The sequence below is a fragment of the Rosa chinensis genome, chromosome 3, assembly GCF_002994745.2.
Source record: "Rosa chinensis cultivar Old Blush chromosome 3, RchiOBHm-V2, whole genome shotgun sequence".
In the NCBI taxonomy this organism is placed as follows: domain Eukaryota; kingdom Viridiplantae; phylum Streptophyta; class Magnoliopsida; order Rosales; family Rosaceae; genus Rosa; species Rosa chinensis.
Genome location: NC_037090.1, coordinates 11,379,662 through 11,521,037, shown reverse-complemented (window position 1 = coordinate 11,521,037; position 141,376 = coordinate 11,379,662). Strand labels below are relative to the sequence as shown.

General features: G+C 38.7%; 14 protein-coding genes across 53 annotated transcripts; 5 read left to right on the top strand and 9 right to left on the bottom strand.

The window, feature by feature from the left end:
- Positions 1-11,897: 11,897 nt before the first annotated feature.
- On the bottom strand, positions 11,898-14,303 carry LOC112193119 (7-deoxyloganetic acid glucosyltransferase). The gene is made up of 2 exons (XM_024333155.2): positions 13,739-14,303; positions 11,898-13,068 (listed from the first exon to the last, which is right to left on the bottom strand). Exons 1-2 carry the CDS (start codon positions 14,229-14,231, stop codon positions 12,137-12,139), a joined length of 1,425 nt encoding a protein of 474 aa, XP_024188923.1. The 5' UTR covers positions 14,232-14,303; the 3' UTR covers positions 11,898-12,136.
- A 24,711-nt stretch (positions 14,304-39,014) lies between these two features.
- On the bottom strand, positions 39,015-39,614 carry LOC112194113 (7-deoxyloganetic acid glucosyltransferase-like). Its single transcript, XM_024334368.1, has one exon. The coding sequence runs from the start codon at positions 39,612-39,614 to the stop codon at positions 39,015-39,017; it is 600 nt and encodes a 199-aa protein (XP_024190136.1).
- Positions 39,615-39,773: 159 nt separating this feature from the next.
- LOC112191324 (7-deoxyloganetic acid glucosyltransferase) lies at positions 39,774-44,698 on the bottom strand. The gene is made up of 2 exons (XM_024330640.2): positions 42,379-44,698; positions 39,774-39,949 (listed from the first exon to the last, which is right to left on the bottom strand). Exons 1-2 carry the CDS (start codon positions 42,908-42,910, stop codon positions 39,807-39,809), a joined length of 675 nt encoding a protein of 224 aa, XP_024186408.1. The 5' UTR covers positions 42,911-44,698; the 3' UTR covers positions 39,774-39,806.
- A 1,198-nt stretch (positions 44,699-45,896) lies between these two features.
- LOC112191756 (7-deoxyloganetic acid glucosyltransferase) lies at positions 45,897-48,467 on the bottom strand. The gene is made up of 3 exons (XM_024331157.2): positions 48,063-48,467; positions 47,246-47,919; positions 45,897-46,956 (listed from the first exon to the last, which is right to left on the bottom strand). Exons 2-3 carry the CDS (start codon positions 47,766-47,768, stop codon positions 45,935-45,937), a joined length of 1,545 nt encoding a protein of 514 aa, XP_024186925.1. The 5' UTR covers positions 47,769-47,919; positions 48,063-48,467; the 3' UTR covers positions 45,897-45,934.
- An 8,706-nt stretch (positions 48,468-57,173) lies between these two features.
- LOC112193674 (7-deoxyloganetic acid glucosyltransferase) lies at positions 57,174-60,531 on the bottom strand. Its single transcript, XM_024333895.2, has 2 exons — positions 59,922-60,531; positions 57,174-58,340 (listed from the first exon to the last, which is right to left on the bottom strand). Exons 1-2 carry the CDS (start codon positions 60,448-60,450, stop codon positions 57,451-57,453), a joined length of 1,419 nt encoding a protein of 472 aa, XP_024189663.1. The 5' UTR covers positions 60,451-60,531; the 3' UTR covers positions 57,174-57,450.
- Positions 60,532-73,773: 13,242 nt separating this feature from the next.
- On the top strand, positions 73,774-77,909 carry LOC112192069. Of its 3 annotated transcripts, none has more exons than XM_024331596.2 (3): positions 73,774-74,184; positions 74,736-77,252; positions 77,360-77,909. In XM_024331596.2, the coding sequence occupies exons 2-3, from the start codon at positions 74,817-74,819 to the stop codon at positions 77,621-77,623; spliced, it is 2,700 nt and encodes an 899-aa protein (XP_024187364.1). In that variant the 5' UTR covers positions 73,774-74,184; positions 74,736-74,816; the 3' UTR covers positions 77,624-77,909. The 3 variants fall into 3 exon arrangements, with proteins under 3 accessions (XP_024187364.1, XP_024187365.1, XP_024187366.1); XM_024331597.2 differs by lacking the exon at positions 73,774-74,184 and adding an exon at positions 74,225-74,372; XM_024331598.2 differs by lacking the exon at positions 73,774-74,184 and adding an exon at positions 74,325-74,475.
- A 316-nt stretch (positions 77,910-78,225) lies between these two features.
- Positions 78,226-80,306, bottom strand: LOC112192070. Of its 2 annotated transcripts, none has more exons than XM_024331601.2 (3): positions 79,871-80,306; positions 79,102-79,235; positions 78,226-78,936 (listed from the first exon to the last, which is right to left on the bottom strand). In XM_024331601.2, exons 2-3 carry the CDS (start codon positions 79,226-79,228, stop codon positions 78,362-78,364), a joined length of 702 nt encoding a protein of 233 aa, XP_024187369.1. In that variant the 5' UTR covers positions 79,229-79,235; positions 79,871-80,306; the 3' UTR covers positions 78,226-78,361. The 2 variants fall into 2 exon arrangements, with proteins under 2 accessions (XP_024187369.1, XP_024187368.1); XM_024331600.2 differs by having other exon boundaries at positions 79,102-79,285; positions 79,871-80,305.
- A 3,534-nt stretch (positions 80,307-83,840) lies between these two features.
- LOC112193168 (phosphatidylinositol:ceramide inositolphosphotransferase 2) lies at positions 83,841-87,966 on the top strand. Its single transcript, XM_024333237.2, has 12 exons — positions 83,841-84,366; positions 84,492-84,581; positions 85,038-85,124; positions 85,213-85,281; positions 85,933-86,013; positions 86,508-86,579; positions 86,676-86,733; positions 86,811-86,913; positions 87,023-87,118; positions 87,220-87,266; positions 87,351-87,472; positions 87,570-87,966. Exons 1-12 carry the CDS (start codon positions 84,334-84,336, stop codon positions 87,651-87,653), a joined length of 942 nt encoding a protein of 313 aa, XP_024189005.1. The 5' UTR covers positions 83,841-84,333; the 3' UTR covers positions 87,654-87,966.
- A 3,008-nt stretch (positions 87,967-90,974) lies between these two features.
- LOC112194727 (serine/threonine-protein kinase BSK6) lies at positions 90,975-95,359 on the top strand. The gene is made up of 9 exons (XM_024334947.2): positions 90,975-91,570; positions 91,681-91,910; positions 92,053-92,322; positions 92,416-92,521; positions 92,881-92,966; positions 93,390-93,578; positions 94,364-94,528; positions 94,620-94,733; positions 94,881-95,359. The coding sequence occupies exons 1-9, from the start codon at positions 91,489-91,491 to the stop codon at positions 95,121-95,123; spliced, it is 1,485 nt and encodes a 494-aa protein (XP_024190715.1). The 5' UTR covers positions 90,975-91,488; the 3' UTR covers positions 95,124-95,359.
- Positions 95,360-95,907: 548 nt separating this feature from the next.
- Positions 95,908-109,607, top strand: LOC112191860 (putative disease resistance protein RGA3). Of its 37 annotated transcripts, none has more exons than XM_040515779.1 (23): positions 95,909-97,761; positions 98,003-100,730; positions 101,321-101,439; positions 101,975-102,058; positions 102,307-102,409; positions 102,550-102,786; positions 103,174-103,256; positions 103,384-103,451; positions 103,785-103,914; positions 104,170-104,257; positions 104,358-104,652; positions 104,742-104,873; positions 105,369-105,480; positions 105,622-105,766; positions 106,008-106,097; positions 106,591-106,695; positions 106,786-106,850; positions 106,968-107,060; positions 107,155-107,405; positions 107,485-107,696; positions 107,824-107,907; positions 108,760-108,847; positions 108,934-109,607. In XM_040515779.1, the coding sequence occupies exons 1-3, from the start codon at positions 96,628-96,630 to the stop codon at positions 101,335-101,337; spliced, it is 3,879 nt and encodes a 1,292-aa protein (XP_040371713.1). In that variant the 5' UTR covers positions 95,909-96,627; the 3' UTR covers positions 101,338-101,439; positions 101,975-102,058; positions 102,307-102,409; positions 102,550-102,786; positions 103,174-103,256; positions 103,384-103,451; positions 103,785-103,914; positions 104,170-104,257; positions 104,358-104,652; positions 104,742-104,873; positions 105,369-105,480; positions 105,622-105,766; positions 106,008-106,097; positions 106,591-106,695; positions 106,786-106,850; positions 106,968-107,060; positions 107,155-107,405; positions 107,485-107,696; positions 107,824-107,907; positions 108,760-108,847; positions 108,934-109,607. The 37 variants fall into 37 exon arrangements, with proteins under 37 accessions (XP_040371703.1, XP_040371713.1, XP_040371727.1 ...); XM_040515793.1 differs by adding an exon at positions 108,445-108,657 and having other exon boundaries at positions 105,622-106,097; positions 107,485-107,691; positions 108,934-109,423; XM_040515787.1 differs by adding an exon at positions 108,445-108,657 and having other exon boundaries at positions 105,622-106,097; positions 108,934-109,423.
- A 2,403-nt stretch (positions 109,608-112,010) lies between these two features.
- On the bottom strand, positions 112,011-114,482 carry LOC112194876. The gene is made up of 2 exons (XM_024335127.2): positions 113,705-114,482; positions 112,011-112,481 (listed from the first exon to the last, which is right to left on the bottom strand). Exons 1-2 carry the CDS (start codon positions 114,172-114,174, stop codon positions 112,241-112,243), a joined length of 711 nt encoding a protein of 236 aa, XP_024190895.1. The 5' UTR covers positions 114,175-114,482; the 3' UTR covers positions 112,011-112,240.
- Positions 114,483-119,345: 4,863 nt separating this feature from the next.
- LOC112195433 (transcription factor MYB1) lies at positions 119,346-122,289 on the bottom strand. The gene is made up of 2 exons (XM_024335872.2): positions 121,893-122,289; positions 119,346-120,721 (listed from the first exon to the last, which is right to left on the bottom strand). Exons 1-2 carry the CDS (start codon positions 122,188-122,190, stop codon positions 119,853-119,855), a joined length of 1,167 nt encoding a protein of 388 aa, XP_024191640.1. The 5' UTR covers positions 122,191-122,289; the 3' UTR covers positions 119,346-119,852.
- A 6,574-nt stretch (positions 122,290-128,863) lies between these two features.
- LOC112193543 (laccase-7) lies at positions 128,864-131,905 on the top strand. The gene is made up of 6 exons (XM_024333730.2): positions 128,864-129,143; positions 129,410-129,561; positions 129,822-130,066; positions 130,155-130,283; positions 130,495-131,445; positions 131,550-131,905. Exons 1-6 carry the CDS (start codon positions 129,054-129,056, stop codon positions 131,678-131,680), a joined length of 1,698 nt encoding a protein of 565 aa, XP_024189498.1. The 5' UTR covers positions 128,864-129,053; the 3' UTR covers positions 131,681-131,905.
- Positions 131,906-136,509: 4,604 nt separating this feature from the next.
- On the bottom strand, positions 136,510-137,930 carry LOC112193095. Its single transcript, XM_024333124.2, has 3 exons — positions 137,700-137,930; positions 137,206-137,532; positions 136,510-136,923 (listed from the first exon to the last, which is right to left on the bottom strand). Exons 1-3 carry the CDS (start codon positions 137,758-137,760, stop codon positions 136,736-136,738), a joined length of 576 nt encoding a protein of 191 aa, XP_024188892.1. The 5' UTR covers positions 137,761-137,930; the 3' UTR covers positions 136,510-136,735.
- Between the last annotated feature and the right edge of the window lie 3,446 nt (positions 137,931-141,376).

Below are 141,376 nucleotides of genomic sequence, written 5' to 3'. Positions count from 1 at the left end.
GCGAGCGAGGCATCGAGGCTAACCCAAAGAAGGTATAGGCCATCCTTAACCTGGCGGACCCCGAGTATAAGGTAGACGTCCAGTGCCTCCAGGGCAAATTAACCGCCCTTTCCCGATTCATCTCCAGACTCACTGATAAGTGTGCCCCAATCTTCAAGCTCCTCAAAACAACTCACAAGAAAATCATCAATTGGAACCCAGAGTGTCAGGCGGCGTTCCAGGGCTTGAAGGAATACCTAGCGACAGTCCCTTTCCTTTCTGTCCCTGTGCAAGGAGAGACACTGTTCATATACCTAGCGGTCTCGATATCGGCAGTAAGCTGCGCCATTGTCCGGCCAGAGGGCCAAGACGAGCTCCCGGTGTTCTACGCCGGCAAGGGCATGAACGGAGCAGAAACAAGATATCCTCACTTAGAACAACTAGCCCTCGCACTCATCGTTGCCGCCAGGCGCCTCCGCCAATACTTCCAGGCTCACACAATCCATGTGTTAACCAATCAACCGCTGAGGCAAGTGATGCAAAACCCTGAACACTCGGGGCGCCTTAGCAAGTGGGCCATTGAGCTCAGCGAGTTCGACATAGACTACAAGCCAAGAACCGCCATGAAGGGCCAGGCAATGGCAGACTTTATCGCTGAACTCACCGAGCGTCAACCAGACCCCGGTACCAAGACTGGGCCTCGAACGGAAATGGTAACCGCTGTGGAAGTAATTCCTCTACACTCGGATTGGAACCTGCATGTTGACGGCTCCGCTAGCTCCAAGGCCAGCGGCGCTGGAGTCATCTTGACAGGACCAGGGGGACTAAACGCGGAGTACGCATTGAAATTCAACTTCAAGGCTTCAAACAATATGGCGGAGTACGAAGCACTCATTGCCGGCCTACTCCTTGCCATCGACTCGGGTGCTGACAGTGTCAACATATTCAGCGACTCTCAATTAGTCGTTAACCAGGTCAACGACAGCTTCCAAGCCAAGGACAAGCAGTTAGCGGCATATTTGGGGTACGTCAAAACGCTGCTTAAAAAGTTCAAATTTCACACCATCACACAAATCCTCAGGGAAAGGAACGCCAAAGCTGATTCACTGGCGAAATTGGCAACCGCCCAATCGCATCAAAGTCCAACGGACACAAGAGTGGAATGCCTTGACAGGCCAAGTATCACAAAGACACTGGCGGACATCTTCAGCATTGAGGTCAGTCCCAGCTGGATGGATGAGATCATTGCGTACAAGCGCAGCGGCACATTGCCGGAGGATAAGGTCCAGGCGAGACAGCTGAAGCGGCGAGCAACCCGCTATAACATCCAGAATGGCAGGCTTTACCGCCAGGGATTCACCCATCCCAACCTCCGCTGCCTAACACCAGAGGAGGGACAAGCCGTCCTAGCGGAAATCCATGCTTGAGAATGTAGAAACCACTCGGGCGCCAGATCCTTGGCCAACCGCACAATGCGACAGGACTACTTCTGGCCCACACTTGGTGATGACGCCCGGCGGATTTCGAGGTCTTGCCACAAATGCCAACAGTTTGCAGACCTCCCACATGCACCGGCAGAGCCGCTGTCAATCATCATCGGCCCATGGATTCACTCCACGTGGGGCCTTGATTTGATGGGAAAATTCCAAACCGCCAAGGGCCAGTTCAAGTACATTATTGTTGCCATCGACTACAACAGCAAGTGGATAGAGGCGGAGCCACTGACGGCAATAACTACCGCCAAGGTAATTCACTTCCTTTGGAAGAACATCTACTGCCGCTATGGTGTCCCACATACAATCATTACAGACAACGGCACGCAGTTCAACAATAAGGAACTCATCTCCTTTACCGCCAACTTGGGCACCAAGTTAAGTTTTGCATCTGTAACCCATCCCTAAACCAACGGCCAGGTCGAAGCAGCAAACAAGATAATCAAGAAGCTCGACGACGCCAAGGGTTTGTGGGCGGAGAAGCTTCCAGAGGTCCTCTGGGCCATCCGGACAACTCCAACTACCGCCACCGGTGAAACTCCTTTTTGTATGATGTTCGGACAATTCCTTTAATGTTTCATTGCTCGACAAAGGAAATCTCCAAGTCAAAATACTAGCAGTACAAACACATCCAAAAAAAAAAAACTTCATTCCATTGCAAAATATTTGTCACAAATCGTTATGCCTCAACGGATATACAAAAAAATAAAAATAAAGTGAGGTTCCAACTTCAGGGGTTGCCCTCGGCATCTTCCGCTTCAGCATGCGGTGGCACAATGGCGCGGCTCGTTTGATAGGACCCCCGGGCTGTGGGACTGGGAGTTTCTATTACGTCGTCCGCCCGGGTGTGCGCCGCCAAGAAGCTGGCGCGCGACACCTCTGACTGGGTAGGAGTCTGCTGCGATCCTTCCGCCGATCGTGCGCCACTTTCTCCGCTACCGGAGCGGGCACCTTCCGCGGGGGCAGTTATGACACTTTTCTCCGGCGGGGCACTCTTAGCCGGCGGCACGTCGGGCTGGGACGCTTTCACGAAGTCGATGACGCCCTTCCGCTTCAGCATGTCTATGTTTGCTAGGGCCCCAGCCTTCGCCGACTCGGTCAGATTTTTCTTGTACTCCGCCGATTGTTTGAATGCTTCAACGGCAGCGGCCGCGGCAGTATCCCCTTAGGCCCTCAGGCGGGCAACCTGACCCTCTAGCCGTTGCACCTCAGTCATTCTGGCGGCAGACTCCCGCTGCACGATAATGAGCTTTTTGTCCTTGGCAGCTATCCGCTCCTGTAACAGGGCGATGTCCTGCTCCAGCTTGGAGACATGGTCGTTCCTCTCCAAGTCCCGCTCAATGGCCACAGTCAGTTTGCCTCGGGCATCCGCAAAGTCACACTCCACCTTTGCCAGACGCCGCTCCATCTCCGCCAGCTTCTCCCTCGCCTCCGCCAGCTCCTTCTGGAGACTTTGGATTTCCTCCCTAAGCTCTCCTTCGACCAGAGGCTGCTTCTTCGCCGCTTCAAACATATCGTGCAACCCTGCGGATATTTGACCAAACGCCGAGCTGTAAGGCGACTGGTCAACAGCCGTTGGGCGCGAGATCCCCGCTAGGCCGCCGAATCCTAGCCGTTCACAAAGATGGAAGAGGAACTCCCGCTCGCCATCCGTCATGAACTCCGCATACTCTGAGAATGAGTCCAAGTCACTGGCGGCGGGCGCCTCTCCCCCCACCACGGCAGATTTCGACGGGGCTTGGCGGGCCTTCTTCTGTCGGCGGACCAGGACTGGCTCCACATCCTCCCCCCTTCCTCTTCAAGGGAGTCAATCTGCCGGCGCTTTCTCTCCAGCGCCCTTGTATTACCAGCAGCAACCCTCGTGCCCTCCGCCGGCTGCTCCTCCCTTGGCCTGGTGGCGGTCTCCAGCGGCGGTACCGGTCTTTCTTTATGGGGACTGCGCCTGGTGGCTGGCACCCTCTCCTTCTGCGTAGCCGCTGCTGCGACCCCCTTTTTCCCGCCCGCCACGGGAGCCCCCGACTGAACGACAGGCAGGCCGTCGTCACCAAGATGGGAATGGTGCGGCATTGTCAGCACCACCGGAACCAAGGACTGGCTCAGCGCCAGTGTCTCGGGGTTCACCACTGTCTTCTGGGCCGCCAGCCCCTCGGCGTACATGGTCTCCAGGAAGCTGTCTATCTCCGCATGATCCATCCCTTTTTCGAAAGTGTCACGACTGCGAGTGTTTCCCGGCGGATGTTCTAAAAAAAAAAAAAAAAAACCAATCAGCCTGGGTTGCTTATCATAAAACAAAAGCACTATGGTGGAGATTTCTTACCAATGGAGCGAGTTAGCCGCTGATCAACCAGCAACTCCCAGCCGGTCAAAAGTCAGAAGTCCAGCAAGTTGCGGTTCCACCAGCAACCCCTGATCCGTGCTACGCGACACTCCTCTTCGCGCGTCAGGTTATACCGCAGTCCCGCTGCACAAACACAATAGTCGTTAGTAAAAATACAGGCACCCGCCAACTACGTTCAGCGGAGACCGGTTACCAACCTCGGATGGGTTGGAACTCCGACTTAATCCTAAACGTCGGCCCTTCCCCATTCGACCCAGTGTGATACTCCCAACCCTCTGTGGCGACGCAGAAGGTCCGCCGCCAGTAGGACATTGAATCCCTTAGATTCTCAATCAGCTTGGGCGCTCCCTGCCGGCGGCTCAAGTTCACTTGCCCTCTACAACCCTGACGCTTTACGTAAACCAGCTCGTAGAAGTGAAGCACCTCCGCCACAGTAGGCCCTTTGCATCCGGACAACCGCCACAGTGAGTTTAGCGCCAGCATCAAACGCCACATGTTAGGGCAGACTTGACCAAAGGCAAGGCCAAACTCGCACACCAGAATCTGAAGGTTGGGCACCAGTGGGAATGTCACTCCTTGGCGGAATATGTCCTCGTGCACGGCGGCAAACCCCTTCGGGAGAATAGACGCTTTCTCATCCGCCGTAGGCGGGCGCAGTTTCACCTATCCCGACAGCCGGAATGTCCGCTTCATCCTACTAACGGCGGCAACATTCATCCGCCCTCCCGCCTCGTCAATAGGGGTGCCATCCTGGAGGAACCACGCTGACTCAGCATCCTCCCCCGCTGTTTCCTCTTCCCCAGCGGAGCCAAGGGCAGCGCTATTGCTTGCCAACCGCTCGTCGCGCCTAGATTTGGCCGCAGTGGCCTCACCCACCCTGGAGCTCTCTAGACGTGAAGCACGACCCATGGCTACTTCCCAAGGTATGGTCTGTAGCGGCTCAACCTCTAGCGGTTCTGGCAGTGAGGTTCCTGCATGGGCAGACGGATGCAACGAGTCAATAAATATTCTATCCGCCGCGCTGAACGACACGTCAGACCCGGAATCCTCACTGCTCGAAATCTCTATGACGTTAGCCATCCCAAACCCTAAAACCCACACCAGTTAGCACAAGCACATATCTAGCCTATTCTTTTATCAGTTATGGCCAAGAACATCAGCAACAGTTTACCCAGAAAACACAAAAACCAGAACAAACAAGCCGCAAACACTTAACCCAGATTCGACCATCTAGTGGATCCAGATATCCTAACCATGTCAAAAGCACCAATATCCGTCCCCAAAACCCGTTAGCTCAACAAATTTCGTCCCCTAGAACTCGCTTCGCAAATCGCAGAGCTTGAAGACGACGACTCGGGTTTGAAGTTTTCACGAAATGTCAAATTTCGACAGAGTTCCTCCCTTTTATGTCAACATCAACGCGTTCTAAGCCGCCCGCTCAAAAACGACATCACACACCAGCCGTACACGTGTCGCCAGTCTCCACTTACTCTCCGGATTAACCGAGGCGTTGCCTCGGTTTCGAAATCCATAATTACTATCATTTATGGCGAGAAGATGGCATGGCTTAGGAGGCAAGCCTCCGCACGCTAACCCTCTACGGGTTGGACACGTGTCAATGGCCACCAGACGAAGCGTCTGGTGGAAGTAACCACTTTGGATGGCTTCACCAACCGTCCGAAGTCTCCGCTGAGCGAAACCCCGCCAGCGGAACTTCTCCCTTGTCATCCTCCAAGTGACGAAGTCTCCGCTGAGCGAAAACCCGCCAGCGGAACTTCCCCCTTGCAGGAAGTCTCCGCTGAGCGAAACCCCGCCAGCGGAACTCCTCCCTTGGAGGAAGTCTCCGTTGAGCGAGGCCCCCCCCAGCGGAACTCCCACCTTGTCATCTTCCAAGTGACGAAGTCTCCGCTGAGCGAAACCCCGCCAGCGGAACTCTTCCCTTGTCATCTTCCAGGTGACGAAGTCTCCGCTGAGCGAAACCCCGCCAGCAGAACTTCTCCCTAGCCATCCTGCAAGCAGGGTGTCTTCCGCTACACACCTCTGGCGGAACCCCCTTTCATCTTGCAAACTGCGTGCTTTGTTCAAAGCAATATTGCTCAATAAAGTACCGCCACGCACGCCTACTGGACGCTGTTTCCTGCTGCAGCTAGCGGGGGGATATCCGCCAGCGGCGGATCCCGAGGCCACACCTCACTCTGACAACGACCGCCACGCGGCGTTACGGTCAGACCATCCCTACGGGACACGGGGACTCATCAACAGTCTACGACGGCCCTGATCAGTCACGTTGACCCCCGTCACTCGGGTGCTAAGATTGGGTCCGCTACCTAACACCCTTTGCTCCGTACAGCTCCCCCTCAACTAACAATTTGCCGACCATCCAGAGGTCTATCTTAGCCAGGGAGTGGGGGCCTAGCAGGGGCCCACCCGAAAGGGTATAAAGCGTTTGCTCACAAAATCCATGGTTGACAACGCACTGACGCTAATTATGCTCCTGCAAGTCTAGCGGAAGAAAACGCTTCAAAACCGCCGAGCAACTCCCCAACCAAGATTGCCCTCCTTGACTGGGGACTTGGGGGACTTGTACATACATGTACATTTGCAAGCATAATTAGCTATAATGGGCCACGCTCATTGTACCGCCAAATGTACTGATTCCAACCAAAGGAATGACATGCAGATACACCGTTAGGCGGGCTACAACCTCGGCGGCGGATCACCCCCAGATCACCGCCGACGCGCCGCGCCAAAATAGCATCAGAAGCTCCTGAAGCTGGGAACTGAAGCACGTCAGTCCCACATCGAAAACAAGGAAGAGGTCAGCCTCTTCCTCACCTATAAAAGGTTATCCCTCTCTCCTCATTAATTACGCATTTTCAATACTTACCTACTGTTACTTTGTCAACATAAATACATTGACTAACTCAGGCATCGGAGAGTCGAAGACCGCTCAGCGCGGTCTCCCTCTGACACCCTTTGTATTTTACTTGACAGGTAGCAGAAGCTTTGAGAACACCACAAATATCGATCCGCCCACCGGATCGGCGTTGACAAAGGTTCAGCTACCGCCGAACTTTTAGACATCAACACTTAGTAGAGAGCAACACATGGCATACAGCTATAGGGCACTATGCAACAACATCATATATCCTAACATGAGATAGCGAGCGTCTCGAATTTCTCTCTCCTCTCCTAGATTTGGCGAGCGTAGTAGCGAAAACCATTTGGGCGAACTATATAGTGAGTCTGCTGGAGGCCTGATTTTGCTATTTTTCGCTTCTCACACTCACTAAAACAGCGTAGAATCAATTTTGGCGAGGCTGGTAAAGTTGTTTAACTTTTCGTCATATTAATTCATCTAATCCTCCGTCTAAAAATTAATTAATTTTAAAAATTTAGAGTAGTAAATGACTATTTTAAAATTTAAGGAGGTATATTGGTTAATGTTAGAAGCCTATAATAGCAAATTTGACATAAGGATTGCAAATTGACAAAAATAAAACTTAGGGCAACATTATTCTATAAAAAAATAATAATAATAAATAAATAAATAAATAAAAACCTTGGATAACAAATTGACTAATTCTAAAAACTTATGGTAGCAAATTGGTACTGACTACTGAGGTGAAACCCATTGTAGCAAATTGTGCAATTATGTCTTTTTATAAACAATAATGATGATATTACAAGAAAACGATACAGTGATAAACCACTTACGTACATATACACAATACATAGTGATTTTCTGGTTTAATTGCATTTAGCACATGCTTAATGTCAACTGAGAAATCCTGAGTCTTGATGGGCATCACCAATGTCGAGATCGGAGAAATGGTCCAAGCTAGCTAGCTAGGACTGCTAGGTTGAAGACAAAATGAGATTTCAAATGTTAACCAAACTGAATTTTAGCGGTCAAAGTTGGTGAAATGGGGAAAAATCGAATGGTTCTGGACCTCTGTGAAAGTGTTTGAGTATTTGCTCAAGAGAGAAGAAAGAAATTTCTGGAGAAAAATATCTGAGTCTATTACTGATGCTTGGTTGTTACCGAATGAGGAGCCGAGTCTATTTATACAAGAAATGGATGCATAGATGAGCACCACGTGTCAATCATCTGTGTTAATGCTAACTAACTAACTTGACATAACAGAAAGCTAACAACTTGCAATTAACAACCCTAACAGAGCTAAGCTAATTAACAAAGCGGACTAATTAACTAATTAACAAGAAAACTAATTACTACTACTATATAACACTCTGGTCCTCTGCAAACTCAACTCTCGTACTGGTGAAGATCGTGGAAATATAATCCCACGGAAATTGCATCGTCCAGTATTTGATAAAGTAATTTAAGGTTTACATCCAAAACTAATTGACAATTGATAGAGTGACCCAAACCTTTATAAACACATAGGCAATGTCTCATTTTTCTCATGTGGGATGTATATATTCTCAACACGCTCCAGCAAGTGTGGCGAATTTTCAAACCATACACGTAAACAACTTTTGGGATGATGTGGAGCCCGTGTAGTCGTTAGACATGCACACGTGAGTAACCTGACTCTGATACCATGATAAGGTGATCTTCACGACCAAGTCAAGACATTATCAGTATGTTCCTTTAATTATTTGTTGTAGACTTGATCACTGCAGAGTTGATTCATAATAAAGTTTCTTGATCTTGGTACTCAGGTCCTCTCGATTTTTGGCCAACACTTGATTCCCATAATTAATTCTTGCTCTATATTGTGCCTGCTATTTGGTCTACGGGAGAGAACAACATCGATAATAACTTTCTTTTTTTCCTAACAATAATTCCCTGAGAAACAAACTAATCGGAATGCAAATATATATATATATATATATATATATATATATATCAAGCCCTCAATTTTATTGGACCAAAAATTCAGCATATAGATGTGTATAAAATGTTATGGAATGTCAAATCTGCAGTGACAGAATTCATCAGTCAATTCACTCATCTCATGCTGATCAAATTACAAACAAATTACTGTTATTTAATGATTCATGACCAGGATAATGTATGCTTCCGGGTACAAATTAAATTCTCATATATATTGCTAATTAATTAGGATCATCGAGTCCGAAATATATATCATTAGATTAATATACAAATTATTAAATAATATGGCGTGCCGGTTTTAAATTTTAATTACCTTTTTTTTCCTTTCTAATGTGGGCATATGGCAACTAAGAAAGTAGTAGGACCCAGAAGCCCCAGATTGTGATCTAATACAATTCACGATTTTCGAAGAAGGCACGATTTGCTAGACTCAAGATCTCTTTTTCATGAATTTCAAGCTGAAGACAATTAATCAAACAGAGTTATTTATGGATAAGCTCTATGTGGCGGTGCACTGCCATGCATGAGACAATATGCATGATAGATTAGGTTGTTGGTAAATGGAAGTCTCAGAGATTTGGAGACGGAAGAGAGGTGGTAGATAGAAGTCTGAGAGAAGAAGAGAGGGAGCTAGGGAGAACAGATAGAAGGGTCCGAGCGAGCTAGAATTTTTTAGCCAAAATGGAATCATAGAAAACACCAGCTAAAATGGTGAGTCTTCTGTTTAATTATGCACCAACCAAATCTTATCATGGTATATCTTGTCTGCATATTGCCTCTTTTGGTTTAATGTGGTTCTAAATTTTTTTTTCTTTTTAATTTTTCTTATTAACAATGGTTCTAAGTTGTTAATCAAATATATGTCAAATGTCAATATGAGCGCTTCATTTATAATTTCACTGAAAATGTACGTATCAGACTTTTCAACTTTTCTATAAATTAAGAATGCTGATATCAAATTTCAGGATATATTCTCAAGAAAGAAGAAAAAAAATTATATTACTGGAAGGATCTCCGATTTTATGAAAATTGCAGCCAAGCTGCATGATCAAAATGAAAACAAATAATTAATTAGATATTAAAAACCGACGATACATAGTCATTTGTTTGGTTTAGCCCTCTCATTGTGGTCTTGCATGCATATTCCTAATGTCATGGATTAGCATCTCCAAGTTTATGGTTTGAAGATCCACCTCTGGCAACAGCATCACGAGACACTTATGTAATTGCATCCATTGAGGTCTGAGCCTCTCTCCTCTTAAATTCCATCAACATTCTTATCAGGGTTTCAAACTTTCAAAGTCCTCTCTGTCACAGTTTTCTTCCAGTTGAAGATCGATCTTCCACTTCTCACTGACCGTTTTGCTACTGATGTAATGATCCCCTAAATTAGGGCAACAAATCATAGGAATTCCTGCTACAATGCTCTCTAGGGTCGAATTCCAACCCAAGCCTATGCATGGGTGAAACCCACCCATTGACTTGTTGCCCAAGACCTCCTTTTGCGAAACCTAGTTCACTATGTACCTCTCTCTTTTGTCCATATTTCAAGCTCGATAGGAATTGTCTCCATATATATAAACCCAGAGTGATGTCGGACCGTACAACCCACCGGTATCAGTCCGACATATAAATTGAATGACCTTCCGAAATGAAAATTGGTTCCTCAATAGGGAGCAAATTAATTGATTACATATGCATACCTACAATTAGATTGCACGTGAGGAGCCATGTTTGGAGCATGGAATCGAAAGATTTCACATTAGAAAAGTGACAAAAGAAAATAGAACTTATAAGTGGATGACTCACACCCAATTATAAGAGGTTGTTTGTGTTAAAACCCAACAACCTAATAGAGTAATAGGTGAATAAGTTCATATAAGATTGGCAGGATAATGAGTCGCGAATCATACTTGTCGCTGTTTAAATGAGGCGATTTTCAAATCCAAAGCAAAACGAATATTTACAGTCAAATATGCCAACAAATGCTAAATTTAAAATGATTTCGTATGCCGCAAATCAGCTCTCAGACTGGTAAAACTGTATTTTAGATTGGACCAAATTCTCAGGTCGATCTCTTTCGTACGTAATATATTCCAATATCTAAACTCAGAAGATACAAAACTCACTCATCTTGTTCATCGAATTGCAAACAAATTGTGATTGTTTAAATTTCCTATAATCAGGAGCTCCAAGTTGTGTTGGGAAGATCCCCTTTGATAACATTGCCACGGGCTAGTTCTGAATTTCCTTCTTTAATTTCAAGTTCCATCAAAGTTCTTATCATTGTCTCAATGTTCTCTCTTTTATTGACTTGAGAATTCCATGACATTTACCTTGTTTATTGTCTATATCACTGGACTGGGGTTAGACAGCGATCTGGAGTTTTCCGTTTGTCTTTGGCCGGAGAAATATATATAAATGAACGTGATAGAGTAGAACATAAAGGTATAATGTCCCCCAATAATAAACTGGTAACGTGCACCAGTGTACCAAAATTAAAGACCAAAGCCTATCGCAATTACAAATTGAAATGAAGAAATCTAACAATTTTGAAGAAAAAAAATATATATCGAGAGAAATGTGGTCGTAGAACGTATTAGCAGGCTAGCTAGGATAGTGTGCTAATCTTGACCATTGCCAATTGCAGATGACCGGAGCAGGAAGAAATAATAGGAAATGCGAGTAATTACCCAAAATGTAATCAATCATGGAAATTAAACAACTAAACAAGGGACGTGACCATCACACTCCACTTTCGTATAGTTTTTTATTTTATTTTTATTACATCAACAACTAATCTTGCGTGAATCTAATTCACGATCTCTAATTTACAAAGATAAAACTAATGTCACTAAATCAAATGAAAAAGTATTGAGTCACTCTCATATAGTTGAAAAAGAGTAATTAAATTGAATTAATCATGAAAATTAAATGAGGAAAGTGATTTTCACACTCCAACTAGCTAGCTATATAAAAGTGGAGTGCAATGAGTGGATTGCAAGCAATATTATATATGGTGAAGTGGAGTGTTGAAATCATCACCCTTAAACAAACGCTAAAATGACAATCTAATTACATATGTTCCAAAAACAAAAAACAAAAAAACCTATATATGTTCAACAAATCTTATCATAGTATATTGTCTACGTATTTTGATTTTGTTAAATATATGTCAATACCTGTAAATAATGCTGATCTCAAATTTTCAAAAGAATCAACGAAGAATACAATAGTGGAGGATCCTTTCCAGTTTTATTAATAATTGGAGCCAGGCAAATTAATTACAAACAAATAATTATAAATTAACAATGGTGATTTCCTAGTCATCTGTTTGGCTAGGTAATCACAAAATTACAAGCATCACAAAATTCACAAAGCAACAACTTAATACAAAGGAGAAAAAAAAATTAAAATTACCCAATAAGGAATAACATGGAACCAGTTTAATCCCTAACCCTTTCACTGTGGTCTTGTAGGCATATTCCTAATGTCTTGGATTAACATCTCCAAGTTGTGGTTTGAAGATCCACCTTTCGCAACACTATCACAAGCAACTTTTGAAATTGTGTCCATTGAGCTCTGAATCTCTCCCCTCTTAAATTCCATCAGCATTCTTATCATGGTTTCAATGTCCTTTCTGTCGCAGTTTTCTTTCAATCGAAGGCCAATCTTCCACTTCTCACAAACACTTCTGCTAGTGATGTGCTGATCCCCTAAATAAGGCCAACAAATCATAGGAACTCCTGCTACAATGCTCTCTACTGTAGAATTCCATCCGTTGTGGGTCAAGAACCCACCCAATGACTTGTGAACCAAGACTTCCTCTTGCGAGACCCAATTCACTATGCACCCTCTTTCTTTTGTCCCAATTTCAAGCTCGATGGGAATCGGGTTTTCACCTAAACCTGAAGTGATGTCGGACTGTACAACCCACAAGAACGGGTGCCCACTGTTGACCAGACCATACCAAAACTCTATGATTTGGGTACGTGTCAAGGTCACTAGGGTTCCGAAGCTGACATAAAGAACCGATTTGGTTGGCTGAGAGTCGAGCCATGTCATGCAATTTGGATCCCCCTTCCCAAGACCGCCGTGTGATGCTAATAATCGCGAGATGTCGCCGATTTGAGAATGTAAGAGAGAGTGGAGAGGGCCGAGAGTGTAAATTTTGGGGAACATGGTTGCCATATGAGATAGACACTGAGCATCAAGTTCGTAAATGGTGTCGAGGATTAGAGCTGAAGCTCGTTTTTGTGTCTGAGTTTCGTGGATGGCGAATTGGAGAGCAGGGTGGCTCGACTGTTTTACCCTACAAAAACCAGGTAAATCTACACGTCGCAGAAGACCTTCCATTCCGGGGACACCAGTGATTTCCGCATTCATGTCGTCATCTGTTCATCAAATATATATTATAAGATATGTTTAGAGACAATCAAGAAAGTTCAGGTAACTAACCACTGCAAGTGGCCTAGTGATTCTTGCCTAGTTGGGTGTACTCCCCAATCTAGGTTCGAGCCTCAAAGCTATCAAAGTAGCCAGACACTGTGCTGCAATGCACAATTGGAGCATTTCACATGCTCCGAAGGGGTTTATTTTGGATTTAGGAAACCTTTGGATTCCCTTTGACAAAGTCAAAAAAATAAAAATAAAAGGTTCAGGTAACTATGTATTATTGGTGGATGATTGGTCTTGTATCCCAAATCTAGCTCTTCATGCATGTTAAACAACACAAATCATATGTTCAGAGGTTTAATTAAGCAGGCTTTTACGCGAGTGCGATGACGAAGTCACGTAGAATTGCCACTATGCTACCTTAGGCTTAGGGTATTAGAATTTCGGCTTTTCAATATCTGACGAGAGGAGTAGCTTTGTATCTGATAAAATAGAAGGTCTAATTTTGTTCTTTGGAATCGTTTTAAAAATTGAAGGAAAATATATAATAGGGTTACTAAATTACCTTACCAAATCTTATGTTGCCAACTAAAAATATCTCATACGAGTTTGTTAAATAAATGCAGTTCATGCAATCATAGGATCGATTGGATTAAAATGGTTATTCACCTGGGAAAGGAAGCTGGCCTTGTTCGATGAGGTTGGGGAGACAAAGACAAGTCCACATGTAAGGAGCACAACCAACATCAAAACTAAGTATGGGCAACCCCAACTCTTCTGCAACATCAAAGGCAAAAGTCACAAGTCCATCTGTTATAATACATGTTGGCGGCGGCAGCGCGACACCGTTGGCCTTAAGGGATGACTGGAGCAGCTCCTTAAAATGAGGCTTAATTGATGTCTTCAATGCGATCAACAACTCGCTGCCCAAAGTGCGTGGGTGGTCATCGGGGAGACCGTCCAAGATGGACTCAAAGTGGAGGGTGGGGAAGTGGGCGGAGAGGGCACGGAGGTTCGCTAAGCGGTTGTGGTTGTGGCGCGTGTTGACGAAGGTGACGTGAAGGCCTGCATGGCACAGAAGCTCTGCTAAGCATAGCAAGGGTTTGATGTGGCCTTGCAGTGGAAATGGAAAGATCACCACGTGAGATTGAGATTTCTCCATGGAGTTAACGAAGCTTCTGAAATCGCTTTTACATTCGATTCCTATGGCTTGCTACTTCTAAGTTTGTAGGTACGTACTAATGCATAGAGAAGGTGGCCACCTTTTATAGTCGCTATAGACAAGCTTGTTAATATTTTTTTTTTGCTCTTTTTGGTCACGTGTCTAAAATTTTACCGCGTTCAAAGGCTAAACAGTACATGCGCATAAAATGTTAATTAATTAATCAAACTTATAGAAACTGAGCAATCGATATGGTTGTCGCTTACGAAAAGCCTTAAATGCAATTATGTTTTGTTTGATGCAAATATTTGAAGATGCAATAGTTTGGTCAAGTACTCCTTCAAAAAACTAGTTTTGTCAAGTACGAACTCCTTGACCTATTATACGTAGACTTTATCTCACCCAACTTTAAGGAAAAATTAGCGTCAATAATATTTGTGGCGCAAGAATTTTGAGCATAAGAGATACCCAGTCATATATGCTCCAATCTTCAAATTATAATATACGTACGTAGTAATTAAGAGTTGTACATAGAACAAGTTCGGCAAACATTTGCCAAATGCACCAAAATATATATGGTAAAAGTATACTGAGCACGTTGAATACCTTCGAGTCATGTAACGTTGTGCATAATACGTTACTCCTTGATTTTAGTCGCACAATACAACTGCAAAAAGCCAGTTCTAAAATGGTCAACCCCATCAACATCCCTTGAAGAAGTTTGTAACTTGTTCCCTTCTTGGCTTCTTCCATTGGCAAGTCAAGACATTATCAGCTTGTTCCTTTAATTATTTGTTGTAGACTTAATCACTGCAGAGTTGATTCACAATTAAGTTTCTTGATCTTTCTACCAAGGTCCTCTCGATTTTTGGCCAACACTTGATTCCCATAATTAATTTTTGCTCTATATATATTGTGCCTGCCATTTGGTCTACGGGATAGAACAACATCGATAATAATGTTTTTTCCTAACAATATATCCCTGAGAAACAAACTAACTAGAATGCAAATATATGTGTCAAGCAATCAATTTTACTGGACCAAAAATTCAACATATATATATATATATATATATATATATATATGTGTGTGTCTGTAAATATTATGGAATTTCAGATATGCAGCGACAGAATTCATCAGTCAATTCACTCATCTCATGCTGATCAAATTACAAACAAATTATGGTTACTTAATCATGACCAGGATCATGTATGGTACAAATTAAATTCTCAAATTGCTAATTAATTAGGATCTCCGAGTTGTGGAATGATCCTTCTTTGACAACATATATTAATGTCCCGTACCGTTATTTGATTTCAAATAACAATCTTGTTGCACACCACAGTAGTCAGGCGGCTCATGTATGACAATTACGAGGGGGACGTGTTCATTGTTATCCCATCTTTCACTCCCTAATATTTCAAAAACATTAAGTCAGAAATATATATCATTACAGCATGGTCAGCGGTGAGGGTTCGGCCGGTCTCCACTTGGGCTAGGTCACCACCTCAGCCTAATTCTTGAAAATTTTGCTTCCACCGGTAATTTGTTGACCAGCTTCCTCTTGACATTTTCTGACCCAGGCGGCCACGCTGGCCAAGTCCAAACTTGGGTGACGTCAGCCATGACGCAGAGGAGAAGACGCCAGAAACAGTAACTTCTGACAAAGCCAATACCACCCAAAATATCAATTCCATCAAAAGTCAACTATAATCGAAACTAAGTATATAAACATGTAGAGCGTGAGGAGGAGATCAATTTCTATTAGGGCTGTCAATGGGTCGTGTCGGGTCAAGGTATTTGTCGTGTCATAAGATATAAACCCAAACACCTAACCCATTTAATAATTGTGTCAAAAATTTAAACTCAAACCCAACCTATTTATTAAATGGGTTACCAATTTCCAACCCGCTTAACCCATTTAATAAATATGACGTGTCTTGTTAGACAAAATGACACATTTAAGTGTTAATAATGAGACCCATTTAATTAAAAAAATGCATAAATTGATTAAATTCACTAAAAACTCCACAAGACGAAAAATATAAATAATTATATATAATTCATAAATAATCCAATAATTAAAAAGCAAAATATTTCAAATTGTTTAATCCAATGATCAAATGCTCCGAACGTCCACAATTTCAAGAAGAAACATAACACAATCGGGTTATACGGGTTCACTTCGTATTAGCGGGTTGACCCGTGGCAGACCCATTTATTAAATGGGTCATGGCAGGTTGACCCACCACCGACCCGCTTTTTAATCGTGCGGGTTCAACCCGCTTTATTTCGTGCGGGTTTCGAGTCGTATTATGGGGTCGTGTCGAAATTGACAGCCCAAATTTCTATACCTCATGCATCGACAACGGCGACCGGAGTAGCCGAAAAAAGCATAAACATCGCCGCAAGTATCGTGACTTTCGGGGCTCTATTCTCCCTCCTTACTCCACGTATCGCTGAGCCGTAACCGAGAAGAAGTCGGCCATGACAAGACGAACCGAAGATCGGTGATCCGTAGTCGTTTAGCCGCCGGAAACGAAAGTTCTGGTCGGGTCTTCTTTTGGGTCGCCGGATCTCCCGCTCGGGTTGAGGCTCCAGAGTTTTCTAGAGTGATCTGTCGAGTTTGATCCGTTTTGACCCCTATTTATAGCTTTTCGTCAATTAATTTTACAGACCTCTAGCCAATATCTTATCATAGAATATTGTTTACGAATTGCAATTTTGTTTAATATGTCAATTTCTCTAAACAATACTGATCCCAAATTTTCAAAAGAATTAACACAGAAGCATATAATAGTGGAGAATCCTTTCCAGTTTTATTGACAATTGCAGCCAGGCAAGTAAATTGCAAACAAATAATTTAGAAATGAACAGATGGTAATTACCCGGTCATCTGTTTGGCTAGGCACATACAAATACAAGCATCACAAAATTCACAAAGCGACAAATTAATACAAAGGAGGAAAAAAATTAAAATTACCCAATAAGGAATAACGTGGAACCAGTTTAATCCCTAGCCCTCTGACCATGTGTGTTAAATAACCATATACATGCTCACAACATATGCATACAATCATAAAAGGGATCAAGGCTTACCTTCAGCAACCACTGGCATGGATTCCATCTTATGCAGCTGCAAACACGAACATTGAATATAGCCTTCTGTTACTTACCTACTTGCTTCTCAATGGACAGAACAATATGCAAAACGTCGGTAGTAATCAGGGACCAATTAATCTGTATATATAGGAGACTTAACCCTCAAGAAGCTTCCCATTAAAGCTATCATATCGGTTTAGGTTTCCTAGTTAGATTCTTAATGTAACACTTCATTGTAGTCTTTCTTGCAGACTAAGAATATGATTACTTACCTTAATGAATAGATACACTGCTTCATTAAGTTACAAGTATTGATTTACAGTTTGTATCCATGTTAAACTAGGATTGATATTAAGCTAATCATCAATTACTTTATGATGATATGTGTTATGTCCATATTTGATCTTACAATCTCCCCCTTGGACTCACACATATCATGCTCGATGATTTGCACCAGAGAACATCAAAACCTACTTAACTTACTAAAGTGCGCGCCAGATGACAAACTCAAATCGAAAATCCATTCCAACATGGTCAGATCACAGTTACTTATGCAGAGCAAGAAACAGTATACATTTTAACAAAAATGCAAAGTTTCAAAACCACAAACATAAGCTCCTGCAATCCACATATGTCAAACCAGAAGTGATACAATATATGTTAATGTGTATCAACAAGTAAACATATATTAGGTCCTACTTTATGTTTCTAAAACCAGAAACTCAAGCAAATTTACTGAACACTGATGGCTTAAAATTATTGCTTGAACCTCAACATCATGCTATACATGATTTAAGCCATCTTTCAAAACAAGATGATAATTTCCAAAATAAAACAATAAAGCTGCAGCAAAATCATAACTGAAATACCTCAAAATTTTATTGATAATCAAAACTGTCATTACAAATAAGTTGTGATAAACAAACAATAAAAGTTCACAACTAAAATACAAGAACTCAAAAAACTTTAGAATTTTAAATTGCTCCAATTGGACTAACTCTCTACTGAACCTAAGCATCTAGATTAGCTAAGACTCCAATGCTTGTTGTATGCTTATGGAATGCTGCTACTGACAAGGCCTTGGTGAAAGGATCTGCTAGCTGTGAATTTGTGTCAATACTCAAAATAGCTATTTCACCATGCTTTACTCTTTCTCTAACACTGTAATACTTTAGATCAATGTGTTTAGAATTATTTGACCTTTTACTATTCTTGCTAAAGAAAACTGCAGCCTCATTGTCACAATAAATCACAAGTGTTCCAGCCACAATGTGACTCAATACTTTGGTCTGCATGAGAAAATTCCTAATCCAAAGTCCTTCACACACAGTTTCATATACTGCAATAAATTCGGCTTGCATAGTAGAAGTTGAAACAAGTGTTTGTTTCATGGTTTTCCAAGCAATAGCACCTCCTGCAAGCATGAACACATATCCACAAGTCGATTTCTTGGAGTCCGGATAATTCCCTGCAAAATCCGAGTCTGAAAATCCAATGAGTTTTAGATCCTCCACTTGTCTATAAACTAGCATATAACCCTTGGTTCTTTGCAGGTACCTCAACACTTTCTTCCCAGCTACCCAATGTTCATGGCCTGGATTAGATTGGAATCTTGACAAAATCCCTACTGCAAAAGACAAGTCTGGCCTAGTGCAGACTTGTGCATACATGAGACTTCCTACTAGTCTGGCATAAGGCTTTGATTCCATATTTTCCTTTTCAACATCACTATTGGGACTTTGCTTCTTGGTTAACTTATCTCCTTTGGACATGGGAACTTCTCCAACTGCACACTTTTCCATACCAAATCTCTTTAAAACTTTGGTAATATAATTCTGTTGAGACAAACCAAGTAGTCTCTGTGCCCTATCTCTTTTAATCTCAATACCTAATACATAGGATGCTTCTCCTAAGTCTTTCATGTCAAAATTCCTTGACAGAAAACTCTTGGTATCTTTAAGCAATTTAATGTTACTGCTAGCCAAAAGTATATCATCCACATAGAGTACCAGAAAAATAAAATTGTTCCCAACAGCTGTCTTTAAATAAACACATTCATCAACAAGATTTTCTATAAATCCAAAAGTAGAAATCACAGAATCAAATTTCTTGTACCACTGTCTAGAAGCTTGTTTAAGGCCATAAATTGATTTTCTTAACTTACACACTAAGTTTTCACTTCCAGCTTGTACAAACCCTTCTGGCTGCCTCATATAAATCATTTCATCTAGTTCACCATTCAAGAAAGCTGTTTTAACATCCATCTGGTGCAGCTCCATATCAAAGTAAGCCACTAAAGCCATGATTATCCTAAGCGAGTCTTTTGTAGAAACTGGAGAAAAAGTCTCAGTAAAGTCAATGCCCTCCTTCTGTGTAAAACCCTTGGCAACCAATCTTGCTTTATGTCTCTCTACATTGCCATTTGCATCTCTTTTGGTTTTGAAAACCCATTTACAACCTATAGGCTTCTGGTTGGGGTCATGTTCAACTAATTCCCAAACTGCATTTTGACTCATGGAATTAATTTCTGCTTCCATTGCTAGCTGCCATTGATGAGATTCACTACTTTCAATGGCCTGATTAAATGTAGTTGGATCATTGTCCTCTGCACAGTCCATTTCAATTTCTGCTTCTTGCAGATAAACAATGTAGTCACTCTCTTCCCCCCCATAAGTTGGTTTTCTTGCTCTCTGTGATCTTCTAGGCTGAGCCACTGGAGGATTTTGAGGTTCAGTTACGTGGCCAGTTACTTGGTCAGTGACATGGTCAGTGACTTGACCATGTATAGTTACTTGGTCAGTGACATGGTCAATTACTCGACCAGAGACAGTTACTTGGTCAGTGACATGGTCAATTACTCGACCAGAGACAGTTACTTGGTCAGTGACATGGTCAGTTACTTGGCCAGTTACTCGACCAGGGACAGTTACTTGGTCAGTGACATGGTCAGTCACTTGACCAGTTACTTGACCAGGTACAGTTACTTGTTCATGACCAGGTATAAATCCTAGCTTCTGCATGACATCCCCAAATATGGTAGTGATGAAGACTAGGTTTCCTGCCACACCAAAGCTCAAAAGCAGTGTTTTCTATGGCTTTGCTAGGTGTCTTGTTGCAAATATAATTTGCAGTTTTCAAAGCCTCACCCCACAGAAATTTAGGTAAACCAGTCGTACACATCATGCATCTAACCATGTTCAAAAGAGTCTTATTCTTTCTCTCTGCAACACCATTCTGTTGTGGATTATAGGGTGTTGTGTATTGAGCTTTAATTCCATTGTCTTGCAAAAACAAGGAAAATGGACCCTTTTGTTGGCCGGATTCAGTGTACTTTCCATAGAACTCTCCCCCTCTATCTGACCTTGCTGTTTTGATTTTCTTTTCTAGTTGATTTTCTACCTCAAACTTAAAGATTTGAAAGGCTTTCAATGCTTGGGCCTTTTCTGAAAGTAGATAAATATAACTGTATCTAGAAAAGTCATCAATGAATGTGATAAAATACACATTCCCACATATTTAAATGGTCCACATATATCAGTGTGTATGAGTTCTAATAAATTTTGGCTTCTATATGCAGTTTTCTTTCTTGTGTTGGTTATTTTTCCCTTAAAACATTCCACACAAGCTGCTAGATCAGAAAAATCAAGTTCATTTAGGATGTTGTTTTTCACCAAAATTTTCAGTCTCTCTTTTGAAACATGGCCGAGTCTTCTATGCCATAAAAATGAAGACTTTTCATTTAGTTTGGTTCTTTTAACACCTGTTAAAGTGCTAGTACTGTTTGTGTTATTTTCAACAAGTAAAATTTCTTGTTGAGCCATTGAACAATTTAACTGTAAATAATCGTTCATAATAACACCATAACCAATTTGAACAGAATTTTTAGAAATAAGAATTCCGTTACTATCCATAACAAGTCTACAACAAGATTTTACTAAAAGAGAAACTGAAACCAAATTCCTTCTCATGGAAGGTACATAAAAAACATTGTCCAAAACTAATAATTTTCCTAATCCTAAATCGAGCTTTAAGGTTCCAATAGCCTTGACTGCCACTCTCATGCCATTGCCTACACATAGGTTCACTTCATCACTTTTTGGGATTCTCCTCCTTATGAATCCCTGCAAAGAATTAGTAATATGAATAGGTGAACCTGAATCTATCCACCAAGACTGTGGTTCAACATTTATAAGATTAATTTCTAAAGAAAAAACTGTATTAGAAAAAATCTTACCATTTTTGGCTAACCAGTTCTTATAGCCAGTGCAGTCCTTTTTCATGTGTCCTACTCTTTTGCAAAAGTAGCACTTGAACCTAAATGGCCTGTTTTCCTTGGCCACTGCAGCTGTTGAACTCTTAGTTATGGCTTTGGTAGGCTTGAGCTTTTTCTGGGGCTTTTTCTTCTTAGGCTTCTCTATGAGATTTATGGCTGTAGCAGGTTCTTTTTCTTCCTTGATCCTAGCTTCCTCATCAACACATATGGATATAAGTTCATCTAAGGTCCAGTTTCCCTTTTGAGAGTTGTAACTGGTCCTAAGATGACTAAAACTGTTAGGCAAGGAATGAAGTGCATAATGCACTACCTGCTCATCCCTAACCCCCATCAAGAGCTCCCTGAGTCTGCCATTTATATTGATCATCTTCATAATATGTTCTCTAACTCCCCCTGAACCCATGTACTTCAAATCATGAAACTCCTTGGTTAGTCTAGCTGCTTCTGCCTTTTCATTTTCTTTAAACTTAGCACCTATGAGTTCCAGAAAATCTGATGCTAGCTCAGGTTCTTCTATACTTCCCCTGACAGTCTTGGACATAGAGGTACGAATGAGGTTCTTAGCCATTCTATTGGATCTATGCCACTTCTTGTAAAGGTCAGTTTCTTTCTTAGTGCTCTTTTCATTCAACTCTATAGGCTTATCCTCAGTAAAGCAATAGTCTATATTCTCATGCATTCCCATATAGTTCTCTACAGAATCTAGCCAAGCTCTATAGTTGGTTCCAGTTAATATCAAGACACTGTTCAAGTTCATGTAGGAGTTACCTAAGGAGCAAAACAAAAATCCATGTGAGTTCTCAATTTGTAAAGAAAATAATTTTAAGTTTTCTGTGTTTTATTTAGCTCAAAACAAGAACATACAGAAAACCTAAACAATCCATACTTGCATTCATATCAGTCCATAACAAAAAATAATGTTAAGCAACACTTTTGAGCAGAAGCATAACATCCTGGAGTTCTTTATCAATATACCATATTCAATGAAAACAAGTTATCCAAAGAAATTTATCCACATCTTTAGACAGAAGAAAAATTTCTAAGTATCCGTATTTATTTTCATCAAGCATGCATATTGCTGTTTTGTATTCTAAAACCATACTTGACCACTTCTTTGGAAGATAAAACTGAAGCATAGTTTTAAAACACAAAACACAATTTCAGTTTTGTCACTCGATCAGTTACTTGATTAGTGACCTGACCAGTTACATGGTCAGTTACCTGATCATTATTTTCTGCCAACATCAATGAAGAATGCTTTGTGCATCATAATCACTTATGCCAACAGAAAACCACAAAACCCATGAGCTTTTAACTTTATATTCTACCCAGATTCATCCTTGTAAGAAAATTAAGCTCTCGTATCTGTCAATTTTAATAATGTGTAAACAAAATCTGGGAGATTTTTGTTCTTCATGCAATTTTACACAATCACAGATACAATACCATATCATCAATCAATTCATCATGTATATTCAAGCACAATCAAAATTGTTTCGATTCCAAGAAACCACAGAACAATCAAGAAATTGTAAATTTCATCCGGTCACCATCTACTCTAACCTAACGCACGCCGGGAATGCAACTAGTGTTCTTGAGCACAATCAAAAACTCAATTATCATGCTATGAATCGAAATCAATTTCACAGAAAAACCTGTTTTTGCTTTTTCCCCAATTTGCTGCTAAAAATCACAGCGGAAGCGTGAATTTGATATTTAACCAGATGCAGCAATCGACTTAAGTAACTTACCTTGATCAGGTACATGACCAGTTACATGGTCAGTGACTTGGTGATGCGCTTTTGGGAAGCGCATAATTTAACCCTGAAAATATCGTTAGTAGTATAAGCAAATAGGGATCGTTCTATTCCGGGGATTGAGGGTACACCTGTCATTGTGAAACAAATAAAGAAAAGTATTATTTACAAAAATAAAATAAAGAATATAAATATATACAATTGTATAAACAAATAAAGTATTATTTACAAAAATAAAATAAAGAATAAATATATACAAGAAAACACAAATAAAGGGGGGGATTAGGATTCTTAAAATTAAAATTAAAATAAAGAAAACGTAAAAACATATATACAAGGGTGGAACGCAAGGAACAAAGATCAAAACCACATCCATATGCAAGAAATCCAATTACAATTCCTATAGTTGATTTTAAATGTCATGAGAGAGGAGTTGATCATGTGAAACATTCGAAAGCAAATGATTTCCCATATTTTACTTTTCAATGCTAATTAACCTAAGCGAAAGCACCTAGATTAATCCTATCAAACATGCAATCAAGCCCTAGAAAGCTAGTCAATCATGACATGTTCAACGCATTAGACATAGAGAAAGGCTATCAACTCAAGTGTACAACTTAGTATGGAAAAGTCCACCTAATTGCAATCCTCTTTAATTAAATTCGGTCTTTGCACAAAACCTTTACTACTTTGATTCAAGTTTACACAAAACGAAAAGTCGATTTCATGTTCTTAAACCTAGCACCAATTATATCAAAACCCTAAGTGTTTGCAACCACATAAGATTAAAATACAAAAGTTTTCTATCATGCAAATTTAATTAAACAAACCCACATAAGCAACATAAAAATCAACATATAGAAATCACAACTTTATTTCAAAACATATAAACGGGCTTTAAACTTTGCCCTTAACATTATTTGTTAAATAGAATTCATAGTTCTACAAAATCAAACAAAGAAAACAAGAGAAAGGATATAATACACCTTGAAAGATGAATGATAAAGCCTTGAGACGAAGAACTTGAAGATCCTTGAAAGCAAGCAATCTTCTAGGGACGACACAAGGGTGGATGGCGGTTAGGAAATTGATGTATTGCATGGCTTCTCTTTCTCTTGGCTTGAAAATGAAGAACAAGAAAACTAGAGAATGAAGAAATATGGAGAGGAAATGGAGAGACAAAGAAGATGAGATGGATGAAGGAAGATGTCATGAGAGTGAGAGGAGAAGTGTATTTATAGCCCAAAAAATGATGAATGGAGGGTGGAGATGAACATAAATGAAGGGCTAGATATGTTAGACAAATTTGTAAAAAATATCTTCCCACTTATTTATCACTTGTTCAACTTGAATTGATTTTCCTCCTCAAGTTTTTCCACTTGGTTGCAACTTTGATTTTCCTCCTCAAGTTTTTCCACTTGCTTGCAACTTTGATTTTCCTCCTCAAGATTTTCCACTTAGTTGCAACTTTGATTTTCCTCCTCAAGATTTTCCACTTGCTTGCAACTTTGATTTTCCTCCTCAAGTTTGACAAAGGTTGTTAGCAGATTTGGAGGTGAATTTCTGCCCCTTTATTCCTTCAATTATTTCTCCACTAAGAACTCATTATATGCCTTTGACTTCTTCATATGAAATGTTCCACTATGAGTGTAGATCATCCTGACAAATTTTCAGAGCTTTCATCCATGTGGTTGGGCCGAAAATGCTGCTGGACCTCTTACAGGTCCAGTTTTCCGGTTTTGCTTCTGTAGAGAATTGGGCTAATTGTTTGAAGGCCTTCCACTCATATTTTTCTCTGGCACTCTTCATAAGAAATGATCCTTTGGGTGTCTAGAATGGATCTGCAGAGTTTCAGCTCATTTCAAGTTCATTTGGTCAGGTGCCCGCTCCTTCTTCCTTGCTTGGCTCTGATTCTCCTAGCCGGAGTAAGAAAATATTCAAGGTTGACTTTTTAGTGCATTTTCATTCTTCTCCATCATTTCTAGGTAATTATGGACGTAACACTCATTTCTTCTTCATCTACTCCAATGTACCTAAAAATAGAAATTAAGTTAAAAATTGATTCGTTAAGGAATAACTAAGCAAAATGTGAGGAATTAACATTTAAAATATCACATTAAAATGCGCCTATCAAATTCCCCCACACTTAGCTTTTGCTAGTCCCTTAGCAAAATCAAAACACAAAACAAAATAAAGACTCAACAAAAAGTAAGTAAATGACTCTACTGCCCCTAACTGTTGTCTCAGAGACTCCAAACTCATGGCTTTCACGTTAAACACTTAATCAAAATCACATAGATAATTCCAAAGTTAATAAACGTGTGACACTCATATGACTAAGTAAGATATGGAGAACTTAAGTTATACAGTGAATGATAGCATGTTTCGAACAAGTCCAATCCAAACTCACAAGGCATACTCTCGATTTTTCTCTCAGAAATGGCTATGCTTAAAAGCTTCACACTCAAGTATATGCAAGAGAACAAATTGTAAGGCAACAAACAGCTTGCATATTTCATCAATAAAAGCATTTTGTGAAGAATTTTTATAGACCTCAAGAAATGACTAAGTGCACAAATGGACCTAAACCATAAGCTCGACTGCGTAACTGACTCCACTAACCAAAGACTGCCCATCTCAAGGATCAAGTCAGCACTTAAAACAGGTTGTAATGGGGCTAAGCTAGGGTTTTCGAAATGAAGATTAAGGATACAAAAAATCCTAAGGACCTAGCAGAGCATATAAGGACCACCTTATGTCATCATTTTTGTAGACCAAATATCATTGTTTTGGGCCAAACCTTCATTCTAACCAACATGGGAATGGACAAAGGCATAATTTTCAACTTTGAGCCTTCTACAAATTTGCAAGTCCAAAACCACACTTCAACATTTTCCCAAGAGTTTTCTTTTCAATTTTTCTTCTCTTTTGCCGCTTTTTCTTTCTTTCTTTCTTTCTTTCTTTTTTTCAAGGCAAATTTTTTTTTTTTTTTTTTTTTTTCTTGGATTTTCCCCACCCCACACTTGTCTTTCATCGTCACCCCTACATACTATGTCATGCTCTACTAAGTCCTTAAGACAAGGGTAGAGATATCCTGTACTAAGCTCATGGTAGGGTAGTGAGGGTGATGAAACAAAGGTTTTCAACGTAGGCTCAAAGGGGTTCATTCTAAGGAGTCCCACGACGGGCACAATTGGGGACACATGCTTGTTTGGCTATGGTGGTTACCCTAATGCCTTCTATCCTATCCAGGATCAGTGCATATTATGGCATACAAGTTTTGACAGTCACAACAGTCGAGTTCTAGTATTCTCTAGTCCATTAAAATCTATGGCACATGATCATTGGATTTTCAAAGAAAGATGAGGTTTTGCATATACAGCCATGAAATTCTGAATTTATCAATAAGCACTCGAAAAGAAAGTATTTTAGCTCAACAACTCACTTAGGGTCAAATGAATTAGACTTAATCCTAGCATGCTTAATGAACCAAGTTACAATCCTATCTCAAATCTTCATACAAGCATCACAATGTCGATTAACCACAGAATTCAATTAAGTCCTATTTTGATTGTGAAAACCTTCAGCCATGAATTCGGAGACATGTCCATCCTAGACGTTAGGAGCATCCTAAGACTCAAACACACAAAAACACTCTAAAACCAACATTTTTTTTTTGTTTTTTTTTTTTTTTACAAATTAATTTAATTTCAACACTTAGGTACGGGAACAGGGAGTCTCGATGTGCAATGGGACTGAAACAGCTACCCTTTTTCAAGACTATGTTTAATCCAATATACCTTAGTGTATCACAACATCAATTAAAAACACAATAAAAACACAATCCAACATCAACTATTTTTCATTTTTTTTTTATACTAACTACTAAAAACACAATAAAGCAATAATCCTTCCCCCATACTTAATTCATGCATTGTCCTCAATGTATAAACAAATATAAATCATGCAAAGCATAAATCAAGCATAGAAGAGAAAGTTAACAAAACGAAACCTAAAACAACTTAAAATTCATGAAAATAAAATAGAAGGAAGAGTTCAAGAAAGCAAATCTGCGTTTGATGGCTCCTCCACAGATACGGTTGAAATGGGTTGCCTCCCATGCAGCGCTTAATGTTTAAAGTCTTTCAGCCTAGACTTGTACCTCCATTTACTCCTTTGGAGGAGCGGTATGCGGGCGAGTGGCAGCCCTCTTGCTGGTTTCAGCCTTCGGAGGCGGGTCCTCATGTTGTGATGCAGTAGCGTCCTTGCGAGGAAACCCAGGAGGATAACTCTGCAAGTTATTGACTTCCTGAGCAAGCTTGTTTATTGCAGTGTGACAGCGGATCAAAGAGCAGTTCATCTCAGAGATGTAATCGATCATGCAATTGACTCTCCAATCTGTCACCATAATACCATCGCGGAGAGAGGAACGCAAATCATCAATCGAATCCGACAAGCTTTCCAGGGTGGCCATAGGGCGAGGAGCACGAGCAGCTGGTGAGGAAGAAGACTCTCCGGGATGCAGTCTGGGAGAGCGACGAGGCAAAGGAGGGGGACTGCGGGTACGCTCACGGATAGGACGATGGTCCCATGGACGAGTAAGTCCAGCTCTAGTGGCCGCTTGACGACCTTCTTCTTCCAAAGAGATAACACGGCGTTGATTGACGCCCCTGCGAGGGGTAACCTTGGTTCGAGCCATGAGGAAGTAGAAGGAATTTGAAACTGCACGCTTAGACAAACCTTAGTAAAATCTGGAGGAGACAAAAAAGGATGTATATGTAAAGCACAAAATAGGGTAGAAATCTCAACAAGCACAGAGTTTTAACAAAGCTTCTCCGGGAAGGAGAAGAGTTATGACAGTTCACGGCCCAAGAAACTCCCCCACGTGTAAATATTCCTTTCTTTTCCTGGATTTATGGCATGCTTTCGGCTATAGCTTGTCTGTCATGGATCCTCGAGATTCGTTTGATTCCCCCACGCGTCCTTTCTTTTCCTTGATTCACGGCAATTAAACCTGCTTTCGGCTGTAGCTTATCTGTCACAGCTCCTCGAGATCAGTTTGGTTCCCCCACGTGTCCTTCACGAGCCAACAGCTTTTCCGTGTTTTCGGGTGACTTTAATCCAACGCGTAGATTTAATCTCAGAGATCGTCCATCCAACGGTGGAGATCCGCTCACTCGTTCTATAAATAGGTGCATTCTGAGGGAGCGACTATTCACTCCAAAAGAAAATTCTTCCGAGTTCCAGCCTTTCTCTCTCAACCCTTCAGCCTTTCTTTCGAAACTCAAATCCTTTCTTCATCAACATGGAACCACGAACTCTGCAACTAATGGAGCAACAGACCCAGCAACAAATCGAGGATGGAGGAAACAACCAAGCAGCCGGGACTAATAACCGGTGGGCTCCCACACCGCCTCAACTAAGAATCCTCAAGGGCCTTTACTATGATAAGGGTTTTAAATACCCAACTTCAGTGCAGATTCAAGAGATCTGCCTTCATCTGAAACAGTATGGGCAGATCGAGGACAAAAACGTCTTCTTTTGGTTCCAGAACCTCAAGGCTCGTGAGAGGCAGAAGTTGAAGGAATTTCGGAACGTTCCGGTTGGTGGATCTCTCGATCTCAATTTTGGTTCCACTGGTTCTACTAGTAATGACAGATCCACTGACAGATCCATTGATCTAAACTTTGGGTCACGTGTCGGCTATGGTGCTGATGGATCGATCATGGAACAACGAGGAGAATATCACCAGGAGATTGAAACCCTTCCACTATTCCCCATGCATGGTGAGGACATCTTGGGCAACATGAAGACTACTTCTGAGGGAGGTGGCGGTTATGGCGGTGGCTCTCACATTTCCCTTGAGCTCAGTCTCAACTCCTACAGAGATGCAGACATGGCTTAGTATTATTATTATTATTATTATTATATATTTTTTTTTTTAAATTTTTTTTTTTTGTAAATAGCTGAATTTAATAAGACTGAATGAATGCAAATTTTTTTTTTTTTTATATATTTTTTTTTTATATAAAGGACTCAAAAATTAAAGACAAATATATATATAGGACTCAAAATGAAAGACAAAAATATAAATCTCTTCCCCCACACTTAAATATTGCATTATCCTCAATGTAATCAATTAAAAGCATGCAATGTAATAAGTAAGCATAGATAGAAGACATTTACGAAAACAAATCCTAAAATAAAAACTAAAGAGAAAAATTGAAAAATAAAAAGAAATAGGGAAAGAGAAAGCAAATCTGATTTGCATGGGTTGCCTCCCAAGTAGCACTTGTATTTTACGTCTTGCAGCCAGACGGTACCTACATTAAATAAAGTTAGTAACTATAATTAACAAAGAAATACAAAATAAAAACAAGTATAACTATTAATTACAAACTACAAGTATAATTAACAAGTATATTGTACATAAGACACAAGTGAGTAAAAAACGTGAAAAGTATTTTTACAAGTTTAAAGTGTGAAACAACAAAATAATATACACGTATAGAGTATTCACAAGTATTTCTTTTATTATAAACATTATTGATATCGAATCAAATTCCAAGCGGTAAATCAAGTGAACGTGCGGCCCAAGTATAGTCGCCTAGACACAAACTCCATTTCAAATCGTTTGGGCAACCTTACTGAAATGGCCAGGTGGGGGAGGGCGAACATGAGAGGAAAAATCCATTTTGGCATGAGCTACTCCCACATTGTGGTTTATGCCCATTTGCAAGCACTTCTGGATTCAAAAACCCGTCATGAACGTTGTCCCCTTCCTAGACACCATTTCACATAGGCTATACTTACTAAGATGAAAAAGTTCATAAGTGTGAAGACAGTTCAACAAGTGTTAATAAAGGCCGCCCTCAACCTTAAGGGACCTGAGCTAGGTACCAATAAGGGGTTTAGGCCAATATTAACAAAAGAGACTTCACCTATTCCTCTCAATTTACAACCTACAATTAAAATTCGTGTTCAATAATATAAATAATATCCTAGTTAATTTAAACTAAGTTTCAAACAATTTATATACAACAAATATATACAATAAATGACACAATTTAGCAAGTGATTTTTCAATCCCCGGCAACGGCGCCAAAAATTGATGCGCTTTTGGGAAGCGCATAATTTAACCCTGAAAATATCGTTAGTAGTATAAGCAAATAGGGATCGTTCTATTCCGGGGATTGAGGGTACACCTGTCATTGTGAAACAAATAAAGAAAAGTATTATTTACAAAAATAAAATAAAGAATATAAATATATACAATTGTATAAACAAATAAAGTATTATTTACAAAAATAAAATAAAGAATAAATATATACAAGAAAACACAAATAAAGGGGGGGGATTAGGATTCTTAAAATTAAAATTAAAATAAAGAAAACGTAAAAACATATATACAAGGGTGGAACGCAAGGAACAAAGATCAAAACCACATCCATATGCAAGAAATCCAATTACAATTCCTATAGTTGATTTTAAATGTCATGAGAGAGGAGTTGATCATGTGAAACATTCGAAAGCAAATGATTTCCCATATTTTACTTTTCAATGCTAATTAACCTAAGCGAAAGCACCTAGATTAATCCTATCAAACATGCAATCAAGCCCTAGAAAGCTAGTCAATCATGACATGTTCAACGCATTAGACATAGAGAAAGGCTATCAACTCAAGTGTACAACTTAGTATGGAAAAGTCCACCTAATTGCAATCCTCTTTAATTAAATTCGGTCTTTGCACAAAACCTTTACTACTTTGATTCAAGTTTACACAAAACGAAAAGTCGATTTCATGTTCTTAAACCTAGCACCAATTATATCAAAACCCTAAGTGTTTGCAACCACATAAGATTAAAATACAAAAGTTTTCTATCATGCAAATTTAATTAAACAAACCCACATAAGCAACATAAAAATCAACATATAGAAATCACAACTTTATTTCAAAACATATAAACGGGCTTTAAACTTTGCCCTTAACATTATTTGTTAAATAGAATTCATAGTTCTACAAAATCAAACAAAGAAAACAAGAGAAAGGATATAATACACCTTGAAAGATGAATGATAAAGCCTTGAGACGAAGAACTTGAAGATCCTTGAAAGCAAGCAATCTTCTAGGGACGACACAAGGGTGGATGGCGGTTAGGAAATTGATGTATTGCATGGCTTCTCTTTCTCTTGGCTTGAAAATGAAGAACAAGAAAACTAGAGAATGAAGAAATATGGAGAGGAAATGGAGAGACAAAGAAGATGAGATGGATGAAGGAAGATGTCATGAGAGTGAGAGGAGAAGTGTATTTATAGCCCAAAAAATGATGAATGGAGGGTGGAGATGAACATAAATGAAGGGCTAGATATGTTAGACAAATTTGTAAAAAATATCTTCCCACTTATTTATCACTTGTTCAACTTGAATTGATTTTCCTCCTCAAGTTTTTCCACTTGGTTGCAACTTTGATTTTCCTCCTCAAGTTTTTCCACTTGCTTGCAACTTTGATTTTCCTCCTCAAGATTTTCCACTTAGTTGCAACTTTGATTTTCCTCCTCAAGATTTTCCACTTGCTTGCAACTTTGATTTTCCTCCTCAAGTTTGACAAAGGTTGTTAGCAGATTTGGAGGTGAATTTCTGCCCCTTTATTCCTTCAATTATTTCTCCACTAAGAACTCATTATATGCCTTTGACTTCTTCATATGAAATGTTCCACTATGAGTGTAGATCATCCTGACAAATTTTCAGAGCTTTCATCCATGTGGTTGGGCCGAAAATGCTGCTGGACCTCTTACAGGTCCAGTTTTCCGGTTTTGCTTCTGTAGAGAATTGGGCTAATTGTTTGAAGGCCTTCCACTCATATTTTTCTCTGGCACTCTTCATAAGAAATGATCCTTTGGGTGTCTAGAATGGATCTGCAGAGTTTCAGCTCATTTCAAGTTCATTTGGTCAGGTGCCCGCTCCTTCTTCCTTGCTTGGCTCTGATTCTCCTAGCCGGAGTAAGAAAATATTCAAGGTTGACTTTTTAGTGCATTTTCATTCTTCTCCATCATTTCTAGGTAATTGTGGACGTAACACTCATTTCTTCTTCATCTACTCCAATGTACCTAAAAATAGAAATTAAGTTAAAAATTGATTCGTTAAGGAATAACTAAGCAAAATGTGAGGAATTAACATTTAAAATATCACATTAAAATGCGCCTATCACTTGGTCAGTTACCTGACCAGTTACTTGATCCGTAAAGCAAAAACCTTTTTTTTTTTTTTTTTGTGTTTGTTTTGCAAAACCCTTCAACGATTTTGATACTTGTGAGCCTATGCTCTGATACCAATTGTTAAATAACCATATACATGCTCACAACATATGCATACAATCATAAAAGGGATCAAGGCTTACCTTTAGCAACCACTGGCATGGATTCCATCTTATGCAGCTGCAAACACGAACACTGAATATAGTCTTCTGTTACTTACCTACTTGCTTCTCAATGGATAGAACAATATGCAAAACGTCGGTAGTAATCAGGGACCAATTCATCTGTATATATAGGAGACTTAACTCTCAAGAAGCTTCCCATTAAAGCTATCCATATCGGTTTAGGTTTCCTAGTTAGATTCTTAATGTAACACTTCATTGTAGTCTTTCTTGCAGACTAAGAATAGGATTACTTACCTTAATGAATAGATACACTGCTTCATTAAGTTACAAGTATTGATTTACAGTTTGTATCCATGTTAAACTAGGATTGATATTAAGCTAATCATCAATTACTTTATGATGATATGTGTTATGTCCATATTTGATCTTACAATGTGGTCTTGCATGCATATTCCTAATGTCTTGGATTACCATCTCCAAGATGTGGTTTGAAGATCCACCTTAATTTTGGAACACTATCACGAGCCACTTTTGAAATTGCATCCATTGAGCTGGGAATCTCTCCTATCTTAAATCCCATTAACATTCTTATCATGGTTTCAATTTCATTTCTGCCGCAGTTTTCTTTCAATCGAAGACCAATCTTCCACTTCTCACAAACAATTCTGCTAATGATGTAATGATCCCTAAATTAGGCCAACAAATCATAGGAATTCCTGCTACAATGCTCTCTAGGGTAGAATTCCATCCGTTGTGGGTCAAGAACCCTCCCATTGACTTGTGAGCCAAGACTTTCTCTTGCAGTCTTGCGAGACCCAATTCACTATGTACCCTCTTTCTTTTGTCCCAATTTCAAGCTCCATGGGAATCGGGTCTGCATCTAAACATGAAGTAATGTCAGACTGTACAACCAACATGAACGGGTGACCACTGTTGACCAGACCGTACCAAAACTTTATGATTTGGGTACATGTCAACATCACTAGGGTTTCGAAGCTGACATAAAGAACCAATTTGGTTGGGTGAGAGTCAAGCCATGTCATGCAATTTGGATCCCCCTCCCAAAGACCGTCGTGTGATGCTAATGATCGCCAGACTTCACCGATTTGAGAATGCAGGAGAGGGCCGAGAGTGTAAATTTTGGGGAACATGGTTGCCATATGGGATAGACACGGAGCATCAAGTTTGTAAATGGTGTCAAGGATTAGAGCTGAAGCTCGTTTTTGTGTCTGAGTTTCGTGGATGGCGAATTGAAGACCAGGGTGGCTCGATGGTTTTACCCTCACAAAAACCAGGTAAATCTACATGTCGCAGAAGGCCTTCCATTCCAGGGACGCCAATGATTTCCACATTTATGTCATCATTTGTTTACCAAATATTATATGATATGTTTAAAGTCAATCAAGTAAGCTCAAGTAAACTATTTAGTATTGGTGGATGATTGGTCTTGTATCCCAAATCGAAAAATTCTTGCGTACGTCAGGCATATCAGACACATGGTGCGCCTGACCAATCACACACCAAAAATTTTTCTCCTTACTCCTAAACTACTCCTGCTTTTTAAAAATGAAATATCTAAAATACCCCCCTGCTGGGCACTTATTGGACAACCGCATCCCCACATGGTACGGCTGCCCCACGCAAGACTCTCTCTCCCAAATCGAGCTCTTTATGCATGTTAAACAACACATATCATATGTTCGAAGGTTTAATTAATTAAGCCGGTGAATACGATGAGACGAAGTCACGTAGAATTGCCCCTTTGCCACTTTAGGCTTAGGGTATTAGAATTTTGGTTTTTCAATATCTGACGAGAGGAGTAGTTTTGGTATCTGATAAAAGAGAAGGTCCACTAGTACAAAATCGAAAATAGATAACGGTTCTGCACCGTTGTCTGAAAAAATATATTTTCGTTGTCTAGGTGAATGTTGTCTTTTTACGCTTCACTCCACAACGGTACTTCACCGATGGAACATTAAAAAGTACAACGGCTTTGTTGATGCCCAAAAATCCAGCTATCAGGCCCAATTCATTTCTCGAGCCCAATAAGCAAATTATACCGACAATCATCATGCCACGCATGTGGGGCCCAGCCACATTCAGGCATTTGGGGTTTGCAAGAACGGGTATGGTGTGGAAGGTAATAGAAATGCATGAGGCCCATTATTAGTTTTAGGCTTGTTGGTAATTTCGGACTTGGGGACCGAAATTCAAGCCCAACAGCCCAATTCTGATTATGGGTAAGTGAAGAAGAAAGAGCCCAAAAAACCCTTAATGACGACAACACTTCTTTTACCCAACACCAAACCATTTTTCTTAAAAAACCATACATCTCAAGTACCATACCACATCCTTTTATACAAATACCAATTCTCTACCTTTGACTTCCCTTTTTCCAGCAGCAAATCTTGGAACCACGATTGATTCCTGGGATTACAGTAGCAGAATTCCTGGAGTCACAGCAGCAGCAGGATTCCTGGGATTACAGCAACAGAATTCCTGGGATTACAGCAGCAAGATTTTTGGAATACCAGCTGACCTAAGCCACCACTCTATAATTCGATGGTTATAGTTGCTGTACAGGGGGCACAAGCTAACTACTAAACAACCCAAGCAACTCTCCCACTAAAAGGACAAAAGCCACAACAACCCAAAAACATCAAGCAAGAGATCAAGCGTTATCTCTGAATCCCTAGCCATCAATTCCTCCCAATCAACCTTAACCCAAAAAAAAAAAACCAGAAATCATACCATTGCCGGAATCTCTTCTTCTGAAACTCATGCTTTTCTAGCTCCCACGCCATGCACATCTTGCCAAGTCTTTACTAGAGTTGCACACTAATTCACTACCGTGAACATGGAGAAGAGCTGTCGAGAGTAACACAATAGCAAGCTTCCTAGGATTTTCTGGTCCTTCGAAGTTTACTGGGCCTAGTCTTCACTAACTCAGATAAAGGGGACAAGATTTTGGGCTCGGCTATGGTAATTTCAATGTCGTACAACCCTGATAAAAAATGCCTCTACATTTTGGCGACTTCACTGGGGACTAGGCCATTATTCCAGCAACTAACTTCTTATTCTGGCAGCTAACTTCTTCCTTGCTGGACGCATGCCAAGCTAATCTCTGATCTTGGTAATCAATGTTGGAGCAAGTTATAAACACCTTGTGCAAGTTGTAATCAATGTTGCAATTTACAGAGAGTTTGAGGAGAGAAAAAGTGGATCTGGGCCCTTTTCTCTCTCCTCTATCACCTACTTCCGGTCACCACCGCAACTCACCTCCACTACCACCGTGCTCACAAGCCTTCGGCGAGTCCATCTCAGCCTCCGCGATGTCCGATGATGTCGAGGGTGAGGTCACGCGCCGACACGCATTACCTAGAAATCCTCTCTGAACACCCAGAGTTTTCTCTCTCCTCCACCATGCTCACCGGTCTCAGATAAGTCAAGGCCAGCTTCCACATCGACCACAGAAGCTTGTAGGTGCCTCACACGTCGACGCCGACGACACCAGAATCTGAGCACCCAATTCTCTTCTTCCTCGCTCAGGACAGCGCCATCTAGTCCTCCGTGATGCAAAGTCTAGGCAAACACTATCTCTCTCTGGTCAAACAACTCTAGGCGAACACTATCTCTCGGCAATATTTTAGTATGTTGGCTGCCTTTGTATTACCGGCGGTAGTTCGACGTACCGGCAGTAGTCGCTCGTCATGGCATTTTGGACACTCGTCCCGCCGCAATTACATGTACCAGCAGCAATTTGACTTCCCGGCAACGGTCACTTGTCCCCTCAGCAAGTCGTCATCTTCTCCCGGTGACTCAACTCCCAGAAGTAACCCAATCTCTCGGTGGCCCATCCCGGCAAAATTATTGTTACCGGGTCGACTTTCTCTATTCCGACCCGTCGGGGTCTCACTTGCCTATCATCGGGAGTGACTCGATAACCCAAGGTAGCAGCCACTAGGACACAAAGCCTGTAATCTAAGCACCAGAGATAAGCCAAGGTCACCCAAAATTGATTTGGACACACAAATCTTCACTGGTGCCCTCGTCTCTCAGCGGCAACTCCCCCACCGAGCTAGCCATCTCGGTGACCGAATTCCGGGTACCTTCACATCCCCAGTACCCATGCTCCATCTGACCAGCTCCTCTTGGCAGCAGCTTTTCTTTTCGGTGTCAACTTGGCTCCCCGCCAGCACTTTCCCCTCCCTGCAACTCTACTCTTGGCACTCACTTTGCTTGCAATTGCATGGAAATTGAGAACGTATCAACTAAAAGAAAGCTAAGTTATCTCAGCCTCCTAGTCTAAATTATACCATAATAGTCACTGATTATTCCTTTGACATATACATGCATTATGACAACTCACCAATCATGAAACATATGTATCGCACATCACGTATTAGCTTGCATAGTTATACATAGACACATATTCTTCGTTGGTGGTCATCACCATAATCAATTTTTATTCTTTTCTTTTAAAGCTACAACATATTGCATAAACCTATGACATTTATATTCCTATGCCTATATTAGTGCATGATCGTACATGAGCCCACTACCCATGCCTCTTGATTCTTGAGTTCCATTCAATAAAGATATGTTCAGAAGCATCATATGCTCCCAGCCCCCTGTGCAGTATTCAATTGTACAATTCATGCATAATTCCTATTTGATTATCAGCTTTGAGGCACACATGTCAAACACGACTATGCCATACAGGCCACATGTCTTATCAATATTCAATTAAATATAACACACGACCCCTCACATGTATACCTTGCAGAGCACACGGCTGCACACCTATGCACATCAATCAAGTGCATTTGCTTTACTCATATGTGGTCTCACCGTACCAAACAAACAACATTATTAATTCTATATATTACTCCAAGTTGTACTAAAAAAAAATTGTTGTTACTATTGCCATAAAATCTGTATGATCAGTGCGGGTTGTGTGTCAACCATAACTATTGTTGTATAATCAATTCTTGATTCATCTTTGAGCACGTCCAAATTAGTCTTCTGTCATATGTACAAGATTAACCATTTTTAGTAGTCCCACGAACAATTCAGTCATTTATGCTATCATTCAATATTTCAAACTATATGAAGTCCTAATCACTTGTGCTAATCACTTATTTATTTGAGGAGGTACTATCATCCCAACGAGGCTACTTTGTGTGCAACACCAAATGAGTCACCAGCATATACTAGCCAACATAAAGTCTTACGCACTGACAACTCTATTTGCACGCAAAGGATTTCTGGTGCCTGTTTCTCCAGCCAAAACCATTTGAGTAAGCAATCAATACTCAATCAAGCAGCAAGCAATACTCAATTAAGTCAAAATTATTGGAGCAAGCAATCAATGCTCAGTCAAGCCAATTCCAAGCAAAAGGCAGTATTCATCATCATACGCTCTAAAATAACCAGTATATCAGAATAATATGCTTTGACACTTATGGGCTATGCGATTAAGGCGATCAGTTGCCGCGGTGATCACCGCAATCAGTGAAGATCCACACCTACATCGAAGCTACTTGCTTGTCAAATAGAAATTTGCATGCCTCAGTCACAAATGTGTTCATAATTCATATACAATCCTAAAGCAAAATCTAATGGAAGTCATAAATATGAGCAATATGTTCAAAATTCCATGATGCTACAAGCATTTACTCAAAATTCCTCTGAATCCCTAGCCATCAATTCCTCCCAATGAACCTTAACCCAAAAAAAAAAAAAAAAACTAGAGATCATACCATTGCCGGAATCTCTTCTTCCGAAACTCATGTTTTTCTAGCTCTCATGCCACGCACATCTTGCCGAGTCTATACTAGAGTTGCACACTAATTCACTGCTGTGAACATGGAGAAGAGCTGCCAGGAGTAACACAACAGCACGCTTCCTAGGATTTTATGGTCCTTCGAAGTTTATTAGGCCTAGTCTTCGCTAACTCAGATAAAGGGGACAAGATTTTGGGCTCGGCTATGGTAATTTCACTGTCGTACAACCCTGATCAAAAGCGCCTCTATAGGCTTTTAGTCAGAAATCGTTGTAGATATACTTAGCACATACCGTTAGCACTAAATACACCGTTGTGTATTTAATTCTTCAATAATGGTTTTCACTCAGATGCCGATGAGGTAATATAATTAACACATCACTGTTTGCCTTCAACAACTTTCATACACAACGGTTGTTACAAAAAAAAATGTTGATTTCGAAGATTGATGATAATAAACTTAGCAAGGTAACCTTATGCATCAAATCACAAGTTTCTTAGGTCTTCAATAAGTTTTTCCAAGTTATGGTACGAAGAGCCACTTTCACTAACAGAAGTCCGTGCCAATTTAGCAAATCGATCCACCGACCTTGAAATCACATCTCTTTCTTCACCTTTCATCAAGGCTTTGATCATCTTCTCGATCGTCGATCTATCACAAGTGTCCTTCATATCAATCCCAATCTTCCAAACCTCCCCAACCCATCTACTATTCACCTGTTGATCCCCTATTTGGGGCCAGCAACGCATTGGGACTCCAGCCCACATTGCCTCCAGTGTTGAATTCCACCCGCTATGGGTCAAAAACCCACCCATAGCTTCATGGGCAAGAACCTCTTCTTGTGGGGCCCAATCCACTATAAACCCCCTTTCTTTTGTAGCCGTCTCCAACTCCCCCGGGATCACGTAACTCAGGTGCTCTGCTTCATCACTCCATAACACATCCGACCAAATGACCCATAGAAAAGGGAACCCACTATTAACCAAACTGTGCCAAAACTCTAGTAATTGGACACGTGTTAGCTTCAACAAGCTCCCGAAGCTAACAAAAATAACAGACCCAACACTTTGGGAGTCCAGCCACATCATGCAACGACGGTCTTCTTGGCGCAAAGAGGCTGCAGCGGCGGAGGAGGAAGATAGATTGTTGTCCACGATATGAGATTTAAGGAGAGCATGCAATGGTCCAATGGTGTAAACTTTTGAAAACAAAGAGCCGATGTGGGAGAGAACTGAGGATTCGAGGTCATCGAAGGTGTTGAGTATGAGACTAGAAGCTCAAGTCATGGCTATGGTCTCTTCCATGAAAAACTGGAGCATCGGGTGGTCGGTTGGTACTCTACAAAAACCAGGTAGATCTCTCCGTCGCAAAAGGCCTTCCATCTCGGGAATGCGGCTCACAATCGTATCCATGTCTTCATCTGTTCCAAGTAATTAAAAACATGCATTACTTTCATTATTGCATTCCATGGAAGTTAGAAAGAAGAAAATTAAATCTAATCGAGTTTAATTATATGTGAAACTTTGCTATTAAGATACCTACTAACTCTAGCAGCAAATGCATATACTTAAGGGGAATTCGCTTACGAATGAGAGACTATGCCGCTAGATCAAATGGTATTGGGCAAATTAGTGGTTTTCAATTCACTATTCATCTAAAATTGACAATTATCTTCATTTTATCGATGCACATTTGAAAAATAAGAGAGTATTTAGTGCACCGACGTGTACTTATGCTAACAAGAATGGATGGTTGGATAACATTAATTATAATATTTTTTTATAAAAAAATAAAATTACCTATAATATCAACGACTAAGATCCGCTTATTCATTTGCACCCCGTGCATAGATTAATTAATGTCAATATACTATTTAGACTTTAATATTAGAATAATTAATAAATTTATGAATGAGATTAAATGTAAAATTTGATCATTAGGCAGAGGAATAAGATAAAGTGTTGTAAAATTTCTGAAAATTTTGGTATATGAAGTGAAGGAAAGCGATTGAGTATCAAAAAATAAATAAAAATAAATAAAAAACAAAAATTTGTTGTTGAATTTTTTAGACTTTTTTGGAAAGAAGAAATTAAATAAATTAATTACTTTTAAATGAAAACTAGCCCTTGGTAGCAACCCACACGAGTGTGGGAGCCACAGATCTTGGTCGAGTAATTGAGTTGCTGATTGTGGGTCAGCCTATTGGTCGACTTGTTGGGATTAGTCGATGAGACATGTGGTACATTTGTGGAGAGGATTGTATGCACCGACAGTGCAAGTCTACTGTAGGTTATTTTAATCTCTAAAAAAAAAAATCAACTCATCTAATCCATTCCTTTATATATTTTAATATCAAAAAAATTACATCCATTCATATTACAAGTACCCATGCATTGACGGTGCATGGAATACACTCCCCTTTTTGTATAACAACTTGCACGTAATGGAACATTCTCCACCCACTTATGGTTTACAATAAAGTCAATATTCAGACCAACTCTTGCTCTGGACTTTGAAACTCTATTATGCTTTTTTGTAATAAACTATATCCCTCGTTGAAAATGAGATCTGGAGATGTTAAGATGGCGTTTGGTAACGTTTTCAAGTCATCTTTTTTATTTTATAAAATGAAAATGACTTGAAAATGCGTTCGTTGGTCTGTTTTCAAAAATGCAGAAAATAATTTTTGAAAATAATTTTTTATTTTACTCGTAAAACAGGAAAACGACAAATAGACGTTTTCACCTTTTCATTCTCATATTTTAGAAAACACGGAGATATATTTTCCAAAAAAAAAATAAAAAAAAAGAATGTGCTCTTTTCTTCCATATTCTCACGTTGCTATCTTCTTCTCAGGTCTCTCTCTTATCTCTATTTGCAATCTTCTCTCGTTTTTGAAAATTGTTTTCGGAATAAGCTAACGGACACATTTTCGGATCTCAAAAATCCAATCTTGTTTTCTCGTTTTTATTTTCAAAACCGGTTTTTGAAAAATCCTTTTTAAAAACGTTACGGGACAAGTCCTTAAGTGTTGAAAATAAACTATTTATATCACATTTATAGATGACCTAAAAAACTCCTCAATTCGACCATGTATCATAGTAGTTTAAGTCTTCCATGTATGAGTGAGAGGTCTAGAAAATAATATATTGTTGAAGTATGTATGTATGTGTATAATCCCCAATTTCTTTGTGATATGTTCATATCTCCTAGTTGTGGTAATTAAGTTGTCTCCTAGTTTGACCCCAAAAAAAAAAAGTTGTGTCTTCTCAAAAAGAAAAAGAACAAAAGCTGTGGTAATAAACACACACGTTTTTGTACTTCATGTAGACAACATAGGTAAATGCTAATAAAAACAAAATATTTCTGTTTTTTTTTTTTACTTCATTTTGTGTATGTTAAACATGGCCACTTGATTATCACAAATCCATAACCGCGATAGGTTAAATTAAAGGAAATTAGCATTCCTCCACACATGCTCTGCATGTGCAAGTAAAATTATTTCGTAAAATTATTACCCAGTAAAATTATTATTATTATTATTTTCTTCAGAAAATAAAAAAGAAAAGATAATGGAAGAAAACCAACAGAGAGAAAAGTGTGTTGTGGGATTTATTTAGTTTATTTTTATTAATAAAAATATAATTTGTAATTGTAGTAATAGATCTTGTGATTTAATTAATTCTTAAAGTATTTTAATCTCTTAAGGTCATTTCTGTCAAAATTTTTGATTTTGACTAACAAAACTTCTTCTCTTAATAATATTATAGATAAAAAACGATTGGCATACAGCCAGAAGTTTTTTTTTTCCTTTTCGTGATGCTTAAGCTATGGCAAGCAGTTACTGACCTCCAAAAGGCAGTTGAGCTTCTTCAATAAGCTTGGGGATGCATAAGTTACACAAGAAGCTTGCAGCGCTGATGAAGCGGAGGGCAATGACGGGAATTCGCAGCTCCTCTGCCACATCAATTGCGAAAGACATGATCCCGTCCGTTATCACACAACCCAAAGGAGGCAGCTGAGCTACGGGGTCGTCGACGTCGTTTTTGCTCATGAGGGAGACCAAGAGTTGATGCAGGAGCGGCGCCATTTTGGACCTCAAGGACGTGATTATGTCCATGTAATTAGAGTAAACGGAGCGTGGATGATCGGAAGGGAGGCCGTCGGAGATGGAGTGGAAGTGGAGAGTAGGGAATCGGCCGGAGAGAGCTTGGCGTTGGGTGAGTTGGCGGTGGTTGTGCTCAGTGTTGAGGAAGGTGACGTGGATACCGGAGTGGCAGAGTAGCTGTGCCAAGGCTAGCATGGGCTTGATGTGGCCTTGTGCTGGGAAGGGCAACAGTAGTACGTGTGGTTGTGGCTGGAGCTCCATCTGCATCTCCATAAGAAAAACCCAAGCTTCGATTCAAATGAGGTGCAAAATGCGAAGCTTTGGTTTTTGGAGAGTATAATATTGATGATAAGATCGGATGTAGTGAAAGAGAGTGGGTGGCATATGTCCAATCCGTACCAAATAATAATTATCATTATCATCGTCCTCTTATTATTATTTTTTTGGTCGAAAGCTAGCATCAATTAACAAGGCTCAAAGCCAAACAACATTACAAGGGACACAACTCAATACAGACAGTGGCGGAACCAGGATTTAACTTTTAGGGGGGTCCAAAATGTATTACAACCAAATTATTATAACATAATTTGAAAGTAAAAAAATCACAGTATAACAATAAAAAAAATTGTATATTTGTAACCAAAAAAAATAAATAAATAAATTGTATATAAACAACAACTATAATCAAATAAAGCATAAAAGAGAATTGAAAAATTAAAATGGTACAAGGACTTAATTGAAGATTTGATCAATGAAATAATAAATAAATATAGATAAGTAAGAAAGAGAATCATATTACTGCAAAAAAAAACAAAAAACAAAAAAAGAGTATCGCGAAACACTATGAATGATGAAATTATACAATACTTCTATTACTTTCTGCAAATTGATAATTTGAAAGAAAGAGATACCAATTGATTCCAATTAATATAGAGAAGCCATAAAAAACCTAGTTAATGACTTGGGGAATATTTTGATTTTGTTTTCTTATTATATTAATTCTTTATGAAATGATTACTATTATTACCTTTTTGTAACTATAAAAAAACTGATGACCACGTCGGTTGGGGGGTTGAGTACATTACAAATATAATTAAGAATGTAATTATAGGGTTTAGTAGCAATTTAATTATGAATGTATATGCTTTAATTAATAACTAATATATAAATATGTATGTGTGTGAAAAGGCTTGGGGGGGGGGGGGGTCTGGACCCCGTCAGGCCGAACAGTAATTCCGCCCCTGAATACAGACAAAGTCTGCAAAGCATGATCCAGATGGTCATTTGCCAGAACAAGCAAGACCATAGAAATCAACATACAAGAAAGAAAACAGCCGAAAACAAAAAGGCCAAAGCAGCCCAAAAAACCCAAATCTTAATCAAAGCTTCTTCTTCATCTCCAACTTGCAGCCACCATAGCAGATTCGACTCCGGAGCTCCGACGGAAGTCATGAGCAAGGGATGGTAACCAAGGGTGGTCGGCAGAGATGAGGAGGACAGAGCCTCCGTACATTCTCCAATTGACCGATTACGAGAAGATCTCGCATAAAAGGATAACAACAACCAAACCAAGATAGATCTTAGCAAAGAAAGCTGAGATCTGAAGAGGTGGTTGCAGAGGAGGTGGAACTCTTCCATGGCAGAGCAAGGTAGACAAGAAGAAGGAGATCTGTTCACGGTTTGGACATCTTGAGGAGCAAAGGCAGAACAAAAACTGAGAATGACCATGAGAACAAAACTGAGAATAAATCTTAGAGATTCATATCTAAGATCTAAAAGCATATTTGAAACAGTGAGGACAAAATCAGATGCAAAAGAAGAGGAAAACAAGGAAATCAAAACACCACTTGGGTGAGGAATCACCACAGAGGATGAGGAATCACCACATGGGTGAGGAAAATTTGGGGAAAAAAAGGTTGCTACAGAGAAGGGAGAGCCTGGGTATGAGAGAAGCAGGAGCTTCTCTCACTAAAATAAACAGTACTCGACTCTCATTCAAGTGGTACTTTATCATCGTCCATTGGATTAGGCTTTTTGTCAGGAAATAGTGCAAAACTAAACTCTATGTATGCTTGTCATGTTTTTCTTATTTACGTTAAAATTTCCTTGCGGATAGTATAAAGTTACGTATAAAATTGAAATGAATATAATTCTAAGTGAAAGAGAGTTGGCATAGGTCCAATCCATACCGAATAGTCATTATCATTGTCCATTCAGTTTGGTTTTTTGTCAAGAAGTATTGCAGAGCTAAACTTTTTGTGCTTGTCATGCTTCTCTTATTTATGTTAAAATCCCCCCACAGATATTATAAAGTTATGTATCTAATTCAAATGAATATAATTGTAAGTTTTTTTTTTTGAAAGGATTGAGAAAGTAGGGAATTTCAACTAAACACGCGTGGACGGCATATATCCATGATCCAACAGTGTATGAACATTATAGGAAATTTCTATTGTGTTCTTTATAGGGACTCACATGGTGTTGGATCAATTATTGAAGATAATGTAGTAGTCATACATAGTGAAAGAGAATTGGCATAGGTCCAATCCATACTGAATAGTCATTATCATTGTCCATTGGGTTTGGCTTTTTATTAGGAAATAGGGCGAGCTAAACTTTTTGTGCTTGTCATGCTTCTCTTATTTACATTAAAATCTTCCCGCGGATAGTATATTATGTACGTATCTAATTCAAATGAAAATAATTGTAAGTTTTTTGATAAAAGGGTTGAGAAAGTAGGGAATTTCAACTTTACATGCGTGCACGGGATATACACATGATCCGATAGAGTATGAGCATTGCGGAGACTTTCTACTATGTTCTTTGCAAGGTCTCACATAACACTGGATCATGCGTGTATACATGTATAGAAGAATTTTCAAATAAAGTATTCATTTATCTATAAATTGGCTCAACGTATAGATTTGTATATTCTAATGTAATAAAACTTTACCATGCTATTAAAATTCTTAGATTCGTATGAGACGTCTTCAGCAAATTGAAAGTTTTAAAAGAAGCTAACATTCTCATGAAAAATCCTGAGTTTGTCTAATGGTGTCTGTCATTTTTTATATCAATGCATCACAGTATCATGTCAAGTTTTTTCTGACACTACATTAATTTTATTTGATTATTTATTTATTTTTAATACGTGCTTAAGCTTATGACAATATGAGCTAGCTTGAATGGTTTTAGTTAGAGGAGCATCAGAGGTGACACGCGCAAGAAAGATGCAACTTTAATTGGACACATTAATGAATGGTGGGTGAGTGAAGATCTTTAGATAAGTATAGCTTTTCAAGCGAGTAGGACATGATTGTGAAGTCCTAACTGAACTTCTTGCATATACAAGTATGAAACTGTGAATCTTATACAAATCAAATCATAAATTTCTCTCAAGTATTGAATAAGTTTCTCTAGGTTATGATATGAAGAGCCACTTTCACTCACAGAAGTTTGCGCCAGTTTTGCAAATTGATCAACCGACCTTGAAATCATATCTCTTTCTTTACCTTCCATTAAGGTTTTGATCATCTTCTCGATCGTCGATCTATCACATGTGTCCTTCATGTCAACCCCAATCTTCCAAACCTCTCCAACCCATCTACTATTCACCTGTTGGTCGGCTAGTTGGGGCCAGCAAAGCATTGGGACTCCGGCCCAAATTGCCTCCAGTGTTGAATTCCACCCGCTATGGGTCAAAAACCCAACCACAGTTTCATGGGCCAGGACCTCTTCTTGCGGGGCCCAATCCACTATAAACCCCCGTTCTTTTGTACCTATCTCCAACTCTGCCGGGGTCAGGTGACTTGCGTGCTCTGCTGCGCTACTCCGTAGCAAATCTGAGCGGATGACCCATAGAAAAGGGGACCCACTATTAACCAATCCGTGCCAAAACTCTAGTAATTGAACACGTGTTAGTTTCACTACACTTCCGAAGCTCACGAAAATTACAGACCCAACCCTTTGGGAGTCCAGCCACATCATGCAACGACGGTCTTCTTGGCGCAAAGAGGCGGCGGCGGAGGATGAGGAAGATGGGTTGTCGTCCACGAAACGGGATTTGAGGAGAGCATGCAATGGTCCGACGGTGTAAATATTTGAAAATCGAGAGGCAATGTGGGAGAGAACTGAGGACTCGAGGTCGTCGAAGGTGTTAATAATGAGACTGGAAGCTCGAGTTATGGATCTGGCCTCTTCCATGTAAAACTGCATAACCGGGTGCTCGATTGGTAATCTGCAAGTACTCGGTAGGTCCCTTCGTCGTAAAAGGCATTCCATCCCAAGAATGCCTCTCACCGTCATATCCATATCTTCATCTGTTCAAAGTAATTAAAAACATGCATTTTTTTCACGAGTGCAATCAAATATAAAACTAATTAGAAACATGAAAATTGAATCTAATCAAATTTAATATTTGTGACAAATTTTCTTTTCAAATACCATCTAACTCTAGGAGCAAATGTACTAAGGGAACGAATTTATCTAAAATTAGCAATTATCAATGTGATACTTATCTATAATTGACGATCATATATAACCGAGATAGGATAAAAACATGCAAGGAAACGAATCAATCATTGGCCAGTATGGCAGGCAGTTACTGACCTCCAAAAGGCAGCTGAGCTTCTTCAATTAGCTTGGGGATGCATGAGTCACACCAGAAGCTGCAAGCGCTGGTGGTGCGGAAGGCAATCACGGGAATCCCGACCTCCTCCGCCGCTTCAATTGCGAAACACATGAGCCAGTCTGTTATCACACAGCCCAAAGGAGGCAGCTGAGCTGCAGAGCCGACGTCGATTTTGCTTGTGAGGGAGACCAGGAGTTGATGCAGGAGTGGCGCCGTTTTGGACCTCAAGGACGTGACTATGTCCATGAAATTAGAGGAAAGGGAGCGTGGATTATCGGAGGGGAGGTTGTCGGAGATGGAGTGGAAGTGGAGAGTAGGGAATCGGGCGGAGAGGGCTTGGCGTTGGGTGAGCTGGCGGTGGTTGTGCTCGGTGTTGAGGAAGGTGACGTGGATGCCGGCGTGGCAGAGAAGCTGCGCCAAGGCTAGCATGGGCTTGATGTGGCCTTGTGCTGGGAAGGGCAGTAGTAGCACGTGTGGCTGGAGCTTCATATGCGTCTCCATGAGAGAAAGCCTAGCTTCCGATACAGCAGACTAGTAAATGAGCCCGTGCTTTGGTGCGGGTTTTTTTGTGACTAATCGGAAAGGGGTCATCTGTTTTCAGGTATTCTTCCAATAAGTCGTAGTTCGGTATTGAAATTTCAGCCTCTAGCTCCTGCATCAAGGTGAAGAAAGTAACAAATAAACTTTCAACTTTAACTCGTTTCATATTACAGATGCTAGCTAGAATGATCTCAGATTCTCAAGGAACGTGTTTATTTGAGCAAATTCTGTTACTGCAATCATTACTTAAATTACCTAAAACCTGGTGAGCGGTGAGCCTTTTCGAAGGACCTTTACAGAGCATTCCTCGATCGATTCAGCTTTCGAGATCGAATTGTATGTTGTAGGGCAGTAGAGAAGGCATCAAGATGGTTGCTTTGTCCTAACAATGGTGGGTATGGTGGATAGGGTTATATCTATCATCTGATGCAATTGTATGATTGGGGAAGCTGCATGCAAACTCACCACTAATATGAATTGTCAGGCTCTCTGGGGCTCTGGGCTTTGTCTTTTGGAGGTGGAAGAAGAGTCGGTGGAGTGGAGCCGTGAGGGAGTGAAAAACCAGAAATTAGGTGGAAGAAGAGTCTGACTAGTGGATATATTACAACTGAACGAGAAGCATTTAGTTGAGATTGGTGGAGATTGGTTGGCACAACGGGGAAGCCACCTAGCTGTTGTCTCGCCTGCAAAAGTTCCAGCCCTCGGAGTCCGGACTGCAATTTGTTAGGCTTTTTTTGGCAAAGGACAAAAGGACAACTTAATTTCTTTTATTTTTTTTAAATTTAATTTATTAAAACTTGTAAAAAATTATAATAAACGGATTTATTAAATTATACTAAAATGTTTAGCTTCTGTTTTTTTTTTTGACACAAATGTTGAGCAATTTATGATGAAAGAAATGTGTAATTTTTATAAGAAGAAAAAATAAGTAATCATTTAAAGTTAATTATAAAAGAAAATCTTATTTTAATTAAAACTAGCATGATCCCATACACTGTGAGAGAACTTTTTCAAAAAAAAAAAAAATTCAAAAAGTGTGGAGAGGTAGTTAAAACTTGAAAGTAGTGGGAACGGATAGAAACTCACGTTTCATGCCACTTTTATTTATTTATTTTATTATTTTGGTTTCCAAATTGACTTTAGTGTCTTTATTGATTTTTTTTGTTTCAAAGTATTTTAATAGTTGAGGGGTAAATCAGTAAAAAAAATCAGCTACGGAAAGCGAACCCTTCTCTCTTAATAATAGCATAGATAAGTATGCATTTTAATTTTATTAAGTAATCGAGTAATCGATATATTTGAAATTATTCATGTATTTACTAATGTTAAATCTATTGATTTCCAATAATTTTTGATTGCCTAAAATCTTTATATATACATATTAATGTTGTCTACCATGTTTATTGATTATAGCAAAAAATATGCCTTCCAAAATGAATATGGTGGAGGAATTAGAATTTTGCAAATTTGACCATTAGATGTGATTCAAACGGGGAAATATGGCTATGGTAAAAAATTTAAATGTTTTCGTCATCGTTTTAGTCTCAATCCATGTAGTCAACCATAAACTCTCAATACCCATCAATCTAAAACACTTGTAACCACTCTCTCGCAACTTTTTTTCTTGATGAGTAAGCACTCACACTCTAGAGGGAACAAGGTGTATGACGTCATGTAAAAAATTCGGGATGTTTATCTCCCCATGATTCGGCTGCTTTTAGAGAAGCATGAGCGTATTGGGTTGACGTCTTTGACCAATATGCATAAGACGATTGATTGAGATAATTTTTTTACACGGTATCTATTAATATGCGTTAAATATATAAGTAATGCCAAAACTATCAATTTTCAATTTTGATCATTTAGGTAACACACAATCTTTATATGGTACTAATATTGTTTAGCATGTTTATTGGTTGTACAGAAAATTATACATTCCAAAATGAATAAGGTGGATAAAATAGAATTTGACAAATTTGACCTTTGCATGTGATCAAGGCAGAGAAATATGGATATGGTAAAAAAAAATTACATATTTTTGTTGTCGTTTAATCCTCGATTCACGTGATCAATTCTAAACTCTAAATACCCATCAAATTAAAATGCTCATAACCACTCCCTCGCAACTTTTTTTTCTCGATTAGTCAACTCTCACACTCATGCAAAAAATTTGGGACTTCATCTCCCTATGATTCGGCTCCCCTTAAGGAAGCAGGAGCATATATTGGATTGACCTCTTATGAAAATAACGGCTGACCGAGTTAATTTTTTTACGTGATACATATTAATACGTGTTAAATATATAGATAATGCCAAATCTATCGATTTTTAATTTTGATCATTTGGGTCGCACAAAATCTTTATATGCCTACTAATATTATTTAGCTTGTTTATTGCACTACAAGAAAAATGACCTTTTGCAAGGAATTTTTTCCTTGTAAAAAACTGAAAATTCCTTGCATTAACCCAAATGCAAGGAATGTTCCTTACATTTGAGTCCTTGCAAAGAGGCCCTTGCAAAAGAGCAAATACAACGACCCAAAATTCCTTGCATTTGAGTTCACCAAATGCAAGGAATTGTTCATCTCAAATGCAAGAAATTGAACACCTAAGGTTAACCATGGTTAGCTGATATACAAGGAAAATTCCTTGCATATCATTCCTTGCATTTAATATTATAAAAATTTAAAAAAAAAAACTAAAAAAAAGAACTGTACCCCAATGTCATTCCAGACCTTCTTTTTATTCCTTGAATTAAAAATAATTATTTTGTTTGTACATCAATAATTAAGGCTACACTAATCTATAACAAGATTAGCAAAATAAGATACATATGCACAAATAGACACAAGACCAAAAATTAGCAAATGCAAATCACTGAAGCTTGGGGTGAGTGTATTCTTGTGTGGGAAAAGTCATCCCAACTCATCTGTTCCAGAAATCCCCTCAAAAAATTCTATTTGAGCCTTCAAGTGGTCATTTCCTTGCTTCAATCTGAGAATATTGGAAGAAACCCAAAATATGAACTTCAAAACAATCAATGTAAAAGTGCAACAATAACAACCACAGTTTATTTCAAACCCCACATGTGAGATAATACAGTAGAAAATGTAGTTTAACAGAAGCCAAAGGCTGCTGGAATATTTTAAGTTCTTGTGTTCATATTTTGGTCTGTTCCATAAAGACCCTTGATCAGATCCATGACCTCTAGGAAAATAGGATCTGCCCTGCTCCTCCCCTTGGAAGCAAACATGTTGTTATTGATCCCACTAGGTAGTATTCCCGCGCGATGCTGCGGGTTTATGCTATGGGTTTAATTTTTTTTCTACTGATTTATACTATGGGTTTAATTTTTTTTCTACTAAGAACATTGTTTCATACTGAGAACCTTCTTAAGATAAATGATATTGTCTAAACAATCTCATATGTTATGATCCTCACATCCATACCTGAAAAAATTCATAGATATTCATGTATAAACCAACAAAAGGAAAATCATTGATGACAGGAAATACAAATCATCTCAAGCTGAATTAAGGGGAAATTATTCAATACCTTATAGCAGCAGCTTTGATGTCTTGAAAAGCAACCACCTTTTCATCCTACAACCTCTTGCTATGCGTAGGCATACTTTTTGCCTTGTAGGCCAATCCAATTTTTGGACACCTTTCTCTTCCTCTGGACATGCAAGTAACATAGATTTCCAATCAATTAAATTGCTTGATAAATCATTTTAGTATCTTTTTTTTTTCTAGATCAGATATGCTTACCAAACAAAGAATGTGCATAGCTGTTATTTTCCATGTATTCGTATACCAACAGTATTTAATTTCCTTCAATGCAGCAATTGTATAACCTAACCACATTTGGATGTTGTAAACCAGATATCATGCTACTTCATTCACAAACTCATGATTTTCTCGGTTTGATTTTGAAAAGAGTTGCCTGCAATTGTAGTGCCATCCAATAATATGCCCTGCATCGAACATGTTATCCAATTTTCGATCATTATGAAATTAAGGCCTATAAATTAAGATAGTAAATGAAACCTACAGTACCTTATCGACACAACCAAAATTGCTCACCAATTTTGTTTACAGGATCAAAGTTATTAGGGGCAGCTTTAATTTGCCTCAACGTGAAAAAGCCAGTCTGCATATCTAGTCCTCTCAGAGCTACCCAAATAACCAGGTTTGGATATTAGTAGTGTCCTGAAAAGTATAGGAAATGGAAGGGGTTGAAAAATATCACTACATGATTGTTGTAGAAATGCAAAAACATAAATATGACCCTGGAGAGCAAAGAGCATATGGATGATCCCATTGCCTGCCCCTTTAGTGTATGTCTTCCTGAACATGGATGACTAAACAACACATATCAAAATATTTGAAAAGTTTTTTATTATCTTCCAAAGCAACCAGCAAGGAAATTACAGGAGTACTTGTCTAGCAATAAACCAAACATTAGACCCATGCAGATGGTAGCAAAGAAAAACTCCAATTGCAAGATAATACTTGAACTATCATATTCTACTGAGGCACAGATTAAAATTTAAAGTGGAATAGATTGTAATAATGATGGAGATGGGAACCAAATATATTACCTCAATTTTTAACTTCACACATGGATTGAGTGTATCAAGCTTAATAACATACCTAGAGAATATGTTCTTAGCTTTTAAACCCCTATTTTTACAGCAAACTATAGAAGAGAACAAAGAACAATTAGTAAAGAATATATTTAATAAGTGTACAACTACACACTTTAAGCTAGAATATTTTGAGTAAGAACTCAGAACTAACATGGTAACTGATTAGAACAATAGATAACTTCAATCACCCGACAAAACTAGAGGCTCTAATTCTTTTAATTAAATTTGGTTTTGAGTAAAATTAACTTTTAAGAAATCTAAATCCAAGTGTTACTATACCTCTAGAAAATACTTATGGTACTTCCAATCGGCACCGCTTGAACAACTCTACCTATAATGGAGCCAAAAAGAACAATTTCAAACAGATTTTATACGAATGAAACACAAGTTTGGCACCCAAAAGATTGAAGCTTTCATAAAGAAGCTTGAGAGGCTGAAAAAGAGTAGATAGTGTGGTACTGCAATAAAGAAAAATCAAAAACCTTGAAATTCAAATGCAATCAGACAAACTCTAGGAAAATTGCATTCATAACAAAACAAAATTAAACCAAATGATACCCAAAATTCATTTGAGTCAAACCTAAACCATTAATTAAAAGCCTTCGAAATCAAACCAATGAGAGATACAAGGAAAGAGAGGTACAAATTTTACCTGTGCGAGACAATAGAGAGCGGTGGAGATAACGACACCTGTTGGGGTTTCTCGCTAAAGTTTGAGGGAATGGTGATTGGGCATCGATTTGATGCTAGAGCTACTGCCAATCATAAATACAAATCTGCACTGAGAACTTGAGAAGATAGAAGGCATAGCTAGCTAGATTTGGGTGTTTGGGATTTTAGGGTTTAGTTTTTCATCTTGTGGGGAACTGAGAGTTTCTTTTTCTTTTTTTCTCATGCGCACTGAGGAGTTTAAATTTGTATAATCCACTTTCCTTATCAGCTAATTACTCTCATTATACAAATTTCATGAGAAATAACTGAAATTTGCAGAGGAATAGTAGCTCAAATTTGCAGAAAATGATCGAAGAAAACCTTTGAGGATGTAAGCTTGAAGCAGCGCGGGGTCGAGCTGAAGCGCCCTATCACAATCTTGACCACATGCTTGTGCAACTCCAATTGGCTGTAACAGAAGGCTTTGTTGCTGCAAACACCAACACTCTCAGAGTCAGAAAATCGATCAAAGAATCGAAACTCGATTACGAAAAATTAAAGATCGACGAGGCTTGGAATTCGAGAGAATTGACGGCGAATTGAATTGAATTCAGTGAGAGAGATAGAGAGTGAACGAACGAACCAGATGTCCTGGATTGAAGAGGACTGGTTGAGGAGCGAGTCGAGGACTAGGATTGCCTTGGACCAGTCGGGCGAGCTGCAAATCTTAGCGAGCTCGACTCGCTCTGAGATTGCTGCCATTTGCGGTGGTCGGAGCGAGTAGACTCGGACAGATCGAGCAGCGGCACTCGGTTTTCTTCTATCTCTCTCTCTCTTTCTCACAGGCTCACAGCTTCTGGTTTAAAAGTGATAGATTCGGTGGAAAGGGGCCCGAGGTTAAAGGGGCCAGGCAAGGAAATTAACTAGAGTCCTTGAATTTTTAATTGAGGTCCCTACATAGCTGACAATCCATTGCAAGGATTCTATGGGGATATGCAAGGAGTTTGCCCATTTTTAGATCTCAGAGCACTAAATACAAGGACGTGTCATATTCCTTGCAACGTCCAAGGGTCAAATGCAAGGATATACAAACATTCTTTGCACAACCTCATCAAGTGCAAGGATTTTTAAGTCCTTGTATGTAAACCCGTTGCAAAAGGAGAAATTTCTTGTAGTGTTGGTTATTCTGAAAAGTATACATTCCAAAATGAATAAGGTGGAGGAAATAGAATTCGACAAATTTGACTATTGGATGTGATCAAGGCAGGGAAATATGAATATGGTAAAAAATTTACATGTTTTCGTCATCATTTCATTCTCGATCCACGTGGTCAATTCTAAACTCCAAATTCCCATCAAACTAAAACGCTCATAACAAATCCCTCGCAACTTCTTTTCTTGATCCATAAGCACCAACACTCTCGTGGAGATGAGATGTATCAACCCATGTAAAAAATTTCGGTTATTTATCTCCCCATGATTCGGTTTCCCTTAGGGAAGAATAAGGGTTTACCCCTTTGACCAATATGAAAGCGAAGGCTGACTGGATTAGTTTTTTTATGTAGTACCTATAATATACATTAAATACATGTGTAATGTCAACTCTATCGATTTTCAATTTTTATTTTTGCGGATAGCTAGAAATACATGTGCGTCTACTAGTGTTGTATTAACTTGTACATTGCTTACATAGTGATGCAGACTTTTGAAAAATGACAAGGAGGAAATTGAATTTTGGCAAACCAACCATTGGATGAGATGATGGAAATATTCTATTTTTCGTTGTAAAAAAATCAACCAATTTCATCATCTCATCGTTTTGACTTCGATCCATATGGTCAACCAATGATACATGTACAACACTATATTTATTAATTACATTCCTTCAAGGGCAACCCACCAAGACATAAGACTCTAGGGAAACTGACCGTTGGATGCAATTGTTGAGATATTTTATGCTCATTTTTAAAATATTATCTGCATTTGACTTCATTTCAACAAAGATCCATTCGGTCAACCATAATATCCTCATTATTACTAACACTAAAGTACAATTTGTCAATCCGTCATTAAAACTATAAGAGCACTTTTCATGATCATTTCTCATTTGATATACATAATACAACTACTACTCATGTACAAAAACTCGAGAACTTGATCTTGACTATTAGTTTTTCTAAACTGTTAAATTATATAATTAAAATTTAATCAAGTCAAAAGTCTACTAGAAAATTTAATTTAATTTTACTTTCAATTTTTTTCTTTCCAATTCATTTTTAGGTTATAACAATCTAAATTAAAAAAGGAAATAAATTAAATTTCCTTTTGCCAATAAACACCAAAAAAATTTGTAACAAAAAAATAAAAACAAAAATACAAAATATTGCAGTCCACATGGCTTAAACCATTTTTCTTTAATAAACACATGGCTAATGGCTTAAAGTTTTGCTGCCAACACAACTACTCCTCTGCTAAGTGGCTTCTTGTTCCCACTTACTATTGTACCAATCTCATCCAAATATACCCAACAAATATCTAAATACATCAAACACTTAAAATATTATCATGTACTTTCCAACTTTACCCTTGCTTTGATTTACAAACCCAACAACCAGATCCAAGAGACGTCAACAAGACTAGGAGTTGATCTCTCGCAATTGGACCTCTCTATCTATCTCCCTCATGGAGAAACCTTCGGCATTTCAAGTGACGATGAAGATATCGGCAACGATGCTAATTCGGAGCTGCAGTCCAGGTTCGGCAACATAATTGTTGTTGATATAACCTTCCGGTGGTTCCGACTGAGAAGTTTGAGAAGCTTGAAATGTCATTTGCATAATTTACAGCAAGCTAGCAATAACCTTCTGGTGTCCACTGATTAAGGAAGATGGATTTTGGATGCCTCTTGAACCCGAAACGCAGAAGACCATGGGCTATGTGCTGCTTCATTGAGTTCAATACTCCTCTGGAAGCCAAACTTGCCAAGGAGAAAACTCATGGATACAAGCTGGACAGATCACACATTTTTGTTGTCAGCATGTTTGATGACTTTGATTGATTCATGAAAGTTCTTGATCAGTGGGCTCTTCTAGAAACAAGACTAGTGTTCTCTCTCTTTGGTCTCAATTCTCAAATCTTAATTGTGATGATGGAGATGATATTTAGGTTTATTTCGAGTATATGTTTGTTAGGTTTGAAACTTTGAATGGTGCTTGCTGCCTAGAAGATTGCTGGGTTTTTGGCTGGGTGTATTTTACTTAGGGGTAAATTTGGAAAATTAAACACAATATTCTAGAGCCAGGTGTGTTAAGGTATTTGCTGAGTACATTTAGAAACACTTTTTTTTTTTGGGGGGCAATTTTCTTTAGCTTTAAACCCCAAAAGAAATGAAAGTAAACAGAAAGTTGCATAGCATGATCCCTACCCTTCCCTTCCGGATCGAGTGCTTTAACTTGCCTATCCATTTCATGAGGATAACACCAATTCCTACCAGGTTCAATAGCAAACCTACATTCTCAGATTTGAGTCAGTCCGACCTGATCCTTCTTTCAGCTAAACTATCATGGAGCATAATCACACCATTTTAATGTGTAACCTCCTCCGATGAAGCTCTTGAGCCACCGAGTACATGTTCGAATGAGTTTCCCTTACCATGCTCTATGTATCTACTATGACCTAAACTTTTCTTGTTTGCTTTTTTATGAATGGTTTTTAGTTTACTGGGGTAGAATTGAATTCTAAAGTCAGTTTACCATTTCGAGGAAAATCCGTGGTGAAATAGCCAAATAGGAGTAGACTTTATGAGAAGATTTCGATGTGCTTTAGTATAAGATCTTGTTTGATGCTTCATTTGTTATTAGACACAGCTCATTGTCACTGAGAGTTGAATTTTCCAAAGAGACTAGTTACCATTAATTTAGTAAAACTTCATCATGCCATTAAAGATTTTCATATTGATATAGACGCCTAAATAAATGTAAGTTTTAAAAGAAGCTAATATTCTCATGAAAAATCTTGAGTTTGTCTAATGGTGTCTATCATTTTGTTATCAATTCATGACACTATCAAGTCAAGTTTTTTTCCGGCACTACATTTATTTTATTTATTTATTTTTAATGATGTGCTCAAACTTATGACAGATATGTGCTAGCTAGAATTATTTCGATTGGAGGAGCATCGGTAGTGACACACGCAAGAACGATGCAACTTTGACACATGAATGGATGGTGGTGGAGTGGAGATCTTTAGATAAGTATAAGTTTTTAAGCAAGTAGGATATGGTTGTGGCGTCCCAGCTGAACTTCTTGCATATGCGCTAGCATGCAATTGTGAACTTGATGATCACAAATTTCTCAAGTCTTGAATAAGTTTCTCCAGATTAAGGTATGAAGAGCCATTTTTACTAACAGAAGTCCGCGCCAATTTTGCAAAATGATCCACCGACCTGGAAATCACCTCTTTATCTTCACCTTTCATCAAGGCTTTGATCATCTTCTCGACAGTCGATCTATCACACGTGTCTTTCATATCAACCCCAATCTTCCAAACCTCTCCAACCCATCTACTATTCACCTGCTGGTCTGCTAGTTGGGGCCAGCAAAGCATTGGGACTCCGGCCCAAATTGCCTCCAGTGTCGAATTCCACCCGCTATGGGTCAGAAACCCACCCACAGCTTCATGGGCCAGGACCTCTTCTTGCGGGGCCCAATCCACTATAACCTCCGCCGGGGTTACGTGACTCGCTTGCTCTGCTTCATCACTCCATAGCACATCTGAGCGGATGACCCATAGAAAAGGGGACCCACTATTAACCAATCCGTGCCAAAATTCTAGTAATTGAACACGTGTTAGTTTCACCAGACTCCCGAAGCTAACGAAAATAACAGACCCAACCCTTTGGGAGTCCAACCACATCATGCAACCACGGTCTTCTTGGCGCAAAGAGGAAGATAGGTTGTCGTCCACGACACGAGATTTGAGGAGAGCATGCAATGGTCCGATGGTGTAAATTTTTGAAAATCGAGAGGCAATGTGGGAGAGAATTGAGGATTCGAGGTCGTCAAAGGTGTTGAGTATGAGACTAGAAGCTCGAGTTATGGCTCTGGTCTCTTCCACGAAAAACTGGATAACCGGGTGGTCCGTTGGTACTCTGCAAATACTCGGTAGGTCTCTTCGTCGTAAAAGGCATTCCATCCCGGGAATGCCGCTCACCATCTTATCCATATCTTCATCTGTTCAAAGTAATTAAAAACATGCATTCCCTTCATTAGTGCAATCAATATAAAACTTGAAAACATGAAAATTGAATCCAATCAAATTTACTATTTGATTCATAACCGCCATATATAGGATAAAAACAAGGAAATAAAAGAGAAATTTTGAAGATCGACCAATTTTGGGTTTTAAAAATGACTTTTGACCTACGTTTCTAAAACAGTTGAAAAAAGACCATTTGTGAGGACAAAATGTCATGATTACCCTTATTAAATTTTTCAGGTTCGCATTTCTTATTTCTCACGCGAGGTGTTCTTCTTCTCTTCAACAAACAAATGGGCTTATGTGATGTGCCAACAATTTTCTTAATTCTCCCAAAGGAAAAATTTAAAACCATTGAGATTGGCTCATATATAGATTTTTGATGATTATATAGGGTTTAGGATTTATGTTGATTTTGTGTCAGAGGTTCCAGATTTGGGGATGTTTCTGCTATATTTTATGAGTTCATGTTCAAGGATTAGGGTTTGTTAGTTTTCGATTCATTGATTTCATGTTCAGGGTTAGGGTATGATAGTTTCCAATGTTCTTTACTGTGGGTTTGATATAGTGAGGGAAATTATATCTGATGGAAAAAGAAATTAAACTAAGAGCTGGTAGAATTTGATCTATATACAAACGAATGAATGATGATGAATGATGATGATTATTGGGGATGTTAAGGCATATATGTTGCTGGACTGTTGGGATCTAAGGCTTTGATATGCCACTCATATTAGTTGTCAAGTAATAGGTAGATAGTTTACGACCTTTATTACATGCAGTTGCCTCCCTTTATACTCAAACCATCAGCTGTCTAGTATCCTTTCCATTACACATGCACAGGCTAGGACTCAACCTCATACCTCACCTCCCCAGTGAAGTGATACAATTTTTATAAATATTTCTGTGATCGATGCATCACCCTACGTTGCTCTTAAGGCGGCGATGTATGAGAAGGGATGAGAAGGAAGGAAAGGGGAAAAACTAAGATGAAGAAGAAAATGGATAGGAGAGGATTTGTACGTCATGACGGTTGTATATTGGGGAAAGAAGAATAGTGGGAAGATGAAATAGTTTAGCTTATTGTAAGGGTAAGTAAGACTTTTTACTCTATTAAATGGTCATTTTTTAACTTTTCAGAAAATATGGTTATAAATCAATTTAAACGTCTAAATGTGGTTATTTTTCAAAATTTCACGAAATAAAAATCGATTGGCCACTATGGCAAGCAGTTACTGACCTAAGAAACTCGTCCATTCGACCTTTCAGCTAGCAAGATCAACTCAAAAATGATGGGTTGTAATAAAAATATGTGTGTCCCCAATTTTCTCTGTGTTGTTAATTCCTTGGTTCATGTCTCCTAGTTGCGATAATAAACACACAAAAAAATCTACTTCATTTGTCTATAACCAAGGTATGGTAATAAAAGCAAAGTAACTCTGTTTTTCCTGCTTCATTATTTGTATTAAACATGACCACTTGATGATCATAACCGCGATAGGATAAGAACAAGGAAGCAAATCAATGATTGGCCACTATGGCAGGCAGTTACTGACCTCCAAAAGGCAGCTGAGCTTCTTCAATTAGCTTGGGGATGCATGAGTAACACCAGAAGCTGCAAGCGCTGGTGGTGCGGAGGGCAATTACGGGAATTCCGACCTCCTCCGCCGCTTCAATTGCGAAACACATGATCCCGTCTGTTATCACACAGCCCAAAGAAGGCAGCTGAGCGGCAGAGCCGACGTCGTTTTTGCTCATGAGGGAGACCAGGAGTTGATGCAGGAGCGGCGCCGTTTTGGACCTCAGGGACGAGACTATGTCCATGAGATTAGGGGAAATGGAGCGTGGATGATCGGAGGGGAGGCCGTCGGAGATGGAGCGGAAGTGGAGAGTAGGGAATCGGGCGGAGAGGGCTTGGCGTTGGGTGAGCTGGCGGTGGTTATGCTCGGTGTTGAGGAAGGTGACGTGGATGCCGGCGTGGCAGAGAAGCTGCGCCAAGGCTAGCATGGGCTTGATGTGGCCTTGTGCTGGGAAGGGCAATAGTAGTACGTGTGGTTGTGGCCGGAGCTCCATCTGCATCTCCATGAGAGAAAGCCTCGCTTCCGATACAGATAAGGTGCAAAATGCAAAAGCTTTGGTGTGTGGAGAGTATTGGTCGATGATTATGAGGCTGGTACACCGTCACTGTCATTTGGCTTTTTGTCTGCAGGAAATAATGGACAGCTAGCTGAACACTGCTACAAAAGTAGGCTAAAGCAACGATCTTTTAATGTAGTGAAACTTTACCATGCGGTTAAATATGTTCTTAGACTAATAGACTCATATGAGATGATTTAAGCAGATTGTGAGTATTGAATAAAGGTAATAATCTCATAAAAAATTAGAGTTTTGTTTCAGAGAAACTGAAGAGTGAATTGGTGAGTCTTCTTCTCATATTGAGGGGGTTTATATAGGGTTACAAAGTAGTGTAAATTTGCCATACATACATTAGTATATTTGCTACACAATTTCTCTACCTCTCAATGTGCATTCCATACAAACCACACATTCTCCACTTCTTAAGTGCATACTCCATGATATAGACATTTTACCTATTTACTACAACACTCCCCCTTGGATATATCATGTCAGTAGTATTGTCTTGGAGGTGCGCTTCTAATTTGCCTCGTTAAAAACCTTGCCAAGTAATAAAACCCTGTGGGAAAAACAACCTTGGTCGAAGGAGAAAAAGAGCACAACGCGCGTTGAGTGTGGAGTTTGTTTCTGGATAACATGGTGCTTCTCTTGTTGCCTCATTAAAAACCTTGCCGAGTAACAAAAACCCAGTGGGATAAAAATAACCTCGGTCTAAAGGGAAAAAGAGCACAACACACCCTTCACGCTTTTGAGACGAACATGTAGACATCTCCCCCTGATGTCTGTGCCTCCCCCTGATGACAACGATCATGGGAGTTCAGATAATTTCCGCAAGCCAATTCTTGCCACATGTTTCTCGAACGTGGATTTGGGCAATGACTTAGTGAACAAGTCTGCCACATTGTCCTCAGATCGAACCTGGTTCACCTTGATCTTGAGGAGCTTCTGTTGTTGCTGATTGTAGAAGAATTTGGGCGATATGTGCTTGGTGTTGTCGCCTTTGATGTAACCTTGCTTCATTTGTTCAATGCAAGCAGCATTATCTTCATAAATGCTCGTTGGCTCATCTGTGGTAGACTTCAAACCACAATTGCTTCGAACATGCGTAACTATGGATCGAAGCCATATACATTCACGAACTGCTTCGTGAAGAGCAATAATCTCTGCATGATTTGAAGAGGTAGCGACTAGGGTCTGCTTTGTAGACCTCCAAGATATCGCGGTTTTTCCCATGGTGAAAACATAACCAGTTTGGGAGCGACCTTTGTGTGGGTCAGAGAGGTACCCAGCATCAGCAAAACCTTCCAAAACACTTATATCGTTTTGGGATGGGGAGAGGGAACGCAATCCACCATGTGTAGCGTTCCTGACACTTGATGGGTCCGAATCCATCTTCTTTCTGTAGGGATAGAACAAGCCCATATCGATCGTACTACTTAGGTATCGAAAGATATCTTTAACACCAGTCCAATGGCGTCGTGTTGGCGCAAAGCTATATCTAGCTAGCAAGTTCACAGCGAATGAGATGTCTGGTCTCGTGCATTGTGCTAAGTACAATAATGCACCTATTGCACTTAGGTAGGGCACTTCTGCCTCTAGCACTTCTTCATCGTCATCTTTTGGACGAAATGGATCCTTCTTTGGATCAAGACTACGGACGACCATTGGGGTGCTTGAAGGCTTAATTTTGTCAGTGTTGAAACGCCTAAGCATCTTTTGGGTATAAGCTGATTGATGAATCAGGATACCATCTCTACGGTGCTCAAGTTCTAAACCGAGGCAAAACCGTGTTTTCCCAAGATCTTTCATCTCAAACTCGGATTTCAAGTGTTCAGCGGTTTCCCTTAACTCTTTAAGGGTGCCAATTATGTTCATGTCATCGACATAAACCGCTACTATTGAAAATCCGGAACTTGTCCTTTTTATGAACACACATGGGCATAGTTCGTTATTGACATATCCCTTACCAATCAAGTAGTCACTTAGACGGTTATACCACATCCGTCCGGATTGTTTTAATCCATATAGTGAGCGTTTCAATCTAATTGCAAACGCGCTCCGTGGATTAGAGCCACTTGATTTGGGTAGTTGAATTCCATCTGGAATATTCATGTATATCTCCGTATCTAGATCCCCATATAGATATGCAGTAACCACATCCATAAGCTGCATGTTCAGTTTTTCGGAAACTACCAAACTGACAAGGTAGCGGAACGTAATAACGTCCATTACGGGAGAGTAGGTCTCCTCGTAGTCGATTCCAGGGCGTTGTGAGAAGCCTTGCGCCACGAGACGAGCTTTGTATCTTACAATCTCGTTTTTCTCATTACGCTTTCTAACGAATACCCATTTGTGACCAACTGGTTTGGTGTTGGGTGGTATTGGTACAATTTTGCCAAATACCTTTCTTTTCGTTAGAGAATCAAGTTCTGCCTGGATCGCATCTTTCCATTTTGGCCAATCAGCTCTACGTTGACATTCATCAACGGAGCGTGGTTCGATGTCATCGGTCTCAATAATCTCACGCGCCACTGAATACGCGAATACATCATCAATGATGATGGAGTTTCTTTCCCACGTCCCATGTACACTAGTGTAATTTACAGAGATCTCTATGTTCTCATGGATAGGTTCTGACACTGAGGCGTCCCCCAATGATGTCTCTTGGACATAACCATAATCCGGAACATTCTCATGGGACGGATTTTGAGTATCGATGATCAAAGGATTTATTTGTGCCTCATTCGCTCTTTTTCTAGGGCGAGTATCCTTCGAACCAATCGGTCTACCGCGCTTCCTTGCGGGACCTGCAGCCATAGATGCCACATTATTGCCATGTTGAGCAATGGTGCCATCTCCTGGCGTTATAGGAGTGGCGTTATGTCCATTATTCGGGACATCAATCCTTGCAGGCACGTTTGCAGCAGGTATGTGTGATCTCGTCACTTTAGCAATATCAGAAAACGCATCAGGCAGAGTGTCTGCTACGTTCTGGAGCTCGATTATTCTTCGCACTTCAAGTTCGGACTGTGCGGTATGGGGATCGAGATGAGACATAGTGGGGACAGACCACGACAATTCCTGTCGTTCCTGTTGAACATTTGTGTTCTTATCTCCCCTAATGATGGGAAGACTGTCTCATCAAAGTGACAATCCGCAAATCTAGCGGTAAAGAGATCGCCTGTCAAGGGTTCAAGATAGCGGACGATAGTTGGAGATTCATATCCAACATAAATGCTCATTCGTCGTTGTGGACCCATCTTAGTACGCTGTGGCGGCGTAATAGGCACATAAATAGTACACCCAAAAATGCGTAAGTGCGAGATATTAGGCTCGTACCCAGTCACTAGCTGTAACGCAGAGTAAGATTGGGTTGCAGTGGGTCGTAGACGAATTAGCGTCGCTGCATGTAATATTGCATATCCCCAAGCAGAAACAGGAAGATTAGTGTGCATTACCAATGTCCGTGCTATCATTTGTAGTCGTTTGATAGCAGCTTCTGCGAGACCATTTTGGGTATGAACATGGGGAACTGGATGTTCTACATCAATCCCCAGTGACATGCAATAGTCATCGAATGTTTTCGATGTAAACTCCCCAGCATTATCAAGTCGAATTGACTTAATTGGATGGTCAGGGTAGTGAGCCCGTAGACGGATAATCTGGGCGAGGAGTTTAGCATAAGCAGCATTTCGAGTGGACAACAGCGCGACATGTGACCAGCGTGTCGACGCATCAACCAATACCATAAAGTATTTGAAAGGTCCGCATGATGGTTGAATTGGTCCACAGATATCCCCTTGGATTCTCTGTAAGAACGGAATGAGTATTTTAGGATCCTTTGCGTAGGATGGTCTCGGTCCTAATTTCCCGAAGGAACAGGCTTTGCAAAATGAGCGAGGGGCCTTAGAAGCAACCAATGAGGATTTTGGTTGGGCCTAAGCGTCTGTAGCGCTATTAGAAGCAAAATGTGTGACTACATCTCCTTCTATGGCATTGTAGCCATTTGGAGGAACAATCATGGCGTTATGCTCATGGTTGGTGTCATCACATGGGACTTGGCCAGCCTTATGGCGCCCCAAGACGGCTGCAGCACCAGATGCTGCAATTGTTGCGGTCTTGTTAAGTCCAGGAATCAATTCTCGATTCTTGCTTCTTCTCATTCTGAAGAATGGATGTCCGTGTGAAGTCTTTAGTATACGGAGCATCATATCACGACCAGGGTGCCCTAGTCGGTCATGCCAAAGCCAATATGTGTCAGAATCCAAGAGATCTTCTCTTATGACATTATTGGATTCAATTGGTCGAATTGTAGTGACATAAAGTCCACTAGATTGACACATAAGTTTCTCTAAGATGCGCTTTCGTCCGCAATCATTAGAGGTAATGCAAAGGAACTCTTTTCCGTTCTCAGTATGCGTTTCTGCATGGAATCCGTTGGCTCTTAAATCTTTAAAGCTCAATAAGGTTCGATTTGCCTTAGGAGCATAGAGAGCTTCAGTGACTTTAATCAAGGTGCCATTTGGCAATAGGAATTGGGCCATTCCATGTCCTTGAACTAAACCTGATGGCCCAGCCATCGTAGTCATAGTGGAATATGTAGGCAACATCTCCAAGAATAATTGCCTATGTCGTAGAATGGTGTGCGTAGTCGCACTATCTGCGAGACATTGTAGTTCATCCATTCCTTAAGAGAAAAGCTCGTAATTAAAAAGGAGTCATAAAGGAAAGAACTCAACTTTTATTAATAAGCCAAACGGAATTACATCATCATTTATTTCATCAAAGAAAGCGTAATCCAATAAACTTAGTTAATGCAAAGCAATGGTAGTCGTCTAACTTCTTTCGGTAATTTCAATGCAAAGGTGACCAGGTGAGTAGAGAGATGTTGGTGGAGCAAAGGCTCGCTTAAGTACCAATTATCTCAAAACCTTTCTAGACATCACAATTACATTGAGTACGCCTACTTTTGAAGAAAGATTAATCCCATTGGCATCTACTATAGGATAATGTGGCGATTGCCTACATCTCTTGGAAAATGAAAGACTTAATCAAAATCGCCAGTTTCTGGGTTTTGATTTTTGTCGTCTTCCACCCTTAGATCGAGATTGCCATCTTGATCTTCTTGTTCCATGTAATTTGCCTCCCTTGCTTCACGATACATTTTGTACGCGTTTGCAACATTCTGGGATGCTTTACATGCCCTTGCCCAATGTCCAGGTAGTCCACATCGGAGACAAGCATCATTATGGTCAGGTTCCCTTTATCGAGGTGCTTTAGGAGCACTTTGAAAACGGTTGTTTCCATTGGTGGTGTTACCACCATAACCGGAGGCTTGGCCTCGCTCTCTCTTCACACGTTTACCTCCACGGTTCCGTGCACGCCTATCTTGGCGGTTTCCTTCCTCTTTAGGGCGAGAATATGGACCTGAACGTCCATAATTATCCCTTCTTTTAGGGTTTCGCTCCTTGCGTCCTCCCTTGGAGGTGCGACTATAATTAGACTCCGGAATTGACTTGGTTCCCACGGGTCTAGAGTTATAGTTCTTCACAAGTATGTTGTCGTGCTTTTCAGCTACGTTCATGACACCAATTAGCTCATGAAATCTTGTGATGCGTCTAGCATTGATATCAATTCGATAGTTTTTAGCTATCATTAATGCAGAGACAGGGAAGGTAGAGAGAGTTTTCTCGATCAACATCGTATCAGTGATTTGATGTCCACAGAATTCCATCATAGACTTGATACGAAGTGCTTCCGAATTGTAGTCAAGAACTGTCTTGAAATCACAGAAGCGGAGGCTTTGCCATCTCTCTTCTAAGTCGGGAAGCAGGGAATCACGGACGTTGCCAAAACGCTGCTCGAGTTCTACCCATAGCTTTCTTGGGTCTTCCTCATTGAGGTACTCATTTTGGAGCGCGTCATTCATGTGCCTTGTCATGAGAATGATGGCTTTTGCTTCATTAGCCTCTCTCTTTGCTCTATTTGCTTCAAAAGCAAGAGCTTGTTGAGGAGTAAGCACGTCCTGACTTGGCTCTTGGATCGTACTCAGGATCCCATCAGCCTTAAGATGCTGGCGCATATCACGGATCCACCTGTGGTATCCTGCGCCTGTTGTCCCTAGTGGGTTGAAGCTCAACTTGTTCAGGTTACTCATCCTGAAGAACAACAAGAAAATAGGGTTAGTTTCGGAGCGAAAAAGGCTACCACGAAAAACTATAAACTTTCTGAGCGTAATCGCTTTCAAGAAATTAGGGATTTTCTGAGCGTAGTCGCTTCCAAGAAAATCTTGATTCCAAGAGGGGTTTTGGATTAAATCGAAACAATGATGTATGTGGTCGATTGTTTTCTTCTCAACAAATTCTAAGTTTGGAGGACTCTACAAGCTCCAAGCTTGGAGTGAGCAAGAACCCCCACAGTTCGGCCTTTTTGGTCTCCCCTATGAAGAAGAAAGGGGGTAGAATAAGGGATGTTGGAAGTCCCCGTGAAAAGAAGAGAAAAGTAATAAAAACTTCAAAAACGGGAACTTTTAGAAAAGTTTACCTTAAGAATTGACCGGAAAAAGTGTCCGGAAAGTCGCCGGAAAAAGTGTCCGGAAAGTCGCCGGAAAAGTGTCCGAAAGTCGCCGGAAAAGTGTCCGGAAAGTCGCCGGAAAAGTGTCCGAAAGTCGCCGGAAAAGTGTCCGAAAGTCGCCGGAAAAGTGTCCGGAAAGTCGCCGGAAAAGTGTCCGAAAGTCGCCGGAAAAGTGTCCGGAAAGTCGCCGGAAAGTTGTCGGAAAGTCGCTCGACAGATGTGTCGACAGCTGCTCGGCAGCAGCTCGGCAGCTGCTGCGCAGGTGCTAGGCAGGCTGCTCGGCAGGTGCTCGGCAGATGGCTCGGCAGGTGCTCGGCAGATGGCTCGGCAGGTGCTCGGCAGATGGCTCGGCAGGGCCTCGGCAGATGCTGCGCAGGGGGTCTGCAGGGGGTAGGCAGGGGCTGTCGGCAGCACTTCGGCAGGGGCTCGGCAGCACTCGGCAGGTGATGTGCAGGGCTCTCGGCAGGTGCTCGGCAGGTCTCGGCAGGTGGTGTGCAGGGGTCTCGGCAGCTGCTCGGCAGGTCTCGGCATGTGGTGTGCAGGGGTCTCGGCAGCTGCTCGGCAGCGGTTCAGGAATTCCAGAGGCCGGTTCAGGCTGTTTTTGGCCGGTTTTGGAGGTTCTGAGACCGGTTCTGAGCTTCTGGGATCAAGGGCTTTGATATGTGATAGGATTTGGGGGTTTCTTGTAAGGTTGGTAAAATGACCTAGTTCGGATCATGAACTTTCACTACTCTAATCGATTTCGATTCTAATTCTAGAGCAATTTCGTGCTGATAACGTGTTTCAGAGAAACTGAAGAGTGAATTGGTGAGTCTTCTTCTCATATTGAGGGGGTTTATATAGGGTTACAAAGTAGTGTAAATTTGCCCTACATACATTAGTATATTTGCTACACAATTTCTCTACCTCTCAATGTGCATTCCATACAAACCACACATTCTCCACTTCTTAAGTGCATACTCCATGATATAGACATTTTACCTATTTACTACAACAAGTTTGTAATTTTGTGTATCAATGTATTACAAGATCAAGTAAGTTTTTTCCTGCACCATATTCATTTTATTTATTTGTTTGTTTTTAATGAGGAGCTCTAACTTATGACAGAAATGAGCATGCAAGAATGATGCAATTTTGACACATGATTGAATGGCGGTGGAAGAGAGATTCTTAGATAAGTATAACCTTTTAAGAGAGTAAGACATGATTATGACGTTTCTGAACTTCTTGCGCATGCAATTGTGAACCTTATACACATCAAATCACAAATTTCTTAGGTCTTGAATAAGTTTTTCCACGTTATGGTACAAATAGTCACTTTCACTAACAGAAGTTCGCGCCAAGTTTGCAAATTAAATGGCAAAATGAAACCAAAATAAATTTATTCTAAAAAGCCAAAATAATTAGAACTATTGGATTTAAAATGATAATTTTTTTTTTTTAATTACATGATTTGACAAACAGGTGATTTACTTAGATGAAATGACATGACACCTAAAACTAAAATTGATGTCACAAGTCTTAGATTGTCACCTAATTAGGCGCAGGACCTTTTGTAACAACTTCAGTTGGGTTAGTTTGTTATCTTTACTTAGTTTTGAAACAAGGGCTCCCATCTTCTCAGCCCAAGTCTGTCATACAAGATTTTAGCTCAACCCACTTTTCACAGAGCACTAGTAAAGAGCTACTTGAAAGAAGCCCATGCCTATTCATGGACCTTCTTATACTATTGATCGGGACCAGTACACATTTGTAATAGTATTGAACCATCACTAACAGAAATCCATGAATAATCTTTCCTTTTCTCCCTTTTTTCTTCTCTCTCTTTTTTGGTGATGCATAATGTGACCAAATCTACAAGGTGAAAGCCGAAAAAAGCCAAGCCACTGGAAGTTAGAAGAAGCTTTTGCAGTCTATATTATTTTCATTTGAGCTTTTCACTTTAACATATGCTCTTTAGTCTTTGCCCTTTAATCAGAGATTTTGTGTCACAAAGAGAAAAAGAAAATGTGGAGAGATCGCCCACACACACTGCCTTGGGTTAAAGGCGAGGTTGAATAATGCAGGTCCAGATTGGAACAGGGCCAAAATACCCAGAAAAGAGGGTAGGAATATGAGAAGGACAAGCCATAAAAACCAGAAAGATAACAAAGAGAGAAAAACTAATGAAAGATTCCCAGAAAATTAAGCAAGAATCCAAGTAATTTTCAACATCTAGTACCACCATTTTGTGTCAGTGTGACCTTCACACCTCCCTTAATTATTCTAGGAGTAGGGCTCGGTCTACATTGTTAATCGTTAATCAAATGACAGAACAAAGGGATGACAAGTCTCCCACAGACAATGAGATGACACAGGGAATAAATGGATTTGGCCAGATGCAAAAGCTTAAGAATCTAATAATTAATGAACGCTTTTGATCATCACCCATCCATTTGGACTATAAGTTAATAAGAGGAGTCATAGAGAAACATGCCCAATTTGCCTAGACTAATTTATGTGGGACATTTGTTTCTGTGCTTCAAATTCAAAGAATGCCTATAGATCTCTAACATCTCTAAACTATATTGTAAACTCTATAGTATTATTATACTCAAACACCTTATCGGGAAATCTTTTGAACTACGGTCAAATCACATTAGTCATCTTAAGTTGTTTTACGTATTAATCAAATAATAACATGTTAAACCAAATTGTAAAAAATTCTAAACGTCAGACATCACTTTAAAGTTCATTATCGTTGCACATTCATCTTTCTTGATCTTTGGCAAGTTTGTTTCTCTCTAACAAGATGATCAAGGCTGCTCGAATTTAGATTTTTTTTTCTTGGCAAACAACAAGAACTGAAATTTTAAAGAGAAACTATTACAGAAGAAGAACAACTACGCCTTCCAAGCAAAAACATAAGTAGACAACAGAGGCCCAAAAGACCTAGACGAAAAAAGAAACAAACAAACATAGTGAGCCTAAACCAGGCAAGCCCACAATCTTGGTTAGCCAACACAGTTGCTGTAAACGAAGAAGAACCAGCAGCGCCGCCGCCCAGGAGAACAGAGCCACCAGCAGCAACATCTAACTAGATCGAGAGATCGTTAAGGAGTTCGATGGCAATTTTGCAGTACCCATCATCCAAACCGAAAACAAAAGTCATAACCACATAACTCAAACCATCTCCAACAAGAAGACCTTCATATGCTAAGAAATCAACCAGAAAACCTAGTTGAAGAGAGAGATAGGTGAGATCCAGCAAGGAATCGAAGGGACAGGTACCCAAAGGGTGTTCAGTCCCTTGTAGCACCACCGGGTGCATTAACGGGTAAACTTCGTTTTGAATAGAGCTCAGAGGAGCATATACAAGGCATAGCAGAAGGAATAGGATAAGCATTATCGGAGATAGCAATGCATAGGTATAGCAACAGGTTTGAGGGGTAAAAAGGTAGATTTGGAAAATATTGGGTCAAGAACAACAGGACCAAACCTAGAAAACCGACAAAAAGGGAAAAACAGAGAAGACACAATGAAAGGGAAAAAACAAAGAAAAGGAAAGAGAGGCATATGACCTTAGATCGAAGAGAAACTCCAGGCAAAAGTGCCCATGGTGGGCGGGGTTGTGCGCCACCGACTCTTAAGGTGGGTAGAGAGAAAACTTGAGGCGAATGGTTTTTGCTCGAATTTAGATTGGGTGGTTCTGTTCAAACCTCCCAATTTACTATTTGGACCTCCATTGATTTTTGTAAAAATTTAATTCCAATTTTACCCTCTTTGACAGATAAAAAAAAATTAAAAATGAAGGGCATCTTTTTATAGAACTGCTAATTTAAAATTTTAGATCAGTAGTTGAGAACTCAAGTTGCGTTTCAATGTTATAGCGATTCGTTGTCGTAATTGACAATAACTTGGCAGTGGAGGTGGATGGTAGTGGTCATCATTGGGAAATTTTACTAATTGGTTGCCTTGCTGTTAAAATTATAGTTCTTGACTTATTTCCAGGTGAATGGGGGCAAGGTTTTCTACATTCTTTACATTTCTCTTGGCCTAATAGGCGGGGATTTGACTGTCATGCAGCATAATTTAAGTTTGATAAGAATATGGTATATTGGAAGTGCATCCTCAGTTGTGTGCATATTGCTTTGTTCTTTCACTCGAGAAACAAGAGAGATAGCTACTTGCTCTAGGGTCGAGTACATGATTGTTCAGATCGCACCATATATGTGATTTCCATTGCAGAGTTGCAGGAGATTATGGTACGTGATAGATAGATAGAAAAGAAGGTGAGCATCATAAACTAAAAAAAGGGCAAAATAGGAAGTTTGATAAAAATAAATTAAAAAGGAGGTTTATATAGCAGATTGAGAGATAGCTAAAAATTATAATGAAGAGTAACTTAGGAGTCTGGTGGAGCTATTAAAATAGATAAAAAAAAAAAACTAAACATGCTCTCTAAAATAGCTAATGAGCCAAAATAAAGTCTGCTAAAAATATTCTTTAGAGTTATGTGCGGTTAATCTTAGAATGATATAAATAAGTTGTGCTGCTATATATTCAGCAGGGCTGGGTACGGTTCGGTACCAGACCTTGAAGCCCAATACCACCTACCTAACCAAACATTGTTGGTACACAAAATTGGCTACCAATTACCGGCCAAAAAGTCGGTATACCAACTTGTCAGTATACCGAGATAGCCGGTTGGTTGGGCTTCCAACCGACTTAAGATTGGGCCAGCTTTCAGCCCCGGCCCAACTGCAATTGTAAAATCCCAAAAGGCCAAACATGTCCAGCAAATGAAAAATTGCAATAATCATATGAATTTAAAGGCCCAACCATAAGCAAATAAAGCAATACAAGCCTCAGTTCATCTTCATCTCACCATCACTTCAGTACAACCATGAGCAAATAAAGCAATACATCAACTTCAGTTCATCTCATCATCACTTCATAGTTCATACAATTTCTAATTCAAACTCTGATTTCTAATTCAAACTCTCATAGTTCACACTTCACACAAACGAATGAAATGATACGTTGCTCCAGGTCTAAGCCGGCCTTGATTAGATGATTACTTGAATTTATGAGATTGGAACAACGCCTGAAAAGCCCAATAAGAAAAACAAACTTAAAATTTATGAAAAACATTACAATTCACAGGTACATGACTATATTTTATTCAGTCTTAATTCTACCTACAACCATCACATATAGATAGTGAATACTGACATTACTCAAAATTACTAATTCATAATTCATTTGACATTATTTTGAAGAGGTATCAGTCCAGGCTGTTACTAATTCTACCTTATTCTCAAGATGAGATGTATCTATTACTCATAAATCAAACCTACCACAATTGCTGCAAATCAAATCTACAAAGAATTATCAATTATGCATAAAACGAATCAATGAATTATACCTTCAATTGTGCAGTGACTTTGCCTTCGTCTCCCTCAAACTCAGTCATTGGTCCTTCTGTTCCTGCAAGCACAGAAGGGAAACCATGAAAACCCCGAACATATTGGTAAAGAAAGATCAATAAATCATAGGTTAAGAACTCATAGATACCACTTGAGATTAATGGCAACAGAGACCCATTTCACTTGAGATCCACAGCAGCAAGATGCAAAGCAGCAAAAGCATTAGAGTCTTAGAGATTACTCAATTTAGAACATGAATCGAATGAATCCATGCACTTCTAGCTAAAATTGAAACAAAAATCGAATCAGTCTTAGGGAAAACTCACCAGCCGTAGGACACTAGGACATGAATCTCTTATCTCTAGGTTCGATTCTTGGATGGTTCGAACATCATCACTTCAAAGCGCTGAATGAGAGATCGAGAGGCGCCGAGGCGGAGAGGGTTCGGGTCTGAGAAAGACTGAGAGAGTGAGAGAGTGAGAGATTGAGAGAGGGCTCGATCTAACCCCCCTTAGGGTTTGGAAAATTTAAAATCGAACGGTTATAATTTAATATGAAATAAAACTAATAATAATCAATGGTTCAGATCGATATATATAAAAAATATATTTAAATAAATAAATAATATATACAATATACAGTTCGGTATGGTATACCGTATATGTCTAAAATTCAGTACCAATACCATACCAATATATCTCTCTCCGTTCGGTACTACCATACCAAATTTTCTATTACTGACATGGTCGGCTACCAACTTTTCCAGTTCGGCTCGAACTCAGTTGGTTTGTTTGTCTCGGCTGAAAATGCAAGCCCTAATATTCAGGTCCTCATAACTGATTTGCCAAGATTATCAACCTTATTGGATGGATAAAAAGGTCTTTAAAAAAAATTTGAAAAAAAGGTGTGTATATTAAATAGTTAAAAATATGTATTTAAAAGAATAGAAACCAGAATTTACAAAAGACAAAGTGACAAAAGATGAAGTCAATTTTGGAGAGCTCCCATAAGTCCAAATAAAACAAAACCGAAAACGAAAAAGAATCCTTATCCAACCCTAAATAGCCCAGCGCAGGGGGCGCCTAAAGCTAAAGTCCCCCCACACTCCAATCACAGAGTCCGCTGACGTCAGACATGTGGGAACCCCCCGGCCCCCACAACCCCCGTCGGGATCAGTGAAAAGGATCCAAGTCTTCTTGGAGGGGCCCACCATCCCACCTCCCCCTACCTTGATGTGACGCCATCTAGCCCTTCCCTCCCTACCCCGCTTTTTTCTCTCCACCGTCCGATCAAAACTGAAAACGCCATTCTCTCTCTCTCTCTCTCTCTCTCTCTTTCTTTTCCTCAGTCTGAGCAGTCAACAAGAGCTCAGTGACAGTGGCGTTGAAGATTGTCTCCATTCTCTGAACCTCTCTGGTGCTTCGTTTTCCGGTCCACCGGCTCCGGCGAGAGCGAAAGAAAACGACGCAGTTTCGGGACGCGGATTTCGAGAACGGCGGGTTAAAGACTCGGGCGGGTTTTTTTTTTTTTTTTTTTTTGGCGGTAAAAATTCCTTGCTTTGCTTGTAATTTACGTTGCTTCGGCCACCAATCACCACGCTGGATTGTTACGTTTCGGATCTATTTCGCGATCCAAGTGAATGCGATTCCTCCATCGTTAGAGAGAGAACTTGCTCTTTTCTCTCGGTTCCAGAAGCTTCGAGGTAGGCTTGAAATCCCTACCGCATTTTCGTTTTATCTGTGCTCTGTTTGGTAGCTGAGAAATTAGTCTGAGTATAAATGAAAGACGAGAGTTGATTTTCTTGAAATGGAAGACGAGAGTTGATTTTCTTGAAAGATGTATGGTGCTTGTTTATGAGGGGTTGATGATTGGAAAGTTTGAGGCTTGTAGGTTGATTCTCATGCGTTTTGACTCCTTTGTTTTCTGTTGAACCAAACAAAACATAAAGATTGGGGGTTTTTCTTCTTCTTTCTTGTGTGTGATTGCTTGTTTGGTATGAGTTTTGCTTGGATCTATGAGTTTCTTGCGTTGTATTTGATTTTTGTGGTTGATCTTGTGTTTAATCTTTGACTGTTGCGTTTGTTTGAAGCGAGATTCACATGAACTTCGGTAGCTAACTACTATCTGCGTCCTCTTCGTTTTTCATGAGGGATCCCTAATTGGAATGTTGCATCATATAACTACTATCTGCACTTGGATTCTTCTGCTTTGAATCTCGTATTCTCACAGTTATGTGTTATATTTGTTTGCCAGAATTTGAGGTTGCGTAAGAGTGCGAATTGATAGAGCAGATTATGATTATGGGCTGGCTGCTTGTGGAGCTCCAGAGCTACAATGCAAGCTGATGTAAGTCCACAAAATCAGTTTGTAGAACCTGCTGAGGATATGGGGTCCGTTTTAGAGCTTAAAAATAGCTCAAAACAGCAGAACAAGATTACCGCAGAGGACACTATTGTGCACCCCCAAGCGAATCGGAGAACAAAGCATCAAGAAAAGGTGAAAGTGAGAGCTGGTGTTGGTTCGGCAGGAAAAGATGCTCATCGCAAAGCCAGACAAGATGGAACTGATAGTGTCTTGGTCCAAGAAAAATCTTTGGGAAATCTGAATAGGCAGAGTAGGAAGGAGAAAGCTGCCAAAGTTGATGAGCTTGTAAGGCACATGTCAAACTTGCCTGGTTATCTACAGCATCCGGAGAGAGGAGAAAAACTGGAAGAAAAGGTTTTGAATTTTGGAGTTCTAGATTGGTCTCGGCTAGAAAAATGGAAGCATAAGCAGAAGCATTCCCCAGGAAAAGGTAGCCATAATACACCTTTGGAAAATATTGCTGCAGCATCTATATCGTCTGGTCTTGTTCGACCTGCGTCACGTCCTGATCAACAGTCTCCGCGTTGTTCTAGTCTCAAGTCATCTCAAAAGGATGTCCTTTCTCAGGGTGTCAAACCTTCTGCTCAGAGTGTTGTGCGCTTCCAAGACTGTGAAACCCCTTCAAAGAATGGCACTAATGGGCAGAAGAAGATACCCTTCCCCAGCAGGTCTTTTGGTAGAAATCACTCCGATATAATGCTTGATAAGGGAAAGGGAAAGAGTTCAGCTCAGAGGATCAGTTCAGTAAGGGAAGCTGCACCAGGTTCGAAAAGTTATGGAGTCTCATTCGGTCAAAAGGAAGATGTGAGCAGTTGCGACAGTCAGGCCAAGAAGACAAAGGAGTTGCAAGAATCAGATATCAAGAGAAAGAATACTGATGAAACGATCATTTCAGAAACAGGATCTCATTCTTCAAAATCTCAAAGTTATGACGTCTTACTCAGTTCAAAGGGAAAGGCCATTGCTTGCGATGACAAAACTGAGAAAAGTGTGGAAGAGTTGCCAAAGTTAGATAGAAATCTAGCTCATCAGCCTTGTCCTGTTGAAGTGAATGACATTTTTCTCCTTCCACCAAAGGCATTGCCCCAAAGTGGCTCTCCAAAAGTACTCCAGCTTTCAAAACCAAGAGCATCCTGTGATGTGCATTTGGCAGAAGCCAATATGATTAGCTTCTCAGGTGACTTTTCTACCAGTGAGATGGACTTTGAAGAACAATATTCTGAAGTTTCACATTCATGCCCACTGCCTTCTGCAGGGAAAAGGCTTACCAGTTCAAGTTTCGATATATCCAAAACATTGGATCAAGAAGATGCTGAACTGTCAACTAGAAAAGGTAGACATCCATCACCCAATCGCCGATTTAGCTTCAGCTTGGCGCGGCTTGGTAGAAGTTTCAGTTTCAAGGAAAATGCAGCTGTACCACAGACAAGTTCCACATATATGACTGTCAAGTCAGGCCCTGTGAGACCCGAAACTTCTGATTGTTCAGATAATCCCAAGGGAGAGAAAACAAGTAGTCATAACAGAGCTAGGTCTAGCCCATTGAGAAGGTTGCTAGACCCAATACTGAAGCACAAGGAGGCAAATCCACTCCATTCTGCTGAAGCTGTTAAGGCTATGAAAGCAAATCTTAATACCTTCGTCCCTAGGCCAATTAATGTCAGTGAGTCGTTACAAAAAGAGAAGCGTGAGGCATCATCTGTCCAAGCATTGTTGCAGTTAACGATGAAGAATGGACTTCCTTTGTTTAAATTTTTGGTTGACAGGAGCAGCAACTGTTTTGTGGCAACCATGAAAAATTCATCTGAGAAGGATGATTTTGGCCAGAACTTTACATTTTACTGTGTGAATGAAATCAAGAGAAAAGTTGGCTGGATGAGTCAAGGAAGTAAAAGCAAAAGTTGTGGCTATGCATACAATGTTGTTGGTCAAATGAGGGTTTCAACCTCTGATTTGTCTGATGTTAATGGGCAGAACTTCTGCAAACATATAATAAGAGAGTCTGTTTTGTTTGGTATGGAGCTAAGACAGCAGGCAAATCAAGAAGCACCACAATTCATGCTAAATAGGGAGCTTGCCGCTGCTGTTGTCACGATACCCAGCAAAGATCTGAGCAATGAGGAAGCTATGGAGAAGGGCTGCACCAAGTGTTCACCAGAGCACGGATTGTCTTGCAACTGGGAAGACAGTAGTATAGTCATACTTCCAGGCGGCGTCCATAGCTCACCAAACAAAGGAGAGCCTTCACCATTAATTACCCGTTGGAAATCTGGTGGATCTTGTGATTGTGGAGGTTGGGATGTTGGTTGTAAATTGCGTGTTCTCTCAAACCAGAACAAGTGCCGTCAGAATTCCAAGACAACCACAGCTTCTCCTAGTTCAGATCATTTTGAACTTTTCGCTGAGGTACTACTACTTTGTTTTCAGCTAAGCACTGTCTACCTGCACAATAAGTAATGCTATTATTAGCTATTATAACCAATTTACATGTTGGTCAATGTACTTCATTTCAGGGGGAAGCTCAGGAAAACAAGGCAGTCTTCAGATTGGAACCAGGGAAAGATGGAACCTACTCGATCGAATTCAATACGTCAATTTCTTTGTTGCAAGCATTATTCATCTGTGTTGTCATATTTAGCAGCAGCCAGAAGCCATCAGATATGTCCAAAGCAAAAGTTTCTCACGAGGCGACTTTGAATGGAAATAGTGGAATCCAGGTGACTGCGCCATCCAAGTATGCTCAAAATCCACCTCACTCCCCAGTTGGGAGAGTCTAGTTTTGTGCAAGGGAAGCCATTCTGTTTTTCAAGTCCAACCATCAATGGGCTTGAAATAAACGAGGAAGCAGTGGAAGAACTCCTAGGTCTCATAGTGAACACAAGCCATCGTTGTGTGAATCTGCTGAAATTGTTTAGGGAGACGTTAGCAAGAGTACCTGTTGCAGAAATTGAGTATGACCGTTGTGATTCTGTTCTGGTTGTACCACTGTACCGATATTACCATCTGTAAAGGAAAAATTGTCGTTCAATAGAAAACTCGGAAACTTTCAACATTTTTGGAAAATTATGTAAATATGCTTTATGCAAGGGGCATTTCACTCATGCTATAGACACCTCTTAGATTTTCTGTAAACTTGCACTTTTTTTTCTTTGTTTTTTGGGGGGGGGGGGAGTAAACTGTTTTTTTTTTTTTAGAATGGGGCGGGAGTAAACTTGAACTTTGACGCGTAACAAAAGGGATGAACTTTTTCCTTTACGCATCTAATATTAGTATGCATTCAAAGCTTCCACAAAGACTTTAGGGGTAGACTGGTAGCCCTGTGATTAATTTGATATTATCAGTGCTTATACCATCCAGTATTATATAACAGAACTGAAAATGTAAAATTGATAATCTGCAATTCATATATGGTAAAGAATAGTACATAAAGGTTCACAAATCGCCAACCAAACATGGACAAAAATGGCAATTGAGAGGGAACTCGTACATCACATATGTGCTATAGTCTGCAAACTTCACAAGTCTATAGGTGAAGCATGATGAACAGAGATAAACCATTGACCATCAATCCTCTCGAACACATTTGTTACGAACTGTCCTCCCCAACTGCTACCTTTTGTCTTGACCAATTCCACACAAGAAACAAACCCCATATCCCCTCTAACATTAGCATTAACATCCTTCAGCTCAATCTGTAGTGGAAATTCATAGTTCGCCCATACGTAGTCCCAGCTAGTCATAACATCCTCATAACCATATATCCCACGTGCACCTGGGTGTACACAACAGACTTCATCCCGTTTGGCCCAAAGAGATTGCATTGCAGCCAGATCCCCTATTCTGAATGACTCGTAAAATCGAGAATTTGCTGCTAAAACAGAAGTCATACTATCCTCCCGCAGAAGTCTTAGTCTATCCCTAATTTCTGCTGCCTTAGCATAGTTCTCCTCTGCAATGGCAATATCTAGGTCCCGCGTTAAGGTTTCTGCATCCAATATGATATTTTCGGTAACTGAGCTATCCTTTGAATCATCACATTTCGCACTGCATGGTTTTAACGATCGCAGACCAGAGGTGGGAAGAGAGGATGCTGCACTGGAAAAAGTCAGGATTAGAAGTATTCAATTGGATGCTAGATTGCACTGAAGGTTAATGGACTTGAAGCTATGATAACACCATGGGGAGCCATTACGAGTCAAACCTTAACAACAGTGATAAACATACAGATTATAGTGGCAAGGCTAGAAAAACTTACTGGATTGTTCAGTTTGCAATTTGAGACGACCATCTCCAGGCAAAAACTGAAATCTATGCCCTCTTTCAAGAGTATTTGCTACAACTAAATTGTGTTTCCTCGATGGTAAAGACAGATGATGAAGCATCCCCGAACTATAACATGTACACGGCAAGCTGTTAAACTCCTTAAAAGAAAGATGTCCCTAAAAAATAAGGTCAACATCAGTCTCAATAACCTCAACTAAGAATACAAAACGAGAAAATTGAACGCAAAAGAAATCGAAGATTTTCTTGGAATCCTAAAAGAACCCAATCATTACATATGAAAATCTATATTCTATAGTGCCTTCCAGTATCAATTTCCACAAATCTTGGTCGTTGAGATTATAGAAAATTCTAAAGCAAATTACGCACTTTGCTTCTGTTTCTTTCATTTTTGATGAAAACCATTCCATACATGAGATTTCAAACAATCAATTTTGACATGGAAATGCAGAAACAAAGTGGGCTTCTTTCAGAGCTCAAAATTTTAACACATACGACCTCAAGCTTTACACAAAACCTCAAGCTATCTGATCAAATTGAAGCGAAAGTACACTTCTTTACGATAAAGAAAACATAAATTAACATTCTTGCATCAATCATACGCCATTTTACAGCCAAATACACATGAAATGGGCCAAATGATAGCATAATTAAACAATATCAACCCAGCTTTTTCAAATTGGGGAATCATACAGATCAACACAAAGAATACAATATAGAAGAAAAGCATAAGCACAACTCACATTTAAGCAGAAACTAGATCCATGAAGCGCCATGATGAATGTGTATTCTTGCAATACAACCCAGAATTGTGTATAATATGAGTTATGGATAAGGGTTAGGGTCAGGGCTGAAAAGGCTTCTGCCTTTTGAGAGAGAGAACCAGAAGAAAGAAATCTAGGAGGGGCATTTGAGACCTGAGAGGATACAGTTCATTTATTTGGGCTTATCTGAAATGGGCCTGCTCAAATAGATGGGCCATCTTTTGGACCTTCCAGAAAAGACGTCATTTTCGTTCTGGAAAGTGGAACTTCTGGGGACGTTTGCATGTTTACCTCCAATGGTGCTGTTGGCTCCAAAAGACATTCCAAGATTAGTAAGAAGATTTCTTAGGGATGAAAATAACAATAATGTGAATGCCCATCACTTTCTTTCCTCTACTTGGAAGAAGAATAGCATAAGATATTGCTGCTTTGCTTTGTTTTTGTTTGGAAGTTTCCATAGCTCAAGTTTCACATCTTTGACAACCCATTTTCTTGTTATTTTATACACAAATGGAGGGGGGTGAGGAGTAATGCAAAATTCACATGCCATGTTTGATCAAGACCTTAAGAGTAGTACTATATAATCAAATATTTTTTTTTAATGGATATTTTGACCAGGTGTTTCTCAACTTGCTCAAATTGTACAAGTCAATAAGATGGGTCAAAGAAAATTAGAAATATAGTTTTGTTTTGTAAACATCAGTCTTCCGTAAACCCAAAGTCAACAATGTATGGCCCTTCAAGATTCAAGGATGAAACGGCATATTTAGAAAATTTGTTGAATTTTTTCAGTGTCTAATTTTATTTTGTACTCGTCATATAAAATAAAAGTTATTTTTTTTTACTTTGTATCATGTTATTCAAAAGAAGTCTTAGTCTTCTCTTTAAAATAACAAAATAACATTTTACTCGTTAAATCGAGACATTTATGAATAGTGAAATCCTGAAATGCAATGTAAATAACACTTTTCAAAATTGTGTAGTTCGGCCTTGAACATGCATGGACAGCTTTTTGAAAGACCGTATCATGGTCCATGGGATCTTTTAGAGGTCTACCATGGAAGAAGCTTTCTTTCTTTCTCCTCAATTGTAGATTTGCAGAGAGCACATAGAACAGATATTTGTTTTTGGAGGTGATAGAAAATGACTGGTCATGTTGCATAATTAGTTAATTACAAAGTGGCTTCTTCCGTGGTCCTAATTAGGTCAAGCTGATCCTTCAAATTTGTTGGCTTGCTAGTTTCAGACATACAAAGTATCCTTGCATACAAGTAACACATGGAGTCAAGCTTTGCCCATCGAACAAGAACATGTTAGTTGGGACCTTAAGACCATTTCAACCACATTCCAAACCTTCCAAAAACCCTAGAGATTCTTAAACATACATAGCAGCTTAATCTAAATTAGCAAGTTATAAAATCGTTGAGTGATATGAATTTCATTTACATACTAATTAATCAATCAATTATTCATACAATCATTAGTCGTTTATATGAACTATTAGCCTATTATAAATAGTTAACAATCGATGGATCTATCATTTAATACGTACATAATAGGATTCGTGGATATGGTTTAAGTTCGATTTGAATTATTCGAAATACAAACGACTAATGCTACATTATGGTTGCCATATCCATCGATCACACACGCCACGTATGCGTAGTGAAATTGGAATCTGAATATGCAGAAACATAGGAAGATATGGAAATCTTGAATTTTTGTCATATATAGAAATAAGGAAGATGCAGAAGTAGCAGGACGACGACTAGTCGTTATCAAATGGAAGAAGCCGCCTTGGCCGCTGGTTATTGTCGCTGGCCTCTGCATTTGAGTATTTGGCCTCCTCACTACCGTTCACTAATTCTTTCTCCTCTATAATTTCTAGTCCATTTTGTGGCACCATTACCTCCCGTTGACAAAGTCATAGACGAAACTACCCTTATTCAAAGGGGTAAATCATATGGGATTTTATAAATTTTCATGATATTTCCCTAGAAGTTAACTTTTAAACAACAATAATAAGAAAAAAGTAACCATGTTTTTCCCTTTTATAGCCTATTCTATTGTCAAACAGTGAGAATATTGCAGAAAGCTTAGTGTCATGGTATGTTACACATAGTTTCGACTTATTATCAGCTTGTATTTTCTTTACCTTATGTAAAATCATAAAAAAATAAAAAATACAAGTAAGAAGTAAATATCAATTTTATTTTGAGTGAAGTACAATATGTGAGTCTTGAAATATCAATAACTCAACACTTCCCATAACGTTTACGAAATGCCAAATATGAAGAAATTTTTTCTTTCTTTCGCGAAATGGAAATAAGCCTTATTATAGGCAATAGCTCCATTATTAATGGCATCTTATGATGTTTAGGTGGATTACATTAGTAGCCGGTAGCCACCAATTAACACAAGAAAAATAAAATCCTCATCCATTATTATACTCTTCAAATTTCGAATTACAAACTATACGAATTAATATAGTGAAAATTTTTTTGTCCTGGAAGCAATCCGAAGCATCATTGGAGAATCTAACCCGTCTAATCATACACACGAGGTACGGAAATTTACACCAAAATGGTAAAAAGAAGTCGTTGGAAGGTAGGGCAGTATAAAAATTCAGAGAGACAGACAGTGGTAATGTAATGTATTATGCAATTATGCACATCAAAATTAACCCCCACAGCCAATCATTGACCCCTACATTCACGTACGTCCCACGTGCTTTTGTTCCTCCTTCCTCCATTATTACCACACCGAGTAATAATTCTCGCACATTTTACTGTTTCCCAAAATTGATTACTTCTTAAGAAACTAGAAAAGAGATTTAGGAATAAGTTACTCTTGCATTTCCTTAAGTTCATATTCTTTTTGATAAAGCGACAAACTTAGTAATGAATAATACATTCCATAAATAGAATATCAATAATACAATTAAAAGAGAAATAATAGTCTAGAATGATCAAAATATAATAGCATAAAAATGTAGACAAGTAAAGTTATCAAATTCAAAATAATGGTTCGTTTTACACACGTTGAATGAAGCTTATTAAGGTTGTCCAAACATGAAAAAATGACAAAATCAACAACTGAGCGAGAATATCATATCCGCAAGCAAAGCAGCAGAGAAGTTTACATGAAGTTTTCATGAGGCTGATCTTCAGCCATCATCCACCCGGACAAAGCATCAAAATGAAAGAGAACAGAGCTCAAATAGTAATCATCATGGTAAATGAACATTTGTCTGAGGCCTAAAAACTCGAATCACAATTATTTACACCTATGATTTTCATTGTGATTCGAAAATAAAAGTAATCAACTCCACGAAAATAGGTTTCATTCCTCTTTATGACTTACCCCAATCATTTTTCTCCCTTTGGTAACTACAAACAGTAAAATATGTAATTACTCATAAAATAAAAGTGATGAGTAAATTTGAATCCATAACTTACACTCTAGAAACTTTGTAAGGAGATGCGGTATCCCAATTTGGGATTCCCAAACCCTCAGGACCAAAGACGTCATTACCCTTTTCCCACTAACAACGTGTACACCAACGTAATTAAAACCCCATAACTCATTAGCTTTGATTAATCAGCTTCTTAAATCAGAATTAACCCCAAGATAATTAATTAATAAAACAAAAGCAGGCTGTGGCAGGACGGACGGTCACGATTTACCGCCTCTTCCGCGTCCGCACACTCCCCCATTCTAAAACTGTAATACAAAATTGCCGCCCTCAGAACCAGAATATCTGCCCTTTCGCCTCGTTTCCTCAATTTTAATTTTTAATTAATCAATAACACGCGGAGCCGGAGTGGGCTTCGCTATCGGCGATTTTTTCACAAGCGCAAAAAAAAAAGAAAAGTCCTTTTCTCAAATGGACTTTTTCTCTCTCTACACTTCTCTCTCTAAAATCCCTTTGTGTTTATTAATAAGCCATGACTTCTTTGTTAGTGTTTGAATTGGAATCGTTTTTTTAATTTTTTTATATTTTGGTTTCGTTCTTGTTCATCTCCTCTTGTTCTCTCTCTCAACTGTCGCCCCCGTGTTGAACTCGCGTGCTGGCCCCAGCGCTACTAGACAGACCCTGCGAGAGAGAGAGAGAAACGAAACCCGCCCCTTCATTCGTAAAATTAAAAAGGAATCAAAATCTCTAATTTCAAAAGCCACTTTTCGCAAAAGCGTTTCCCGATTTCATATAAACGATTCAGAGCCCCTCAGCAGCAGCGACTGGTCTTCTTCTTCTTCTTCTCCTTCGTCCGGTTCGTTTTGCCGGTTTAGATCTCTTTTTCCGATTCGTTTTGTTTGATCCATTTCACAACCGCCGAGACGACGACGTTTTGGAGGATCGGGATGAGGTTGACTCTGTGAAGTAATATGGAAGTGGTGGTTGAACCTATAATAATAACTGCAAGAAGATTTAGAAGAAGAAGATGACGCTTTACATTGGTCGCGAGTCGTCCAAGGTTGGTTTGCTCTTTTCCGCTTTGCACCAGCATTTATTATCAGCTTTTTCAAATTTTTAAAACATATAATCAATTTCTGCTTTTGTTACTTGTCACTGATTTCCTCGTTTTTTGATTTGTGAAAGCTTTGGAAGAGGATTTGCGCCGAGGTAGTCACCGAGATCAATCTCCTCGCCACCAATTGGAAGTATCTTCTTGCCGGCCTTGTTGGTCAGGTGAATTTTTTTTCGAATTCAATCGCTGTTTTCGTGTCGAAATTTCGAAGCTCTTTGTGAATTTAGTTTACGATCGGGGATGAACACTGGTCCTACTTGGTTGATTCGGATTGAAAATCATTTTGAAAGTTATTAAAGTTACAGAGTCATGATTTGTCACATTTTCTGAACTTTTGAGGAAGATGCATGCTTTTGAGCATTATAAAAAGTTTCGTGTCAGTTTAAACAGGTGGTTACGTTTAAGGCTGGTGAGAGTTTTGGATTTCGGAGCTGATTCTAGTTTTCTAAACTTTTTTGATGCGTAGCATTCAGTCCATGAGACTGCTAAGCTCTTTGTAATTTGGAAGGAGACGCTTTGAATGTCATTCTGTTGTTCATTTTTGATTCTCCGAGTCTTCTTCATTTGATATGTGTGTGTATGGGGTGTCCCATATGGCTAATTCGTGTTGTTTACAGTACATACATGGTCTAGCAGCTCGAGGAGTTCATTATATACATCGTCCGGGACCAACACTGCAGGATGCTGGTTTCTTTCTTCTTCCGGTTGGTGCCTTGTGAACTTTTGTTTGGAAATGCTGTCTTACATTCAATTTTGTGTGGTTTGTTGTATTGACTTTTTTGGTGTTTGCAGGAGCTTGGGGAAGAGAGAGCTTACATCAGTGAAACCTTGTTCACCTTCATCTTTTTATCCTTTGTCTTGGTAAGGTTCATTATGTCATCTTTGCAATGCTTTCATCTCTATAGCGTATTGTAATGTGCCTGTATTCTGTTCAATCTCTGGGGGATGTAGTTGTAGATAGACCGAAAATTGATTTTTATTTTCAAATGACGATCAATTTGATGTATGTTGTTTTAAGCTGGCCTGAATATAAAGTCTAAATGTACCGTGCGAATTGACTACTAAATTGTTGCTTTTCTCTTTCAAAGAGCTTCCTATATGAGAAAAGCTGTTTTGTAGCCCTAAAGTTTTATTGTCAATATGCGTAACCGACTCAATTAATCTTCACATAACGTGAATAACCGAAAATTTCATGGCAGTTTTTCCTCTTTAAAGTGTCTTCATATACTATTTTCTTTTTCAATCCTTTAAAAATCCAAAATTTAGGGGTGTTTTACACAAGACTCTTTTGTAGAGTGAAGCACTTGAACTAGGCTTATTATTTGCAGCCATGCTGTTTTCAGTTTTATGGTTGTTTTTCCTTTTCAACGTTCTTGCTGTCTTTCTGTTTGAATGATTAATTTAAGCATTCATCTGATTTGTCCTCTTCTGTTGTGGTCTTGCTAGTTTCACTTGTGCATATTCTGTTTACATTATTTAATTTCTCCTAATGTGGTGCATGTTCTGTTGCAGTGGACTTTTCATCCTTTCATTTTCAAGAGCAAAAAGATATACACAGTTCTAATATGGTGTAGGGTTCTAGCATTTTTAGTGGTAAGTGATGGTTATTGCATTTTTGCCTATCCTATTTCATGTTTTTCTTTTTGGATTTTTATTTTCCCCATAGTGATTTATGAGAATGTTGGTTGAAATGACAACTTACCTCTATAAATAGAATTTGAGAGCTTGATTCCGTGAATGATTTATTTTGGTTTGTAACTATTCTCACCCTAGTACCTGATTTTGCAAATAGGTGAGAAACTTAATGATGTTGATGTAGTTCTTTTGGTTCATTTGATTTTTGGAATCTTATTAGTTTTTTTTTTTCGTTATGTAATTTTTTTGGCGTACCTTTTTGAACTGATGAATATAAGTTGGGCAGTGTTGTTATTGTTTTGTGTTTTGTGTATGCTAAGTTCTGTTTGGAATAGAGAAAATGAGACATCATTTCTTTTTTCTTTTTATTTGTGTGGTGAACATATTGTCATACAGTCCCAACATCTTTTCTCTCTCTCTCTCTCTCTCATAGTTGCTACTGTTTGTTGCAGACTTGTCAGTTTCTTCGAATCCTCACATTCTACTCCACCCAGCTTCCTGGTCCAAATTACCATTGCCGTGAGGTTGGTTGATTGTTTATTGGTTAAGGTCTTGATGAAATGTAGCGTATGGTATGATGTGAACTAAGTTAAGTGACAGGCTATATCTTAAATATGCAGGGCTCTAGACTTGCTAGGTTGCCTCCTCCAGAGACTGTATTTGAGGCCCTTGTGATCGGTAAGTTTATTTGCTTGAGGTCTTTTGTTGCATTGGGCCTTATGCTTTGTCCTGATTTGCAATTCCTATTTATGCAGTTCCGAGGGGTGTACTATATGGCTGTGGCGATTTGATTTTTTCATCACACATGATCTTTAGTCTCACCTTTGTGCGCACTTATCAGAAATATGGCACACAGAGGTAAAATATGGGTTACCATTTACTGGTCTGTTGAATTGAATATAAATGCATTCTGGATTTTGCCTAATTTTTAAGTTTCTCACTCGGTTACTCATTGTGATCATTGCAGATTTATAAAGCAGTTGGCTTGGATGCTTGTTGTGATCCAGAGTTTGTTGATTGTGGCATCCCGCAAACATTACACAGTTGATGTTGTTGTTGCATGGTAACAAGAGTTTTATATTCTTCACGTTCATACACGTTTTTAAACATACAAAATAATTGTTTCTGAATTCTCTTCTTGGCTGAACAATATGGTTTCTCCAGGTACACTGTTAATTTGGTTGTATTCTTTATCGACAAGAAATTAGCAGGTTAGGATGTCTCCGTTTTCAATTTCTTGATATTTTTGGTTAGACACCTCTGGAGCAGTGGTAGTGACTGAGTTGTTGATGCAGAATTACCTGATCGGACAGCTACATCATTGTTGTTACCACTAAGCACGAAGGACAAGGACAGCAAGACTAAAGAAGAGAATCACAAGCTATTGAATGGAATGTCTGGAGACCCCGCTGATCGGGTATAGTAATCTCATTATATTATCATTTCTGTGTAAATCATCATTCTATTATTTGGTCTGGACCAGCATTGACAATCTTGCCGTCATATGTCTCCAGAGGCAAAGAACTCAAGTTAATGGCAAGATTCTAGAAGACGGAAACACAGTAGTGCATGCCGATGCTACAATGAACGGTGCATAGAAGGGAACGACTTTGCTGCAAAACAGGAGAGCTCTGCTTAAATGGCTATGGTTTGGTTAGGAGTCTTTTGGACCTTGGCTACGCCACATGATTTGTTGTATCTCTAGTGGAAATGAAAATGAAACTCGGCTATAGTTTTTTCACATTTTTGCAGTCCTCTTCTGTTCTATTTAAGATCATGATCAGCATGTACCATGGACTTACATTGTTCATAGAGAATGAAAATCTTCTGTGCTTTATGAAAAGAGAAGAAACGTTGTAAAAGGAAATGCCATCATCCTCATGTCACAAAGATACGAGGCATTATTGCTTACATGATTTTTTAAACCTCTTTTTACCTTGGTTTTTAACTTTCGGAGTAGTCTTTTCACTGTTTCAAAGTGATGGATTTTGGTCCTTGGGGTGAGCTGTAGATTCAAGTTGTCTGTTTCGGAACATTGATTTGTATTACCCCCCAGTGTCCTTGGCCTGCATATTTCGCAATGCACTGCAAAACCGAGTCAGCACCTCACATGCCTTCTCTTCCCTCTTAAGATCTTATCACGTGGACCGATAACGTGCCTTCCTGTCTCTCTGTGATCATCCCATCACATTTGACGCTATAAACTTTGGGTTTTTCTTGGTCTTCTATTTAATTGCTAAATATCCATATTAAAATCATTCGGAAATCTAGACTAGTGCAAAAGCAAGAAATTCAGTTCTCAGAATTTAAAAGTAATTTGTCATCGAAAGAAAAATAAATCTAAAAGTAATTTTTTGAAACTGATCGGAAGAGAGAGAATATATTTCTAGACGTCTATTTTATAATGACCTACATTTGATGTTTGTAAAAGATAGAAAGTGCGTATTGTATTCTTTCTAGTAGTTTATAATGTAATTTAACTATCAGAAGTGGTTTTTCTGTGTGAATTATCTTTCTGTCAAATTAAAAATTTATAGATCATCTATCAAACACTTGTATTGACAACACAACCTATTATAGAATTTGATTAAATGATGTGACTGTACCATATCAGTTGTCACTTGAGGTGTGATGCAAGTGGTATCTAAATAATTCACTTAACATTATTCATCGTGCTTAAGCAAACACAAGTATACTATATCACCTAAAAGTGAAATGCAATCATTCTTATATGATTCAGTAACTGTTTTACAAGAATAAGTCATCCATGTACATCTAAATTGAAGAATTTTTTGGTCGTTAAATAATAGGATAAAAGTCTACAAAGTTGAAAATGTGAATACCAACTATATACCTAGCTTGTTCTATATTCAATTTTATGATTAGGTAAGCACCCTTTCAAATGGATAAGCCACTTTACAACACATAAACACAAACAAATGCCTCTAGTTTAGTGGATTACATCACACACTGCGAATCTAACTGGTTATTTGGACACTTGCAAGTTGCAACTGTACATAATACATTAGATCCAACAAACAGAATTATACAGATTTGTAATTTGGATTTAATCCAATCTAACAAGCTTTAGCACCAATCCATCATTACAAAGTAGATCTTTATCTTTATCCTTTTAATTATCATATAGTTTCTTTGCTTAATAATTTTGCCGTATCACAGCGAATTGTGCTTCTTCCATGTGAGCTTTTTTCCGGTGACATACACTTGACAGCATAGTGACCCCAACTGCCCCACCTGTGCTATTACCAGAAAGCAATGACCAGAAAGCACGCCGGCGCAATTTAAGCGCCAAAAGCTGGTCAAAAAAGAGAACCAGAGGGTGAGGGAGCATCGTTAAGTATGATTATGAACAAGGGGTGCAATATCATCACGATCTCTTTAGTTTTTATGGAAAGGGGGTGGTCGTGGTCCTATAAAAGACCCCCATATGGGTGCATGTTCCACTGTTGCTACTTGAGTAGTAACAGACACTTGGGGTCACACGGTGTCTCCGATCATGAATTACTCAATTTCCGGTGGTTTAGTCAAGATGTTTGATTGGGATTCTTGGATACAAGTAACATGCCTACATGCAGATTTGTGTGGTTGGGTTTTGAGAGCTAGCTAGGCTTAGATAGATGGGACATGTGATGCTGTAGGAGTGTAGGATGTGAACCTAGGGGTCTGGAACGTTGGAGATGATTCTGGTCTTTCTATAATTTGGAATTGTCACCCTCTTGAAGCTAACGAAAGGAACCTTGTCGACCTATTTTGGTTGTCTTGTACAATTAACTGATTTGTAGTGTTGATGGTTGAAGTTTCGTGTTGGAGGTTCCTCGCATGTTATGGCAATAATGGAGGACAGAAGACTTTATAGTGTGATAATCGTTCTTGTGGTATTTCTCATTTATACAAAACGTCTTGTGTACTAAAAAGTAAAAATCTTCTTAAGGAATTTTAGTTCTAAAAATTAGGATTTTACCAACTTCACCAAGAATCCTACTATATTTTGATTTCTAAAATGTTAGTATACGAAGAGATTCACAAAAAATGAAAACGACTCTCATAATCTCATATTTTATGTACTTCTTCTGGATTAGTAAATATGTTCGGTCAAATAATAATAATCAAATTGAAGCTCATGTTGAGATAATGTATGATCCACCATCAGTTATTATTCTAGTGTCACTTTTCACATACAATGTTGAGTAAGATTCTAAAATTCCCCTCAACAATTAAAAAAAAAAACTCAGAGTGGGAAGAAGTGACTACCCACCTCCCTCAAGGAGTTTAGTTTTTACAATGATAACTTCATTAAAATCTCTTTAGACGAATGGATCGACTCCTTAATTTCTGCGACTCTCATTCCAGCTTAGTAAACATACTCATCAAACCAGAAGCATGATGCGAAATTAGTAATGGACAATAAAGTTCTTGGATTAGTGATAAGCAAGAGAGACAATTGGCCCATTAGCACTGAAGTCCATTAGCTAATATTATGTTAACAGGTCCACTCCTTGTGATAGGCCTAATCAAAACGCCTTTGTCTACCAACAAATACATACTTGCATCTAAAATCAAACAAAAGAGAAACAATAATTGGGTCAACGTTGTCATACTAAGGAAGTAAGGATCATCTTGAAGTAGTTAAGAACCAACTACCAAGTTTGACTAGATTGTAATTTACTCATTGTAGATTAAAAATGCCTTCTTTCTCTTCTTAGTGTGGATAAATAGAATTGGTCCTATGATAGTGAACAAGTAATCAAAGAGAATAAATTGATAGGGACCATATAGCAAAACTAATTAGATGGACAATCCTATTAATGCAACTCCCACCTCTTCATCAATTCCTTTGCTTGACTTTCTTGACTCATTAAAGAATAAAAGACGGCCATTAATTTGACCCCTAATCCAACACACTAAACCAAACCACTAAACTATTTCTCCTCTTGAAGAAATGATGGCATTGCAGACAATCACCAGAAAGCACAAAGTGGAAGGAGAAAAAAAAAAAAAGGACCTGCCCTTTTGCATCCCTTTGCATTTTTGCTTCACACAAAGTCTCTCTCTCTCTCTGACACTCACACTGTGAAAGCCTCATACCCAACACATGAAAACGTGAGGGACACACTGAGCCTGATCATAATAATGGCTTCCCAAAATCCCAAATAGTAATAATAATAATACATTAAACAATTTCAGAACCCATTTATTTTCTTTTGTTTCTTTTATATTCCCTCTTCCCCTCTTACTGAACTTACTGAACCAGATCATAGATATTTGCAGCAGCAGAGAGCTCAGAGCTGTGAAGCAAAGCAAACTGAATCAACTTTGGATCCACAGCTCACTCTCTCAGACTCTCTGAGCTATGATATCCACCCTCTGATCATCCCCACTTTCACTCACTCTCCACCGCTTGATCTTTCCTCAATGGGAGCCCGCTGCTCCAGATTCTCTCTCTGCTGGTTCCACTCCCACCTTAAACCGTCCGTCCTCGAATCCACCGACCTCGGTAAGTAACCCTTTCAAAGCTCACACCTTTTTGTTCTGTTGTTTCTGTTTTTGCTTTTGGAGAAAAAAAAAAAGGAGTAAAGCTTTGATTGCGTTCGTTGTTGTTTGCAGAGAATGGGGGCGGCAAAAGCGACAAAAACTCGTGCCCGAGCTTCACCGAGTTCAGCTTAGACCAACTGAAAGCCGCCACGTGCGGCTTCTCCTCCGACAACATAGTCTCGGAGCACGGCGAGAAAGCCCCCAACGTTGTCTACAAAGGAAAGCTCGACAACAACGCCGACCGTTGGATCGCCGTCAAGCGCTTCAACAAGCTGGCCTGGCCCGATTCTCGCCAATTCCTCGTCCGTAGTTAAACTTATCTCTCTTTCAAATAATAAAGTTTGCTCCTTTTTTATTTTTCAGTTCAGTAATGCAATAAAGTTTGTTCCTTTTTTATTTTTGAGTTGAGCAATGTGATAAAGTTTGGTTCTTTTTAATTTATAGGAGGAAGCAAGATCGGTTGGGACATTGAGAAGTGAGAGATTGGCGAATCTGATTGGGTGTTGTTGTGAAGGAGATGAGAGGTTGTTGGTGGCTGAGTTTATGCCACATGAGACTTTGGCAAAGCATTTGTTTCATTGGGAGAGCCAGCCAATGAGATGGGCTATGAGGTTGAGGGTGGCTCTGTATTTGGCTCAGGCTCTTGAGTATTGTAGTGGTAAAGGGCGCGCATTGTATCATGATCTCAATGCTTACAGGGTTTTGTTTGATAAGGTAGTTCAATTGGTTGAAGTCTTTTTGTGAATCAATTTGTTTCTGCTGTTTGGGGATTTTTAACTTGGGATTGGTTCACATTGGGTTGAGCAGGATGCGAATCCTAGGCTGTCCTGCTTTGGACTTATGAAGAATAGCAGGGATGGGAAGAGTTACAGTACTAACTTGGCCTTTACCCCACCAGAGTACCTCAGGACAGGTATGATTATCGCCTTATCTTATCGGACAATGTTGGAACTGTTCTGCATTTTTGCTAGAATAGTTATTCGGTGTGAATGATTGCCTACCTGTTAGTAGCAACTTGTGGTTTAGTCACATATCACAGACACCACAACTTAAAACACCCATTTGCTTCCTAGAATATGGATGGTTTCAGTGAATTGGGTGTTGGATAATCAAAAGTTGTTTTGAGATGTTGAGTACATGAATTTGGATTCCATTGGTTGCTGACATGCGTAGAAACTAGCCTTGCAGAGCTCTTCTCTTTACTATGAATTCCATTGGATTCAAGTATGATGTAATTCTGATACATTGTTTGGCTGTGTCTTTGGTTGGCAGGTAGGGTGACACAAGAAAGTGTAGTTTACAGCTTTGGAACCTTGTTGCTAGATCTTCTAAGTGGCAAACATATTCCCCCCAGCCATGTGAGTTTAATGATATTTGTCTTTTGTGAAAAATGTCAACTTGAATGAGAACTAATGTGTTAATTTTTTTTGGAGAGCAAGATAAGAGTCCCTGAATTTTTGTTGGAAACAGATACCTCTGTCAACAGAGAAATAGAGAAGTCTAAGCATGTGGTTATAACTAATTTACCATGTTATATTCGTTTTTACATGGACGCTGGAAAATTCCTCCAAACTTTGTTTCCATTTCTTTCATTTGGTTTTTATTAAATTGGTACGCTTCTTTATTTCACAGTTAGCTTCAAAATTGCAGAAGTAGCAAGTGTAATCGGGGTTTACAAAATTTATCACCTTTGGAGTCCAATTTTATGACTTCAAATATTGAGCTGAGTTGATCAAGTAAGAACACTTGGGGCTTACCATGTTTGCATGTCCTTTTTGAAGGCACTAGATCTTATTCGTGGCAAGAATTTCCTGATGCTGATGGATTCGGCTCTGGAGGGTAATTTCTCAAATGATGATGGAACTGAGTTAGTACGCTTGGCTTCCCGTTGTCTGCAATATGAAGCTCGTGAGAGGCCTAATGCGAAATCCCTTGCCACTGCTCTTATGTCACTTCAGAAAGAAACAGAGGTACGGTTTTGTATCATTATTGTTGGATGTGTCTTCTGTATGTCGCAAAATTTTAGTCTACCTGATCCCTTGAACGCATATATAGGTTTTTCCTTGTAAATTATTACTCAGAGCCTAATGGCTTGTACTAGTGGGCCAATACAATTGCTCTCTGTCACCACTGCCACTTTGCTGTTCCTTCTCTCTTTGATTAGAATCGTTAAAGCCAAAGAAGCATCGCCATTCATCTCATATTACTGTGGATAAGCAGGGATTGAACAACTGTAGCTTAGTATGAAGTGTTGACCTAAGTTATATCTAGATTAATTATACATGTGCAATGTGCAATACATCAACTACTCCTCAAAGTCACAGACCAACTTTAGTTTACATGTATAAAACCCAGTCATAGGTTGGACCTCGACTCTAGGGATGCTACTGCATATTGAACCTAAACATGAGCTGGCATTTATCTTCTCATGGTTTTAAACTTACTATCTCTATTACCATCGTAGTAGAAACACAAGCCTATAAATTGGGTTCCTCTTGTACATTATTACCAACTTCAACGTCAGAAAATAATTATATGTTCGGTTACCCTTTTGTGTTTGTCAATACTCTAAATGTTTGACCTTCTTGATTCTAACCTCATTTCTTTTCCGACTCGAATAAATAAAAGTAGTGGGGAAGAGAAGATTTTGTTGAATAATGAATTTAAGTTTCCCACCATATATTGTGGGTACGGTATGGTTTGTCAAAGCTAGCCTGCCTGAATAAAGGTTTCTGATTACATCGTTTCTGAGCAGGTTGCATCCTATGTTTTGATGGGTATCCCACAAGAAACTGCATCGTCAACACAGCCACTGTCATTAACACCTTTTGGTGAAGCTTGTTTGAGAATGGATCTGACAGCCATACATGAAATACTGGAGAAGAATGGATACAAGGATGATGAGGGAATTGCTAATGAGGTCTTTTGTCCTACCCCTAAACAGTATCTATTTTCTTTCTTATTCTTTTGGTAAATCTATTTGGTGCTAATTCTGCTTTTGGTGACTACAGCTATCTTTCCAGCTGTGGACTAATCAAATGCAGGAGACCTTGGATTCTAAGAAGAGTGCAGATTCTGCTTTTAGAGCGAAAGACTACGCAACTGCAATTGATTCCTATACACAAGTGAGTCCTCTCTCTCAGAATAATCTTAGACTGGCGTGCAATAATCACGCTTTCATTTAACAGGCCTTGGTGAGTCTTCGGTTTGATAACATACTTTTGAGGTCTGGCTAGCTGTGGCTAATCTGTTTTTGTTCATCTTTCGGCTAGTTCATTGATTGTGGGACAATGGTATCACCAACGGTGTATGCTCGGCGTTGTCTGTCATACTTGATGAATGATATGGCACAAGAAGCCCTTGGGGATGCTATGCAAGCCCAGGTGATTTCTCCCGAGTGGCCCTGTGCTTTATATCTTCAAGCAGCTTGCCTGTTCAAGCTTGGAATGGACAATGATGCACAAGAAACGCTCAAAGATGGCACAAACTTGGAAGCCAAAAAGAACAGAACTTGATGTGTATAGGAAGTTTTTTCTTTCTATTTTTCTTTAAAATTGAGGGCATTACTATATATGTAGTCTTGTTTAGTCTTTTGTATCTATTCTTTTGATGTCATTATCTCCGTATATTAGCTTCGCTTATTTCACCCGAGGATTATTGGAAATTAACGTTTGCTTTGATAACTGTTGTTCAAGCGCCTTGTAATATTCTTTCATGCCTCCATGAAGTTATGCAGAAGACCTTGCTGACCTGAGTCTGAGACATCATCATAGTGACTTGTACTTTCAGATGCAATTATGAAATTATGCAGCAGTAAATTTGAATTCCAAACTCTTTAACATATGAAAAAAAGCAGATTTAATGTCAAATAGGAAGATTAACTTCCCTTTATTACTTATTCTGTAAATATAAACTAGTTTCTCACTCTGTAAACATAAACAAATGAAACAACCAGTTGCATACTTATTCTGTAAACATGAACAAATTAAACAACCAGTTGCATACTGAGATTTGTATTTTAAAAGATTTGAGTTCAAATAGCCATGTAAAATATCTGAGATGCCGGGATAATCCGCCTCCCCAAATATCTCTCTTTCGTAAGCTGATTGTAGTCATTGTACTGTCTTTTCTAGGCCAACGGGTATAGCTGTTAAGTTGTTTACAGTCTGTTTGGCTTTGGGGCTTCCTTGTAAGTTATAAGTTGTAACCAACAAATACCAGCGAATAAGAAAAAATAAAAACCGCACTAGACTGAATATCTTCTTCCTTAACTTGAAATTCCCATTACTTGTCTTTCATGATGTTTTTATCCATCAGAAGTGTCGTCAAGGGCACACGACCACATTGCGAGCAGTATATCCCTGGCCCGACGAATCATCCACAAGAAGTCCTATCTGGCTACAGCCCACCTTAGCCCATGACGAGGTTGCCATCTGGTTGTTGTTTAAATTTGGTTCAAGACCCATTTGAAGTTTTCAAAATTGAAATGGGTGTTCGATCTCGGCTCTTGTAGTAAGATTGAAACTTTTCCCAAAATGGGTGTTGAAATTTCACTCCCCCTATAACAAAGCTATACAGATATTTTTCCAGTTTTCACTTTGATGGTAATTTGAATGTATTGACATGAGAAATCAAGTTTATGATTGAATGGTTCGATCACAATCATCACATGGTCCGTCTTGATTTGAGAAATGCAATTTATGATTGTAAGCTTTTCATTATGTGGTCTTGTATTTGAAGCATGTTTTAATCAAGGATATAAACAAGAGGATGTGAAGGACTAATAAGGCCCGCAAACAGCTGGAGAATTTATTCTCATCTTCTATTGTTGGAAATCTATCGGCAATTCCATCCGCATTCACTATCGATAGTCCAACTGTCTAACAGCCTAAGAGATTTATAACCCCCCTCTTCTAGTTTCTTCAACTCATTACGCATTTTGCTCTCTTCTCACTGGAAAAAAAAAAAAAAAAAAATTTCTGCTCTCTTTCTCAACTCGACTCTCTTGAGTAGAAATCCATGGCTGAATTTCTTACTTTTGCTGCCCAGGAAATGCTGATCAAAGTGGCTTCACTTGCTGCTCAACAGTTCAGTCTTGTATTGGGTTTTCATGGTGAACTAACGAAGATGAGTGAGTCGCTGAAAATGCTTGAAGCTGTGCTACGAGATGCTGAAAATCCGCGACAAGATCAGGGCGAGGCTGTGAAGCTCTGGTTGGAGAAGCTTGAAGACATAGCTCATCATGCCGATGACGTGCTGGATGACTATGGATATGAGCTTCTTCGACGTAAGGTGGAACTGCGAAACCAAATGAAGAAAAAGGTGCTAAACTTTTTTTCCCTCTCCAATCCCATCCTTTTTCGTCTTAAAATGGCACATAAAATTAAGAAGATCAACACATCTCTGGATGATCTGAGAAAAGATGCAAGTGGTTTGGGGTTTATTGCTAGGCGTCCCTTAGCGGCAACAAGCTTCTATGATGGAAGAATCTATAGGGAAACCTACTCTGACTTCAAAAAAGATGAAAACAATATCATTGGAAGGAAAGATGTTGTGGAAGATATAGTGAAAGCCTTGACCAACTCAAACAACAATCAGAAAAATGATCTTTCAGTTCTAGCCATCGTGGGTATGGGGGGACTTGGGAAGACCACTTTGGCTAAATCTGTATATCATGGTAAGATTGATCAACACTTTCAAGAAAAGATGTGGGTGTGTGTGTCTACCCCTTTTGAAGTCGACTCGATTTTAAGGAGGATCTTGGAGTGTCTTAAGCCTGAACATGCTGCAGTGCAAGCTATAGATGCAATATGTAGAATCCTCAAAAAGGAGTTGAAAGAGAAAAGGTATCTTCTTGTGCTTGATGATGTTTGGAACGAAGATGCTCAAAAATGGGAAGAATTGATCAGTTGTTTGGTAAACGTCAATGATACCCAAGGAAGTAGCATCCTTGTCACTACCCGTAGCGATAAAGTTGCAAAAATGGTGGAGACCCTTCCTAGGTGTGATTTAGAAAAACTATCAGATGATGAATGTTGGCTCATATTGAAAGACAGAGCAATTCCAGTTGGGAGTGCTCCTATAGTTGAAGATCAAGAGAAAATTGGAAGAGAGATTGCTAAAAAGTGTGGAGGTGTACCATTAGTAGCAAAGGTATGTAAATTATGACATTGATTAATTTGAAGTTTTAATTTCATGCTTTCTACTTATTCTTATTTATAATCGATGAGAAAAATTTTAAAATTAAAAGAGCTACAAGAATATTTAGCGGTATGATGAGGTAGCGCTAGGAGTAGATACTCCATTGCTTTACTGTATGTTTTGTTATTGTTATATTTTGCCACACTTTTGTTTTGTAGAAATCTAACTTATTTGCTCACCAATTTTACTATAGGTGTTGGGAAATATGATGCGCTCTAAAAAGTGTGATGAATGGCAATCAATTGTGGAAAGTGGTATATGGAATTTACCAGAGGAAGAAAATAGAATATTGGCGATCTTGAAATTGAGTTTTGATGAATTGAAATTTCCATCATTGAAACAATGTTTTGCATACTGCTCCATGTTCATCAAAGATTTTGAATTTGAAAAGGACGACTTGATCCAACATTGGATGGCTCAAGGATGGCTTCACCCTTCTCCTAACCAAGATAATCTAGAGATGGAGGATACAGGTAATGAATATTTTAATATTCTATTACAAAACTCATTTTTTCAAGATGTGAAAAGGGACTCCTTTGGTAATATAGCCTATTGTAAGATGCATGATCTTGTTCATGATCTTGCTGAACGTGTTTCAAAGTCGAAGTACTTGCGCTCATTATTTTCAAATGGAGTAGTCCTTGACAACAACTCACCCGGATTTAAAGCTTTACGTGTTTTAAATTTATACAAGGCAGACATTCAGGAGCTGCCAGATTCAATTGGAAAGTTGAAACACTTGAGGTATCTGAATGTCATGAAAACAAAAATAAGAGCTTTTCCAAAATCTTTGGGACAACTTTATAACCTTCAGACATTTAAAATGCCTCATCTCCTAGAAGAGTTCCCAAAGGAAATTGCAAATTTGATCAACTTGAGACATGTTTATTTTGATAAACATGTAAAAGTTCCAGCTGGGGTGTTAGGAAGATTGACTAATCTCCGATCATTACCTTTTGTAAAGATGGGTAAGGAGACTGGTACTCTTATCGGGGAATTAGGTGGCTTAAACCATCTGAAAGGTACCGTATCTTTTTATAATCTGGAACATGTAAGAGATAAAGAAGAAGCAGAGAAGGCATATTTAGTGGAGAAGAAACATCTACGCAAGTTATTCTTTAGATGGACGCCTGGTAGACCAAGCAACAGTGCTGACAGTGACGAAGTTGTACTTGAAGTCCTGCGGCCACATTCTAATCTGGAATTTTTGGAGATTCATGGCTTCATGGGTGTGAAATTGCCATCATGGATACTATCCACCAACTTAAAAGAGATTGAATTAGAGGGATGCAACAAATGCGAAGAAGTCCCAGCACTTGGTCAGCTGCCCAATCTTGTACATGTGAAGATGAAAACCATGGAGAATCTGAAGTGTTTGGGATATGAGTTTTATGGTTATGATCACGAATCTGATGATACAAAGGTTTTGTTTCGTGCATTGAAAACATTATATATTCAGGAGGTGAGAAGCCTAATTGAATGGATGGAAGTGCCAACAGGAAGAGTGACGGTGTTTCCTTGCCTGAAGGAGTTGGCCCTGAAAGGTTGCGACCAACTGAGAAGTGCTCCCAGTCATTTTCCATGTCTGAAAAAGTTGGTGATTAAAGGCATGAATAGCGGAGGCAGTCCAATAGCAAGTATTCTAAGCAATAAACTGACCACTCTCACTTCTCTCAAGATTCGCAATGTGAGGGGACTTGCCTGTCTGCCAGGAAGGTTGTTAGAAAACAACCAGAATCTTTCATGTATGCTGATAGATGATTGTGAGGAGTTTACTTGTATTGCTCCTCCCCAATCACAAGGGTTTGAGTACTGCTGCGCGTCTCTTCAGGAACTGACAATTAGGGGGTGTCCTAAGCTGAGGTGTTTACCTGATTATGGGCTCTCTCTTGAGAAGTTGGAGATAATAAATTGCTCCAGTCTAGAGTCCATCCCTATCATCCCTGAGCACGGTGGTCTCCCATCTCTACGCGAATTGCGGATCCTAGCATGTCCTGAGTTATCCAGTCTACCTGATGGGCTCCAATACTGCACATCTCTTCAAATTTTGCTAATACGGAGCTGCCCAAAGATAACGTCCATTCCAATTCCATCTGAGGGCCTCCCATCCCTTGATTGGCTGTCTCTTTCGGAGTGTCCTGAATTAGCAAGCCTACCGAGTGGACTAGGCTGCTGCACCTCTCTTGTTACTTTGGTGGTAGCAACGTGCCCTAAGCTAACATCCATTCCAATTTGCGGCTTCACATCCCTCCGACTCTTGTATGTAAGTAATCTAGAGTCTCTTCCAGGTTTACACGGCGGCTTCACATCCCTCCGTCGATTGGGAATCTATGGATGTCAAGGTACACAAATTGATCTGCAATTTTGTGCCTCTCTTGAGGGGTTGGGCATATCAGACTGTCCAAATCTAGAGACTGTTCGAAGTTTAGACAAGCTCACATCCCTCCGTGAGTTGAGGATTACTGATTGTTCCCGATTGACATGTCTACCCAGTGGGTTAGCAATGGCATCCCCACACGTATTCACCCGTCTCAAGTACTTGACACTTGGTCCGTTTTGGAATGAGCTGGATTATGATTTTCAGGTTCTACCACAACTTGAAGAATTAAGTATCTACGGGTGGCCGAAGCTCAAGTCTCTGCCTGAACAAACTCAACACTTGACGTCTTTGACCACATTGTGGATAAGTGACTTTGAGGGATTGGAGGCTATTCCAGAATGGTTGGGAAACCTTGCATCTCTTCAATTCTTAAGAATTAAGAATTGCAAGAATCTGGTGTATCTACCTTCCGTCCAAGCTATGCACCGCCTCACCAAATTAGATCGGATACGGATCGACAATTGTCCCCTTTTGAGCGAAAGATGCAGAGAGGAGAGCGGCCTTGAGTGGCATAAGATTTCTCATATTCCAGACATCAGTGGTAACTCCTTTTTCTTTTCCTTTTCTCAAGTATTCTCAAGTTCATCTGAGTACCTTTTTTTCAGTCATATAAATCAGTGACAAGAATGCTTTGCCTGTTTCTTATCACTCTCTGTTTTCTTCTCATCTCTGCTCATTTTATAATCAGCCAATTTAGTTGATTTAAAAATACAAATCCCAATATTAGGTGGGAGAAGAAGTCATGTCATGGAGCTCTGAATTTCTCAATTTATTTACAAAATCCTTCTTCTTGTTAAAATACTATGACTCTAGACTCTAGTCTGTCACTTCTAAAGCCACAACTTTTGTTTCTGAAGCATTTCTAAAGAAATTAAAACTTGTATACCCTTTTTGGTGTGTCCATAACTTCTTTTCTTTTAGTTCATTGAGACAGGGGCTTGCACGGACCCTTTTTTGTGACTCATCAAGAATAAAAGCTGCCTGCTGGTATGAGTCAAGTTGGAATTGCTCCAAGTTTTGCAGTAATATGCGTAAGTTATGTAACACATTGTAGTCTTTTGTAATGTTTTCCTATAGCCTCTCGCTGCTTTGTTGATTCCATATCAGCTTACACCTACATTCTATCTGCAGGAGCATCTACAATTTGATATCATCTCTCTATCAGCATTGCAGGATTGGGTCCTAAGCGAAATTGGAAAAAGGTGGTTTGATGCTCTTGTGTTGTTGTTGAAAGTCTCCAATTGCTACAGGTATAAATTGCTCTCTGTTAAATTCAAAAGAAAAACTCACTCCAATCCTTACGTTTCTTGACCAGTATGTTGAGTTGCAGAAATTTTGATTTAGCATTTATATTCTGCAATAACATTTTGTTAGACGTACTTTTTTTTTTTTTGGATTACGTTACATATACAGTATATTCTTTTATGTCTTTTTATTGGAGGGTGCAGACTGCAGAGTGATATGTTAATTTGAATATTTAGGTTTAATATCCATATCTCAAGGGCAAATGTGTTTGGCTTAACAGAGTCATATTTGTCAACCTGGATTGGAACCCTAATCAGTAATCCTACAAATGCAAAATAGTTCAAAATCTGTGTGATTGCTTGTTGAGAAATTCATTAACAAGCCAGTCACTCTTCTAAAGCTATATTTTTTGTTCTAAACCCTCTGTAAGTCTAAACCAAACAAACCATGTTTATCCAATATTTCTTTTACCAGCCTTGACCACACTTCCTTTTGTTTCTTTTTGATAATGACCAAACTTATTTTAGTTTGTTTCTTGAGATATGTGTTGACAAGGTTCAATTCGATCGGGTCATAACTCACAAGTAGAATTCACCGATCGCTTGAAGTTCCTCATGATGAAAGGTAGATTAAGATTGATCTTCTTAACATTTCCAATAAAAATTTTAAGTGGTTCTATGCTGCAAATTTCATCAAGATTTGATAGAAAAGCGGAAACATATAAAATGGTGAAATGTATGTTGTCAAACATTACTAGAGAAATTTATTGAAAACACAAAAGAGTATGTTTTGGGTATCTTGCATGTTACTACAGATGAGAAGTAAGCTAGGCAGGTCAGTTAGTTGAAGTGCTTGCTCTTATTTATGTGCAGGAAGTGGTAAAAGCAAAGCATGTATCGGCCATGATAGATTCAGTAATGGCAGTTTGAGGGACTGTGATGGGCACAAATTATTCGGATATCCAAATTTTCAAAGGTAATATGGTCTTTTACATTTATTTTATTGCAGACAAGTTCAGGTTAAGATATCATACTGAAAAGGGATGCTTAGTATTGTATGGCATTCCGCACTGCAATTTATTAAATAAAATAACTGCAGTTTGTGGGCAAATCCAGGACTTCATGACTCTCCCTTACTGCCAAGCCAAGCCAAGCTGAACAACGGGCCTTTCAGGGAAAGAACCTTTCAGTTTGTGTCTCCAAACTGTTGAATGGAGGACTCTTGAAGGTCTGCCCAAGTTTTTTGTTCCTGTCTCCATCAATACCCAAGACTCAAGACAGCATTGAATATGTGCATGAACTGGTCCTTATCTCCAAACAAGAGAAGTTGCAGATGTTTTTGCAAATATTAAGGTTTGTCTGAAATTAAATTAGTTATGCACCTTATGGAAGTCTTTTTCCCCCTTGTTTACTGTCCCTTTCTTTCAATTATGTGTTTTAGAATCAACACACCCACAGAGAAGAATGGTGTTCTTAATTTCTTGTTGTCATTTACTGTTTGGTGTAAATACAATAAAACTCCAAAAGCATTAATAAGTGTAGGTAAAAGCTTTGTCTGAGCAAAGAAAAGTTTTCAAAGTCTTGCATTTTGTGGATGTAAAGCGTTAACCTCTCATAAGAAAAGAGCAAAATTCTTATGTTCTTTATTCTTTAACCACCAGCATTGAATATGTAAACCACCTGTTCCTATTCCTTTGCAGCAAGACAATCATCAGTTCATTAACTATTTTGATTCTGCAGGGGCATACTTTGTTGGTCGGTTTTTAGGAGCTTTTATTCAATAGGGAAACAACAGTTGTGTGATAGGCCCAAACAGAGTCCAGGTACTTTATTTCCCTTCCCTGTTTGGCTATTTACTTGGTTGTTTAAAGATAATGCAGAGAAATTAGTTAACAGTAAATTTTGAGTTCATGTTCTTTCTCAAATTGTTGGACTGATTCTTATGGAAAGGTGAAGAAGGTGGTTGCTTTTCTGTTGCTGTGAAGGTAATAAAATAAAAGGCACTCCAGTTGATACAGGTAAAGACTCCTCTATGTTTATACTTAAAAGCTATAAAATAAATATAACACCGAGTTTTTATCTCTATAGGCATGTTATCGGACACTTCAATATATTACATAGGAACTGTAGGATAAGAGCTGTTTAGGTACCCAGCTTCTCCACCCATTGCCAATTGGTTTTGGGTAAGATGCTCTAGTACTTTCAGGTATAGATGAATAAAGATAAAAATGAAGTGCAAGTGGTAAAATATATTGCAACGTGGAGCGACAAAATCATCACCCTATTCTTATTAGTATCTTCCAATTGGATGGATATGTTATAAACTTATGGTTTTCTCCCTATGAATTAAGGAATATGTGCAGTTTACCAGTACATTCTTGAGACCATTTTGACTTTGAATTGGAGGTCTCGTTTTCATCTGAAGGTGGACGTGTTGAGTTCAAACAGAAGGCTGACGTAGGTTGCTGCATTTCAAAATAAGTAGGTTATGTTTGAACTTCATCTTTTGTCCTTACCATTTCCAGTACACTATTTGAGTGGTTCTGTGCTGTGAATTATATCGAGGTTGATAGAACAGTGAAATTCATACAAATTGGTAGAGTTTATGTTACTAGATTAGCTGAATTATTGAAACCAGTGGAGAGTATGTTTTGAAAATTTGTTGCATATTACTATGGATGAGAAATAAGCAAGGCAGGTTATATAACTGAGGTGCAACGTCTTATTTCTGTACAGGAAGTGGATATCGGTCATGAGATATTCAGTTATGGTGGTTTCAGTTGGTTGATGGACACGATTTCTTTGGATATCCTAATTTTCAAAGGTATGTAAACCCATGGTCTTCTTACATTTAACCATCATACTGCTGATGAGATTCAGGTTAAGATATTATGCTGAAAAGAGATCCCTCTCATATGTGGCAGGCACACTGCAATTTCCTAAAATATTATCTACAATATGGGGGCATATCCAGGACTGATGATTCTTCCTTACTGCCAAGCCAAGCTGAACATCAAGTTCCCTTTCAGCAAAATAAGCTTTCAGGCTGTGCCTCCAAACTGTTGGATGTGGCATATTCAGCTCTCAAGTTTACTACTTTTTGCTGTCCAAATTCTTGATGGATGTGATGCTTATGCTCTTTGTGCTACCCATCAAGAATAAGACCTGCCTGCAGGTATGAGTCAAGTTGGAATTGCTCGAAGTTTTGCAGTAATATGTGTAAGTTATGTGACCCTTTTCCAATTTCCCTTACACCTCTAGCTTCTCTGTCTATTGCATAGCATCTTACAACTACATTGTATCTGCAGGAGCATCTACAATTCAGTATCATCTCCCTATCAGTGTTGCAGGATTGGGTCCTAAGGGAAATTGGAAAAGGGTGGTTTGATGCCCTTGTATGTTGTTGTTAAAAGTAATAAGAGGCACTCCAATTGCTGCAGGTATAAATTCCTCTCTGTTAAATTCAAAAGAAAAGTTAACTCCAATCCTTACTTACCTTTCTTGAACTGTATGTTGAGTTGCAGACATTTTGATTTAGTGTTTATATTTTGTTGAAGTTAATGCTTTCCTACTTCACACTATTTGCTTTATGGAAATATCTAGATACTCAAGGTTAGATATTTCTGTTTTAATCTAGAGTAATGTTGCTTAATCTTAACTACATATTGGGTTAGATAAGCTTTAATTTCATTTAGTTTTTAAGGCCTTTTCTTAGCCTTGAAGTCTTAGAGAATTAGATCTGATAATACAAGTACAAGTTTGCCGTCCTTTCTGTTCTTGCTTCACCTTGATACTGCAACTTTCAATCTAAAACTCCTATGTTGTGTTGATGATTGTGATGAATTATATTTCATCAGAAGCTAAATTCTAACTACAGATGAGAAGTGAGCGAGGTAGGTCATTTAATTGAAGCGCTTGCTCTTATTTCTGTGCAGGAAGTGGTTAAAGCAAAGCATATATCGGCCATGATAGATTCAGTAATGGGCCTAATGCCAGTTTGGGGGATTTTGATTAGCGCAATTTATTTGGATATCCTGATTTTCATAGGTAAAAATGGTTTTCTTACATCTATTTACTGCAGGAAGAAATCAACTTAAGATAACATGCCTAAAAGGGATGCTAGTACTATATGGCATTCCGCACTGCAACTTATTATATGAAATAACTGCAGTTTGTGGGCAAATCCAGGACCTGATGACTCTTCCTTAGTGCCAAGCCAAGCAGTAAAACCTTTCAGTTACAAACTAGAGGTTACCAAAGAACCATGCATAACACTGAATAGGGAGCCTCCAAACTGTTGAATGGAGAACTTTTAATGGCTTGCAGCTTGAAGGTCTGCCCAAATTTTTTGTTTCTGTCTTTGTTAAGACTCAAGACTCAAGACAGCTTCAAATATGTACACAAACTGGCCCTTGTTATTTTTCAGCAAGACTATGAGACTATATTTTCACCATTTTGGTACTGCAGACTTATAATGTGGAGCATCTGACCAGTTTGTTGTACTATAGAGCAACTTTTATCATTCTACAAGTGTTTTTTCTTGGAGATTTCTCTAGCCCGTTGGATTTTCCTAGTTTGTAGGAAGATGACATTTTGGAAAAGAATCAATGGAGTTAGCTTTTGGAGAGATATTGGAAGCATGTGGTTGAAAACAGACTTAGAAGGTAAGTCTTTCTTATCTTCTTTTCTTCTCAGTTCTCCTATATGTACTCAATTATACTTGTTAATTGTTATGCAGTTGTGCTTCTCCTTTTCGTTTGCATCATACTCACCAGTTCCGGTTCCTTTTTTCATGTCATGAAAATGGGTGACAAGAATGCTTTGGCTCTTTCTTCTCTCTCAATAGACATGTTGTTCTCATCTCATCAGTTTAAAGTCACTCAATTTCGTTGAATTAAAGATACAAGTTGCAATTTTAGTTGGAGAAAAAAAAAATCTTCATAGTTTGTCAAGTTATTTACAATAATCATATTAAGTATACCCAACCAGATGCAAACTAGTCATTATTGCTGCGCAAATCATATGAATCTAGTCTGTCCCTTCTAAAGCCACTTTTGTTTTTTCTTTTCTTCTTTTCTGAAGCATCTCTAACGAAATTAAAACTAGTATATCCTTATTTTTGCATATCCAGCATTGACCAAACTTCTTTTTCATTAGTTAACTGAGAGAGGTGGTTACCTGGACCGTTGAAGCTATGTGACACACCGGGAATAAGAGGTGCTTACGGGTGTACGTCAATAAGGATATAGGCATTGAAAAAGGGTAAAGCTATGTGACACCTCCTAGTCTCTTATATAACAACCTTCTTGGCTTTATCAATCTACTTACTCCCTATATATGTTGTATCTGCAGGAACATCTACAATCATTTTGTAAGTGATGCAATTGGAGGAGCAACTGTTATGAAATCAGAGTTAGGTACTCCAGCTGATCCCTTCTCAGTAAGGTTTGTTTACTTAATTCTTTTAAAATAATGCACAGATATAGGGTGACAATGCTTTTCTCTAATTTAATTCAATACCCTCTCTCTATCAGCATTGCATGATTGGTTCTTAGAGAAAGTGAAAAAGGTTGTTTCTTGCTCTTGTGTTGTTCTAAGAGTGTCACAAGGCACTGTCATTGCTAGAGGTATAAGTTCATCTCTCTTCCATAGAAATTTACAAATGATACTATGCTTGGGTTTAATTCTAACTTTGAAGTGCATGATCATATTTCTGGACAGGATGTGAATAACAAAGAGTCAAAGATTTTCATTGGCAAGAATATTTTGGACAGGAGATGCTCATTCTTGGGAAAATCTAGGAGTTGATAACTCTTATACGGGTTCAGGAAAAGAAGCTTTCAGTTTGTGACTGCAAAGTGTCATCCAAAGTGGTGGTGTAAGATTATTTGGGCCATCTTTTCTTTTCTCAGAAGATCATTGCTAGCTCGAAGGTGCTGCATTGGAAATTTTTAATGGCATGCAGAACAAAGGTAACTCTTTTTTTTATTTTGTAGTCTTTGTAAAGATATCATGGAATATGTATACTAACTCTTCCTTATCCTCTTGCAGCTAGTCTATGGCATTGTACACCATTTCTCCTTTTGCTTGCAGAGTTGAGTATTTGGCTCTACAATCAAGTTTTGGCCATCAAATCTAAGATCTTTTATAATATGGAATGGAACGAAAACGAGCTACAACATCTGAGGGTATAGGCTAGTATTGAAATGAAGTATCGCGTATGTGTTGCAAGCTAATTGCTTGTAGTTTTTTGTTGAAGTAAGGTATCTTGCAAACCACCACCATCTTTTCTTCTCTTCTTGTTATTCCCTTTACGTTTAAGTTATTTGGCCATATTTTTTATGAATTGTACTCCCTAGCCTCTGTTAATTTACTGTTTTAGTTCTGCAGGGGCATAATTTGTAGGTCGGTTTTTAGGAGCTTTTATTCAATAGGAGAAACAATGGTTGTGCAATGGGAGCAAACAGAGTCCAGGTACTTATTTCCCTTTCCCCTATATGGTCACTGACCTAAAGTTTTGGAGATGAATCAGAGAAATTAGTTGACTGTAAATCTTGAGTTCATTTTCTTTTTCAAATTGTTGGGTTGACTCTTATGGAAAGGTGGAAAATGTGGTTGCTCATGTGTTTCTGTTAATTTACTAAAAGGCACTCTAGTTGATTCGGGTAAAGAATCCTGTGTATGTGTAGCTAAAGCTATAAAATAAGTATACACCAAGTTTTTACTTCAATAGGCATGTTATCAGACAATTCAATGTACTACATAGCAAATTTAGGATAAGAGCTGTTAAGTATTCGGCCTCTCCACCCACTGCCAATTGGTTTTGAGTTAGATGCTGTAGTATCTTCATGTTTAGATGCATATATATTCTTGTATTTGTATCGTCTAATTGGATTTTAAGAACACAGTCTTCCCCCAATAAATTAATGGAATGTGTGCCAGTTTACCAGTAAATTCATGATACAATTTTGACTTTTAATTGGAGGTGTCTGCAAACTTTTTCATCTGAAGGTGCACATGTTGGCTTCAAATGGAAGGTTCATGTGGTTTGGTGCATCTTAGTACAAGTAGATTATGATTGAACTTCATCTTTTGACCTTCTCGACGTTTCCAATACGATATTTAAATGGTTCTGTGCTGAAAATTATATCAAGGATTGATAGAACAGTGGAATGTATACAAGTTGGTGGAGTATCTGTTATTAAATTAGCTAATTAAGTAATTGTAAGCATCAGTATGTATTGGATTTCTCTTACATATTACTGTAGATGAGAAGTAAGTGAGGCATGTCAGTTAACTGAAGTGCCAGATCTTGTTTCTGTGCAGGAAGTGGATATCGTTCATGAAATATTCAGTTATGGTGGTTTGAGAGATTTGATGGGCACAATATCTTTGGATATCCTAATCATCAAAGGTAAACCATGGTCTTGTTACACATCTTACTGCAGATGATTCTGGTTAAGCTATCATGCTAAAAAGATATGCTTGCGTTTATGGCAGGCACTGTGCAATTTGTTAGATATTATCTGCTGTTGGGAAAATTCAGGACTTGATGATTCTTCCTTATGGCTAAGCCAAGCCTTAGCCGAACATCAAGTTCCCTTTAAGCAAAAGGAGCTTTCATTCTGAGCCTCCGAACTGTTGGATGTGCGATATTCAGCTCAGCTCGCAAGTTTACTACTTTTTGCTGTTCAAATTCTTGATGGATGTGATGGTTATGCTGTTGATGAATTCTTATCTGAAGAGAGAAAACTGGAGTTTGAGAGGCGATAAAAGAGCAATGGAGTAATTAATAACAAAGCAGTATATATACAGAACTCAGAATATATGCAGAAGGCTTGAGTTCATTCCTGCTGATTTCTGTAGTCATGTGCAGCTTCTATTCTTGCAGTGAGTTGTCCATTTGTGAGTTGTACCAGTACACATAGAAGTGTCATTTTTCTTCTTGAATTTAGCTTGGTATCAAACATGAAAAAAGCAGTATATATTTCTTGCTGCAAATCTTTTGTCAAAAGTAAGACGCTGTAACACTGGTATATAGGAAAATGACCAGTGGGTCAATTTTGCGAAAAGATTCCAAAACTAGTTTCATTCAATTCTTTTGCAAATTCAAAAGCCTTAATGTAGAAAGTTAAACTAGCATCAAGTAACAAATTACATCTAGTTTTCATCAAGTATCTCACTTTTAGAAGTTGATTGTATTGGCTTAATTTTATAAGTTATAAGTTGTAACCAATAAATACTGAGACTAGGAAAAACAAAAATAAAAACCACGCAAGATTTGATATCTTCTTCCTGAACTCGGCCCACCAAAACCTGTCTTTCATGATACTTTCCTCCAAATAAGTGTCACCGTGAGCACTACGCCTCATTGCAAGGAGCCCATCCTCACGTCGGCACGAGGGACGGACACAAGTGACAGGATCCCAGCCACCTGAAAATGCAACTTTTGTGATGAAGATGTGAACAGGGCAAGCGAACAAAGTGATCCGGGCTCTCCTTACAGAGGAGACACGGCGTCTGCCTAATAGCAGGTTCCAAACTATCCAGTAACACAAAATCCAAAGCCTCCACTATCATTGGATCACGATAGTTGGCCAAAGGATCGCCATTCCTATATCTTTCCATTAATTCCCATGTGGCCTCATCGATCTTCATTTGACTTCCAAACAAGGACACATCCGGTCCATCCGGAGTAGTCCTCACCGTCACGTCCGCCATGGCCAGAGTAATAGGCAACCGGAGGACAGGCTTGTCCTCAATCACCTCAAATACTCGTGCAATAATAGAGAACTGCTCATCTTCTGGGACACCCATCGTGGAAAGATACTGAGCGATCTGCCTTGTGAACCCGCGCTTTTGGTAGGGCAGCATATCGAGAGGAACCGACGTTTGTTTTTGGGTTACAAGACGTGGTATACCATAAACAATGTTTGTTGCACTACCAACACAATGAACGCTTAGCTTGAAGAGGCTTAGTGTGAGGGGAAGTAAGTCCATGCTGATTCGGATTTCATTAAGGCGATGGGGCTTGCTTGTTTCTCTCTGTGTTATTCTGCTACGGAAAACTTGCTTCTCGATTATCATGTTTCAAGAACTGGAGAGTATGACTGTATGAGTAATGTAGGTACTAGGTAGCGGTGAGGGGTCTAGGAGTTTATAGCTAAATTTAAAATCCTAAATCAACGCGGAGGAGGAAAAGCTTTCCAAGCAGGAAGAGGTCGACGAGCATTTTTTTTTTCTTTTTAAAAAACATGATCAAAAGATTTCACTCCTACCGCTATGGTGACTCAAACCCATAACTTAATCATTAGGTAGTGGGTGCTCTAACCACTGAGCTAACACCACTTCGTTAGGTCGACGAGCATTTACCTACAAGGATTCATGACAATTCTTCCGCTAATGGGCTTCACTTAATCTTTGCTCAGCCATCTCAATATCATTTGGCCCAACAATATCGTGGCTAATTTAATGACAAGGTTTAGTAAAAACAAAATTCAAAATTTACTGACATGTGAGGCTGTGAGCGGATAAGACTGGAACAGCCCAAAAACCATCCGGAAGCTTCTGAATCCAAGGAGTGTTCAAGAGCTTCATATATATGCAGGTCTTCATCTTACCAATTCACTAGCGGAACACGAGATTACCAATACCCCAGTCGGAAAAAAAGTGGGGATTTATATACTCTTGGATATGTTCGACATATTCGCCTAGAATATATGTGGCCGCCTAATTGTACTATTGTGGTTGGGCAGAATGACAATGATTCCTTGCTGCTGCAGACTCTTCCAATTTTTGTACACTAGTAAGTGGTAATCAATTCAGAGTGAACTTAATGTAAACAAACTATACAATCTGTCAATAGTTTCTGATAACAGTAGACTCATTTTGATTTGGAGAATAATATAGATGAAAGCATACGTATGGTTCATATACTGCACTGAAAATGTGAATGGCTCCATATGGACAAGTAGAGCAATCGAAAGATTCTGTCTCCTGAAACTAAAACATGGTAAATTGGCAATAGCTGACTTGTGGCTTAATGGTATTTATAATTTGTGGCTACTTCAATTATTTTTTCATTATCATTGGAATAGTATAAAGAAGCCGGGATTGATTATATATCAAACACATTCTTAAACATGTTGTGGACTGTCATAATTTTTCAGATATATTTTTTTATTTCTTTCCATTAGTAAATGTCTTAATTTTGAATTCATCTTGTCGTGACACTCCTGACCATTTTGTGTGTCCTGGTAATTTAGAAAGTTGTTCAATGGAAATAGGATTGGACCAACTGAGCTCTAGTTTTCAGTTGGTCTCAACTTGTACTAGGGCCTCCTCATTATATCAGTTGACTGGAATTCCTTCCTAGTGTGGAGTACTAAATGACGTCTTAGACTGCTTAGCTAGAATCTGCATTATAGTACCCGACTCTCTACGCCTCAAAAAATTAACCCGTAGGATTATAAACTGAACAGCAATGCCCTAATACTATTCAATTCAGCAGTTTCGTAATGTTCAAAGAACACCAAATATATTAGTCGGGAAAAAAAAAAAAAAAAAAAGAAGAAGAAGAGAGAAATACTATATATGTAAGACCTGATCATGAAATGAAAGCTCTAAACTTATGAACAGGAGGCAGATATTGATACAACAATCACTCTAGAGGCAGATATCTATGTGACCTCTGCAAGGCATGAAGCTACACGTTACTTATCATCCTACAATAAATTTTGCAGCTTTTGTTGCACTTCTTTTTTTGGTTCTTTTCACTTGTTCTCTCAACTCGATCTTTGTTGAGATTTCACGAAGGAACGTTGAAGTGAAAGAGCCATGATATGACAAAAGCAAATACCATACAAGCAAGAAGGAAATTGAGGAAGCGATGACCATGCCAAAAGCTTCGAGTCTCTGTTGAAGGCCCTGGTGCTGAGACTGCAGCGGTAGCTGAGGCACTAGTGGCTTCATTATTCAGCTGCTCAATCATCTCAATGTCATTAGGCCCAACAATGTTGCGGGCAATTGAATGACAAATCTCGCAGATCCTAGAAAAGAAAAAACCATGTAGACTCGAATCAGTATAAAGTATAAACTAATGATTCTTTGAATAAAAAAGCAGATTAATGACTATACTTGACAAAAACACATAATAAAACCAGATACCTACTATTAAGAACCACAAGTCGGGATCCTACTTCTGCTTGTAAGATAAGAAGGAGAATGGAGAAGGTAACAATTCTCCTTTTGATCACCACAAATCATTTCTTGATTTTGATGAACACTAAAATGCATACGTTACAAGTTTTGTTACACATAGCACAGAATGTACTGACAAATTTTCAAAGTTTCATCATAAACCATTTCAGATTCAAACAGTACAGATTTCATTAAAACTTAAAAGTAACTCCCACCATGTGGATCTGGATAACAATGTCACTCTTTAAGGAACCCTAATCAATGAGATATAGCACATTGAAAGGCAATCGGTATTAGGAGTGACACAACGACAAATCTTCTTTTGACCTGGATAAGAAACCTTGGGCCAATAATTATACATGCACCTATAAAGTTCGAGTTGGCTGAACTGTCCACAAACTATGGATATGATATGAACAGAGGAAGCTATATGACCATATAACAGTATAAGTCGAGGAAACGATGTAAGTGATGACTAGTCTAGTCTACTAGTGCGTCGGTAGCCAAGCAACAATCTTTAGATTTTTTCCCCAAAATATAAACAGTACTGGGAACGCCAATCAATATATAAGATGTCAAGTCTCCACTTTGTTCATAAAGAGAAAGAGGAATCCCTAAAGGAACAGTGGAGAGATTCCTATACTTTGAGAAAAAGACAGAGCAGCAAGGTATTATCGTTTGTACTTGGACACATTCAATCCCATTACCCTCTGCTTTTTCTTTGTCCATTTCCTCCCCCATTTTCAAGATAAATAATCACCCTCTTTACTTTCCCTGTTGTCAATCAAAAGCACTGCAGCATCTTCTATCAAATAAGCCTTCTAATCATTCAACAAGGGAATCCTTCAACTTTAAGAAATATACTTGTCCAGTATAAATTAATTATGGGTTAGGCTAATAACCTTATAGGTTAACAAACATGAACTGTATCAGCAGAAGTTACAAATTTGCTAAATGGGTAACTAAGAATTTTACCAAAAAGAAATGAAGGTTACTTTAAGACACATGTAATATTGGCATAATGTTAAGTTGGCAAGTGAGAATTACCAAAAAAGACTTGAGCTTTACTTACTTGTTGCCCTTGATCTTGAACCAAGCATCAGCACAGTTCCGGTGGGCTGAACCCAGATCATCTTTGCAAGAACAGCCCAAGAAAATCGGAGCTCCGGATTCATGGCTGTTACTCTCCAAGCCCAGATGGCAAATCCGACAATCTCTCTCTACTCTATCCAAATGCACCTTAATTTCCGGCGGCCCAACCTCAATTTCCACGACATGGACCGAACAGTCCGAAACCGACGAGTCTCTCCTAGACTCCGACGACGACACCCCGACCACTCCGGCCTCAGCAGGATCAGACACAAAAGCGGCAAAGTTGTACTCGTCGTACGACCCGCCGTTGGTCGAAAAGAACTGCGAGTAGCACGACCCGTCGTCCGCGTCGGAGAAGCAGACGCTGCCGTCACCGCTGACGTCACTCCTGGAGAAGGAGAGGCGGTGGGTTTGAGCAGCACCGCCGTGCTCTAAATCGACGCCGGACATTTCTGGAGGAGGACGGAACCAAAACACCCAGAAGCTGAAACAAGAGGAACAGAGAGTTGGAGCATTAAAGCTCGGAGCTTTGGGGGGTCTTTAAAGAAGTGGGTGTTGGATTAGGTCCAGTGCTAACTCCATTAGTGTCTGAAATTTGCTACCGGAAAACTAATGCAGAAGTAAAAGGTTGATCAGATTAAGAAGAAGGTTTCAGAGGGTTGCAGAGCCCAAGAGGTCATGCTTAGAGAGAGAGAGAGAGAGAGTTGGGGACAGAGAGTTGAAGGTAGGAAGAGAAACGTGCAGTGGGTGCACTGATTATATCTCAGAAGAGAGATTTCATTGATAAAGACAACTCCAATTTCCATTTGTTTTTCTTTTTTGGAAGAAAGAAAAAGAAAAAGAAAAAGGTTTGAGTGGAATATTTGGTGCCATACTAGAATAGCAAATACTGTCATAATTAAGCGAGATTCTGTACTGTAGGGTTAGTTTTGAGCTTGTGTGACAAACATGTCCATGAAAGATTGTGGTGTGGAGTGAAGAGGATAAGAATACCTTACCAATATAAAAAGACATGAAAATTTTCATAATATTTTGATTTTATTAATTATGCTCTGTGTTAAGTTTTGATTTTTGATTTTTCGATAAGTTCTATGTCAGATCATTAAAAATTTGAATGATATAGAATACAAAATTTTACTTTACATGTTGAAAAATGTTAAATTTAACGTATAAATTCTATTAAAATAAATATTTAGAATTTAAAACTCTTTACGGACAAAATGACTGAAAATTTTTCAATTTAGATGATAATAAAAACACTATTTTCAGCCGGAAAAAGAGTTTTTGCCGCCATAATTGGAGCGAGGAATATCTTTTTAAGGATGTAGATTTTGGACAACATTGCATTGCAAGGAAAGAATATTGATGTTTTTAGAAGAAGAGGCAATGGTGTCAGAAAGGAAATGAATATATTAGCTAATATTGCTTGTACTCTATGTACTCATCACTTCCAGTTAACCAATACTTCAGTTGTACTTTAATTTTTTTTTTTTTTGGGATAAATTGTACTTTAAATATACAAGCTAGTAGTTGCAGCACTGTTTCTGTGCATGTCAGTCTCTACCTTAATTGTCACGCTTTAATGAGGTTTTTAAAAAATTAGATTCATGAAATTAAAGCATTTTTTTATATACAACAGAAGTAGATAACCAGCTTAGTTTTTTTTTTTTTTTAATAATTTTGCTTTTTTGTAAATTTTCAGAGTCATCAAGCAGTTGACTGAAGGTGGACCAACTCTTTTCTAGGTCGGTATTGCTTATGTAATCTGCCTTTGCGTGAAGAACACAAAAGTTGAGTCCATGCTATATTAAACAAGTGCAAAAGATAGAAAATGTGTTACAACAATGAAAAGAGCTACAATCCAAATCTGGTTGGTGCCAAGATCCACCTCTAAAACAGATCCGGAATGGGATAAACATGGTGAATTTTCAGTGGGAGAAATTAAAATTTTATAAGAAATAATCTACCGCAATCTTATCATCATTTTAAACAAGTTAAAGTCCAAAAAGAGTTTACTCAAATATGTAATAAATCAAAACACACTCTTCATAATCATCACTTTGCTATTAGTAAAATTAAAGGTCCAAAGAGTCTCTCTAAAAGGTAATAAATCAAGGTCACATTCGTCATAATTATCACTATGTTAATGTAATCCTCTCCTACAAAATTAGCTCCTCTTAGTCTCTCTAAAAGGTAATAAATCAAGGTCACATTCGTCATAATTATCACTATGTTAATGTAATCCTCTCCTACAAAAAATTAGCTCCTCTTAACACGCTTCACTTTATCAATATTGGCCTCATCACTTAACTCGTTATCTTTGATTCTTTCTACTTAGGAAATTCTAAACCTCACAACAAGCTATACAAATTGCCGGCCAACTTAAGTCCTTTTCCTTTCATTTTCTAAGTAACTTTGTGTTTGATTTTAGATGGGTAAATGCAAACGTAATTGCATTAGATACATAATTGGCAATGGAGTTGGAATCATATTCGTCTACTTTTCTTCTTTAGCTTTAATCTCATCCTAATCCTCCTCCTTGTGGGTCATCCTTGATTCCAAATCTCAGAGATTTTCTTCCATAAGAACATAATTTGAAGCCCAACAATAAGTCAATAACAAAACCAAATCCATAAAAACCGGTCCGAGTCGCTTTAATTTCTTTCACATGTGTAGGTGGAACCGACCCACTTTCTCATATCCTAGAATTGAAATTGGAGCAAGTAATCAATATCGTGGTGGGGCTGCTGCCAAATCTATCTTCTTCCATTTGGGTTTTTCCTCTGCCTTTTCTTCTTTACCAGTCAGACAGCCACTGCCCCAAAACAAAAGCTTTCTTTAAATATCTGACTGGAGCAGTTTGGCGACAGCTACCTTACGCAAAATGACGCAGTTGGATTGATAACTAGGTTTACCAGCAATAAACCTAAAACAAAGATTCTGGAGTCCACCAGAGATAAAAGAGAAAACTCTCAATTTTGATTGATAATATGATAAAAGATAGTTCTGCAGCCGTTTAAGGTTGCTTATATATGGGAAAAGAAACCCTAGGGCAACTAACAATGAAACCCTAAAGCACACGGATTAAAACAAAACAAATCCAAAATAAACTAGAAAACCTAAAATAAAAATAATGTAAAACTAGTCTAAAAATATTAAATCACGAATCGGATTATTAAGATGATACATTTTGGCCTAAATCTGATAGGGCTCACTAAAGTGAGTCTTGAAGATCTCGTCGTTCCCATTCCGGAAAGGTATCATGCGTTTCAAACGGACATTCTGGCCAAAAGTTAGTCAAATCTGATTCAAAATCAAAAACTGACTTTTCACACCAGAAACCTGAAAAATCCAAAACCAAATTTTCTTAGATATTGCAGCAGCTAGTAACCTCATTATGCGTGAATTACCTATTTTCCAATCACTCTTCTTGATTCCACGCCTCTTCTTTATTTTTCTAGTTTTCCGGCTAAACCAGGCCCATTCTCGTCCTACATCATTCTCCTCCACTATGAAAGAACTCGCCCACGAGTTCCTCTTGAATAAAGGACAAGAATAGGTAGACAAAAGACCAGAGAAAAAATTAGACAATTGAACCTGTGGATTATTGGCCAGATCTTCTGCATATTCTGATGGCACAATCATGAACCCAACACCATAGATGAGTCTGTCATATGCATTTTGGCTTTCATAGGCAACCTTAGTAGATTCTTCTTGGATCTTAAAGTTGCATTCTTGAATGGCATCTGGTTCTGAATGGTTTATTTCAGGCTCCAAGACTTCTTCATTATTAATAACAATGTCTACATAACCAATTTCATGTTTAACGTCTTCTTGGTCTTCATCCATGAATTCTTGTGGAGGTTCTTCCATTAGAAATTCTTCTGGCTTTTCTTCAATTAAACTATTAATCTCAACCGGCAAAGAAAATTTGAACTCTAACTTCTTCTCGAAAACCTTAGGAGAATAATTCTTGATTGAAAAATCTCTTGGCAAAAATTTTTCGCTAAGAAGACCTTTCATCTTGCGCCATGTCCGAACACGCTCTTTACCTTGCCTCTGACGAGAGCTTTGAAACTGATCCCACCAATAAGCAGCATCTTTCTTTAGTTTCTGAGAAACCATCTTAGCCTGCTTGTGTGTTGGAACCTCCATGGTCCCAAAGAATCTATCCACTTCAACCTGCCAATCCAGAAAATCCTCTGCGCTCATGTGACCAGAAAAGTAAGGAATATCAGCCTTGGTTATGAGAACCTCGGAATCATAATTAATATCACATCCACCACCACGTGGAGCTCTAGCCCGCTGGCCTCCTTCCCCGCCTCTATTCCGATTGTTGTTGTTGTTGTTGTTATTGTTCCTCTCTCCCAACAATCCACAAATTTCTCCAATCTGATTGTTCATGGAGTTGATGGCAGCGGTAAACGCTACTGTAAGAGCTTCAATATCTGCTTTTGTAACTTCACCCATTGCTACCAAGGTAAATAAAAGAGACAGGGAAGACCTGCTCTGATACCACCTGACGCAGTTGGATTGATAACTAGGTTTACCAGCAATAAACCTAAAACAAAGATTCTGGAGTCCACCAGAGATAAAAGAGAAAACTCTCAATTTTGATTGATAATATGATAAAAGATAGTTCTGCAGCCGTTTAAGGTTGCTTATATATGGGAAAAGAAACCCTAGGGCAACTAACAATGAAACCCTAAAGCCCACGGATTAAAACAAAACAAATCCAAAATAAACTAGAAAACCTAAAATAAAAATAATGTAAAACTAGTCTAAAAATATTAAATCACGAATCGGATTATTAAGATGATACATTTTGGCCTAAATCTGATAGGGCTCACTAAAGTGAGTCTTGAAGATCTCGTCGTTCCCATTCCGGAAAGGTATCATGCGTTTCAAACGGACATTCTGGCCAAAAGTTAGTCAAATCTGATTCAAAATCAAAAACTGACTTTTCACACCAGAAACCTGAAAAATCCAAAACCAAATTTTCTTAGATATTGCAGCAGCTAGTAACCTCATTATGCGTGAATTACCTATTTTCCAATCACTCTTCTTGATTCCACGCCTCTTCTTTATTTTTCTAGTTTTCCGGCTAAACCAGGCCCATTCTCGTCCTACATCACAAAAAGCAACAGCTCTGGACGACATAAACATGAACATTAAACGTACGAGTCATCTTCTGGGGTCTACATTTGTTTTGTGTCTTCTTCATTTCGCGTGACACGCTTTGGCGCCAAACTTGAGCTTCAATGAATGAAATTATTTATGTCCCGGGTCATCACTCACCACCCATTTGAGTTGCCTTCGTTCTGTGGGAAGTGCTTTTCCTCAGTAGCATTTTTGTTAGACGGTTGTTTTTAGAAGCATTTGAAAAGTTTCATCAAGTATTTGAGTGTCTTTTGTAAATGGAGTTGGGAGCGCTTCTAAGTTCTAACCATTTCTGCCGAATTTTGGAAATGCTTTTGGCACTTCTAAGAGCACTGTGAAACAGGCCCCTAAACTTCTTTGATGGTTATAGCAGCTAGGTTTTCACATGTCTGGAAGCTGGAAATGCAGGGCGGCCGGGGCCTATGATTCTCCAAAGAAATTAATGAGCAGTAGAAAAACGATGCGAAGTAATATAGCTACTTTGAATATAGACCAACAAGATTTATATGGTTACACAACAAATAGAAACAATGGAACAATGAAACAGATTTCTGAAGCTTGCAGCAGCTACTGAGCTACAAGTGAAACTATATCTTTCTCGAATCAAGGAGAACTATACCCAAATTAAAAAGTTTCATTTCTCACTATAAAATGTCAAGCTGTGAATTTCCAGCAGCGCATCATACTTCTGTATCAGAATTCTGCCTCCAGCCTCTGCATGAAGGTAGTCTATTATTTAGGGATCAGCTATTATGAGTGCAACATTCAGGAACCCAGACCAAAGGTTAGTGAGAAGTGTCTATAGAAAAAGTAGAGGCCTTCCCTTATAATGGACTCTGAGCAGTAACAAGTTTCGGACAGGGAAGCAAGTATCTGAACTTCTTGGTTAACAGTAAAACTCAATTAAGAGAGAACCTCAGCCTGAGTTCCCAAGTTCAGACTGTAGGAAATCATTTTGTGTACCAGTCTTAGGTTGACAGCACATTAGTCTTCATGCTCATTAACCTATCCTTTCTCTCTTCATGATGAAAAAGATGATTCATTCGACTCTCCTCAAAATGCCCCAGTTGCCCTTGAGACGCATGAGAGGGTATACTACCAGCTGCATCACCTGTTACCCTTGCACTACTATTCTCCAAACCACTTTTAAGCCAAGCAAGGTTACTTATATCTGTGGCAATTGCAGCCAATTCAAAACTCGGAAAACAGGGAGGCTCAGAGAATTCCACAAAATCTGGCCCCAACAAAGAGTTTTCAGTATTCCTGCCATTCTGTGTGCAACAGCAGCCATGACCACACTGATCAGGCACCGACCACTCACCATAAATTCCTTCGACCAATTTACAAATGCCAACATCTAGTTTTGCTACTTGAACCAGAGGTCCTTGAACTGGAATTGGCCTTTGCAATGATGATGAAGGATCCTGGCCACCTAAATGGTTATATACACTAAAAGCACTTACACGTGCCACTGGCCTAAAAAGAGTACAAGGTTCTCTGGCTTCATTACCATACAGACCATCTGTTGACACCTTGTCTTCATGTTGATCATCTGTATACTCTAGAGAACTGACTTCTTTTCCTTCCGTAGATTTAGATGAATTGACATCACCATTTGAGAGTGTTTCTTCAGAAGATGCTATTGTTTTGTCCAAGCTAACATCTTCAACCATATTACCTGATTCTGATTTCATTCTGTCTGGATCCCGGCGACGTAGGGTGGAGTTCCAGTGGTTTTTTATGGCATTATCTGTTCTTCCTGGTAAAAGCCTTGCGATTGCAGCCCATTTGTTTCCATGGATTGTGTGGGCTGCAATTATCATCTGATCTTCCTCCTCTGAAACAATTCACAATAATGAGCCTTTTCAAGGGGAAGAATGATGTAAACATAAATTCATGGAAAAGATCAGGACAATATGTATTGAAGTGACTCAGAATTGATATGCTATTAGATTTCAGTATATTGCATATTTTAAGTAACCATATACGCATAACAACTCAGATGTGCCTTTTGTATAAGTTATAAGAAAACTTGGAAACAATAAAGCAGTATCTTCACATAGCAAAAGTCGGTAGAACGTTTTTACTTATACTTTTTTCTCTCCGCCTCATCTTGCATGATAAGAAATGCATCAAATACACTGTCCAAATCTCAGGCAGTAAAAAATGCTTGCCACCAAAAAACAATACTGCAGACAGGAAGTTGCCATGTCATGATCAAATCAACAAAATTGGAATAGCTTGTTAACAATGTAGTACAACTTGGTTACTGCGTAGGTTTTGCTAGAAGCCAAATTGATGGCACATCTTGCACCAATTTCTGTTGAAATAATGTGCTAACAATAAGCAGTCCACAATTCCATTGAATATGATACCTGAATATAAGACTAAAGCTGATCCTTTTCCAATAATGGGACCTTAGAAATAGATTTTCAACAAAAGTTTGCACTCATGATCCACAGCTCTAATACAAGTTGGCTACCACTTAATATCAAAATACACATCGATGCTACTTTAAAGAAGGAAATCAGAGTAATTGTTGAACATATCCACAGGATCCCCCACTACTTAAACAGCATCTGGTGTGTCAATCCAGTCTGTGGACATTGGCCCAAAAGATTAAAATGCCCAACATTTTCGATATCTAGGACATTTGTGCCTAATTTTCTAGACATTGCAGCATACTTTACTTCACCTATGAATCCTATGACAAAAATTTATCATCATTTAGGCAATGCTACATAATACAGACAGAATCAACTGTCAAAAGTGTTTCTTTGAAATAATGAGTTGTACTACAATTCTTGATACTACAAAAGTAACCGTCTTGGAGCTAATCTCAATGTTCCTTAAAACTTGAGAACCCAAACTCAGGATCCGAAAATGAGCACCAAATAGTTCAGAAAACCCAAAAGAGAAACAACTCCAAAGATTCATACTTTAGAAAAGAACTGAAGACCATACATTGATTAAAGAAATCGAAAATGGTTTTGGGGAGTATTAATTACCAGAAAAGGGCTTGCGCTTAAGGATGGGGTCGAGCTGGTTACACCACCGGAGCCGGCAAGACTTGCCGGACCGTCCGGAAATTCCGCGGGCGATCAAGCTCCAATTCCTGGCCCCGAACTTACTCACCAGCCGACTCAGCACCTTGTCTTCTTCCGGAGACCAAGGCCCCCTCACTTTGCTCTTTCCCTTCTTACCCTTTCCGCCTTTGGCCGCCTCATCTTTGCCGCTTCCGGCGTCGTCTTCGGAGGCGTCGACTTCGATGACGGCGACGGAGTCCTCGGCCAGTTCCGGTTCCATTTGTAGTTCAAGTGAGAGGAAAGACTGTGTTGGCTGTTGACAAGACAAAGGACGGGTCCCTGTCTATTAATAATAGCGAGGGATTATTAGTAGGACAAGTATGCTTCAGGATTTTCTTATTTTCTTTCGGAGTTTCGGATCACTGAAAAAATGTCTTCTCTACTCTACTTATTTACCTTGGCAACCCACCCACAATTTTCATTGTCAAATCACACAAGAAGAAAAATTATGACATTTAGAAATTAGAAATATTTAACTCGTACAATAGTAAGATTTATACTTTTTATCTAAAGGAAAACATTATTTGAGATTTGGAAAAATGACTACAAATACAAATAACTTATATACAGGAGCTTACTCAAGTGTCGTGTGTTAATTGGTAGAATAATCACATTGGCATATATTGTTAAGAAATTTGGAAATATACTTTATGGCCACGTTTGTTTCTCTATATATAAGAGCAAGTCCACTCATTAAGGCTGACCGGTCAAGACTATTAACTACTTTTTGCCTTTCATTTTCACTATTTTTCTTGACCAGTCAGATATTGTTCACAAAAATTCACTCTTTGTCACTTTTTGGGTCAATTTCTTGACCTTGTTCTTGATATTTTGTGACCTTTTGTGAACAGTATCTGACTGGTCAAGAAAAATGGTGGAAATGAAAGGCAAAAAACAGTGAACAGTCTTGACCGGTCAGCCTCAACGGGTGGACTTGCTCTAAGGGATGGATATGACAAAAAAAATTCAATCTGACCTCATGGCTGGAAAATTTGAATCCTATCTGACATGGATTACAAATCTAGTTGAAATGGTATCATTAAATTAAATCCGACTTCGTTTCGACCCATCCTTGACAACGCCAAAACTGCAAAAGCTCATCTCTTTCTCTGCAACTAGCCCCGAATCCATCTTCAAGCACAACGACTTCATCTCCATCAACAACCCCTCGCTATTATCCACCTCGCCGTACTCGTCATCGGAGTGGGCTTCAAAGCGGCCTTCTTGGTCTCCTCGACCTTGACCACCGCGATCTCGACGTTTTGGTTGATGGTGATCTCTCACTGCTTGAGCTCATCGAGGCTCTCCTTGATCTCACGCTCTAGGGTTTGATGGCCTCCGATTTCTGGAAGAGGTTCTGCTAGAGTGAGAGGAAATGATCGGAGAGCTCTTCCTAACTAACATCGTTGTTTTGGCATATTCAATCAGCCATAAATATATGCCCACCAAACGTGTTATAGGAAAGATGCAAGACTACTCCAATCCAATCTAGTCAAGTATGATCATGATTGGATTTCTAATCCAATCTAATCCATGGTACCAAACACAGCCTTTATGCCAAAAACATTTATGTATAATGCATTTGGTCAGAGATTCTAAGCATCTGATATACTGCATAAGTCAATTTTCTATAACAAATTAAATGTTGTCGTAGAATCTCAATTTTGAATCCTCCCTCTTATTAATAAAAAATAAATTCACATAAACCACTAAATCATACGAAAACTAAAGAGGTTCGCCTTTTAACCATTTACCCAATAATAGTCATCAAGAACAAAAGAGTTCGTTGCAACAAAATGGGCTTCTTTATTATATTCATTGGGTATATGCTTCTGTGATAAACTCAAAATTGTTCAAAATGGACCCAAGATCGTCGAGAGTTGAAAAACAATTCGAGAGATAGTTTTGCAAATATTTCAATTTGAAGTTTTTCAATTAATAACATTATGTCTTAAAATGACAAATTGTTAGTATTTCAATTATATTGTGTTTCATAATTGACTTTCATCATAACTCTTTTTTTTTTTCTCTTTACTTTTAAGTCTTTTTGGACAGTAGGATTTTGCTCTTCGAATTTAACAAGTACAAGAAAACCATAGAAGTTGTGCTATTTGTAATGATGCTTCTTCAGTATAGAGTTTTCTTTCCGTTATCTCACCGTTTTGTTAAAGCAAATGGAGTAGCCAGTCGTGCACTATTTGCTAATTTGTGGAGACTCCCGATATTATTTTAGAATATTCTCTTAATGTTTATTGTAATTCATGATGCAAGCTCTATGTTCTCCCCTTATAATCTGTAGTTTCACTAACCAATACTTAAGCACTACCGCACTAGTCTTCTTTTTATAAAAAAAAAAACTGGACAGTTCTTTTGTTATGATTTTTTTTTTTTAAAACCATGAAACAGAAAAATTGAACAGTAAAAAATTCGATGAGTAAACCGTTAAAATTTAGAAAATAAAAGAAGGGATTGCTTTTGTGTAAATTTGGCGGGACTCGCCTCGCACCGTTGAGAAAAGTGCTGCCATTTTGGCGCGTATTACTGGAAATTTGCTGCTGTCATCACTCGTCACTCACGTGGTCTGAATTGAGCAAGCACCTGGGCCGGGCCCAGCCACATTCTTAACATAGTTGGGCCATGCTAAGTCCCGAATCCTTAGTTGCATGTTTTCTTCTTCTTCTTCTTCTTCTTCTTCTTCTTCTTCTTCTCTGAATTGTGCTTATAGTTTCTGATAAAAAGGCCTAAAATATTTTGGTTTTCAAGTCGTCAATCAAATGACTCTCAAATGAACGAGTTAATTGAATTTGGATAGATTAAAGGAATGAGCAATTTATGACATGAAACAATAAGAATGAACATTAATAGATGGCAAAAATATAGTTGAAACCAAAATATGAATCGATAGGGTAAAACTACAACTCTGTAAGTGCATTGGTGTCCTTCCATATGATATGTTACATTAAGACCACAAAAAAAAAAGACTATATGTTACATTAAAGTATACTCCCTATAGGCTAATATTACATCACCATCTAAACAATAACGTCTCTTGAGTCATTAGCACCAAGAACTTCAAATATGCACTGCGTTGAAAAGTAGTCTATGAAGACATCGTGAATATATTGGCTACAATTGTTTATATTCTATCTTCAAAACATCGCAATTCAAAAATAGTACATACATGGAACAAGTAGTTAATCTAAAGATTAATTATGTGGATAAAAACAAAGATAATGTTTGAATTGGTCACACATTTGATAGTAACATATGCAATGGAAGAGGTAGTTTAAGTTACGCGCAAAACCACCACGAAGAAGTCCATGTTTATCTAACTGTGAAGCAAATCTAACCAAATGTGGAATATTTAGGATAAATGTTGACTATCAGAACGTTTATTGATTCACGACAAGGTTAGTTTGAAAATTTAGGGGATGTACTTCCCACCAATAATTAGTAGACTTAATCAACGGTCCTTTGCGTGTGTGGATTTTAAGATCCTTTCAGTTCTTCACCAAATTATCATCCAGACTAAAGCTTATAGATCTGATTTACTAGAAGGACAAACCGTTGAAATTACTGTTTACCCTACTTTCAGTTGACATTTCTAATTTTATATGGTCAAGTTTTCCAGGTTCCTAAATTCTAGATGTTCATTAGAAATAAAAGAGTTTTGCTAAGCATCTCCAACATAGTAGCTAAATTTAATTTTTAGCTATATTTAACTATTTTTGAAGCAAAATTCAACTCCAACAGACTAGCTATAGCTTAGCTATATTTAACTTTAGCTAAATTGGCTAGCTATATTTAGCTAGAGAATACTACATAGCTAAAGCAAAAGTTATATTTCTCTCTCCTCTTTTGTCCACATGTCAGTTTACGATTTGATGAAACATAATATATCACTTACAAATAGCTATCATTGATGAAGCAACATTGTTAAATCAATAGCTATATATCACAAGTTTAGCTAAATTTAACTAAAAAATAAATTCTACTGTTGGAGATGCTCTTAATTATAAGCTTGGTCGATCACCAATTTAAAATAGTCATTTGTAATTTTGATCTTGTAATGCCCTGGCCATTACGTACAAGGTATATTATATGCTTCATTTCTACGTACAAGGTATATTATATGTCTATTTTTTTTCTTTTCTCGTTATCCCTTTTGCCGTTATATGCATGGGGGACATGACTTTTACATAAAAACGAATATTTCAAATTAAGTTTCTTGAAGTAGAAACCTTTGACTCTTCCATCTTAAATATGCTAATGCTCTTTTGTTCCTTAGGTGCCAAGGAAGTGGCCAAACTCTCGTCAGAAATTATTTTGTCAACCGCTGTCCGAATCATATCTAGCAGGACTACTTCAAAACGTTACCTTTTAATATTTAGAAACAAAATAGACATTACAAAGTATATGGAAAACTGATTATGAGAAAGAATAATGATAACGTTACTTTAATAGGACCTGATGATGACTACCTGCTGCGCAACATTAAAACAACTAGGGATAGGCATAAACATTATGTACGGTTCAAGTTATCTCCAGATACGTGTATGGTTATAATATATATCACTACAAAATTTCGAAGGAATAATATTGTTCATGGACCAGCTAGCTGTAATGGGTAGGATTTTGAATCAACATCGTGAAAAATGAGCTTAAGATCCTGTCAAAATCAAAAGTCTTCTCCCTCCAGAAGCTAGCATATATATAATGTCCTAATTCATTTATTGATTTTAAATAGATAAAACTATAATTAATCGTTAAAATCTACATCTAATTAGTTACTCAAGAAAGTAACGGACAGATTAAGTATCCATGAGACTTCTAGATGTAAGGCCTCGTTTGGTTCACGGAAGGGAAATCGATTCTCTTGTCTTTCTCGTGGGGAAGGGAAACTAAAGTTCATGTCAGACTTCATTTCCTATGTTTGTTAAAGCAGGGAAAGCATTCAGGAAAGATCATTTGATTTCCCTTCCGATGTTTGGTTGGTGCAGGAAAGGAAAGTAAAAATATATCAATGTTTCAATAATACCCTTCTATTTTTCGTTGTTGTTGTTGTTAGAATGAAAAAGTTTTATTCAAACTAACCAAAATTACAAAATATGGGAATGACCGGTAGTGGACAAGAACTCCCCACTCTCCTTCCTATAAAAAGAACCAGTTACGGGTCCGTCATTACCAATGACATCCATGAGCCAAGAAGACCCAAAACCCAACCCCTAACCAACTACTCCACCCATTACTCCGGGCTACAACTCCAGCAATAGCATGAGCCGCTCTAAGAACATACCGAATATTGTGGATATCCAATGCCACCAGTAACTCTCTGATTCACTCCACAATAGTACCCTCACTTGATAGGCATTCATCACTTCCATTTACCATTCTCACAGCCTCCAAGCAATCTATTTCAACCACGAGCCCAGTCCAGCCTTGTTCCATAGCCCATTCAACACCCCTCATCACAGAGAACAACTTAGCTGCTCATGGCCTTAATCTTCCAACGACCCTCTCCCCCATAGCTGCTACCATATTCCCATCGCTATCTCGGCACACGATACCAATCCCAACATGTTCTCCATTTGAAGCCACCGATGCGTCACAATTTAATTTTAGACTTCCACTTGAAGGCGGAGCCCAATGTACTTCATTCCCATCTATGACGCAATCATCCACCTGACCCTCATGGTTGCGACGTCGTGCATTCTTTATACTCTCCCATATATTAAAATAAAAACAATCTGGAATGAATTTTCAACACTACCAAGGGTACTCAAACAATTAATGCTAGGGTATTATTGTCCAAAATTATTGCAATTAATGCTTGGAAATGGGATGGGAAACTCAATCCCATGAAGTTTGAATGAAATGAGTTTACCCCCAACTTTCTCCTATGTCAGGAAAGCATTTCCGGACTTTGTGATTACCAAACAAAAGAAATGAATAACTTTTCTTTCCCAAGTTCTCAAATTTACGAAACAAATGAGGCCTAAGAACTACATTAGAAATTAGTTAATATCTGTCGGGTGCTGTATACTTAGTTAATTAATGCAACATTCATATATTAATTAGGTGCATGCAGAATTGCAGATCGATATGAAACGAGGTCGATCCCTACAACAATACTTCATGGTTTGAAAATAGGTCATCGATCAACTCATCACAGAAGGATTTATAATCAGTACGTGTATACTAATTTAAGATATCTTAATTAGGGTTCAGGGTTCATCATGCATTATGCATTTGAAAAGCACAACTATCAATTATATTCATCAAATCTTTTTTCCCAGCACTAGGGTGAAGAATAACAATATATAGAACCCTTGCCATATAAAAGTGTTCTACTAAATTAATTAATAATTAGGTAGCAAGAAAGAGTAGATTACCATACAATATCTTTTATATATTATTAAATAGAAGATCAATAATCATTTAAACTTAGGTGGATAGATGGATATACAACAAAATTTAAAATCGAACTCTAATTTTACCAATGCAAACGCGCGCCTACAGAGTTTGATTTTATCAAATGGCCGGCACAGTCCAAATGATCATATTCAAAAAGTTACAGTACTCCGCTAGCTGTTTTGTTGGCATCAAAACCAAGTTTGTGACTAGTATGTATTAATTGCTCATCATCTTCTCTAGCTTTACGCTAATTATTATTGACAATGTTTGATGAAGTGTTAACTGGATATATATGTAACGAAAGTTCTTGGTAACGCAGTGCCAATTTCAATTCAAAGTCTCCTAAATCCTAATCAAATCCTTTGAAATTTTTAATAGACTTTAATAGCAATATATACTGCCACGCAATTGGGTATGGAGTGCAAGGCACTAAGCATTTGCCAATCATGCCTATATATAAGACATACATGTCTTTGTTTCGATATCACAAGAGTTATAGAAGTATATAATACTAAACATACGCAATTGTGTATGTCTTCATTATCTTTATAATACACCTCTACCTTCTAGCTACCATACTCTGACTTGGAAAGCAGTCGATCTCCTTCACTCCCTCTTCGTTCTCTGAAATATTCCTAGCTTTGTTAGCTACCCTTTCTTCCCAGCCAAATGGCGCGCTTTGCCTTTGCGCTAGCATGTGCCCTAGCTTTGTTGGCTTCTTCAGTAGCCTCTGCTGCAATAGTCGAGCATTCTTTTCATGTAAGCCGATCTTGGCTCTCAAGTTATTCTAGCTATTGTCCTTAACTAGTCTATCAATCTACATATATATAAAAACATATACATACATCAGTAAATATTATTAGTCTTTGTATCGCAAAATTCCTTGTCCTTAATGCCAGTTCTTGCTTCTGGCAAACATATATGCTTTCAAAAATCAGCAATGCTTTTCTCCCGCCAGACAATTTTAACATGTTACAACCAGACTTTCAATTTCTGATTTTCATTGTTTATTTATATACATACAGGTGAATAACTTGACTGTTACGCGGCTATGCTATAATCAACCGATAACCGCAGTTAATGGGGAGTATCCAGGTCCAACAATAAGGGCAAGAGAGGGTGACACTCTTGTTGTTCACGTCTTGAACCAGTCCCCCTATAACATTACTATTCATTGGTGATTACTCCTTTTCCGTTGAGATTTAAAGATAAAAAAGTCTAAATGATCGAGCTAGGCTCTTATTTTCCTCACACATGCAACAATATTGTATAATATGCGAAAGGCCTAATCGTTTTTACATATTGTCAAACTAAACGTGGATAGATAATAATTTTATTGAAAAATTGTCAAAACCAAGCACTATTAGACTAGGGAATCGAATGTTGGTTTTGTTTTTTGGTTTATAGATTTTGTGTTCACTTTCTGTCAATATGCAGGCATGGGATCTTTCAGCTTCTAAGTGCATGGGCAGATGGACCTGCATATGTCACCCAGTGCCCTATACTTCCTGGACAAAACTATACCTACAGATTCAATATCACCGGACAAGAAGGTACTCTCTGGTGGCATGCACACTTTTCATGGCTCCGTGCAACAGTCTATGGCGCCCTCATAATCCAACCGAGATCCACTCTATCCTACCCATTCCCTAAACCATACCAGGACGTACCGATTATGTTAGGTACGTAGTAAATTAATCGATTAATTAATACACAAATCCTTTCCTTCAAGCACTTAAAAGTTTATCAACGTCAATCATGAAATTGCAGGAGAGTGGTGGAATGCTAGTGTCGTTGACGTTGAGAATCAAGCACAAGCCACCGGAGGTGCTCCGGAGGATTCTGATGCATACACTATCAATGGACTACCTGGCGACTTTTATAATTGCTCTCAAAATCGTACGTAACCTAAATTGCATTAAAACTGTTTATATGTATGTACTGGTTATATATAACACATGAAGCTATAGAGTGATCCAGCATATATGTTACAGATATAGCATAAACAATAATTTACACCACAAATTAACCATGCGTGCACTTCAATTTACTTCTCTCTCAGTTTGCGTTTCATAATGAATAACACGATGCATTATTATCAATTTTTCAGAGACATATAAGCTGAATGTGGTGAGGGGAAAGACCTACATGATGCGCATAATCAACGCTGCACTCAATACCCAGTTCTTCTTCGGCATAGCCAATCACAGCATGACAGTTGTAGCGGTCGACGCCTCCTACACCAAACCATACATCACAGAAGTCGTCGTGGTCGCGCCAGGTCAAACCACTGATGTTCTCATCACCGCCAACCAGTCCGTCGGATCTTACTACATGGCCGCCACTCCTTACGCTAGCTCAACCATACCGTTTCCTAACACGACCACACGCGGAGTCCTCGTCTACAACGGCTCCGAGTCATCGAGCGCCCCGCTCATGCCTGCCCTACCTAATCCTCAAGACACGGCAACGGCCCATAAATTCAACAGCAATCTGACGGGGCTAGCCGGTGGGCCCCAGTGGGTGCCGGTTCCTCTCACGGTGGACGAGCACATGTTCGTGACAGTAGGTGTGAATCTGGATAAATGTGCCGAAGGTGTCACATGTCAAGGTCCACTTAACAACAGATTGTCCGCGAGCATGAACAACGAGTCCTTCCAGCTGCCTACAACACTGTCAATACTACAAGCATCCTTTTACAACGTGAGCGGGATTTACACCACCGATTTTCCCGACAATCCTCCGGTCGAGTTTGACTACACGAACGAAAACATCAGCCTGAACCTAGATCTGATCTTCGCTCCAAAATCTACCAAAGTCAAGAAGTTGAAGTACAACTCAACTGTAGAGATCGTGCTGCAGAACACGGCGTTTTTAGCAATCGAGAATCACCCTATTCATATTCATGGTTTCAACTTCCACGTATTAGCTCAAGGTTTTGGAAATTATGACCCCATTAACGATAGCAAGAAATTCAATCTTGTTAACCCACAAATTCGTAACACAATTGGTGTTCCAGTCGGAGGATGGGCGGTGATCAGATTTCAAGCAAATAATCCAGGTTAATCACTAATCAAAAGCTCTAGCTTGTTATTAATTTATTTCTAATGTTTTATACCATAATTAATATTGATTCGTTTTTCTTTCTTTTTTTGAACTGTATAGGTATATGGATGGTACATTGTCATCTGGACGTGCACTTGCCGTGGGGTCTGGCCACGGCTTTTGAGGTTGAAAATGGACCAACTGTTGCATCTACTTTGCCTCCGCCACCGCTCGATCTACCCAAATGTTAAATGTCTTCTACTCAAGATTCATTCCAACAGAAACAGCTAGTGTCACTACTATTCTAAGATTTCTATTTATTTTGTTATGATTCGGTTATCAATTTCATTATGTTCTGATTGATAATAATCTGTAATAAAGTTATTGACCAATATATGAGTGTCTATTGTACTGTATAAGGGGTCAATTTTACTGTAATAAAGATATTGACCAATATATGTGTGTTAATCTTTTGATACTACTTGTTAGTTTTACACTTAAAGATCTTAATTTACAAGCACAAGATAGAAAAATGGAAGAAATCACAAGAAGTGTTAATTAATTAGCAGAAGAAATGTTCCCTAAAAAAAATTCTTATATATCACTTAATAATGACTCCTAATTTGCTAATTAGGAGTACGTACTCCATTGCAAAATATAAGAATTTGGAGAAGACATATACGATTGATACGTGTGAAAAAGTAATTGAGAACCCACTTTCCCGGTTGCCCTAATTTTACTAGTATTCCTCCCTTGTTTTTTTCCCACAAAATTCATTCCTGTCACTAATATTTGAAAGGAAATGATTTGAAGAAAACCGGAGAGCGTGTTTAGTATACAGATGCATAGGCAAACGCTTTGTACAAGTTTCGTGATTGGTCCTCCTCCTGCTTCTACTTGTTCTGAAGCAGGGCCAGAGACAGCGCTAGAACTCTTGGTACGGTGAGGTTCCGAACGTTGTCTCACACATAGGTAAGGCAAGAACACTCCTGCAAAACACAAAAACATTACCCAAAATGAACATTATTTCCATGCACCGTAGCCAGAAATTTTTATCAAGGAGGGTCAAAATTTAAATGGCTACAATTACCTTATATATTGAAGTATCATCAGATAATTAATACTTTATTTAGTTAAAACTGTACCAAAGTAGCTTTTTAATTTTAAAGACAAATACATTAAACTGTATTAATATTTCCCGACACTTTTTCAATGCCGGGTAAAAATAGAAGAATAGTCCAATACTCCAATGTGTTGTTGTACTTGGTCTATTGACAAAAAAAAAAAAACAGGGTCTTGATACAGAGGAAACACACAAAGTCTTTTGTTAGAAGATATTATAAAGTGGGCACGAGTTCAGCCAAACCAATGAGCAGAACTTCGATTAAACTATTAAAGTACTCCTCAGCCAATCAGACTTGGTTTTATATGAAAGAATTGAAGCTTACATCTCAGCCAATAGCCCAATATGGAGCAATTTCCAAAAGTTGAGAGGGGTCAATTGACCCTTCTCACTGCCTATACCATTTTAACGTGAATGAATAGTGTGTGCTCTCTGATACCACCATGTTATATATAGTTATGGATCTTACCTTCTCCGGCGGCCAAGTTCAAGTAAAGTTCGACAAGGTTGGAGCACTTCTCATAGCAGTCGCGGGTGCATAGCTTGTTGAGGAAGTGAGGCTCAAGGAAGGCATCAGAGGAAATACCAACAGCATCCCTATCAACACCACATGCCTTCACACATTCATCTGTCTCTATGTATTCAGCCATCTTATCTACCACAACTTCAGATGTCCTGCACTGTTTATCCATGCTTCCAGTTTTCCCGGCATTGTTTCTAATAAACACCTCTTCCCAGAAGATGATACAGAAAATGCACAGATATGATTTGGTAACTCCTCACGTATATAAGCTCACCTAGAGTTGCATGGATGAAGAGGGAAGAGAGGAAGATAACCAAAAGACACTTGGTTGATGAGAAGTCCATGTGCGCTTAATTTGTTTTTTTTTTTTTTTTGGTCAAAATGTGCACTTAATTTGTTTGAAGATTGTGTATTGGTCTATTGGAAATATATATGGAGTTAACTTTCTTGTTCGTGAGAGAGTGATAATCAGAGAAAGTTCGTATATATATGGAGCAGTTTACAATAAAGCTATCGACCAACTAAATATAGGAAAAGAGACTTTAATTGAGCCATTGAATTCTAAGGCCTTCTCTATATTGGGGAAGCTGGCTATTCCTTATAATTAGGGATATAAAGTAATTCATTAATCATGACAATCAAAAGGAGATGGAAAGGTCATATGATGCCCCTTCTAGGCCCAATTTGACAAAAAAAAATTTCTCCATAGGCCCAACAACATTTTTGCTTGAGTTCCACACCATCTGCTTTTGGTTTTCATGGGTTTTCCAAGATTCTAAATCTACATATTTATAGACAGTGTACGTGATTCCAATATGCAGTATGAATATATTGTTCCAACAAAAATTTGAGCTTTAGGGACCCCTCAAATTTTGAATTATTATCATCGCATCCTTTATTTTGAGACGTGATGATATATTTTTTTAGAAAAATAAAATTGCATATTATTAAGGAATTGAGATGTTTAAAATAAATATTAATACATTGGATGACCGATGAGGTCTATCCATTTCTCAAACTTTGAAATGTAGAAAACAAAAGATGGATCCTAACTAAAATATGTGTTGTCTGAATACATTTCACACAGTTATGTACAAAAAACTGGATACTAAAGAAATGGAAAAATATCATCACTTCTTCTTCTATTAAAAGACTTCAGCAAACAGCCGAACAAGCAGGTTCTTCACTAAGCAAACCCGCAACCAACGTCTGTACCTCCGATTCCAATTGATAATTTCTCAATGCCTGATTGTGCTTAGAGATCCAAAGCAAAGATAAAGGCTAGGGATGAAAACTTGATGGCTCCCAGTATCCTATAACAATTAACATGAACTTAGCACACTAGGCTTAAGCTAGCTTAGGAACAGAGGACACTAGAATTGAAGAGTCAGGTCCAAACTATTATCCCATAAGTATATTCCGCCAGCCTTTTGTGCCCAGCAAGAGAGACCAAAGGTTCAATGATCCCACTTTCAACAATAAACATGACTGATAGCATGGCATGCTAAAACAAAGAAACGGTCACAGAGATTGCATATATGGAGAAGTCCTGCTCCAACTTAATAGCAACTAGCAATTTAGCAACAGTACTGCAACAGCGAAAATCATCAACTTGATTTTATGAGTGAGGTAATGCATTGTTTACAAGAATGTATAAATATGAAAAATTATAGCACTAGTGATCATAAAGTGCACAGATATGAGATATTTACAAGTTCAAGCCACGTAGAGTCATCAGTCATCACAAATTGGGATTTCGGTAGCAAATTGTATTGATCATCATCAGAATTTCTTTTCTAGAAAAAACTGCCTTCTTTGTTTTTCATCTTTTTGGGAATTGGAGTATGCATAAATCAATACAGAAAAGTATAGGTAATTCTCGAGAAACCAAAATTTGAATCTCCGTATGAAAATCCATTTCTTCAAATCTTTTCTCAAATTTAAAGTTGAGAAAATATATATTTTCCTGTAATCAGGGATTTAGGCTCAATATCTCCTCTTGTATTTGACAGTTTCATTAATCAAGATTTGAGGGCAGCCGCACCAGCTCTTCATCTTCAATATATATATATATATATATATATATATTATACATGTAACTCTTGAAGAGTAAGTTTATTTTTTCAGTCTTGGTTCATGGTACATGGTGATTTTCATACCTAAGGTTTTGGTTATTTTGATTTATACATGTTTGGTTGTCTTTAGTTTGCTCTCTCGCTGCTTATACATTTTTTCTAAATATAAGTTGAGAATTACTTATTCAATTTAAAATAAAGTAAAATAAAATATAAAAAAAGTAAAACTATGATCTCCCTCTTCGCAAAGTCAAAAAGCTGCATTCTAAATCTTAGGAATAAAAATGATGTTATAAAGATTCAAATGGAATTTTCATATACACATCGAAAAGTTTGACTTTAGGTCTTTAGCAATGGAGACCGGCCCACTTATTGGCTCCTTCCCAAATAGGAGTTTTTCTCTAAACTGGTTTTTCAAATTAGTAGGAGTGGATTTTCTCCAAAAAAAAAAAAAATAGTAGGAGTGGAGATGCACTAACAATAATACTTATATGACTATATCTTTTTGAACTTGAATTAGTAGTTAAGTAGTGATGTTATTGTCAATACACTTTTGTCCAACAACTCATGGGTGCAATTCAATACTTTATACTACAAAAAATAAGACTTAAGTCCGGTTTGGAAAAACTTAGTTTTAAGTAATAATCAGTTGTAGCTCTTAGCATTAGAAAGTAGTTTCTTAACAAGTTTATTAGCTGCTTCAGTCTCGTTCAGGTGGTCAGTTGATTTTGTAGTTCGCTATGTTTAGCTATCATTGGATTTAGATCCAAATGTAAGAAATAATAAGGCAATTATATTGCTCATTATTCTTCTCACTTGGATTTAATACAATGACAATTGTGCACAACTGAGTACATATTTTGAAATAAGCTGATTGATTTTTAGCCACTATCAAATAATAATATAGATTTTGAAGTAAGCTTTTTAAAAATTTTCAGTGGATTAGTTTTGCTGCTTAATTTATTTTTTAAAAAAATCTTTAAACAATTTTAGACGCTCGAAATTACATCATATTGTGATGTACTTGAGTACGAAACTTAAGAAAATGTTCTCGGTTCGTGGGAGGTCAAGTCAATCTAGGCCCAACCAAAACAACTTGCAATATAAGATTGTTAGTTAACTAGAGATAAATTAGTATTGAAAATAGATTTTATTGATCAATCAATTAAAGAGCAGAAAGAAAGTAAAAGCTTTGGTCTTTGGAGAAAAACATGAAGACATGTCTAGATCTGTAATCTTTTTGGCATGAACCGTTGTATATCATGTACGTATTTCAATGGGTATTACAATAAATTTTCGAGCAAATGTCCGTAAATCTCATCAAAGCTACCCCATCCAGAAAAGGAAAACGAATCACGTACACACCCAAACACCCTTCAGGTCTATTTCTTGGCTAGACATTAATTATTGCTCGCTCAGTTTACACTAATATATATTGAAAATGATTAAATGAAACAATGTGATGAAGAAGAAATCACATAGGCTAGACATTAATTATTGCTCGCTCAGTTTACACTAATATATATTGAAAATGATTAAATGAAGCAATGTGATGAAGAAGAAATCACATAGCATCGATCGATCATTAGAAAGGAGCAGGAGAAGAAGGAACAGGGGAAGAAGCGGGGAAGTAATCTGAAGAGGGGCCAGGGGCGGCATGTATGTCTTCTGATGAAATAGGACCAGGGGCAGCATCGCCGGAGCTCATCAGTTCAATCATGGCACGGCGAGGGTTGGATCGTTGTCTCTCACACAGATCAGGCAAGAACACTCCTGCATTTACAAGAACATTAAATTAATTTACTACGTATTTTCATTGCATAGTTTCTTTTCTCTTTTATTTTTTTAATGGAAAGGGAAGTATTTATCACAAGGAAGGTATCATTACACCATCATGGGCAGACAATGAAAGGGAAGCATCACCATGCAAGAAACCGGAAAGATTCTTAGGTGCCTTTGTGAACAAAATACATATTTGTTCTACTTTGTTTTAGAGTTTGGGTCCCAAGGATGGGAATGTTTTATATTTAATATGTTGTGAATTAGGTAACTTACCCTCTCCGGCAGCCAAGTTGAAGTAAAGTTCAACAATGTTGGGGCACTTCTGGTAACAGTTGGGAGAGCAAAGCTTGCCCATAAACTGAGGCTCAAGAAGGGCATCGGAGGAAATTCCGACGGACTTTCTATCAACACCGCAAGCATTCACACACTCATCTGTCTCCATGTACTCGGCCAAACCCTCAACCACAATCTCTGATGTCCTGCACTGGTACTCTACGCTTCCATCGTTCTTTGCCATTGTCTCGATTAAACATCTTTTCCCGGCAGATGACACCGAAAATGCGCAAACATCATTTGGCAAATCCTCACATACAAAAGCAGCTGAGAAAACCAACAGAAAGAACTTAATACAACACGTAATCTAAGATTTGGAAAACACTAGATGCGGGTTTAAGTGCGGATGTTCTCGATCTGAGTGTGTTCAATCCTTGAACCCTCAGATATTATGGTCCGCCCTTGAACATTTTCAGAAAGAAAAATTTATGTACCTAGAGCTGCATGGATGAAGAGGGAGGAGAGGAAGAGAACCAATGGAAGCTTGGTCGCCATGAGGTCTGATTCCTTAGACAAATAAAAGAGAACTAAGAGAAGTTTGATTTGTTTGTGAGAGATGAGAATAGAGGAGGGTGTGTATTAGTGTGTATGCGGTGAACAGGTATGATGATTTTATGAACTATGAAACTGAAATGGTTGAACGAGCTATATATAGAGAAGAGTCCACCGGCTTAAGGCTCTGAAATTAATTGCTTGGAAGTTTGGCTACTTGAATATTAACGAGTCTCTCTATATTCCAGGACGCGTTCCAAACCTGAGAGGTCGGTGTGAAACTATTACTTGTCAGGGAAAAATTGTCACATCCCTCTTTGAATATTAATTTAAATTTATGCTGTCCTTAATTTTAGTTTTCTTAATTACCATTCTCAATTTTTTTATTCTCTTCATTGTTATTGACTCATTTGGTTTGTTTTATACGTGCTTTCTTATTGACGCCTAGTTAAGACGTGTTGAATAGCCTATCGTGTCGAATTTTCCAGCAGCTTGTAGTCTTTACAATTCCTAACTCAAGCTCCATTCCTGGAAATTAATTTAGACCTAAAAATAAACCAAGTTTTTTTTTGTGGTTGCAAATGTTAAGAGTAGGCTAGAGGGAGATACAAGATTTCAATTTTGAACCTACGTATATATAGAAGCAGATGTTTCTAATAGTTGAGTTCTGCATAATTATTCAATTTGGTGAAGAGTTTTCTTCTCAAGTTTCTATTACATGCGGTGTATGATCGATTTTTTAAATAGACCCCAATCATTTATTTATACAACATAAGAAGAATTATGAAATATAAATACGCTGATATATAATATAAAAAAATTCCGATTGCTAATAGGATTTTCGTTTGTTAAACTTTTTTCAGATGAAAAATGATGTAGTCAAAAATTTCAGTCCAAGAAAAAAGATATTTTCCGTCTCTATTATGCAAATGCATAGCCAATTTAGGTTGATTGCTACCTCACCAACTAACGAACATGACAAAATGCAATTAATTGGGTTCCTTCCACCTTGTTTTCCACAATAAAATTAATACAAAGACCATCCGAGTAGACGTGGCGTAGCTATAAATTTCATTTAGGAGGGTTAAAACATAAATAGCTATTATATTGAAAAAAAAAATTGTCTGATAATATAATTGCTCCATGTAAAATTTTCTTATTTATAAATTACCTTATTAAAGCTATTGGAGATTTATAATTCTTGTTATGTACAAAGAAGGTATGTTGACATGATTTCTAAATTTTCTATGATTGGTTTCTATATATTATTGACATTATACATAGTAGCTTTATAAATTACCTTATTAAATTGATTTATTGGAGAATATTGATTATGATTTCCTTTGTATTAATAGAAATTGAAAAGGGAATGTATCAAACATTAAAACCGGAAAGTAATTAAAGAGCCTAAAATTATGCATTTAGGAAGGTCATTATGGTATTATATTATATTTTTATATAGAAAGTTTGATTATTCAACAATAAAGATGAAAAATATGAGGAGGGTCAGCTGACCCTTCTCGCCCCCCTCTCCCTACGCCCATGAGTAGCCTTGATTAAAACCGAAATACACGTTTCCAATATTTTTGGCTCGCCAAGACTAAGACTATATATTGGCGTGACCTACAGGCCACGACCCAGACGACTCGAACCCTAACCTTATTTGAATAATGTTGATTGCCAAACTGATCAAAGCCATCTTGGCGGCAACGGTAGGCGGGTAGGTTGCTTAGTTTACATCGATCGAACCACGTACAGCTGGCCAGGATTCCAAGTGTCAAACAATGTATAGAAAATTACAAACAAGTGTCATTTTGAAACTTATATTAGCCATAAGGCCACCTAAATTGTTTTGTGCAAATAAGGCCACTTGCCTCTTTAAATTATTTTTTCTTTGTCCATTTTACCCTTCTACCTAAGAAAACTAACCGCCTGGTTTCTTTATCAACCTAAGGTACGACCTGAACGGCGAGAGGTCTCAGCGTTCCAAGCACAGGGTTTAGGGTTTTATTTTAGGGTTTAGAGTTTTAGGGTTTAGGGTTTAGGGTTTAGGGTTTAGGGTTTAGGGTTTAGGGTTTAGGGTTTAGGGTTTTATTTTAGGGTTTAGGGTTTAGGGTAGGGTAGGGTTAGGGTTTAGGGTTTTAGGGTTTAGGGTTTAGGGTTTAGGGTTTAGGGTTTTATTTTTGTTGGGTTTAGGGTAGGGTTTAGGGTTTGGGGTTAGGGTAGGGTTTAGGGTTTTTATTTTTGTTGGGTTTAGGGTTTAGAGTTTAGGGTATAAATGATGATTGTTAACTTTTTACTCTAGTGGCATTTATGTAAATATATTAATTTTTATATCCAAAATTTAATACCTTTTTTATTCTAGTGGCCTTATGAGGGAAAAAAATAGTTGGTGGCCTTATGGCTAAAAGAACATTCAAATATGCACTTATATGTAATTATGTATGGCTCACTCATCTTCAAATGGAAGCAAGTCTGGGTCTTCCTGACCCGAGCCTTTGGCATGCACTTGGCAACAAGTCAACTAATTGTACGTTAGAAAGAATTAAAAGCAGGAGGTCATGCCAATTAAGAAGGTTCTAATCGACTGGCCTGCAGACCATACTATTTTGCTGTGAAGTTTCTTCCGCGCAAAAAATATATACGTGCTAGTTCTCACGCATATAGTAATAATCCTTGTCAAAAAAACTTTTTGAAACGTACGTTACTGTTTGATCAAGGAAGCTACAGAGAGAATGTTTAACGTGCAGATCTAACAATTATGAGTCAATCAAGTTATGTATTGACCAAAAAGAATTCTTAATCAAGGTATTTTCATATTACTCTTGGGTTAGCTTTATGTGATATTATATATTTACATGGCAAATCACTAGTTATGCATGATGATGAACTAAGAAGAACTTCTGTCAGTATCACCGCCATGTCTTCTATGAATTAAATCATAAGTGAAGACATTTCATCTGGCTTAATTAAATGTGTGCATGACATGAGTTCACGAAGAACAAAACAACTGGTTGATATATTTTGAGCTATACACTAACAGTGTAACACACTCTCTAAGTCTTAAGTTTGAATCCTCCGTCTGCTCAACAGAAAAATGGTTGATCTCTCACTTCTCTTGTAACTGTTTAAAAATGAAGTGCCTTAGGATGCATGTTGTCTGCTAATGAAATTTGAATATTGGAAAAGCTACAGAAAAATAAGGAATCTATGTACAAATTAAGATAAAATTTTCCATCTTCTAACATCAATTTTATGTATCTAAACAGAGAAATCGATGTATTGACTTTGATCTCTCACTTCTCTAGTAATAAATTTCAAAACTGACATTTTTTAAGTGCCTCAAAATTCATTCCCTCTACCAATGAAATTTGAATATTGGAAGAGAGTTTCTATTGGGACCTCCAAATTTGCTCACTTGACCTCACTTTATTATGAATTATTAAATAACATATATAACCTACTATAAAATGACTATTAAGGACAACAATTATACCCAAAAAGTTATTATATTTATTTTATGTAGACTTTCCAATTCAATAATATTAGATTATATTTCTTATTATTTTCCTTATCTATTTTCATTTTCCAATTTCACTACATACTCATTAAAGCATTC

Excerpts from the sequence above, each read along its gene's own strand:
- LOC112193119 (XM_024333155.2), bottom strand. The coding sequence starts at position 14,231 with ATGGAGAAATCTCAATCTCACGTGGTGATCTTTCCATTTCCACTGCAA. Across the intron at positions 13,069-13,738 it reads AGGCCAGCTTCCTTTCCCAG|ATGACGACATGAATGCGGAA; the intron begins GTGAATAACCAT and ends TTTGATGAACAG.
- LOC112194113 (XM_024334368.1), bottom strand. The coding sequence starts at position 39,614 with ATGTGGCTGGACTCCCAAAGTGTTGGGTCTGTTATTTTTGTTAGCTTC.
- LOC112191324 (XM_024330640.2), bottom strand. The coding sequence starts at position 42,910 with ATGGAGATGCAGATGGAGCTCCAGCCACAACCACACGTACTACTGTTG. Across the intron at positions 39,950-42,378 it reads AGCTCAACTGCCTTTTGGAG|ATGAAGACATGGATACGATT; the intron begins GTCAGTAACTGC and ends TACTTGGAACAG.
- LOC112191756 (XM_024331157.2), bottom strand. The coding sequence starts at position 47,768 with ATGGAGACGCATATGAAGCTCCAGCCACACGTGCTACTACTGCCCTTC. Across the intron at positions 46,957-47,245 it reads AGCTCAGCTGCCTTTTGGAG|ATGAAGATATGGATATGACG; the intron begins GTCAGTAACTGC and ends TACTTTGAACAG.
- LOC112193674 (XM_024333895.2), bottom strand. The coding sequence starts at position 60,450 with ATGGAGATGCAGATGGAGCTCCGGCCACAACCACACGTACTACTATTG. Across the intron at positions 58,341-59,921 it reads AGCTCAGCTGCCTTTTGGAG|ATGAAGATATGGATAAGATG; the intron begins GTCAGTAACTGC and ends TACTTTGAACAG.
- LOC112192069 (XM_024331596.2), top strand. The coding sequence starts at position 74,817 with ATGCAAGCTGATGTAAGTCCACAAAATCAGTTTGTAGAACCTGCTGAG. Across the intron at positions 77,253-77,359 it reads ATTTTGAACTTTTCGCTGAG|GGGGAAGCTCAGGAAAACAA; the intron begins GTACTACTACTT and ends ACTTCATTTCAG.
- LOC112192070 (XM_024331600.2), bottom strand. The coding sequence starts at position 79,903 with ATGGCGCTTCATGGATCTAGTTTCTGCTTAAAT. Across the intron at positions 79,286-79,870 it reads GATCTAGTTTCTGCTTAAAT|GGACATCTTTCTTTTAAGGA; the intron begins GTGAGTTGTGCT and ends CTTATTTTTTAG. Across the intron at positions 78,937-79,101 it reads ATTGCAAACTGAACAATCCA|CATCCTCTCTTCCCACCTCT; the intron begins GTAAGTTTTTCT and ends TTTCCAGTGCAG.
- LOC112193168 (XM_024333237.2), top strand. The coding sequence starts at position 84,334 with ATGACGCTTTACATTGGTCGCGAGTCGTCCAAG. Across the intron at positions 84,367-84,491 it reads TTGGTCGCGAGTCGTCCAAG|CTTTGGAAGAGGATTTGCGC; the intron begins GTTGGTTTGCTC and ends GATTTGTGAAAG. Across the intron at positions 85,125-85,212 it reads CTGGTTTCTTTCTTCTTCCG|GAGCTTGGGGAAGAGAGAGC; the intron begins GTTGGTGCCTTG and ends TGGTGTTTGCAG.
- LOC112194727 (XM_024334947.2), top strand. The coding sequence starts at position 91,489 with ATGGGAGCCCGCTGCTCCAGATTCTCTCTCTGCTGGTTCCACTCCCAC. Across the intron at positions 92,522-92,880 it reads ACCAGAGTACCTCAGGACAG|GTAGGGTGACACAAGAAAGT; the intron begins GTATGATTATCG and ends TTTGGTTGGCAG. Across the intron at positions 94,734-94,880 it reads CAATTGATTCCTATACACAA|TTCATTGATTGTGGGACAAT; the intron begins GTGAGTCCTCTC and ends TCTTTCGGCTAG.
- LOC112191860 (XM_040515792.1), top strand. The coding sequence starts at position 96,628 with ATGGCTGAATTTCTTACTTTTGCTGCCCAGGAAATGCTGATCAAAGTG. Across the intron at positions 97,762-98,002 it reads GTGTACCATTAGTAGCAAAG|GTGTTGGGAAATATGATGCG; the intron begins GTATGTAAATTA and ends ATTTTACTATAG.
- LOC112194876 (XM_024335127.2), bottom strand. The coding sequence starts at position 114,174 with ATGTCCGGCGTCGATTTAGAGCACGGCGGTGCTGCTCAAACCCACCGC. Across the intron at positions 112,482-113,704 it reads TTCAAGATCAAGGGCAACAA|GATCTGCGAGATTTGTCATT; the intron begins GTAAGTAAAGCT and ends TTTCTTTTCTAG.
- LOC112195433 (XM_024335872.2), bottom strand. The coding sequence starts at position 122,190 with ATGGAACCGGAACTGGCCGAGGACTCCGTCGCCGTCATCGAAGTCGAC. Across the intron at positions 120,722-121,892 it reads TAAGCGCAAGCCCTTTTCTG|AGGAGGAAGATCAGATGATA; the intron begins GTAATTAATACT and ends GAATTGTTTCAG.
- LOC112193543 (XM_024333730.2), top strand. The coding sequence starts at position 129,054 with ATGGCGCGCTTTGCCTTTGCGCTAGCATGTGCCCTAGCTTTGTTGGCT. Across the intron at positions 129,562-129,821 it reads TATAACATTACTATTCATTG|GCATGGGATCTTTCAGCTTC; the intron begins GTGATTACTCCT and ends GTCAATATGCAG. Across the intron at positions 131,446-131,549 it reads ATTTCAAGCAAATAATCCAG|GTATATGGATGGTACATTGT; the intron begins GTTAATCACTAA and ends TGAACTGTATAG.
- LOC112193095 (XM_024333124.2), bottom strand. The coding sequence starts at position 137,760 with ATGGCGACCAAGCTTCCATTGGTTCTCTTCCTCTCCTCCCTCTTCATC. Across the intron at positions 137,533-137,699 it reads CTTCATCCATGCAGCTCTAG|CTGCTTTTGTATGTGAGGAT; the intron begins GTACATAAATTT and ends TGGTTTTCTCAG. Across the intron at positions 136,924-137,205 it reads CAACTTGGCTGCCGGAGAGG|GAGTGTTCTTGCCTGATCTG; the intron begins GTAAGTTACCTA and ends TTGTAAATGCAG.